This window comes from Pan troglodytes, chromosome 20 (genome assembly GCF_028858775.2).
Source record: "Pan troglodytes isolate AG18354 chromosome 20, NHGRI_mPanTro3-v2.0_pri, whole genome shotgun sequence".
In the NCBI taxonomy this organism is placed as follows: Eukaryota; Metazoa; Chordata; class Mammalia; order Primates; family Hominidae; genus Pan; species Pan troglodytes.
In genome coordinates this window covers 57,303,413-57,419,100 of record NC_072418.2, presented here as the reverse complement: position 1 = coordinate 57,419,100, position 115,688 = coordinate 57,303,413, and the positions used below count along the sequence as shown (strand labels likewise).

At 46.3% G+C, this 115,688-nt stretch overlaps 3 protein-coding genes across 6 annotated transcripts; all 3 read right to left on the bottom strand.

The window, feature by feature from the left end:
* Nucleotides 1-3,816: 3,816 nt before the first annotated feature.
* Nucleotides 3,817-26,449, bottom strand: LILRA2 (leukocyte immunoglobulin-like receptor, subfamily A (with TM domain), member 2). Of its 4 annotated transcripts, XM_063800137.1 has the most exons (12): nt 26,192-26,449; nt 21,180-21,337; nt 16,596-16,732; nt 14,716-16,287; nt 14,239-14,453; nt 14,040-14,075; nt 13,569-13,850; nt 13,118-13,420; nt 12,599-12,895; nt 12,042-12,344; nt 4,317-4,367; nt 3,817-4,176 (listed from the first exon to the last, which is right to left on the bottom strand). In XM_063800137.1, the coding sequence occupies exons 5-12, from the start codon at nt 14,270-14,272 to the stop codon at nt 4,031-4,033; spliced, it is 1,452 nt and encodes a 483-aa protein (XP_063656207.1). In that variant the 5' UTR covers nt 14,273-14,453; nt 14,716-16,287; nt 16,596-16,732; nt 21,180-21,337; nt 26,192-26,449; the 3' UTR covers nt 3,817-4,030. The 4 variants fall into 4 exon arrangements, with proteins under 4 accessions (XP_063656207.1, XP_009434592.2, NP_001009044.1 ...); XM_009436317.5 differs by lacking the exons at nt 14,716-16,287; nt 16,596-16,732; nt 21,180-21,337; nt 26,192-26,449 and having other exon boundaries at nt 14,239-14,672; NM_001009044.1 differs by lacking the exons at nt 4,317-4,367; nt 16,596-16,732; nt 21,180-21,337; nt 26,192-26,449 and having other exon boundaries at nt 3,830-4,176; nt 14,239-14,320; nt 14,716-14,730.
* A 17,993-nt stretch (nt 26,450-44,442) lies between these two features.
* KIR3DX1 (killer cell immunoglobulin-like receptor, three domains, X1) lies at nt 44,443-55,335 on the bottom strand. The gene is made up of 9 exons (NM_001048050.2): nt 55,295-55,335; nt 55,048-55,083; nt 54,121-54,399; nt 52,279-52,584; nt 51,001-51,300; nt 50,142-50,192; nt 45,539-45,661; nt 44,745-44,797; nt 44,443-44,636 (listed from the first exon to the last, which is right to left on the bottom strand). The coding sequence occupies exons 1-9, from the start codon at nt 55,326-55,328 to the stop codon at nt 44,445-44,447; spliced, it is 1,374 nt and encodes a 457-aa protein (NP_001041515.1). The 5' UTR covers nt 55,329-55,335; the 3' UTR covers nt 44,443-44,444.
* Nucleotides 55,336-78,930: 23,595 nt separating this feature from the next.
* Nucleotides 78,931-86,853, bottom strand: LAIR2 (leukocyte associated immunoglobulin like receptor 2). Its single transcript, XM_016947033.3, has 5 exons — nt 86,667-86,853; nt 85,881-85,916; nt 81,415-81,708; nt 80,518-80,568; nt 78,931-79,099 (listed from the first exon to the last, which is right to left on the bottom strand). The coding sequence occupies exons 1-5, from the start codon at nt 86,698-86,700 to the stop codon at nt 79,056-79,058; spliced, it is 459 nt and encodes a 152-aa protein (XP_016802522.1). The 5' UTR covers nt 86,701-86,853; the 3' UTR covers nt 78,931-79,055.
* Nucleotides 86,854-115,688: the final 28,835 nt, after the last annotated feature.

Below are 115,688 nucleotides of genomic sequence, written 5' to 3'. Positions count from 1 at the left end.
CACAGGTTCAAAGCCAGAGTTGCTGTCAGTCCATTGGAGGAGATGCCATTGCTGGGCAAGTGTTCTCTCGAGAGCATCCTATCTGCATTCCTGATGTCCTAAAGAATATCTAGTAATAAACCTTGTCAAAGCAGGAGAGGGGTGAAAGACATGGAAAAGTTTCTTATGGGTTTTTTTTAAAAGTCCTTAGAAACAGTTCTTATCTGAGACCTGGCAACACGAGCCTCCTCTCCGTCAGGCCTTCCTGGCCCTGTGGGGTCTGAGTTTGACCAAAGTCATTTCATCCTTGCTCATGTGACTTTCCTACTGGGTATCTGCAGTGAAGGGATGGGGTTACAAAGTTTAACCTGAGCATTTCAGGAGTTTGGTTCAGGGCAGGGTTTGTTTCTACATCATTAACAAAAGGGTTAATTTTTCAGTGTTTTCTAGAAACAATCTAAGGTGCTTTATCAGTACCTGGGAATGCTCAAGACCTCAGCTTGAGTTCAAGCCTGCAGGTGAAAACAGGCATCTGTCCAGCCCACAGAGCAGTCATGGCACTTTGTCTTTCTCTCAGAACAAAGGAAAAAGTGGAGGAAACCGTGGGACCCTAGAGAGACTGTGGCTCCCTCTCTTCTGTATTTGTGGACAGAATCTGGGATTGCTCAGCTTGGCGACCCAGGCCACATTCAGCACTGAGCCACCTTCCCGGGTGTGCATGACACAGTCTCGCTTTATCACTGCTGGACCGGGCATCTCTGGCACTTGAATGTGAGGGTCTCATGGGCTCCACCATGCCGGGCATAACACAGAGCTGATTCTATGCTTGGGAGCATGGACACCGCAGGGCAGGAGCAGCTACAAAAATGCCCGTCATCAGTTTTCCTTCCTGAGTCAGCCCTGGGAGAAACCCTGTATGGAAGATCAGGTGTGTGGGAGAAAAACCCACCCCAGAGGAATAAAAATCGAAGAGTCCATTAGAGAAAAAACAGGCAATTATAGAAATGAATTAGGAAGCTATTGTGATCTGAAAAATAGTAAATTACATTAACACGTTTAGAAATACTTTCATCAAGAACCAGACACTGCTAAAATGATAAGCATTGTATTGGTGTAGAATATTTATTAAATTTTTCATTAGTCATCCGAGAAAAACTAGAAATGAAAAAAATAGAAAAGATAATTAATGCACACAAGGAATAGAGTGAGAAGAGGAAACAGATATATCTCTACGTGTCACACTTTCAGAATGAAGGAAATAAGGAGTATGTTAGTCAGTAAATACTTGCAAAGAAAATAGTTGACATTTTTACAGAAATGAAAGATCATGAGTTTAATGTGCACAAATTTATAAATAACATTAATGTCTTAACTGTGATAGAGCAAACGATATCTAGAATAGATACAAAGTAATTTTAAAACTACTGGAGAAAATGAAAATTATTCTCAAATGAATGACAAGCACATTGGGACTGAGTTTCCCAGGACTGAAAAGTGGTAGAAAAAATGATCGGGGGCTCAGGTTCAGGTTGGATGAATGGAAACAGCTGGCATGTGCCTGTCTCGTTAAGAGGAGTCAAAATGGTGAGTAAATACCGAAATTCTAAGTGGATCTTCTAGGACAGCATGATGGGGCTCACCAGAGAACCACAGGGACATGGAAAGCACAGAGGAGAAAAGCTGATAGCCAGGAGAGCCTCCGAACAAGGAGAGGAGGTGAGTGTATTAGTCTAGGTTCCCTAGAGGGAGATAACTAATTTTAAGCCTTTTGATTTGTGATACTGGGATGACTTTTTCCTCGTTTAGGTCTTTTGTTATTTCTTTGAGCAGTATTTTAAAATTGTCAATGTATACGTATTGCATCTCTTTGGTTAAATGTATTTCTCTTTTTTTGAGACAGAGTCTCACTCTGTTGCCCAGGCTGGGGTGCAATGGCAAGATCTCAGCTCACTGCAACCTCTGTTTCCTGGGTTGAAGCGATTCTCCTGTCTCAGCCTCCTGAGTAGCTGGGATTACAGGCGTGCACCACCACACCCACCTAATTTTTGTATTTGGTTAAATGTATTTCTATGCATACTTTTCTTGTAGGCACTGTTATAAATTGACTTGTTCCCCTAATATACATGTTAAAATTCTGAGACCCATTAGCTATAAATGTGAACATAGTTGGAAATAGAGTCTTTGCGAATGCATTTAAGTCATGATCAAGAGATCACAACGAATTAGAATGGGTCCTAATCTGATCTGAGTGATATCATAATCTGAAGAAGAGAAGAGACACAAACAGAAGAATGGGTGTGAAGACAGAGGCAACCAGGTAGATGTAAGCATTGAGAAGATGGAGGCAGAAACTGGTGGGATGCTGCCCCAAGCCAAGGAGTGCCTGGACCAGCAGAAAGTAGGACGAGTCATTTAAGAATTCTTCCATCAGCTGGGCACAGTGGCTTACACCTGTAATCCCAGCACTTTGGGAGGCTGAGGCAGGTGGATAACCTGAGGTCAGGAGCTCAAGACCAGCCTCACTAACATGGCGAGACCCCCGTCTCTACTAAAAATACAAAAAATAGCCGGGAATGGTGGTGCACACCTGTAGTCCAGTTACTCGGGAGGCAGAGGCAGGAGAATTGCTTGAACCTGGGAAGTGGAGGTTGCAGTGAGCCGAGATTGTGCCATTGCACTCCAGCCTGGGCAACAAAGCGAAACTCCATCTCAAAAAATATTCTTTCATCGAACCTGCATAGTTCTGTTAACATTTTTCTTATGTTGTACTTGGATTTTTTTTTTTTTTTTTGAGACGGAGTCTTGCTCTGTCACCCAGGCTGGAGGGCAGTGTCGCAATCTCGGCTCATTGCAAGCTCCGCCTCCCAGGTTCATGCCATTCTCCTGCCTCAGCCTCCTGAGTAGCTGGGACTACAGGCGCCCACCACCACGCCCGGCCAATTTTTTTTTTGTATATTTAGTAGAGAAGGGGTTTCACCATGCTAGCCAGGATGGTCTCGATCTCCTGACCTCGTGATCTGCCTGCCTCGGCCTCCCAAAGTGCTGGGATTACAGGTGTGAGCCACCGCGCCCGGCATGTACTTGGATTTTTAAGTGAGCCGTGTTATCTCTCACATCAGATATTAATAGGTTTGTCTTTTGTGGATATGCTAGGATAACAGTGTCAGAATTTCATTTGACCTGTGCCATAACACTGAAGTAGAAGTGATCATTGCCTCTGAAATAGAAAGGACTGTAGGTATATGGGTGAGCTCTCAGTGGGATGTGCCACAGGTCCCTGGTGCTCATTAGTGAAGACAGTTCTGTCCCTTGCTTCCCAGCCCTGTATTCAGTGAGAACCCATTGGCACCTTGATTTGGGCCATGAGAAAAATATTTATGTCACAGAAATTGGTAGATACCACTAATTACAGCATTTTAGAGATGTCTTTTTCAGAATCAGCATAGCTGTGGTGTCACTTGAAATGCCAGTGTGATGATTCCAAGTGGTGATATTTCAGGAGAAATTACACAGATAGCATCTGAGAAAGAGGGAAGGGCTCATAGGGTACAGAGAGGGTGTCAGGGCAGCAGGGTGGATTTATGTTTTCCTGGTTGGAATCTGATCTCCTGTCATTGATTTAGTTGGTGGTTCAGGTTTGGATCTCTGAACTGAAGAGACGGGGACTCAGTAAGTGACATCAAGGAGTGTGACAATGAGGAATAAGGAAGACTGTGTCACATGCCGTGGACCACAGCACGCAGGTGTGCAGAGTTGTGGACCCAACGGTGCCATGTGGGATGGAGCCTCATGTCTGGGGATGGGAAAAAAAGGGGATCCAGTCAAGGGAAGTCAACATTCATAGACAAAAAAATGTACCACAGTTTAATGATCTTCTAGGAATCACCGCCGACAGTTTCCTTGCACTCAAATTTTGATTGCTGTCTCTAGAAATGACCAGCAGACAGTCCAGATAATGTAGGTCCTAGATTGTCCTCCAGAGCCTCCTGGGATCATCAGATCTGTCCCTGGGGCTCCACCACGCTGAAGGGTGCATTGTCCTCTCTGCTGTTCACCTCCTGGCTGCATCTTGGAGGCTTCTCTGGCTGTGCTGAGCCTCAAATAGCAGAATCCCGAGGACCACCAGGACCAAGCCAGCCACACCCATGCGGATGAGATTCTCCACTGTGTAATCCTGGGGGTGTTGGCCTAGGGATGCTGGACAAAGAGGTCGCAGAGGTCAGGGCAGATCGGAATCACCCCGAGACCCCTGTATGTCCACCCAGGGCACCCACCTCCCCTTTACAGGACCTGACCCTCTGTGCCAGTCCCATAACTAAGAGCATCTCCTCACTCACTAGTCGTGGAGTCTGTCTTGTTTTGTGATGGGCTGAGGGTCTCAGCTGCTTCTGAGAATCAAAACAGTGGAGAAGAGCCCTGAGCCCAGCCTCACTCCTGGGCTCTGCATTATTCTTTTCCCCTGTGTCTCTTGACATGAGTTTTATGGAGTTCTTCAATAAACCCTTCCTCTGCTGTAGCAGGGTTCCCTCCAGTCTCCTCATTGAATTGTTTCAGACTTCCTGGGTTCTACAAATCCAAACTCAGCTCCTGAGTCATTTGGGAGAGTTTTCCTGCACCCCAGGAGCTCAGCATGGATATGGTAAGTGGTCCCCAATACAGAAATAACCAGGACCTTATGTGCTCTCTGTGCAGCCTGGGACCTTGTGTGCTCTCTGTGTCCTCTCTGAGCCCTAACAGGCTGCAAGGAGCAGGTGCAGGACCACAAAAGCCAATGCTCCCCAGAGATGAGTTTCACGGATCCACCAGCTGAGGACCCAGGCTCCATGGAGGAGGGGTTGGACCTCAGGGGCTCTTGAATGTCAGGAACACAAAGGGGTGAAAGTCTGGGTCTGCCTCCCCTTCATGCCCTCAACCACTTCACCTAGGGTTTCATCTTCCGTTTAATCCTTAGGTAACTAATTCCTCATACAGGCAGTAACCCCTAGAATGCGATACAGGTGCACACATGCCCACACACAGAGATATGCATATGTTAAATGCTGGTGCTATCCGAGGTTCATAAATGAATACTTCTGCTCTAGCAAGTGTGAATCTAGATAAGAAGACCAATAACAAACCTGTAAAGACCTGTCATGTCAAATATGTGAAGCATATGGATGAATACATATAAAAATGTGTTTAGATATACCTCCACTCACATCATGTGTAATGTATAGAACCTGTGTATATATGTAAAACTTCAGATATGTATTTATTATGTAGTTATATACACGTTAATATTTGAGAAATATTGGCATGTAATTTAGAAATAAAGAAATAAAATTTCCATGTATTATGGTTTCTAAAATTGTACCAGAAATTAAAGGAGATCATTGAAGAGTAATTAGAAAGGAACCATTCTCTAGTGGGTGAATAACAAATAAAAAGAACATAAAGAAACCAGTCACTTTCTCATGGATACCTATCCTTCTTTAAAAAAAAATAGGTGTTGCTTCCAAGATGGTCGAATAGGAATGGCTCCGGTCTGCAGCCGGATTTCTGCATTTCCAACTGAGGTACCTGGTTTATCTCATTGAGACTGGTTGGACTGTGGCTGCAGCCCACAAAGGGCGAGCTGAAGCAGGATGGGGTGTCGCCTCACCTGGGAAGCACAAGGGGTCGGAGGATTTCCCTTTCCTAGCCAAGGGAAGCCGTGACAGACTGTATCCGGAGAAACAGTACCCTCCTGACCAACTACTGCACTATTCCCACAGTCTTAGCAACTGGCAGACCAGGAGATACCCTCCCGTGCCTGGCTCGGCAGGTCTCACACCCACGGAGCCTTGCTCACTGCTAGCACAGCAGTCTGAGATCGACCTGTGATGCTGCAGCTGGATGGAGGGAGAGGCGTCCACCATTGCTGAGGTTGGAGTAGCTCACAGTGTAAACAAAGATGCCTGGAAGCACGAACTGGGTGGAGCCCACCACAGCTCAGCAAGGCCTACTGCCTCTACAGATTCCACTTCTGGGGGCAGGGCATAGTAGAACAAAGGGCAGCAGACAGCTTCTGCAGACTTAAACGTCCCTGTCTGACAGCCCTGAAGACAGCAGTGGTTCTCTCAGCACGGCATTCGAGCTCCAACAACGGACAGACTGCATCCTCAAGTGGGTCCCTGACCCCCGTGTAGCCTGACTGGGAAACACCTCCCAGTAGGGGCCAACAGACACCTCAAACAGGTGGGTGCCCCTCTGGGATGAAGCTTCAAAAGGAAGGGTCAGGCAGCAATATTTGCTGTTCTGCAGCCTCTGCTGGTGATACCCAGGCAAATAAGGTCTGGCAGGAATAGACCTCCAGCAAACACCAACAGACCTGCTGCTGAGGGGTCTGACTCTTAGAAGGAAAACTAACAAACAGAAAGGAGTAGCATCAATGTCAACAAAAAGGACATCCACACCAAAACCCCATCCCTAGGTCACCAACATCAAAGACCAAAGGTGGATAAAACCACAAAGATGGGGAGAAACCAGAGCAGATCCACGAGACAGAAAGTTAACAAGGATATGCAGGACTTGAACTCAGGTCTGAACGAAGCAGACCTAATAGACATCTACTGAACTCTACACCCCAAATCAACAGAATACACATTCTTCTCAGCATCACTTTGCACTTATTCCAAAATTGACCACATAATTGGTAGTAAACCACTCCTCAGCAAATGTAAAAGAACAGAAATCACAACAAACTGTCTCTCACACCACAGTGCACTCAAATTACAACTCAGGATTAATAAACTCACTCAAAACCACACAACTACATGGAAACTGACCAACCTCTTCCTGAATGACTACTGGGTATGAAATGAAGGCAGAAATAAAGATGTTCTTTGGAACCAATGAGAACAAAGACAAAACATAACAGAATCTCTGGGACACATTTAAAGCAGTGTGTAGAGGGAAATTTATAGCACTAAATGCCCAAAAGAGAAAGCAGGAAAGATCTAAAATCGACACCCTAACATCACAATTAAAAGAACTAGAGAAGCAAGAGCAAACAAATTCAAAAGCTAGCAGAAGGCAAGACATAACTAAGATCAGAGCAGGACTGAAGGAGATAGAGACACAAAAAACCCTTCAAAAAATCAATGAATCCTGGAGCTGGTTTTTTGAAAAGATCAACAAAATTGATAGACCGCTAGGAAGACTAATAAACAAGAAAAGAGAGAAGTATCAAATAGATGCAATGAAAAATGATAAAGGGGATATCACCACTGATTCCACAGAAATACAAACTACCATCAGAGAATACTGTAAACACCTCTACACAAATAAACTAGAAAATCTAGAAGAAATGGATAAATTCCTGGACACATACACCCTCCCAAGACTAAACCAGAAAGAAGTTGAATCTATGAATAAACCAATAACAGGTTCTGAAATGAAGGCAATAATTAATAGCCTACCAACCAAAAAAAGTCCAGGACCAGAAGGATTCGCAGCCGAATTCTACCAGAAGTACAAAGAGGAGCTGGTACCACTCTCTCTGAAACTACTCCAATCAATGGAAAAAGAGGGAATCCTCCCTAACTCATTTTATGAGGCTAGCATCATCCTGATACCAAAGCCTCGTAGAGACACAACAAAAAAGGAGAATTTTAGGTCAATATCCCTGATGAACATTGATGCAAAAATCCTCAATAAAATACTGGCAAACCAAATCCAGCAGCACATCAAAAAGCTTACCCACCATGACCAAGTCAGCTTCATCCCTGGGATGCAAGGCTGGTTCAACATAGGCAAATCACTAAATGTAATCCATCACATAAACAGAACCAATGACAAAAACCACATGATTATCTTAATAGATGCAGAAAAGGCCTTTGACAAAATTCAACAGCCCTTCATGCTAAAAACTCTCAATAAACTCGGTACTGATGGAACATATCTCAAAATAATAACAGCTATTTATAGCAAACCCACAGCCAATATCATACTGAATGGGCAAAGAAGCATTCCCTTTGAAAACCGGCACAAGACAAGAATTTCCTCTCTCACCACTCCTATTCAACATAGTGTTGGAAGTTCTGGCTAGGGCAATCAGGCAAGAGAAAGAAATAAAGTGTATTCAATTAGGAAAAGAGAAAGTCAAATTATCTGTTTGCAGATGACATGATTATATATTTAGAAAACCCCATTGACTCAGCCCAAAATCTCCTTAAGCTGATAAGCAACTTCAGCAAAGTCTCAGGATACAAAATCAATGTGCAAAAATTACAAGCATTCCTATAAACCAATAATAGACAAACAGAGAGCCAAGTCATGAGTGAACTCCCATTTGCAATTACTACAAAGAGAATAAAATACCTAGGAATCCAACTAACAAAGGATGTGAACGACCTCTTCAAGGAGAACTACAAACCACTGCTCAATGAATTAAAAGAGAACACAGACAAATGGAAGAACATTCCATGCTCATGGATAGAAAGAATCAATATTGTGAAAATGGCCACACTGTCCAAAGGAATTTATAGATTCAATGCTATCCCCATCAAGCTACCACTGACTTTCTTCACATAACTGGAAAAAACTACTTTAAAGTTCATATGGAACCAAAAAAGAGCCCGCATTGCCAAGACAATCCTAAGCAAAAAGAACAAAGTTGGAGGCATCACGCTACCTGACTTCAAACTACCCTTCAAGGCTACAGTAACCAAAGCAGCATGGTACTGGTACCAAAACAGATGCACAGACCAATGGAACAGAACAGAGCCCTCAAAAATAAAACCACACATCTACAACCATCTGATCTTTGACAAACTTGACAAAAACAAGAAATGGGGAAAGAATTCCCTATTTAATAAATGGTGCTAGAAAAACTGGCTAGCCACATGTAGAAAGCTGAAACTGGATCCCTTCCTTACACCCTATACAATAATTAAGTCAAGATGGATTAAAGACTTAAATGTAAGACCTAACACCATAAAAACCCTAGAAGAAAACCTAGGCAATACCATTCAGGACCTAGGCATGGGCAAGGACTTCACGACTAAAACACCACAAGCAATGGCACCAAAAGCCAAAATAGACAAATGGGATCTAATTAAAGAGCTTCTGCACAGCAAAAGAAACTATCATGAGAGTGAACAGGCAGCCTACAGAATGGGAGAAAATTTTTGCAATCTACCCATTTGGCAAAGGGCTAATATCCAGAATCTATAAAGAACTTAAACACATTTACAAAAAAAAAAAAATCAAAAAGTGGGCAAAGGATATGAACAGACCCTTCTCAAGAGAAGACATTTATGCAGGCAACAGACATATGCAAAAATGCTCATCATCACTGGTCATCAGAGAAATGCACATCAAAACAGCAGTGAGATACCATCTCATGCCAGTTAGAATGGCAATCATTAAAAAGTCAGGAAACTACAGATGCTGGAGAGGATGTGGAAAAATAGGAACGCTTTTACACTGTTGGTGGGAGTGTAAATTAGTTCAACCATTGTGGAAGACAGTGTGGCGATTCCTCAAGAATCTACAACTAGAAATACCATTTGACCCAGCAATCCCATTACTGGGCATATACCCAAAGGGTTATAAATCATTCTATGACAAAGACACATGCACACATATGTTTATTGTGGCACTATTCACAATAGCAAAGACTTGGAACCAACCCAAATGTCCATCAGTGGACTGCATTAAGAAAATGTGGCACATATACACCATGGAATACTACGCAGCCTTTAAAAAGGATGAGTTCATGTCCTTTGCAGGGACATTGATGAACCTGGAAACCATCACTCAGCAAACTGTCACAAGAACAGAAAACCAAACACCGCATGTTCTCACTCCTATGGGAGTTGAACAATGAGAACACATGGACACAGGGCGGGGAACATCACACACCGGGGCCAGTCTAGGGGTCGGGGGCTGGGAGAAGGATAGCATTAGGAGAAATACTAATGTGAATGACGAGTTGATGGGTGCAGCAAACCAACATGGCACCTGTATACCTACGTAACAAACCTGCACATTGTGCACATGTAGCCTAGAACTTAAACTATAATAATAAAATATATATATATAAAGAAATCAAATACCTCACTTATCAATTGTTAAAGATGTTGAATAATTCTTTAAGTTAAAATGACCATACAATATTCTTAGGAGTAAAATTTCAAAACATGTCTTAAATTCATTAAGAAAATCTTCATTTTTAATGTGTGAAGGAGGAAGACTTGATATTAATGAGAAATTTGTTTCTACATTGAATGTATAAATTAAATCAAGACTCAATTAAAGGGGAGTATAAATAAGGATTTTTAAATAATATATGCATACAATTTTAAGTTCATATATTATAAATTCATATATTCAAATACTGTTTTAAAAGTTTTAGAAAAAAAGTAACAAAGGACAAGTGCATACAGAAAATGCAGAGTAGAAATGAGTTAAACAGAAAGACGTGCTGTGAATACTTGCCTGACTTGTCCAGGGAGCAGGTGCAGGGCCCCTCCTTATTCTCAGGGATGCCCTGAGCACAGAGGCCTCCAGGTGAGCACAGGAGGGGCGGTGTGAGCGGCACCCACAGCTGGGGTGCTTCTCTCTAAAGGAGCACATCTGGGGTGGACTCCAGCCTCATCAGAGTCAGATCCCACCGAGGCCCAAGCAGCCTCCTCTCTTGTCTTGAGATGGCCCAGGGACCCCGCAGGTGTGGGTGAAGGGCTCATACTCAGGGGCTCTTGGAAATGAGAAATGAGAGCTGCCAGTACACTGTCCATCTGTCCTCTCTCCATCTCACCTGCCTCTCTTCCTCCTCCATCAGCCCCAGCATCTTCCCAGTGTCCAAGTCAGGCTTGGACCCCAAATCCTCCCCACCCAGCCTGTTCTCCTTCCTCTACTCATCACACATCCTGCAGGACAAGGTCAGGGGCTGGGGGTCCTGCAGAGCTGTGCCAGCTATTGATTTTGGTAGAAAATTGGAGAAATTTTCTCTTGTACACGAGAGAGGGGAGACTCTCAACCAGCGGGGTTTTGTAAACTTTTGTTTTTTCCCAAATATTGTGTCTTTGTCTTACTAAGCTGAGATTCCAGGAGGGATGGGTAAAACTGCATGCACCTGCCCCCATCTCCGTTGGTTTTTTAACTCTTAACAAGTCTCAGTTATTGGGAGAATTAGGAGAGGGCCAGAGAGGGCTGTAGATGGGAGCAGGTCTAGGATGAGCCACATCCCAGATGCCCCAGAAGGTCAGAAATGAAGGGGCTTTGGGGCGGTCACATCCAGGCAGCTCCCCCTTATTCAGATGAGGAGTCCAGGGTGCAAGGGGAATGGTCTCTTTCAGAAGTTCCACCTCCCAAGGAGAGGCTGAACCATCACAGACCCAGCCCCACCTCCCCAGGCTCCTCCCACCTGACTCCTAGACCAAGCACCTGACTGTGATCTCCTCTGACCCTGGCTCCCCCATGAGAGGTGACGGCTCCTGGGAATCCTGCTCGGGGAGTGGGAAAGACCCCGCTGCTCCACTCATCAATGCTGAACCTCAGACACCTCCCTCCCCGCTGAACACCACGGAGGGAACACCTGCCCCATCCCTGGAGCACCAGGAAGCCACATGGAACACACCCTCCCCTCTGCTGCCCTGGAAGTCAGACCCTGAATATTGGAGGTAGCATTGAGATGAGTCTAGAAACTTCTCTTGAGCTAGGAGTGGCTGGTTTTGTCACCCATGGGGTCAGGACTTAGGGTTTGGGACCCCCAGAGGCTCTGATTCTGAGGTGGAGACATCAGGAGGGGAGCGGGTGGGGTCTCCGTCTTCCACCCTCAGTCTAATCACATCTCTGAGGTTCACCACCCGCCCCCCCGCCCCCGTCTCCTCCCAGCCCTTCATGCTCTTTACTGAGACTTCAGGGGTGGGAGCCAGGGGTGGGAGGTCCCTGCCTATTTCCACCCCCCCATGGGCTGGACCCTCCCCTGTGGACCTTCCCCCTTCACTCCCCTCATTCATTATTGTCCCAGAGCTCTGCTGGGGGCAGGGCCTGAGCTGAGCCTTTGAGCTCGGAGAGGACAAGGTCAGGGCCCTCACCTGAGACCACGAGCTCCAGGGGGTCACTGGGGAGAGACAGCAGGTAGGGGTTGGAGCTGAGTGAGCTGTAGCATCTGTAGGTCCCCGCGTGGGCTGAGGTCACAGAACCCATGCGGAATTCAGCCTGGTTCTGCTGAGCTTGGTGCTCTGATCTCAGATGCAGTGGGGGATGGGCTGCCCCCTCCTTGGTCAGAAGGAAAGTGTGGAACTGCCCCCGTGACTGACACAGCAGGGTCACGTTCTTTCCTGGGGCTACGGTGGGGCCCGGCTGCACCGAGACGGAGGGTCTGTCATAGAACTGTCCTAGAGAGAAGAAGGATGGGCGAGGGGCTGCCCCACCTTGCTCTGAGCTGACACCTCCCCAGGCCTCTCCCTGGGACCCTTAGTCTCTCTGTCTCTGTTTTCTCTGAGTCTCCCCTCCCTGCCCATCCCCTGTCTCTCTCTGTCTCTCCCTCCCTTGGGACCCCCAACCCTCATTCCGGCCATCACCACCTGGGCTCCCCGGGCAGGGCCTGTGCAGAGCCTGGGTCCCTGACTGAAACCGCTGGGCTCCTCACCTGTGATCAGGATGTCCAAGGGGTCACTGGGGGCCGACCACTCGGAGGAGAGGTTGTGTGCACCGTAGCATCTGTACTGGCCCCCGTGGGAGGGGCTCACAGGGCCCAGGGTGAAGTTGGCCTGGGAGAGCCCAGCGTGGGGCTGCCAACCAGGGCGCTGGAGGAAGTCACGTTCTCCCTCCTTATACAGAACAAATCTGTCGTAGCCGACATCAGAGACACACTGGAGGGTCAGGCTCTCCCCAGGGGCCACCATAGGACCTGGCTGCACTGAGAGTGATGGCTTCTTAGAAACACCTGGGAAAAGGTGCTCATGGTTTCCAGGAGCTGACCCTCAGGCTTCCCCACAAACCCTCCCTCTCCCCCGCTGATCTTCCTGTGTCTCTGGCCCCAGGAGCCCTGAGCCCTCTCGCCCCAACATCATCCCACCTGGAGCTGCCCTGAGACGCGGCTGCTCCCCACCTGCCTGGAGACTCAGGGAGACTCAGGGAACTCCAGGCAATGCTGTGAATTTCTCACCTGGGACCAGGAGCTCCAGGAGATCACTGGGTAGAGACCATACATAGTGAGAGTTCGAGTCATAACCATAGCACCTGTACGACCACCTGCGACTCGGGCTCACGGGGCCCACGGAGAAGACGGCCCAGGACCACCCACGGGCATGGGAATGGGAGTTCAGGCGTTGTGGGTGTTCATCTTCTCCTTCCTTACACAGAATGAAGCCGTCAAATGCCACCTGTGAGCCACACTGGAGGGTTACGTTCCCTCCTGAGGTCACCACAGGGCTGGGCAGGGCTGAGAGGGTGGGTTTGCTGTAGGCTCCTAGGAGAGAAGGAGGCACCGTGTTAAATGGGGCTCAGACCTCCCACATCATCCCCAGGGTTGAGCTGTGAGAGCGGAGATGCCCCTGAGAGCCGACCCCCTTCCTGAGGGCAGAGCCTGGGGCTGGGAGCCCTGAGTGTCCTCTCACCCGTCATCACCAGCTCCAGGGGGTCACTGTACTCTGATGAGTGACTGTGGCTGTAGTACTGACAGCGATAGCGCCCTGCATGTTCCCAGGTGATGGATGGGATGGGGAACTGACCCTTCTTCCCAGGCTCTTGTATCCGTCTAACCCAGGATGCTGATTTGTTTTCCCTATATAGATGGTACTCCTCAGCCTGAAGGCTCCCCTGACACCTGAGGGTCACAGGACTTCCCTGGATGATCACAGAACCTGGCTCAGCCCAGAGGGTGGGCTTGGGGAGGATTCCTGGAAGGAAATCAGAGTTCAGATTCTAAGTCATTTCCCACCCAACAGATCTCAGCTCTCAGCTGCAGGACCCTCCAGACGCCCCCATCAGTCAGCCCAGAACTGCTATTCCCCCTCCCCAGCTGCACAGGGGTGGCCCCTTGTCCCCAGTGAGGAGGAGGGACCTGGGACAGCTGGGAACAGACTCACCTGCCTGCACGTGGGTCCTGGGGTCCAGACTCAGCCCTGGAAGAGAGTTCCCTGTGAGGGATTTGTCCCCTGAAGCCTGAGCAGGCCCTCCCCTCCCTGGGATCTTTGTGAGCCCCTGGGGTCTCCTTAGGGACCAGAGTTTGGCTGTGGGGTGAGGTCCCTCCTAGGTTAGAAGCTCCCTTCCCTCTTCAAATCTCACCGAGACAGATCAGGACTGTGAGGATGGGGGTCATGGCGTCTCCTCCCACTGCCCTGCTCTGCGGATGGATGAGCCCTCAGTGCTGGCAGGACAGAGAGACGCACAGGGTGTGGACACTCGGAGGCTGGATCCTTCTTGTCATGGGGTTTTGTTATGTGCAACCACACAGGAAGTGCAACTGCCCTCTCAGGAGCCTGGCTGTCATACCTTTAGGGCTGAGGTGGGGGCAGTCACCAGGCCCTCTGCAGACATTTCAGACAGAAATGGGGTATTTCCTGCCCCCCAGCCACTGTCTGTCTGGTTTATCCTCATCTCCTTGAGACCTGGGATGTAGCAGCAAATAGAACTGGTGCCCTCCTGCGTCTGCCCTTCCAGATGAGGGTGAGCAGAGGCTTCCCCTTCCTTCTCAGAGCCTCCCCATGGGGTCTCCCTCCCTCCTTCAGCCCGTCCATCAGCTCAGCGTTGCAGGGTCCTTACCATGGCGGTCGTCCCTCCAGCCCTGGAGATGCTTCAGGGAAAACCCAGGTCCATGCTGCAGTTAGACTCAGATCAGCAGAGACGCACCTGACACCTGGCTGTGTAGCTCAGGTTGAGCTGCATGTGGCAGTGAGCACAGAGGAGTAATGCAGGGTCTACCATGGTGGCTCATGCCTGGAATCCCAGCACCTCAGGAGGCTGAGGTGGGTGACGGCTAGAGGCCAGGAGCTTCAGATTACCCTGGGCCACATAGCAAGACCTTGTCTGTATAAAAAAAGCAAAAAATTAGCCAGGCATGGCAGCTCACATCTCTAGTCCCAGCTACTCAGGAGGCTGAGGTGGGAGGATCACTTCGGCCTGGGAGGCGGAGGCTGCAGGGAGCTATGATCATCCCTTGGCCTTCCAGCCTCAGTGACAGAGTGAGACCCTGTCTCAAAAGGGGAAATGCAGGGAATAACTATAATAAAACATATTTGTTCTGTTTTGAGAGTGTGTGTTTCCTTCCTACCAAACCGTCCCTCTCCTGTACTTCCCCTTTTTTCTTTGTTGCAACATCACCCACCCCCACCCTGGGAATGAGCCTCTGAGTCGGTCCCGCCTCCTCAGTGTCCCTTGCGTCCTTGGCCTTCCCTCGGCACCTCCGTCCATGTTCAGAGTTTTCAGAAGAATTTGTTAGGTCTGTAATCTGATTCTGGGGAAGGTGAGCTGATTTGTACTTAATTCCTGATTATCATCCAGGTTTATGTGACTTTGGACATGAATGTCACCTCTGAGCCTGCTGTCATGAACCCCACTCATCACAGTGGCTGTGGGGGTCAGTGGTGCCCAGGACATGGGAGGCTCAGCCATGGTGAATTTCCAGACCAGTTCAGACAGGAGGGTGGGGACGGGAGAGGATCCTGGTGCTGGGCTCCACAGTGGAGGATGATGATTGACGCCCCCATTCAAGAGCCCACACCGGCTCCAAATACCATGAAATTCTCCTTGTGATACGTCTGAAATATGCAGATCATCACAGCCACAGGCACAGAAAGAGGAAGAACAGTTCCTCACATTGAGACGCATCCCCTTCCATGAGCAGAGTTCAATGCTGAGTGGCCACAGGTGTCTGGGACCACCCAGGGTCATTAGGGAGGAGGAGGCTCCCACCTCCGTGCGGGACAGAAGAGGAACCCCACGTCCTCCCAGGCAGGGAGGGGTCAGGGCTCTGGGTGAGGCTGGAAGCTGTGGCTCCCCCTCCCCTGTGTGTGTGGACAGGCGCTGGGGGGTCTCTCCTCACTCACTGGAGGCCACAGTCAGCGCTCAGCCCCTCCCCTGTGTGTGAGAAACAGATTCAATCCACGGTGGTCTGACATGGGCATCTGCTCTGCCCCACAGGTGAGTGTGAGGCTGGCGTTGGTCCCATCCCTGCTGGGCACAATCTTGAGCTGACACTGAGTTTGGGGGAGTGGGGAGGAGCAGCGGCAACAATCCCCTTCATCAGGCTGATGCCTGGACAGCCGTGGGAGAAACCCTTTATGAAAGGCCAGGTGCGTGGGAGGAGCTGCCCCACAGGAATGACAACCAAGATACCTGAGGAAAACACAGACAGTTGTTGAAATGCATTAGACAGACATTGTGAAGGTGAATTAATTTTTATATTAATTTATATATTATATAAAAGAGTCCCAAGCCCTTCTCAGCCTTTTCCCCTGCTATCATTGCTACTGAAACATTGGGGCTTCTGTCTCCACCCTCAGGTGCCCCCCTCTTCCTGTCACAGAAGTTTTCTTCCTGGACATCAGCAGCTGGGCTGGACCCAGGGAAGGACATGGGAGTGTGAGGGCCAGTGAGGAGGTTGTGGGGGTAGGTGGGCGTCTGGGGTCTTCGGGCAGAATTACCTCCTCCATAGGCCTCTGTCATTCTCTGACTCCACAGTCCCCACAGGACTTTGGAAATCAGCCTCCCTCTGGGCTGGGTGAAGAGGGACAGAGCTTCAGCCTTGGGATCATGAGAACCACCTGCCCTGCACAGAGAACTCAAGAGGAAAGAAGGAAAGCTGAAAACACACTTGCATAGATGTTTTAAATACATCGTTAGTTGAAACAACCAAAAGAATAAGGTACGTTCATGTATGTTCACATTTATTCTCTTCTTTCTAGGTTTTCTCACTGGGAAATGCTGGAGCCGTTTTTCTGAGCTGAACTTTCCCATCTGGATTCTGTCTGGTTGGTGGTGCCCTGACCCCACCTTCAGTCAGCCCATGGGTCTCCTCGCCAACTTCCTACTCACCCAATGTCCTGTGTTGGCCCTGATGCCAGTGTCAGAGGAGAAAGAAGAGAAGGAAGAGCACCAGCTGAAGGCCACTGAGACCCCGATCACAACCCCCAGGTGCTTTCCCAGACCCTGAGGTAGAACTGTGAAGGTGTACTGATGCCCTTGCCAAATGAAAGGAAACTGTTCCTGATGGTTCTTATTAACAGAGATGGAGAAAAAAATATTTAACACATCAATGGCTGAATACTGGGTATCAGGGGATGTATTAATTTGCTTAAACTACAAAACCACATCTGTTACAACATCTTCAATTGGATCTGATTAAGCTTACAATAATCTAATATCATTGTCCAAGATCCTTGCGTCTTCTGTAGAGGTAAAATAGGAGAGGTGAATGGCAAGGTTGTGGGAATCACTGTCTCTGCACCCTTCAAGTCCTAATATATGGAATTCCTCCAGGAATGCAAGACTGCTTTTGGTTTACAACTTAGCTGGGAAGAGGCAGTTCTAGTGGCTCCCACTGGGCCCACTCTAATAACCCTCACTCAACAAGTGAGGGAACCACTGTGGGGGTTGTGATAGTTGTTGAATATGTCTATTCCAATGTTGCCCTCTGGAACTGGGGATACAGCCACAGGGTGGGTTTAGGGATACACTGGATTCACTATGGAACACGTGAGCTCAAACTCCACCAATCACCTTGCCTCTAGCAGCCACTACTCTGACTGGAGGGCCACAGTGACATTTCGGGTCTCCTGGAATTAATGTCAGTTCATACCCCATTTCCAGTAATGCCCAAATTATCTGATTATTTTCCCCAATGCTCCATTGCCATTGTAAAAGGCCACAGGTCCCTTTAACCAAAGTCCAGGAGAAAGATTAAGAGTATACATTATTGGTAGTGTACCAGGGACAGTGCCCTCACGGGAACCCTGCCTGGGATCCCTTTAATTCAGGGGATTCTGGCTCTATGAACTGACTCAGTGCTAGCCATTGATTGAGAGACTGTGGCTCTCTGCTTTTATGATTTGGGTTGACTTTTGTTCACTTGACATAGAAATTTTCTGCTTATACAGATCAAGTGAGAATTTAGTAGGTTTCCTATCTATCTCCCTTGTTAGAATGCCGTGATCAACTAGCCAACACCGTAAGTCTGCGGGACTATTCCGATTGCTGGTTTGACTTTGCTGTCCATCATGGTAACCAAACCCACCTTGCCTTTGGTGGCTGAGTTCCTCTACTTGGCCCCTGTCTCTCTGGGGGCCAAGAGGTAGGGGCCAAATTACTCCCATTACATTTAGATTTTTAAAAATTCAGCAGTTCCACTGTAGGTTCCAGCTTCCAGAGAAGAGAAATCACAGAGCTCCTCAAGGATGCCAGAGCTCCCTTTGCAATATTGTTGAAAGATATATCTTCTGATGCTTCCAATGTGGGTTACTAGGTTTGATAAATGCATGGTAACATTACAGTCTTCCTAAGCCTTTAAGTTAATTCCTCTGCAGCAAACCAAGGCATGTCTGGCATTTTGAGTTTATTTACTGCAGGCCAGGTTTTGCTCCATGTTTTAGCCAATCAACCAGACAAACTGGTAGAATCATTTCTGGTTGTCCAAGATGCAACATTAAATGTGCAATCTCTGTTTAGTGAGCTTATATATATAAATTAGGTCTGACTCAACTTTATGTTCTTTTCACCATTATCCCAAACCCTTAACATCCACTCCGACATGTGTTCCTCAGACTTCTGTATGGATAAATTCGAAAAATAAATAAATTACTTTGGAGTATAGCACATCTTCTCGTGCGCCACACTTTGTAACACATTTTTCAGGGCCTGCGAGACTCGAATCTAGTTATAGGTCTAGAAGCAAAGAGGGTTGGTCAGGATGTGTCCTAAGGAGAATCAGCATAGCCTTGCACGGCAACTGCCTCAGGGGAGGCCAGTATTGTTTCCTCAGACAGTACAGGGTTAATCTCCTCCCTTGCAGATAGACAGGATGCTTCTATTGGCAAAGAAGACTCATTCAAAGTTAGGGGCTTGATATCCTCAGCTGTATCAGGGTCTTAACATACATCCTCATTCCATCTTTCAAGATCTCACCCATTCCTAACCAATGGCATTACTCGAACAGTAGATACCCTGTGAGGCTGGGGACTCCGCTTGAATTGTAATACAGCCACTTCAAGGATGAGATTCTCGGTTTGATTTTCAGCAATCTCACCCCTACAGCTACAGATGATAAGAGTCTCTTTCAGGGCACACATAGAAACCTCAGATATTTATGTAGTGGTGCTTGAACTGGAAATTCTAATCTCTGGGCTCATCTTTTTCTTTACCTCTTTATCCAATGGCAAAACAGCCACACATATTATACTTAATAGTTTGACAACAATCTTCAAAGGTGTATGCAAGGCCACCCAGATTCTCGTTCCTTATAAGTGTAGGATTAGGAGCATCTAGTGGTGTACCCCTAATGCCATATCATGCCACGGACTATCACAGACTTCCTTCCTTCCTTTCTTCCTTTCTTCCTTTCTCTTCCTTTCTCTTTCTTTCTCTGTTTCTGTCATACTGTCTTAATGTCTTTAAATCTAATCAGCCAGTTCCATAAACCTCAGAAACAGTAGACAAAACATATTAAGATTCAGTTCATCTAGAATCATTCCTATGATCAAATTATGTATTTGTAAGTGTTCTCCAGAGAAACAGAACCGATATATGTACATATGTGCATATCTATATCTACTTATCTTGCTATCTAGGAATGGGTTCATGTAATTGTTGGCACTTGGTGAGTCCAAAATCTGCAGGACAAACAGCCTGAAGACTTGGGGAAGAGTTTCAGCTCCAGTCTGCCAAACAATCTGCTTGCAAAATTTTTTACTATTCTGTGGAGCACATTACTTCTTTTCCTTCTCACAACGCACTTATTATCTTTTAACACAATGCATACTCTATCTATTATTTATTGTGGTTAATGTCCACTTTTCTTGACTACAATATTGACTTAATACAGGCAGGCTCTTTGGAAGTTTTTGTGTCCTTTATTCTGAGACATCTCATACACCATGTTTGACACAGATCAGATACTTCACATGTGCCTATGGAAACAGGGAATAAAAGTTTCTCCACTCCTGCCGAGTTCATTTCTATCACAGAGACAATTTGTTCCAACTTGATTCTTTTCTTCTCCCTTCCAGGAAGCCTTTTGTACAAAGTTCTCAGAATAGAAAAAGAATAACAATCAGGAGGCAAGACCCCAAGGTTGGGAAGAAACACATCCAGACTCATTGCCTCCTCCTTTATCTCAGTTCTTAGACATCAGGGTCCTCATCTGATATCTTATTTCCATGTGGTTTCTCCAAGAATTTCAGAGATGTTTCCTCTTTCTTTCTTTCTTTCTTTCTTTCTTTCTTTCTCTTTCTTTTCTTTCTTCCTTCCTTCCTTCCTTCCTCTTTCTTCCTTTCTTTCTCTCTCTCTCTCTGTTTCTGTCATACTGTCTTTATCTTTTTTCTGTCTCTCTTTCTCTCTATCTCTTTCTATCTCTGTTTCTGTTTCTTGCTCTCTTTTTCTCAGTTGAATGGATCTAATCACTACTATTAGCTCTCAGTCATTTGAACATTTCAAAAATGTTTTTCTGAGAGCATCTCCAATCCCCATGCAAATACTGTCACTGTACTCACAGATGATATAATAATTACCTGTCAGCAAGAAGATGACCTCATGGTGTCCCAAACCTTTATATCAGGGATAAGATGTCCCCTTTTGCACAGGTGCTCAGACTGTGACCATGAAGGCTACTTCTTCAGCAAGAAATGGCATTTGGTAAGAGGAATTTTTTTTGATACAGAGCCATATTCTCAGGGAATTAGAGTGTTTATCATAAAAAACTTGGTGTGTACACAAAATTATTGTTTAGTCCTAGCATCAGCATGGACCATTAAAAAAAAACCCTTAAAGTAATAATATTTTCTGAGGGTTCCTGAGACATAGAATTGCCCCAGCCTTCCCGCTCAAGAGTTGCCTGGCATCTCTTATTTTCCTCTTCTGCCATAGCCCCATCTGAAACACTGTCTCTGAATGAACACGCCAAGCCTCACAGTCTTCACTCTGCTGCTTGTATGAGGGTTAAGAGTGTGTCAGCTCTTGCCACCTGCTTACACACTTCCTGTCTAATGACACCTGCAACTTAGGAGATTTAAAATTACCTGTGGTGGTTGCGTGTTGTGCTTTGGATGGCAATGGCATATGTCTCCGGAAACTTTCTGTCATAAGTGCAAAGCCATACACCTCCATCTCTTTCCCATGGGTTCTGGGGATTACCATGCACTTAACTGCAACAATAATTTCATGTCCGTAGAAAATCCTGGAACCAGTGTAAAGAAGGTAAACTCTATCTCTCACTTCACCAAATAGAATCTCACCTTTTAAAGTGAGTGACTGCTTTCAAGGCTTAGGGAGCAGGGATAATCAGGGACTATAAATGTGTTCAGGTATAAATGCATCTCTGACTCTTAGCCAGCTTTAAAAGTGCTGTGCTACACCCCAAACCTTTGCACCTGGTCCAGATCCGTTGGAATTTAAAGATCAAGTGTTCTAAAGCTGTCACTCCACTCAGTTGTAAAACAGTGAGCACTTAGTCTGTTCTGACAGCTAAGATCCCAGCCAGAAGAGCCGTGGGGTGGGGATTTTCCTGCCAGGATCTCAGGAAGTAAGATGTGCCTCATTTAGCCTACTATTGTGCCTCTCTGCAAATCACTTTGATAAGAGATGAAACAGAGGTTTTCATTTCCCCACGAATGACTGCCATTCTTAAAGAGCAGATGAGACCCATAGTCCCAGCTGGTCTAGGACTCACAGATATTTTCTTGTCTCCATGATTTTCCATCATTGTGTTGTTCTCACTGCTGCTCAACTAAGTTTAGTGGAATTTAAATTTAGTTGTATGTTTCCTTTATGATTCGTGCATAGCTCCTTTCTTTCTCTTGTTTGGATTTGCTGACCGATGTCTATTATAAATTTGCTAAATTTCTCATACTTGTCACAAAACATTTTCTTTCCAAGAAAATTTTGAATAGGTTTGTGTGCATATGCTACATAAAATGCATGGTTTTATTTCTCACTCTCCTACTTTTCTCCCTGTCCACTGGGACCAAACTGTTATCATTATTATATAGCCTTCCAGAAATGGTTTTGATTTTCTAAAGCATCTATTTCTCTAAACTAATCTACACTTTACCAAGATTCTAGTATTTTCCAAATTTTAATGACAGTTAAATCCCATTGTAGCTTAACAACTTTTTAATTATTAAATCAGTTAAAATATTACTATAAAAATACCATTCTTGTTTTGGTAAGTCCTAATGTTTTTGCAACGCATCTACATTTTTAGGTATTATAAAATAGTATGTCAAGTTAAATATGGCTAAAATACTCTATCTTCTACTTCATAGTATCATATAAGGTTTCACTCGCATCTCACATTCATTCATTTCAAACTGAGAAACCATTACTCTTCATTTAATTTTCACCCAGATATAAAAATCCATAGCTGCAAGAAGAATGGTAATTATGGGCCAGGCACGGTAGCTCATGCTTGTAATCCCAGCACTTTGGGAGGCCAAGGCGGGTTAATCATCTGAGGTCAGGAATTCAAGACCAGCCTGGCCAACATGGTGAAACCCTGTCTCTACAAAAATGCAAAAATTAGCCAAGCATGATGGTGGGTACCTGTAATCCCAGCTACTCATGAGGCTGAGGCAGGAGACTAGCTTAAACCCAGGAGGCGGAGGTTGCAGTGAGCCAAGATTGTGCCACTGCACTCCAGCCTGGGTGACAGAGCAAGACGCCATCAAAAAAAAAAAAAGAAGAATAGTAATTATGTACAGTGACGCTATGACCATAAATTAAACATGTAACAAAAAAATGGATTTCAAATTTAAAGAAATCTTTTTTAAATTTTATTTTGCATTTGGTTGATAATCTCCGAGAAAAACATATATTTGTGAGGCTTTTTTTCTTGCCCACAGAAATCCTTGTTTACATAATTTCCCTGCTTAGAAAACAAATGATATTTTATTTTACTGTTTAGAATGAGCACTTAAAATATTAATGACAGCCTTTTTTCAATTTTGATATATAAAATATTTCTAATATTCTGAGTTCCATATTATATGTCGTTAGTCTTAAGTTTTACTATTTGAAATATTGTAATATTTTTAATTGTTCTATGGCTCATGTTTTTAAATTGCTTACTAAGTATTTGCCTCAACTCATGTTTTAAAATATGTATACCTGTTTCTATATGCTTAATCTACTAGATATTAATTTATATGGTTATATGCCTTTACATAAATATTTTTATTTGCCTAAATGGCATCCAGTAGAAACTGGTTTTAGTTTTTAAACTAAATGTCAAAATATTTAAATCCATGTATTTAACAAATATTCTTCCAACTCATTTTGGAATTAATTTTTACTCAAATACTAAGTTCTTAATTTTTTTATACCTATAATTCTCCTGGTCTGTAATCTTTGGAACTCAAAGATCAAACAAAATTTCTATCTCTGATCTGCATCTATTTCTTTACATATCTACCTATCAAATACTTCACATTATTTTGTAGACTGTTCTATTTCTTTGGTTTACTGTAACCAATTTTTATCTGTAATTTTAAAATATTAGATAAAACTATTTTTAATACTATAATTAATTTTCTTTCTCTGTCTTTTTCTTGACCAGTACAGAACATTTGGGAATGTTAGTATTTGGTTGTAAAATACATTGTTGATGCACACATATTTTGTTGGTCAAATGATTTAAGATACTGATTCACTCCATGAAGTATAGTGGTTTATTGCATTTTGTCAGGTCTTAAGCACTCTTTTTTTTTTTACAGTATTTCTTCCACATTTACTCAATTGAGTGGTTGATTTGTACAATTACATACATTTTCTTAAGCCATTTTTTCATCAAAATTGCAAATACAATACCGCCTCTACAAAGAAGAATTTACAAATTATTTTTTACCCAGTGTTGTATGTATTTGCACAGCTCACAAATATTAATAAATATCTGTTGTATTCTATGTAGCAGTTTATTAAGCAACTATGAAACTGAATTGTGTCCAAATGTTACAAAGGTAATATTTTGATTGCCAAAATATACATTCATGTTTAAACATTTTTTTTCAATTCTTAGTTGGATTTACTAGAGATATATTATATTTTAGAAATGGGTGAGGCGCGGTGGCTCATGCCTGTAATCCCATCACTTTGGGAGGCCATGGTGGGCGGATCACCTGAGGTCAGGAGTTCGAGACCAGCCTGACCAACATGGTGAAACTCCGTCTCTACTAAAAATTCAAAATTAGCCGGGCATGGTGACACATGTCTGTAAGCCCAGCTACTCAGAAAGCTGAGGCAAGAGAATCACTTGAACCCAGAAGGTGGAAGTTGCAGTGAGCCGAGATTGCACCATTGCACTCCAGCCAGGGCAACAAGAGAGAAACTCCATCTCAACAACAACAACAACAACAACAACAACAAATTAAAAATTAAAATATGGTGAATTTCAGTGTTGCGATCTTGTTTCTGAACAATTTCCATGTGCTGCTAATTGTATAACTGTAATAGTAAAAAGGGGTGCTTTTTAATATTGAAAAATAGTAAAAATAGTAGAAGAGATAGTGACCCTTAATATATCACAGGTTTGTCCATCACTGAGCTCAGGAGGCAGTGCTCATAGGTCTCACCTAAATAACAGACTCATTTTGTTTTTCCACTTTGAGTATTTTTAAGGCACATATTAAAGATGTACACCTTGACGACTTTATATATATAGTGAAATAATCACCACAATCCATCACCTCACTTGTGTGTTTGGTAAAACTACTTAGAATCTACTATTTTAGCAAATTTCAAGTGTATAGTACAGTATTCTTACCAATAGTTTTCATTCTATACATTAGATGTCGATAATTTATTCATCTTGGAGAATTAAAACGTTGTACCCCTTGGCCAGGCACAGTGGCTCACGCCTGTAATCCCAGCACTTTGGGAGGCCGAGGCGGGTGGATCACCTGAGGTCAGGAGTTCGAGAACAGCCTGGCCAGTATGGCAAAACCCCGTCTCTATGAAAAATAGTAAAATTAGCCAGGCGTGGTAGTGCATGCCTGTAATCCCAGCTACTTGGGAGGCTGAGACAGGAGAATCGCTTGAACCTGGGAGGCAGAGGTTACAGTAAGCCAAGATCGTACCACTACACTCCATCCTGGGTGACAGAACAAGACTGTCTCAAAAAATAAATACATACGTGAAAAACTTTAGACCTCTTGACCAACATCTCCTCATTTCTCCCATCCTTAGCCCCTGGTAACCACCTTTCTATACTCAGTTTCTGTAAGTATATTTTAGATTTCACATTTATGTGATATAATAAGGGATTTGTCTACCTGTGCCTGGCTCATTTCACTTAGCATAATATCATCGGGGTCCAACTGTGTTATTGCAAATGATAAAATATCCTTTTCTAAAAATGCTGAATAGCCCGGCTGTCATGTAAAACTAATACATTTGGTATGCTTATAGGCCGGGCACGGTGGCTCATGCCTGTGATCCCAGCATTTTGGGAGGCTGAGGCGGAGGGATCACCTGAGGCAAGGAGTTCAAGACCAGCCTGGGCAACACAGCGAGACCCCCATCTCTACCAAGGATACAGAAGGTTAGCCAGGCGTGGTGGTGCACGCCTGTAGTCCCAGCTACCCAAGAGGCTGAGGTGGAAGGATTGACTGAGCTTGGGAGGTTGAGGCTGCAGTGAGCTGTGATCACACCACTGGGCTCCAGTCTAGGAGACAGAGCGAGACCTTGCCTCAAATAATTAAGTAAATTTGTTAATGCTCAAAAAAATGCTGAATAATATTTTATGATAGGTATATATCACATTTTCTCTATCCATTCATCCATCGATGAACATTTATGTTGTTTTCGTATCTTGGCTACTGTGAATAATGGTGCAATAAATATAGGCGTGCAACACCTCCTCGGTATTTTGATTTCAATTGCTCTGGCGAAGTATCCAGCAGAGAAATGCTGTGTCTTGTAGTTCCATTTTAATTTTTTGAGGAATCTCTATGCGTTTTTCAAAATGGCTGCACCAATCTGCATTTTTATTAATGGTATTCCAGGGTTCCTTTTTCTTCACGCCCTTCGAAGCACTTACCTTCTTTTGCCTTTGTTATCATCCTAACCAGAGAGGTGATGCCTCACTGTGATTTTAATACGTTTTCCTCATGATTAGGTATGTGGAGCCTTTTTCTAAACCTGCCGTCCATTCCTGTGTCTTTGGAAAAATGTCTATTCAGCTCCCATGAGTCTGTGGGTCAGATCTGCAGCCATTTTGTTAGATCTGCGTGATGGCTGCTGTGAGCGCTCACAGCTTCCGGTGCTCCCGCCTCCTCCAAGACTATTCCGCCATTCCAGTCCCCTCGGCGATCTGGTGCTGAGAGGCTGACGTGGGCAGTTTCCCCGAGGCTGAGGAACCTGGGAGTTCCCTCTGCTCTCACTTTCCTCTGTGGGAGAGCTCGCAGCCCACGGAGTCTCTCCTGGCACTGAACTGTGCCTCCCTGGGGGAGGAGAGATGCAGATCAAAAGCTATTCTTTCTCTTTTCTTCAAAAATCTTTTTTTTTAATTTTCAAATATATTGCTTTATGCCATTTCAAAAACCTGCACGTTGTGCACATGTACCCTAAAACTTAAAGTATAATAATAATAAAATAAAAAAATAAAAAATAAAAAATAAATAAATGCAAGACACTGGGAATATATTGCAGTTCAGCATAACTCTCCCTGTCTCCAATGAGTCTAGACATTTTGAATAATAAAAAAGTGAAACAGGGCTAGTGAATAAAGCTTGATTATAGCATTCTGCTATACTATTACCTAATTTTGTAACTATTTCTTGTATCTTATTCTGCAATTTTTTGCTCGTTGTGGTGCTGGCAACTCTCACTGCACTTCTAGGTTGTCACAGAAATATTTCTGATCCTGCATGGCGGTCACAGCTGATGTTTCTGTGGGGCTATGAGGAACAGAATCACCTATTCCACCGTCTTGGAATTCCACTCCTCCTGCCTTGGTTTTAGCGGTAATTTTTTAAATAAAAATTAAAGATTTTGAAAATATGAATCTGAGGGCAAGATAACACAAAAGTTTTTTTTAAAAATTAGATCTGACACAGTAAGTGACTCATTTGTTTGCGTCTTGCATTCTCCAGCTTGCATTCCTGCCCCCGTGGCTTTGTCATCAACAGGATCCATCCAGTACTACATTCACCACGAACCTGAAGTCTAAGGGTTTGGGAGGCCATTGATGTTTATTGCTTGTACGCTCAGTGTACAGATTTTGCAACTCTGTCCATCTTCCAGTTTGGAAACTATGTCCTGTTTCACTTTGGAAGTATACACGTATTTTCATGAATATACGTGCAGTGCAAAAATATTTTCGGCCGGGCGCGGTGGCTCACGCCTGTAACCCTAGCACTTTGGGAGGCCAAGGCGGGCGGATCAAGAGGTCAGGAGATCGAGACCATCCTGGCTAACACGGTGAAACCCCGTCTCTACTAAAAATACAAAAAATTAGCCAGGCGTGGTGGCGGGCGCCTGTAGTTCCAGCTTCTCGGGAGGCTGAGGCAGGAGAATGGCGGGAACCCGGGAGGCAGAGGTTGCAGTGAGCCGAGATCACGCCATTGCACTCCAGTCTGGGGGACAGAGTGAGACTCCGTCCCCCCCCCAAAAAAAAAAAAAAATTCACATATAATTCATAAACCCAAAGACAAAACCTAGGTAAAAAATAAAGAAACTAATCTTATACCAAGTTAAGGTTTCACTAAACAAAGATGAATTATTCCCACAGAATAATCTGTAGATTATTCAGATTATGCAGATTATTCGGACTAAAAATGGTCTGAAAATTTCTGCAGAAATCTTCTACAGAGAAAAGAATGTTTCCTGTGGAATACTTCAGATAGAAAAGGGAGATACTGGTTCTTGCGTCCATTTCCACTTTTGGAATGTGGTAATTTGGTGCTGTAAATGAGGTATTTTGTTTGTTTGGCTTATTTTCTTTTGTTTTAGCACTAGTAAACATATATGGTTTATATATATTCATTTATTTCAATCCATTGAAATATTATTTGATGCTATAAATATTCCATTCTTTGTCAGTGGGATCCTTCATGATTGCCTTTCTGTTTAAGTCAAATGAATTTGAAGGTAATTGTGACTCCTTTGTTCTCTTGTATAATAAGGGGTTCTGAGTTCATTTCATGCATTCTGTCTTAATGTGGACTCACCTATTTCCTCAAACAGAAATAAAAAACATTTGACTATCTATGTATATTTTAAGATTAAATATTTTCGATGATATGTGTATTTACTATACATCGTCAAAATTATTTATTATAATAATCATATATATTATTTGATTATTTAAAAATTTTTAAAAATTATAATATAAAATGAGGTATATGCAATCGTCAAAATTCTTTATTACAGTAATAATTATATATCAATATATTATATATCATAATATTTGATTATTTTAAAACATTAAAAATCTATAATATAAAATGATGTATAATATGTATTACTTATAAAACATAGTTAAATAATTTTGCTTAAAATTCAGTGGAAATAATTCACCTTTGTTTAGTAAAATCTTAATTTGGTGTAAGATTAGTTTCATTACTCTTTTTACTTAGGTTTTGTCTTTAGGTTCATAAATCGTATGTGAAAATATTTTGGCACTACACCTATTCAAGAAAATATATGTCTATTTCCAAACTGAAACAACAAACAAAGCACAATGAGGTTAGTCTAGCTTCATCCCATCTCCTCTGCTGTTTTCTCCCTCCGTCACAAGTACCTAGGGTTTTGTTGTGGTTTTTGTTGTCATTTTGATTTTGTTTTTATTTTTGTTGAAACGGAGTCTCGCTCTGTCACCCAGGCTGGAGTGCAATGGCACGATCTCGGCTCAATGCAACCTCCGCCTCCTGGGTTTAAGCCATTCTCCTGCCTCAGCCTCCCAAGTAGCTGAGTGTACCCAGTTTTAAAGGTTTTCATGTATTCTTTCATTTTTAAAATGTAAAATACAAACACACACACAGAAAAGCATAGCAATACACTAGTTCTCTCTGGCTCTTTCTCAAAGAAAGCTAATGACTAATAATGTCCTGAGTGTTGTCTTTTTCTTTTCTAACTCCCCACATAGCTATGTGTCCCGGAGGGTCACCCGTCAGGAGAACTTCCCCATGACATCCACAGCTGCCCAGTGCCCTATTGAGGGGACGCCTTGGGATTGATTCCGTTTCTCTTTGATCCAAGTCAGGTGAGTTACAGTCATGGTTTTACAAATAACAACTCCATAAGAAATAGCTTCAAACTTGTAAAAGACTTGTTTTTTGTTTTGTTTTGTTTTGTTTTGTTTTTGACAGAGTCTTGCTCTGCCACCCAGGCTGTAATGAGTGCAATAGTGCGATCTTGGCTCACTGCAAGCTCCGCCTCCCGGGTTCACGCCTTTCTCCTGCCTCAGCCTCCCGAGTAGCTGGGACTACAGGCGCATGTCACCATGCCCAGCTAAATTTTGTATTTTTAGTAGAGATCAGGTTTGGCCATGTTGGCCAGGCTGGTCTCAAACTCCTGACCTCAAGTGATCCACCTGCCTCAGCTTCTCAAAGTGCTGGGATCACAGGCGTGAGCCACTGTGCCCAGCCATAAATACCGTATTTTATGTCACATTCACAGGCCAATGGCTAAATTTAGATCTGGGCATCCCAGGGTGGAACTGTCCAAGACCCAGTGCTGAATTCATTGTTACAATCTGAGGATCCCCATACAAAGTGAGAGGCAGTAGGGGAGACGTTGCTGGTCCATGGTCTCAGGGAAAACCCTCTAGATTCTCATGCATATCTCTGTTGAAGGCTAGATCAGGTCCAGTTCAGCTCATCTTTCCTGCAAGTAGGAGAGATGTCCTGACCTTGGTATTCTAGGATGAAAATTTTGAAATCTCTTGGCACTACCGAGTTGGCAGTGTTCATAAATCAGAAAAAGTGCTAAACTCCCACTGGGCAGTTTTATAGATGAGCTTTTGGTGAAGAATTTCTTAGTAAAGTGAAGTTCAATCGGCAATACTGTCTCAAAGGTGGAGCATATTTTTTTTTTTTTAAAAAAAGAAAACAGCAAGCTTCCCGAAGAAATCGAGATAGAAATAGAAGAAAAATGAAAAATGTATAATAATATAGACCATCCTCCTGACATTATTATCTTGATGACTGGTTAAGAGTAATGATCAGGGCCGGGTGTGGTGGCTCACGCCTGTAATCCCAGCACTTTGGGAGGCCGAGGCGGGTTGATCACAAGGTCAGGAGTTCAAGACCAGCCTGGCCAAGACAGTGAAACCCCATCTCTGCTAAAAATACAAAAATTAGCCAGGCATGGTGGCAGGTGTCTGTAATCCCAGCTACTCAGGAGGCTGAGGCAGAGAACTGCTTGAACCTGGGAGGTGGAGGTTGCAGTGAGCTGAGATCACACCACTGCACTCTGACAAAGCGAGACTCCACCTCAAAAAAAAAAAAAAAAGAGTAATGATCAAGCAGTTCAGAGGGTCAATATTATCAGATGCTTCAGAGAATTCGAGGCTGACAAATACCAATAAAAGCCAAGTTAATGTTTCCAATGACTTAACTAGCTTTACATCTGCACCACACACTTCAGTTCACCTTTCAAGTGTCTTCATAAAATCAATTAACTAAAATTAATCCATTAAATATAAGTTAGAACAAAATACACTTAAGCTTTTAATTAAGACAACCAAATGTATTCAACTTCATTGGAAACAAAAAGAATTTGAAGCACCAGTTAAAAGCCGTGTGCTCTACTCAATGTAGGATTCTTGATTGTGATTCATTTGAAAGACTATTCCCAGATTCATTTGTACTAAATCATGCTATTTGTTTAATGTGTTGTGTAGCCTTTTTCTGAGTGGTATTCTGTTTACAATATACAAAGTTACTCTAACAAATTAATTTATAAGTGCATTAATATAACATATTATTTGTAGCATAATAAATTCAAAATATTTTTGCACCCACGTCTTTTTACCAGCAGCAAGATAACTTGAGTTATAGCACAAAATAGTTGAATATTTCTATGTCAAAATAAGTTTCTTGGGAGGTATGTAAAACCTTGTCACACAGGATGAAATGTGTGGATGGAAGAATCTGAGAATCAGAAATGCCCAAATAGTTCTGAACTTTCCAGGACAAAAGAAGCAACTACTCCACTTGTACTTGCTAAAGTCAAGCAAATTTCTTGCAAAGTCTTCTTCTGCAGCTGCACCAAAAAGTTACCTACACCATTGGAATTCGACAGGATTAGTAAAGACCAATATATGAAAATTCTGGCTATAAAAATAGTTTACAAAATTATCTTATAGATCAAAACAGAATCTCTCTATATACATCTGTTTTCAACACCAATAGACTACTTCTTAGCTTATATATAAATTACTAGAGTATAATTAAATTTAAAATACCAAGAAGCAATAGGCCAAGGAATAATTAGGAGGCGCTTTTTTGTAATACATACTTTAAGTTTTAGGGTACATGTGCACAACGTGCAGGTTTGTTACATATGTATACATGTGCCATGTTGGTGTGCTGCACCCATTAACTCGTCATTTAACATTAGGTATATCTCCTAATGCCATGTTCTCTTGTCAAACTAATACATAAATATTGTTACCATTATGATCCTCTTTGCAGAATAAAAAGGAAATGTGTCCTCCACCTAATGTTTGTAGGCTGAATATTTGCAATTCCCTTACTTCTCCTGACAAATAAAACCAGTTAACTAGAAACTTCGGCATTTCTAGAAGAGAATAGGGCATGCAAATACCAGCTGGTGGTGTTTTATCTGAAACCAGAGTTTAGCTATGACTCAAAACTCAGTTCCTTCTGTCTCTCAAACAAACAAACAAAATTCATGGCACATGTGTGTATAGAAACACACATACACTATATAAGTATGAATTCAGAGAGAGAGGGGATGGGGGTTGGGGGAGATGAGCAATTAGTTTTCCAGGCTGTCATAACAAATTATTATTGGGTGGCTTAAGACAACATAAATTTATTCTCTCAGAGTTGTGAAGCTAAAAATCAAGGTGATGGCAGGGCCAGGGCCAGCGCTCTCTCTGGAGGCTCTTGGGGAGAACCCTCCCTTGCCCTTTCCAGCTCTGGGTGGCTGTTGGCATTCCCTGTGGCTCCTTCAGATAGAGAGATTAACTGATGAACAGATCCATAGGAATACAGGTAAATAGGTAGGCAGATAGATAAGTCAATGAGTCGATTCACAAACTCTGCCATATTTGACATTGTCAGATTCCATGATTTTTCCTGTTTTCCAGCTAAGTTCCATGAGACCTGTAGATGGATTTATTGGTACAATTTAGTTGAGCTAAATTATCTGCCAGGAGGGGATGGATGGATCTACAATATAATTATGTATTTGACTAAGCGACTCTTTAACTTGTGATTAAACCTTTTCAAAAATTAAAAAAAAAATGCATGTTAGACATTAAAGTGACCACTCTGATTCCTAAGCTGAGTTACAAGGTTATTGAAAGAGAAGTGGATACAGGAGTCCCAGGACATCATAAGGAGAGGCTGCTGGAAAGACACCCCCCAGAGAAACACAGGACCAAGGACCTGCCGGAAATGAAGAAGGTTATAGTGCCTAAACACGTGAAGAGCGTGTAATTGCAGATTTTGCTTACGTGTCTGGAAAGATGTTTGTGGGTGTGTTTGCTTGTTTGTTTTTGCCAGAAAAATTGGGTCATGGTGTTTATATATTTAGAGAATTTTTTTTTAACTGTGTGAAGTAGAAACTTCCGGAACGACAGAGTTGGGGCATGGGGCAAACCATTCCCCAGGAACAAGGGAGAAGCTGGACGAAATGCTCCAAAACAACCACCTCAGGAAGCCCAGGGCTCACACAAGCTGAGAAGCGTCTGCCCACGAACACGGCTGGACTTCAGCAATGAGAGTGCATCCATGGTGCTGCTGCTGGTGAACTCTGATGGAGCGACAGTGCCTCTGCCCCGATAGGGGTTCTGCCCTGGCTGTAGGCGCTCTTCACCTGGAGCGCTGTCTATAAACATGGCCAGGGCAGGGGAACGTTGCAGCTGTGGCCGTGCAGGCTTTCGAGCCAGGTGCATGGCAGCGCTGGAATCGTAACCACAACGCTTCACAGAACGCTGGGTCTGGGAGTCCAACCTCGGTGGGTGGAGGCTCAATGATCTCAACTTTAAAAGCTGGGTTGCTCCCCACCTCTAAGGTGTGCCGTGAGGATCCGCTAAGAAGATTCGGGATAATGGGTGCGCATAACGTTTTGGGTTTTTTTGTTTTGTTTTGTTTTTTGTTTTGTTTTTTAATCTGAGACAGACTCTTGTTCTGCTACCCAGGCTGGAGTGCATTGGCACAGTCTCGGCTCACTGCAACCCCCGCCTCTCAGGTTCAAGCGATTCTCCTGCCTCAGCCTCCCGAGTAGCTGGGATTACAGGTGCCTGCCAACAGGCCCAGCTAATTTTTGTATTTTTAGTAGAGATGGGGTTTCACCTTGTTGGCCAGGCTGGTCTTGAACTCCTGACCTCAGGTGATCCTCCCTCCTCAGCCTCCCAAAGTGCTGGGCATACAGGCGTGAGCCACCGTGCCTGACTGATTTTTGTATTTTTAGTAGGGACAGGGTTTCACTATGTTGGCCAGGCTGGTCTTGAACTCCTGACCCCAGGTGATCCGCCCGCCTCACCTCCCAAAGTGCTGGGATTACAGGCATGAGCCACCGCACCTAACTAATTTTTGTATTTTTAGTAGGGATGGGGTTTTGCCATGTTGGCCAGGCTGGTCTTGAACTCCTGATCTCAGGTGATCCACCCGCCTTGACCTCCCAAAGTGCTGAGATTACAGGCGTGAGCCACTGCATCCGGCCAAACATTTTGTAAAGGAAAAATAGAACAAAACCTCAGGACTCCCAAATTCCTAATGTAAAAGGGGAGGTCAGCCTGGAGGCTGAGTCAGCAGCACCCTCTTCCAGTTGGACAGCGGTTGCTGGCATTTGGCATCAGCCAGATCCCTCACGGGAAGAGGCTCCGGGCATCCACCGAGGCCCTCACACATCATTCATAAGGAAATTCCTTGCTGGCCTCCAGGTCTGCAATCTAAGTCTAGCTAAAACTCAGGTCTGTTTTATTCCACACTGATAATGTCCGTTACAAGCTTATCTTCCCAGGCACAGAACAAAGACAAGATGAGATCAGCCATTCCTCCACCTACCCAGACACGTCTGCGTAATTGATTTTTCCTTTACTCCTCTTTTCTCTTCAAGCATGCACCTTATCTTAGGTAAAAGGTAGATTTACTGGGCAGTAACTGGAACCATTCACCTCACCACCTACCTGCCCCTCGGCCTCTGTGCCTGTCTTTCTTTGAGGAAATGAGTAAAGAATAAATCTCCGGAAAGCCTCTTTGGAAAAAGGAGACACAGATGTGTCTGTGGCTTGCGTTTTTCCCGGCTGTGCCTTAAAGCTGGCTTAATAAAGCCTCCATTGAGGCCGGGCGCGGTGGCTCACGTCTGTAATCCCAGCACTTTGGGAGGCCGAGGCAGGCGGATCACGTGAGGTTGGGAGTTCCAGACCAGCCTGACCAACATGGAGAAACCCCGTTTCTACTAAAATACAAAATTAGCCGGGCATGGTGGTGCATGCCTGTAATCCCAGCTACCCGGGAGGCTGAGGCAGGAGAATAGCTTGAACCCGGGAGGCGGAGGTTGCAGCGAGCCGAGATCGTGCCGTTACACTCCAGCCTGGACAACAACAGCAAAACTCCGTCTCTAATAATAATAATAACAATAATAATAATAATCCTCCATTGATTGAGACTTTTGCCTCGGTCACTCATTCTGGTCGTCAGTTTGATGATGCTCCTGACTCTGCTGTGTCCACGTCCGCAGCTCAGGCTCTACTGAGAGATGCCCGCCCACCCACGTCCTGACTCTGAGGGAAAGGGTGCAGGTCTGCGGTGAGGGGACAGCAGAGGGTCCGTGGTCCTGCGTAGGGCCGTCCCGTCCTCCACAGGACCAGAATGTCCTTTAAAAGGCTAAAGCTGCAGGGCCCTGCGTCACTAGCACCCAGGATGAGGTGGGGTCAGCCTTGTCTGTCTCTTCCCGCCAGTGGACATCATTTTTCCAGGCAGTCTGGGGGTGCATCCAAGAGTCTTGGCCCTGCCACAGCCCAGGCTGCCTGGCCCTGTGCAGAGAGCGGGTGGGCAGGGTTTTACAGAATCTCAGATGCTGCTCCTGGCTGTCGGAGAGCCCTCAACTCAGCGTTTCCCCAACAACACGGTGACATGGCGGAAGCACCAGGCACCTCTCATGACCATCTGTGCTATGCCGTCTACACACATGCATGCACACACACACACACGCACACTCATACAATCTCACACTCACACACACATGCACATTCAACATGCACACACTCATACAATCTCACACACTCACATACACACATGTGCACTCACACACAATCACACACGCACACTGCACACACGCACAATCTCAGACACACACAACATGCACACACATACAATCTCACACACTCACAAACACACACGCACACACAACACTCACACACACATATACTCACACACACTCATACACATACAAATAAACCCACACAGAAACACACTCAAACTCACACTCACACACACCTACACACACATACACCTCCCCACATACACACACATGCATGCAAATGCAACTACAGAGAGAGAAACAAAAACAGACACACAAATTCAAACATGTACAGACAAAAACACACAAATATACACAGACACAAAAATACAAACAGGCATACATATACACACCCAAACACATACAAACACACACACACAAACACACACAGAAACACCCCTACAAACGCACACACAGCTCTGCACAGAATTTGGGAACTTGTCTGAACCCACTGGGCTCCAACCTGCGATCAGGATGTCCAGGGGGTCCCTGGGGGCCGAGCACTCGGAGGAGAGGTTGTGTGCACCATACGTAGCATCTGTATTGGCCCCCTTGGGAGCGGCTCACAGGGCCCAGGGGGAAGTTGGCCTGGGAGAGCCCAGCCTCGGGCTGCTGGCCAGGGAGCTGGAGGAAGTCACGTGCCCCCTCCTAGTACACAGCGAATCTGTGGTAGCCGACATCAGAGCCACACTGGAGGGTCAGTCCACGTAGGGTCCTTGGGGGTCAGGAGGGAGGGCTTCCTAGACACACATGGAGGGAACAATGACCTGAAACTGGAGGAGGCGGCTCCTCACAGACACCTCAGACTCTCCTCCGGACTTCCCATCTCATTATCTCTCACAGCTTATGGGAAAATGAGCTATTTTTGAGACCCTTTATGGTATAATGTAGGTTTGCTGAGGATCTCCCCAACAGCTCTGAAAGAATGTATTATATCTTTTTTAGGTCTTCAGAGTCTAAGGTGCTTTTGAGAACATTTGTTGAAAGTATTTTTGCTGACGATGGTAAGAACCTGTTGAAAGGTTATTCTTAGGAGAGATACTGAAGAAGTGGGTCTCCATATTCAAACGACCTGGAGAAACCCCAAGAAGATGATTATTCATTAGAGCGGCAAGTATTTAGCATAATGCCGTTGAACCTGACTGTATCTAGAAGACACACACACACACACACACGCACACAAACCCAACCCTATGCACAACTAGTAAATAGCAAGCTCAGCTTTCATGTGGTTTTACACTTTCATGCAGATACGGAGGTGTTTGTGGAGGGGTCTCTGTGGGTTTCCTGTGAGTACAGAGAAGGAACAGCTGTGTGTGTGTAATGGGCACTGTAATTTCTAAAAATATAACTCACTGTAGGCAAGGTATTTGAGGACACACTGCCATTACAAAATGTTCCCAAATCTGGTGGCTCACGCCTGTGATCCCAGCACTTTGGGAGGCCGAGGCGGGCGGATCATGAGGTCAGGAGATCGAGACCATCCTGGCTAACACGGTGAAACCCCATCTCTACTAAAAAAAATACAAAAAATTAGCCGGGCATGGTGGCGGGCGCCTGTAGTCCCAGCTACTCGGGAGGCCGAGGCAGGAGAATGGTGTGAACCCGGGAGGCAGAGCTTGTAGTAAGCCCAGATCGCACCACTGCACTCCAGCCTGGGCGACAGAGCGAAACTCCGTCTCAAAAAAAAAACAAACAAATAAAAAGTTTCCAAATTTGCCTCTGATGATTAAACATTACTGAAGTCCTAGATCTGTGCACACTTCCCTGAAACTTAGCATCACTTAGAGTTGCCAAGACGCACATCATGTAACCTGGGATGATTTCACAGCGCGTCGTGGGCCTGAGACTAAGCTCAGATATCGAAGCAGACTCAAATTAGGAACTTCGTCATTCTTGCACCGGAAATTATGGTTTGGATGCTCAAATATTCTAAGTCAGAGAATGGGAAAGGAAAAAAATGGAAAAATCGTGATTTTACATATATATATATATATATATATATATACTTTTTTTTTTTTTTTTTTTTTTTGAGACGGAGTCTCGCTCTGTCGCCCAGGCTGGAGTGCAGTGGCGCGATCTCGGCTCACTGCAAGCTCTGCCTTCCAGGTTCACGCCATTCTCCTGCCTCGGCCTCTTAAAAGTTAAAAATATCGACTCGTTTTCTTTTTTAAAAAAATAGTGCAAGCTAGTAAACTACAAAAAGTTCAACATAAAATAAAAGCAACCACCGTGACTTATATTTACTGAGTTGGTGGATAAGCAAGAATTAGGACCTGGCTCTGGGTAGTTGGGAATGGAGGTGCTGTTCTCAGCGTGCAAATCTACATTGACTGTTTTCAGGAGCTTTCATTGTAGAGACCTAGGGAACAGCTCCTCATAACAGCCGCAGGGATGGTCATTCTGACTTCCCGTTCCACTGCACATCTGTCCTGTGCAGCTGAGAGGCGAGGTTGTGGCTCATCCCGTTCCCCTGCATGTCTGTCCTGTGCAGCTGAGAGGCGAGGCTGTGGCTCATCCCGTTCCCCTGCACATCTGTCCTTTGCAGCTGAGAGGCGAGGCTGTGGCTCATCCCATTCCCCTGCACGTCTGTCCTGTGCAGCTGAGAGGCGAGGCTGTGGCTCACTGCAGCATTATTGCACACAAGTGCTGTTCTGCCCCATAGAAGGCTCCAGACTACGCTCCACATTTAAGTCTTTTTCCTTCTATCTACCCTTTTCCAGTCAAAATGTTTTGTGTTTAAGCTGTGGTGGACAGCAAACCCCCTACACACATTCCAGGGACTGGAAGCCTGCACACTGCTCATGTATCCCCTCACTTCGGGGCCTAGGTGCTGGCCGGGGATGTTAATGTTTCTGCCTGTCCAGGTAGCAGTGAGGGAGCCAAGGAGCGATGCTGCGGGAATTCACCAAAGCTCAGAATGTAATCAGTTCCCAGGAAGCAGAGAGTCTAGGGGGAGTGAATCTTCCTGGGGCCCCGAGCGAAGACAGAGGCATCAAAGGGACCCACATCCATGATGAGAGAACGCAGAACAGAAAGATTCCGTCAACAGCCACCCCGTGGGCAAGGCCCTCTTCCCTGGTGTGTTACCGGCTTCTGCTCAGTGAGACAAGTCCTGGGGGTGACAGGAGCTCGGCTGCATCACAGTCCTCCACCCGCGGCCTGATGGTCTTGAGTGGCCGCTCCTCAGGGTGGGAAATGCTCTGTGTGTCCCTGTGGCAGGGAAGTGCTCGGGTGCACGTTGCCCATGGTCACCTCTGTGGTGCTCTGAATCCCTGACACTCCAGACTGGACCCAGCAGAAGAGATGCTGACAGAGACTCCCTGGATCACAGAGCAGCGTGGTGACCAGAAACAGAACAGGAGACTCATCTGTCCTCAGAAGTAATTCACCTGCAGCATATGCCCTAGCCCGCGTCCACAGTGCAGAAACAGAACCAGAGACTCCTCTGCCAGGTGAATGTCCAAGGGGCTGCTCGGGGAAAGGCGCTGAGGCTGTTCTGGGAAACACGTGAGATGCGTGTGCACCCAGATCTCCACGTGTGGCTCTTACATGATGGGATGGAAGCTGATTGGTGCTGCTGCCCCAAGGTTGTCAGTGCCCTCGACTGGAGGACAAACACCAACCCCACCATCCCTGGATGGACAGACAGGTATAAAGACGCCGGCTATGCAGGGGTTCTGCAGGGAGCACCTGCAGTTCACCTGGTTCAACAACCCCAGTTGCCCCACAGTTGAGACCAGCCTGGTTGGTATCATGCAGGTGACTAAGCCTTAAAAAATGTTAAGACTGGGCCGGGCGCGGTGGCTCACGCCTGGAATCCCAGCACTTTGGGAGGCCGAGGCGGGTGGATCATAAGGTCAGGTGTTCAAGACCAGCCTGGCCAACATGGTGAAACCCCGTCTCTACTAAAAAAAAATACAAAAATTAGCCGGGTGTGGTGGCAGGTGCCTGCAATCCCAGCTACTCAGGAGGCTGACACAGGAGAATTGCCTGAACCCAGGAGGCGGAGGTTGCAGTGAGCTGAGATTGGGCCACTGCACTCCAGCCTGGCAACAGAGTAAGACTCTGTCTCAAATAAAAAAAAAGTTAAAATTGAAGCTGGAAGCCATCATTCTCAGCAAACTAACACAGGGACAGAAAACCAAACACCACATGTTCTCACTCATCAGTGGGAGTTGAACAATGAGAACACATGGACACAGGGAAGGGAACAACACACACCAGGGCCTGTCTGGGGGTAGGGGAAGGTGAGGGAGAACATTAGTACAAATACCTAATGCGGGGCTTAAACCTAGATAACAGGTTGATAGGTGCAGTAAACCACCATGGCACATGTATACCTATGTAACAAACCTGCACGTTCTGCACATATATCCCAGAACTTAAAGTAAAATAAATAAATAAGAGTACAACGTGAGAGTTTCGAGAGAACTATTAACTTTTTCGTTATCTCAAATTTAAACCTGTCAAATGACTGTCAAGAATTTGAAGTATTCAAAAACTAAAAGTAAATACAGTAAAAATAAAATCAAAAGAAAGTATGAAGGAACATGGAAAAATGGACAAACCAGGAGAGTAAGTGCAAACAGGCCGGGCACGGTGGCTCATGCCTGTAATCCCAGCACTTTGGGAGGCCGAGGCGGGCAAATCACGAGGTCAGGAGTTCGAGACCAGCCTGGCCAACAGTGTGAAACCCCGTATCTACTAAAAATACAAAAATTAGCTGGGCATAGTGATACGCACCTGTAATCCCATAGACTCAGGAGACTGAGGCAGGAGAATCACTTGAACCCAGGAGGTGGAGGTTGCAGTGAGCTGAGATCGCACCATTGCACTCCAGCCTGGGTGACAAGAGCGAAACTCCATCCCCCCACCCCACAAAAAAAGTGCAAACAATTTTCGTCCCAAATAATTATGAAATTTATAATTTCTCAGGGCACATAATGTTTCTTGATAGAAAGGAAAATGAAGAGTAAAACACTCATGTGTGGAAAGTTGGTTGATTCATTTTTCCACCAGATAAATGTTGAAGCTACACTTAACTATGAAGTGTAGGAACATGGAATACTTGAATTATCTTATCAGGTCACATTTATCATTGGTTGTAAATCACTTTTAAAAATGCTCACTTTTGGCCAGGTGCAGTGGCTCATGCCTGTAATCCCAGCACTTTGGGAGGCCGAGGCAGGCAGATCACAAGGTCAGGAGTTCGAGACCAGCCTGACCAACATGGTGAAACCTCGTCTCTACTAAAAATACAAAAAGTAGCCAGGTGTGGTGGTGGGTGCCTGTAATCTCAGTTACTCCAGAGGCTGAGGCAGGAGAATCGCTTGAACCCGGGAGGTGGAGGCTGCAGTGAGCTGAGATCGTGTCACTGTACTCCAGCCTGGGTGACAGAGACTCCAGGAAAAAAAAAAAAAAAAGCGCTCACTTTCTGTTATTTTTGAGAAGATGGTGTGGAAGCAAAATTAAAATCATTTCTGGCTTGCGTAGTTTCCCTTTAGCATCAGTTGACTCTGTGGCATAACCACCCTGTGTGCAGAGGCTCAGAGAGAAGACACGTTTTAGTCTTTCACTTTTACCCTGCTTATGAAAACGAGATTGCTGCAGGACCAACCTAGCTGTAGAATATGCAATAGTAAGGGTAGGGCCGTCATGCAAATAGCCAGGCTGGGAGTGTGCCTGCCATTCACCCTCATATCCACTAACCAGCATTTGTCTCTTAGCCCACATATCCCAGACAGTGGAGGAAGCATGACCCTCCCTTTGGCCCAGGGAGACAGAGAAACTATTTCTGGGTAACATCAGAGGATCTCTGATGTTTGCTCCACGCTCTGCTCCCTGGAAGGGTTGGGTGTCCTCATCACTTACCAGACCTGAGTTGCTGATATCTCCTCCTATGGGCAGGATCCTTGGAGGGTTGCTTGAGTCCCAGAGGTTAATCAGACTCAGTCCTGCCTCAAAAATCTCATAGTCCCATCCTGGCCAACATGGTGGAACCCCGTCTCTCCTAAAAATGCAAAAATTAGCGGGCGTGGTGGCACGCACCTGTAGTCCCAGCTACTCGGGAGGCTGAGGCAAGAGAATCTCTTGAACCTGGGAGGTGGAGATTGCAGTGAGCCGAGGTCACGCCACTGCACTCCAGCCTGGCAACGACAACAGCAAAAAAAACTCACAGTCTACACATGAAAGACCAGTGGGGATCAGGCCATAAAAACTCAGCCTACTGGGCACAGACACTGTGAGTCAATCAACCTCCTCACTTAGCCTATGAGATAAAGACATGTGTATGAAGGTGGATGTCTGCACTGAGATGCTCAAGAAAGGGAGATAATTACCAGGTGAAGAAACAGCATGTGACAATTCCATGAGCCAATGACAGCTCGTTGCAGGCAGCAGTTTGTGAATTGCTCTGGGTAGGTGCCAATTCAAGTAGAAAGAAACAGAATAAAGGCTCAGAGGAAGACGTCAGCAGAAAGCAGCTTCCAGAGCATGTTCTGTGCGGAGAATGGATGTGTGCTTTCCTCATTGTGAAACCAGGGGACGAGAAAAGGTGCAAATAGGAGGTTGTCATGAGCGTCCGTGTGAAGAGACCACCAAACAGGCTTTGTGTGAGCAACAAGGCTGTTTATTTCACCTGGGTGCAGGTGGGCTGAGTCTGAAAAGAGAGTCAGCAAAGGGTGGTGGGATTATCATTAGTTCTTATAGGTTTGACATGGGCGTACGTTCTCAAGGGCGGGGAGAATATTACAAAGTACATTCTTAAGGGCATGGGGGGGGAGGATCTTACAAAGTACCTTCTTAAGGGTGGGGTGGGGTGGCAGGGGGGAGAAATATTGCAAAGTATCTTCTTTTTTTTTTTTTGAGACGGAGTCTTGCTCTATCGCCCAGGCTGGAGTGCAGTGGCGCGATCTCAGCTCCCTGCAAGCTTTGCCTTCCAGGTTCACGCCGTTCTCCTGCCTCAGCCTCCCAAGTGGCTGGGACTATAGGCGCCCGCCACCACGCCCAGCTAATTGTTTTGTAGTTTTTTAGTAGAGACGGGGTTTCACTATGTTAGCCAGGATGGTCTCGATCTCCTGACCTCGTGATCCGCCTGCCTCGGCCCCCCAAAGTGCTGGGATTACAGGCGTGAGCCACCGCCGCGCCTGTCCTCAAAGTACCTTCTTAAGGGGTGGGGAGAATATTACAAAGTACCTTCTAAAGTTGGGGGGGAGAATATTACAAAGTACCTTCTTCAGGTGGGTGAGGGGGGCAGGGGGGCAGGGGGGGTAAGGGGGGCGAGGAATATTACAAAGTACCTTCTTGGGTGGGGGGAGAATATATCATATCAGTTAGCGTGGGGCAGGAACAAATCACAATGGTGGAATGTCATCAGTTAAGACTATTTACACTTCTTTTGTGAATCTTCAGTTGCTTCAGGCCATCTGGATGTGTACGTGCAGGTCACAGGGGATATGATGGCTTAGCTTGGGCTCAGAGGCCTGACAGAGGTGACCTTCTCAAAGTTTGGGAGAAAATCTCTATGGCAGAAATTTGCATGAGGATAAGAGGTGATAAGACATTCCACAGAGAATTCTGCTTGTTCCCCGCATTTCGTAAGATAAAGACATCTCACCATTGATGTGAAATATTATCGTTTTGTTACATTAGGTCTCTTCCAGGAGCCTGCACTGCGTGAGAAAATAGACTCTGCATCTTCAAATTTGCACCTTTAATCTAGAACAGCTAGAACTTCCTCTGACAAGGAAAACATTTTGTGTTCATGCTATTCTCTCCCACAGCCAGCAGCCACACGTGGCTCTGAGAACTCAAATTGTGGCCATGTGGCTGAGGAACTGAATTTTAAACTTCATGGAATTTGATCTATTCTAATTCTAAGTTAAAAAGCTATATTTGGCTAGTGCTACCATATTAGATGAATCAGATATAGAATACACTTCATCTCTGCAAAATTTTGTTGAGTAACAGCAAAGACATGGAATCAACCCAAATGCCCATCAATGATAGACTAATATGCTACCATATTAGATGAATCAGATATAGAATACACTTCATCTCTGCAAAATTTTGTTGAGTAACAGCAAAGACATGGAATCAACCCAAATGCCCATCAATGATAAAAATAAAGTTGTACATATACACCACGGAATACTACACAGTCATAAAAAGGAATGAGAGCATATCATTTGCAGAGACATGAATGAAGCTGGAAGACATTATCCTCAGCAAACTAATGCAGGAACAGAAAACCAGACACTGCATGTTTTCACTTATAAGTGGGAGCTGAACAATGAGAACACATGGACACAGGGAGGGGAACACATTCACTGGGGCCTGTCAGAGGAGGGCAGGGGGTACGGAGAGCATTGGGGAAGACAGCTAATGCCTGCTGGACTTAATACCTAGGTGACGGGTTGATAGATGCAGCAAACCACCATGGCACACGTTTACCTATGTAACAAACCTGCACATCCTGAGCGTGTACCCCAGAACTTTTAAAAAAAATTTTTTTAAAAACCTTATTGAGTAATTTAGAGATTAAACTGGATGAGCATATACATCGGCTTTCTAGAAGCATGTCTGTAGAGTTTCAGAATAACTCAGATGATGTTAATGAGATATCCAGGATGAGTGTGTGGGTAGAGTCAAATCACCTTAAATGGATGGATGCTCAAAATAGAATTGTAGAATGGCTAGTTGTCTGTTCAGCAGTGCTGGAATTTTAAGATAATCCCACAAGCATTCAGACACTGCTGTTGCCAGCTTCGAGGTGTCAAGATGGTACCAGAAGGAGGAAGAATGTCCGTGGAAAAAAAATCCTCCTAGGAATAGATCCAGGTCCTTGCGTATTAATGCCCTTTGTGCCAAAGACTGGGGGCAGCTCTGGCCTCAGCCTGGGCTTGGTGGACAGTGATGTAGATACTGGGCTCCTCCGAGAGGTAGTGGGGACACTGGGAGGCAGGAGGGAATCCTGTCTGTGAGAGGGCCTGGTGGTTTAACTGGGCATATATGATCTCCTGTGTCTCTTCTGCTGCAGGCTCCTGAGAGGATGAAGGTGAAAAGAGGAGCATATTTAGTGGCTGAAGGCAGGGGCTCTGGGAATGGGAGGGGATGAAGCTGTGGTGATGGTTTCGGCTGGGAGAACTCACTTCTTCATCCGTCCGTTGGCCTTCCGTGGGCTCTGTGTTTGCCATGGTGGTGTCTGTGGGGTGAAAAAGAAAGTCTTCCAGATCTTCACTTCAGAGGTGGCAATACCAAGACCAAAACAAGGCAAGGGCGTGCCTGAGGCTGCAGCGTGATCCAGCCTCCCCCACTAAATTCAGAGAACCACCCATCAGCAACCCTGGGGCAATCTTGACTGCCCCAGGACTGCTCCGATCGATGGCCCCCATCCTTCTGCCTCTCTCATGGACCATCTCCTGCAGGTCAGTGGCCTCCCCAGAGGTGAGGTGGAGGTAGGGGAGGGGTTGGGGTGATTGGTCAGTGAAGGGAAGGAGCAGGGTTTCTCCATCAAGAACCTCAATGGAGGCCGGGCACACTGGCTCATGCCTGTAATCCCAGCACTTTGGGAGGCCGAGTCAGGCGGATCATGAGGTCAGGAGATAAAGACCATCCTGGCTAACATGGTGAAATTCCGTCTCTACTAAAAATACAAAAAATTAGCCGGGCGTGGTGGTGGGCGCCTGTAGTCCCAGCTAATCGGGAGGCTGAGGTGGAAGAATGGCGTGAGCCCGGGAGGCAGAGCTTGCAGTGAGCTGAGATTGCGCCACTGCACTCCAGCCTGGGTGACAGAGCGAGCCTCCGTCTCAAAAAAAAAAAAAAAAAAAAAAAAGAACCTCAGCGGAAACACAGATCAACCCACAGGACGTGAATAGCACCCCCGTGCCCCAGTCACATCCCCACGGGGCTCACATGATACTGTCCTCCCCTCCCTGACACTTACGATATTTTATGTAACACCAGAAACCAATAAAAGCAGAGAGGCAAACGCCAATGGAGATGATGGCTACTGAGAGTCCAGTGAGCATATGCAGGTTGCTGGACTGTCCTTGAGGGCGATGTGTGTCTGTCAAGAAGCAAATGATAAACCCTCTCATTGACTGGTTGCCTGTTTTGTGCCAATACATACTGAACACACAACATGCTTTATCTGAAGCTCTTCCAAGATCCCTACACCCGAACAGTTACTTTCTCCATTTTCCATCACTTACAAAAAATTCCAAGAGAAGTGAAGACACGTGTCCAAATCAAAGGGCCAGTAAGAGAGATGCAGAGGCCTGGTGTGGTGGTTCACACCTGTAATCCCAGCACTTTGGGAGGCTGAGGTGGGCAGATCACCTGAGGTCAGGAGTTAGAGACCAGCCTGGCCAACATGGCAAAACTCTGTCTCTACTAAAAATACAAAAATTAGCCAGGCGTGGTGGTACATGCCTGTGATACCAGCTACTCAGAAGGCTGAGGCAGGAGAATCGCTTGAACCCAGGAGGCAGAGGTTGTAGTAAGCCGAGATTGTACACAGGGTGGGTGACAGAGCAAAACTCCATCTCAAAAAAAAAAAAGGAGAGACATGGAGGTCTGAACCCAGGCCTTCCAGGCTCCAGTGTGCCTCCCCTCCCACTTCCTCATGAGACAAGACAGTTTGTTTTTGCATGACAAAGGAAACCCTCTGCATGTACCATAGCTGAATACCATTTCCCTCATCCCTTCTCAGCCCAGGACAAATGCACTTTCTGAGAATGGAGATAGAGGTGGCCAGAGGATGACTCTCATGCCAGTTTCTGAGAATTGAACTTGCTCCAAAGAATGTTGGTGCTTTTCTGAGCAATGAGTAAGAGCAGGTGGGTGGAGGATTCGGGAGAGAAAAAGGGGAGGGGGCACAGGCTATGTCACATAGGAGCATACCCTCCGTACCAGGACCCATGCTGAGAGGTGGTGGGAGGACTTCCACATGTGTGGACACATCTCATCACTCTCTCATCCATGATATAGTCCTTGAAAGAGAAAAGACTGTAGCCAGCCGTACTCTTGGGCTCAATTCTAGACATGTCTGCTACTTCTAGACATTCAACTTGGGAAGCTTTTCTTTCTTCTCTTTCCTACTTTTTTTTTTTTCCATAAGAAGGGAGGCATCATTAGCCCAATATTCTATCCAACAACTTGGATGCTTTGGCCAGGTGCCATGGCTCATGCCTGTAATCCCAGCACTTTGGGAGGCACAGACAGGCTGATCACTGGAGTTCAGGAGTTCGAAACCAGCCTGACCAACATAGTGAAAACTGTCTCTACTAAAAATACAAAAATTAGCCAGGCGTGGTGGCAGGCACCTGTAATCCCAGCTACTTGGGAGGCTGAGGCAGGAGAATCACTTGAAACTGGGACATTGCAGTAAGCCAGTTTCATACCACTGCACTCCAGCCTGGGCAACACAGAGAGACTCTGGCTCAAACAAAAAGAAGAAAACAAAAGAAAAGAAAACGGATGCTTTCCAAGATGAGTGACCATAACTAGCAGAGCCATCCATTGAGCCCAAGTGTCTGATTATAATCTTTTCTCTTTCAAGGACTATGTCTCGTTCCCCCATAAGGCTCCCTGCTGAGTTGCTACTTCTCTGATAGCCCAAGTATGAGTTGCCATCAATGGAATCAGAGGCTCAGAGAGAAATGAGCGTGCCCCAGGTCATGCACTAAGAAATACTGGAACAAGTTTCCGAACTCTCCCTCTTAGTGACTCCAGCTCTGAGCCTCTCCTGAATCCACCTGCTCAACTCCTTCTCTAGCCCCAGCACATCTAAGCTGCCATGAGTGTCCTCTACAGGGATGTCACAGCCCCACCGGGCTCCTGGCTTCCACTCCTGCCTTCCACTCCTGCCTCCCTGCAATAAACACTATTCACATCGGCCGATTGCTATCTCTAAAACAGAATGTGGATCATGACATGTTTCTGACTAAAACCTTTGTCTTTGGCCAGGCACAGTGGCTCATGCGTGTAATCCCAGCACTTTGGGAGGTCAAGGTGGGTGGATCACCTGAAGTCAGGAGTTCAAGACCAGCCTGGCCAACATGGTGAAACCCTGTCTCTACTAAAAATACAAAAATTAGCCAGGCTTGGTGGCGGGCCCCTGTAATCCCAGCTACTCAGGAGGCTGAGGCAGGAGAATCGCTTGAACCCAGGAGGCGGAGGTTGCAGTGAGCCAAGATCACGCCATTGCACTCCAGCCTGGGCAACAGAGCAAGACTCCGTCTCAAAAAAAAAAAAAAATGGCTGGGCACAGTGGCTCACACCTGTAATCCCAGCACTTTGGGAGGCCGAGGCAGGCGGATCACGAGGTCAGGAGATCGAGACCATCCTGGCTAACACGGTGAAACCCCATCTCTACTAAAAATGCAAAAAATTAGCCGGGAGTGGTGGCATGCGCCTGTAGTCCCAGCTACTCAGGAGGCTGAGACAGGAGAATCACTTGAACCCGGGAGGCAGAGGTTGCAGTGAGCCGAGATCACGCCACTGCACTCCAGCCTGGAGACAGAGTAAGACTCTGAAAAAAAAAAAAAAAAAAAAAAACCTGTCTTCACCTCTTTATTGGAATAAAATCCAAACTCTTTACTGTTGCTTAGAAACCCTCACTTCGTAGCATCAACAGGCTGGCTCTAGTCAATAAGAACTTTACTGTACATTTTAAAATAAAAAGCATAATTGGGGCCAGGCACGGTGGCTCACACCTGTACTCCTAAGACTTTGGGAGACTGAGGCGGGCAGATCACCTGAGCTCAGGAGTTTGAGACCAGCCTGGACAAATGTTGAAACACTGTCTCTACTAAAATACAAAAAGTTAGCCAGGCATGGTGGCGTACACCTGTAATCCCAGCTACTTGGGAGGCTGAGGCAGGAGAACTGCTTGAACCCAGGAGACAGGGGTTGCAGTGAGCGGAAAGCGTGCCAATGCACTCCAGTCTGGGTGACAGAGCAAGACTCCATCTCAAAAAAAAAAAAAATCTTAATTAAATTGTTTGTAACTCAAAGAATAAATGCTTGAGGGGATGGATGCCTTAACCTCCATGATGTGCTTATTTCACATTTCATGCCTGTATCAAAACATCTCATGCGCCTGATAAATATACACACCTACTATGTACCCACAAAAATTAAACATTTTAAAAACGAGAAACGTTCACATGAGTTGGTCCCTGTCCTCCTCTCTCAGCTCCACCCCTCTCCCCCGACATGTCAACCTCACTGGTGCTGTGAACACACACAAGCCGTTGCCATGTTGAATTTTTTTTTTTTTTTTTTGAGACGGAGTCTCGTCCTGTCGCCCAAGCTGGAGTGCAGTGGCATAATCTCGGCTCACTGCAACTTCCGCCTCCCGGGTTCAAACAATTCTCCTGCCGCAGCCTCCGGAGTAGCTGGGACCACAGACATGCACCACTACGCCCAGCTAATTTTTGTATTTTTAGTAGAGACAGGGTTTTACCATGTTGACCAGGAACAGCTCGATCTCTTGACCTTGTGATCTGCCCGCCTCAGCCTCCCAAAGTGCTGGGATTATAATTGTGAGCCCCGCGCCCAGCCCTGCCATGTTGAGTTTATGGCACCACTGTTTACCTGCTGGGAACGTCCTTCCATCAATCCTTCCAACACTGGCTGTCCTTGTCATCAGGATCACACCTTAAATGTCAGTTCCTTGAGTGACATAGAGTCTTCCCTTCCACCTGCTCTAAAGGATCCACTTAAGCTTTCTCTGTCACATGACTCTATCTTAATGAATACAAAATTAATGGATCTGAATAAATCAGTTCACACGTTTATTCATTATAACTTTTCTCCTCCCTGCACACACCACTGGAACACAGGAACTGTTGAATATGTCATAGGACATTAGAAGATGGACAATAAGGCTGGGTGCAGTGGCTCACACCTCTAATCCCAGCACTTTGGGAGGCCAAGGCGGACAGATCACTTGAGGTCAGGAGTTTGACACCAGCCTGGGCAACATGGCGAAACCCTGACTCTACTAAAAATACAAAAATTAGCCGGGTGTGGTGGTGGGCACCTGTAATCCCAGCTACTCGGGAGGCTGAGGCAGGAAAATCGCTTGAACCCAGGAGGCAGAGGTTGCAGTGAGCTGAGATTGTGCCACTGCACTCCAGCCTGGGTGACAGAGTGAGACTCTGTCTCAAAAAAAACAACAACAACAAAAGATAGACAGTGAATATCGAATATAGTCTTTTAAATCCTTCCCATCTTCCAGCATTTTCATGTTCACAGACCTCCCTGGAGGAATGAGAAGCATTGCTTTTCAGCAAGGGGCAGGTGAGTCTGATCTCTTCCTCCCCTGTGGATGAGGCCTCAGTCCCAAAGCATCTGAGGCTGAAAGGCCTTACAGATCCCCGCACTGACCACAGTCTCAGATGTGGATGGGGAATGTGGGGACCTGGGAGGGGCTGCCTAGCCCAGGGTCACGGAGCTGGGAGGTGGCACAGCTTTCACTCACACAGGGGCCTTCCGTCTCCCCAGGGACTCAGACACTAGGATAAGAGTTATTTGCTTACCAGATTCAGGGGTGGATTCCGTGAATGACAGAGGAGTAATCTTAGTGTTTCCTAGGAAAAAAAAAGGCAGAGAAGGGGTGAGCAAGCGTCATTGATTGCCCCATTAAAGTACGACCATTTTCTTTTCTTTCTTTCCTTCCTTCCTTCCTTCCTTCCTTCCTTTCTTTCTTTCTTTCTTTTTTCTTTTTTGAGATGGAGTCTCGCTCTGTCGCCCAGGCTGGAGTGCAGTGGTGCCATCTTGTCTCACTGCAACCTCCGCCTCCCGGGTTCAAGCGATTCTCCTGCCTCAGCCTCCCGAGCATTAGCACCATTTTCTTTGGAGGGTTGGTCCCTGCAAACCCCCTACTCTGTCATCCACCTAAAGACTAATGGGGGCCCTGATGTCTCTTCCTTGGAATCTCTGGGGGACAATTCCTTCCCTGGGATGGGAAGGTGATAAGGAGAAGCATGGTGATGTCAACAGACATTGTCTCCCATCGGGATGATAAATCTCCACGTTCCCCAGCAGGGAGATCTCTCTGTGTTGAGGGGTCTGGAGGGGCTTTGGAGAAATGGAAAAGGGTGAGGGGCTGAGGCAACCTCTGATCTCAACAAACTACATCTGGCCTCACCTCCCCCTGTGTTTGTCCTGACCTCTTTCTTCATACAGAAGGTGGCAGAGGGTGTGGAGCTGCCCCGTCTTACCACCCTACACCCTGACAGCCCCATCATGCTCAGCTTCTTTTTTCCTGTGTGTGTTTGTCACTGTTTCATTTTATCCAGAGTACCTAATACCCCTGTGTGCCCAGCGGGACGCCCCTCAGGTGTGGCTCTGTGATCCAGTGGGCACCAGAGCATGCAGAAGGCATGCGCTCCTCACCTGTGGCGTAAAGTTGCAGCGGGTCACTGGGGGCTGACCACTCATAGGGAGAGTCATTGAAGGAACCATAGCATCTATAGGTCCCGCCAGGGACTGGCATTGAGCGGCCCACAGAAAAGTTGGCCTGGAATGCTCCCCTATGTCTCTGCCCTCCACTGAGCCACTGTCCATGAGCAACCCCGTCTCTGAACAGATGGTACTGGTCAAATGAGATTTCAGAGCTGCAGAAGAGGGTCAACTTCTCTCCCAGCCTCATCATGGGGTCCACCTGGGTGGAGAGAGAAGGCTTTTTGTATTTTCCTAGGAGAAAAAGAGGCTGATTTTAGAACACACTCCTGAGTGTATGAACAAAGTAATCTCTCTCCCTCTTTTTTTTTTTTTCTTTTTTTTTTCCTTTGAGACAATTTTCACTCTTGTCTCCTAGGCTGGAGTGCAGTAGCGCGATCTCGGCTCACTGCAACCTCAGCATCCCGGGTTCAAGTGATTCTCCTGCCTTAGCCTCCTGAGTAGCTGGGATTAGAGGCACGAACCACCATGCCCAGCTAATTTTTGTATTTTTAGTACAGACAGGGTTTCACCATGTTGGTCAGGCTGGTCTCGAACTCCTGACCTTGTGATCTGCCCACCTCAGCCTCCCAAAGTGCTGGGATTACAGGCGTGAGCCACAGCGCCCGGCCTCGCTGTTCTTATCTTGGCAGCAGATTCCGAATGTCGGCTGGTGCCCCTGTGAATCTCATGTTCATCTCTAGGGTTCTGAGTCAGCCTATGTCTGTGTCTTTTTACTTCCTCTGCATTTCTTTGATTCTGCTTTTGACTGAGTCCCTGTGGTTTACCGCCCCTAGAAGCCATATGAGATGTGGGGTTCTCCTGGAAAATGGGAATGACTCTGTGCTTTGAGAACCTTCAGAAAACATAGTGCTGGCCTTGAGTTCTCTGACATGGGGCTACGCGGTTATGAGTCTTAATATTTTTCAATTGTGTGTTGAAAAATATAAGAATCTCGGGAGGATCAGAAGGAACCTCACAGGCTCCCACTGCAGGGAACAACTGGCTGTACCCCCAAGCCCAAGGAGTTAGACGTGACTACTTCTTGGGGAGGGTGGAAGTGACCCCTCCTGCCTCTTTAAGCAGGAAGACATGTTAAACCCCTTTGCTGAGCACTTTTTCACAGTCCTTCTCTTCCTTTATTTCTCTTCCTCTACTGAGGTTTGATTAACAACCGCATTACATGAAGCTCCCATGGCACCAACAGACCACGGATGGTCCAGCCACACTCACCTGTGATCACAATGTCCAGGGGGTCACTGGGAGCCGACCACTCATAGCGGGAGTGACTGAAACAACCACAGCACCTGTAGGCTCCTGCATGGGCAGGCGTTACAGGACCCACGGAAAAGACAGCCTCGACGTAATGGATCCCAGCCTCCATCCCCTGGTCAAGCTGCTGGGAATGCTGTATGTGCCCCTCTTTGTATAAGATAAATTCATCAAAGGCCAGCTCTGAGTGACAGCGCAGGCTCACCCTGGCTCCTGCGTGCACCAGGGGGCTTGGGTGCGCTGAGATGGAGGGTTTTGTGAACAAGCCTGAGAGCAGAGACAGAGGAGTTCACATGAGTCTCCTTCCTCACCCCTCGCCTGAGACCTCAGGGTGAAGCTGTCCCTCATCACCCCCAAAGCCCGTCTGCGTCCTTCCTGTTTGTGTGCATGCATGTTCTCTCTGCGCGGATCCCCATTGTCTGGCTTGAAACCATATGAGATGTGGGGTTCTCCTGGAAAATGGGAATTAGTCTGTGCTTTGAGAACCTTCAGAAAACACACTGCTGGACTTAGGTTCCCTGGCATGGGACTGTGAGGTTATGAGCCTCACTGTTTTTCAACTCTGCGTGTTGAAAAATACAAGAATCTCTGGAGGATCAGAAGAAATCTCACAGGCTCACACTGAAGGAAACAACTGGTTTTGCCCCAAAACCCAAGAGGTTAGACGTGACTACTTGTTGGGGAGGGTGGAAGTGACTCCTTTTCCCTATTTAGGCAGAAGGACACGGTAAACTCCTTTCCTGGGCAGCCCATCACAGTCCCAATCTCCATTCAGATCCTCCAGGCGCTTTCGTAGCCTGGATCTCCCTGCCTCACCCCAACCTGCTTTCCCCGCTCTCTTGGTGGAAAGACCCAATCTCTTCTCTGTTTCTTCTGAGCTCCTTGAATGTGAGACTGCCAAATTAAGATACATGCATTGTCAATGTTGTAAAATGGTTGTACAGCAAAACTGAAACGTTTATTCTGTCATTTTCAAAGTTACAAATTAATGACTTGCAAATTGAGAACTATTTTCTAGTTCTTAAATTTTTCTCCCATGCTTCAAGAAGTTAACAACAAAAACTGATTTTGCATTATTAACACAGAACCAACCGTGAAAATCCTGGTTCTTGATGTTTTCTCTGAAATCCTTCCTTGACTCACGGTTCAAGGCACAGATCTCTATATTTCTCTTCCAGAAAACTCTACTCTCTCTCTCTATGTGTATATTTACATACATATATAAAATATGAATAACTCCACACTCTCCCTTCCCTGCTTTATAGGATGGGCAGGGGCGACTCCACAGGGTGAGTTTCTAACTCTCCGTGAGACACTCTGCACATCCATGAGAGAGAAGGGATGAGTGTCACGAGACTGGGAAGGAGGAGGAGAGGAATGGGTGCATTTCCCAATCCATGTCCCACTGAGCCACTGGACTCATCTCCCGAGGGAATTGTTACTTCCCCAAGCCTCTGGCTCCTTCGGGGCAGAGTAACGACTTCCCTGAGGGAAACACTGGTGCTGGGGTCAGGCAACATGGCTCCTCCCTGGATCCACCCTGCTGCAGTTGGTATCAGCACCCTGCGTCTGCTACTCCCCAGGCAGATTCTCCTGCTGCTCGGCTTCCTCCCTCCTCCTCCACCTGCGTACCTGATTCCTCACAGGAAATGCCCTCTCTTTAAATTCCCAGGATGGCTTCTGTGTCCACGGTTAGTGCATGACTAGGAATCCCACAACAACTCTCTGGCTTCATTGGGTGTGGACTCTGGGCAGGTCCATCTGGACACCGGTTGGACGTGGGGTGGGCTGGACTTCTCCTACCTGTGACGATGATCTTCAGGGAGTTGCTCTCAGCTGACCACTTTGAGGTGTGCTTGTAAATTCCAACACATCTGTAGGTCCCTGCGCGTCCTGGGGTCACAGGGCTGATGGTGATGTTGTTGGAAAGGCCAGTGTGCAACTGATGGCTTCGGGTCCCAGTTGTTTGGAATATTGTCCATATGACAAACCGAAGATGGGAATGACAGGAGAGAGTCACACGTCCTCCTAGGGGAACCACAGGGCTCGGCCAGGCTGACAGGGAGAACTTGTCCTGAGCACCTGGAAGAGAAGGAGGCACAGCCTAGAGAGGGAAATGTGGAGCCCCCCATCTCCCGCTGACCTTGGGGGCATTTCCTTCTTTACATTGTTCTGGTTTGCCCTGTAACGTGGGGTCCCCTGATGCCCTGGGATACCTGGTCGCAAGCCAGAGACACAGCCACCCCAGAGTGGACATGGAAGGTCTCCCCAGAACAGAATTCTACTAAGCATGATGATACAATATTGAGCCAAGTTGCTCCTAGTTCTTGTCTGCAACAGAAATCTGTGCATGGAGGAGAAGGAGGAATCTACCAGATTCAAGCAATACAAAAAACATATCAACTCATTTAACAATTTCCAACACAAGTGCCCAGCACGGGTCCCTGCCTCCTGACAGAGAGTACTCCTACCCACCCCCAGACACGCTGGATTCCGAGCATCACAGGCTCCTTCAGGAGATTGGATGAGCCTGAGGGGCTGCCTATGGAGGGTTTCTAGAACAAAATGGAGCCTGGGGTCTCCAGAGGACTCCCTTCCTGTGTTCCCAGTGCTCACTGCAAAGCCCACCCCATGTCATCTGCATCAGCCTGACTTCGTGTCCACCCTCCCTGCCTGGAGAATCATTTGTGTTTGGCCAACACAGCATCCTAAGACTGGGATAGGACTCACCCGCATGTGGGCAGATCTTCTGGTTCAGGCAGAATCCTGGGCAAAAAAAAAAAAAAGAGAGGAGAGAAAAATAGCTTGTCTTCATGTGAATCCTGCCCTCCGTGTAACTGGGTTTGTCAGCTCAGCCTGGATTCAGAGGGTGGATGAACCTGGCTTCCCACCACCAGACCTGGGTTGTGGAGAGGCCAGGTCTTCAAGAGAGCATTTTCCATCCCAACCGTGTCCTCCTTTCCCTTCCAGGACTTACCCAGACACAGGACGGTGATGAGTCTGGGGGCCATGGTGCCACTTCTATTGGGCAGGACACAGGGGTTGAGCTAAATTGGAAAATGAACAGGATGTGGTAACCATGGTTCCAGTTTCAGTTTGCAGAGTTTAGAGGGTGTCCACCACACAGGAAGGTGACCAGCTCTCACCCTAAACATAGTGGGTGACACAGGAAACTTGCAGACGGTATTCTTGGTTCAACAGAGCCCCTAACAAAGGCCTGACTTGAACCCCAGCACCGACCAATCCATAATGTCTATATTTCAAATTTAATTTTTCTATGTGCAAAAGTGTAGAATTGTATCTTAATATCTTATTGCCTTTTTTGAGAACTATGCATGATTCGATTTCTGTGATGCAAGGTTCTCCGCCAAATTAAAATAGATGCACTGTCAGTGTTGTAAAACGGTTGTACAGTAAAACTGAAATGTTTATCCTGTCATTTTCAAAGTTGCAAATTAATTACTTGCAAATTAAGAACAATTTTCAAGTTCTTCAATTTTTCTCCTATGCTTCAAGAAGTTAACACCAAGAAAAACTGATTTTGCATTATTAACACAGAAGCGAGCGTGAAAATCCTGGTTCTTGATGTTTTCTCTGAAATCCTTTCTTGACTCACAGTTCAAGACACAGATCTCTATCTTTCTCTTCCAGAAAACTCTACTCTCTCTATGTGTATATTTACATACATATATAAACTGTGAATAACACAAACATATGTGCATATAACGCTGAAGGTTCTCCCCAAAAGCCAATTCATTTTATTAAAAAATTAGTAAGATTATAGCAAGAAAAAAAGCCCTGTGAAATCCACACTGAAAAAAAACAGCATATTCACAAAAATAGTATCAACTCATGCTTTGTCTCTCATCTGTCCCAGCACTTCTCAATGTATGAAAACCACACACACACAATTTTGGATCTTTTCTGTGTTATTTTTGTAAATACGTGTCTCCGATATCATAGCTATCATCTGGTAATATTTGTGTGTGTGTATGTACGTATATTTTTACGTTTTAAATACAGCACAAAAGGATAGTTTGTTTTGTGTTTTTGACTGTAAAATGATACCGCTATGCTCCTAATGCTCTGCATAGCTCTTGTTTATTTAACAACAGACAGACTGCAGTAAATCGCTTGCATATTCCTCAATGTATTTCTCCTTTTGGGCAGATATGATGTATGTTTTCACCGGACATTTTGTTTTTTGGAGCAATGTTTGCCGGAGCATTCTTGCCTGAGTGTCCTGGGTTTTATGAGTGAGTTTCCCTGAGTACACACCCCAGGGTAGGACTGCAGGACATGGAGAATGTCAAGATAAAAATAAACTGACAAAAACACATGTTTTACAGAGTGATGACCCCAAAACTGCCAGCAACCGTTGTCAGATTCTGTTGTTTTTTCCACTTCTCAGAAAATACCTGATTACAGATGACAGAGGATGAACTTGATGTTAACATTTACTTAAATATATTCTACAATAGAAAAATATGTTGAATAAATGCTGTGATATAAATATCTGTACCTGTAAGCAAATGTATCACCTATGAGAAATAATTTTTACAAATCAATGGTGCCATTTATTAAACATTGTGCTATGTTTCATAAAATGTGTTATAATTGATTGACTTGGAAGTGAGATTTGCAAAGTTCAAGACCTCAGTAGTGGACAGTCACCCTGCAAGCAAACACATGGGACAAATACCCACTTAAAAATATGATGCATGCATTGGTTAAAAATGAGGAGAACTTGTTAATTGACGTTGCTAAATGTACTTCATGGCGTTTATGGGTTTCTTGCCAGGAAGACAGCTTAGCAGTGTTTACACATTGGGATGAGGCCAACAGCTTTATGAAGTAAACTGTTTTAATCCAGTGCAATTTTTATTTAGTACAAATTAAAGTTCTAAGAAGTAAGCGTACACTGGACTGTGAGAACAAGACACAGCATAATTAATAGCAGAGGGGCCATGGCCTTTGAAGAAGGAAAATTTGAACACTGATAACTTCAAAAGTTTGGCTTTTGAAAGTGAGGGTTAAGTCCATATAAATTTCAAAGCGTTCCGTGAAATTGGAAATTTTTAATTTTATATCGAAGAATGTGATTCTGTGCTTTTTAAAGCAGTGCTGAGAAGTATAAATAATTACAGGAGTTAATTTGGGATATTGATGTGGGGCATATTTTGATTACTGAATTCAATACCTAAATTCTCAACTCTTCACTAAAACAAGCTCTACTAAATATTGAATGCATGTGATGCATTACATGGTAATTAGTATGTCTTTAAACTATTTTCCTTTATGAATTATTTCCAGAAGGACCATCATCTGTAGATCTTAAGTATATCACGCAAATTTTCCAGAAGTGCTGCCCAAACAATAAATACAAATAGTTGATGAATTAGGTAAAGAAACAAGGCTCTTGCAGGCAAGAGCCGGTGGTGAGTTTCGTGTCCATTCATGATGATTTAAATGGTTCTATTCACTTGAGGTACATTTAAAGAAATTTCGTAGCCTAATCTCCTAACAGGCTTATGGATTCCTCTGGAAAAATATATAAAAGAGTAAATTCAGAAGGTCAGAAATAAGCCATACCTAAATTTTTCAAATATGGATCCTGGACAAATAAACTAGATCCTATCTATTCCTTACTTGCGATCTCTTCTTCAAAAATTCCAATTTTAAAAACATTGGGTGTTCTTGATCTGTCTTCATATGACTGTACCCTGGCTGGTTATTTTTTAAATATGTATATGTTTCCATCCCTTTTTATATACTTTCTGCAAGCATGCCTCTCTCTGTTTCCAGCTACAGTTACTTTATCTTTTCTGTATTTTAATATGTTTCACTTATTTAATACATTTCTTATAAATTCACGAATTTCTTTTTATTTTTACCTCACTTTTAACATCATTAAAATGAGGGAAATAACTCTTCTAACTTATATAACATTTCTATGTTTTGGTGTTTTAATGCATTTTATTTATTTATTTATTATTTATTTATTTTAAGACGAAGTTTCACTCTTGTCGCCCAGGCTGGGGTGCAGTGGCATGATCTCGGCTCACTGCAACCTCTCCCTCCCAGATTTAAGAGATTCTCCTGCCTCAGCCTACCGAATAGCTGGGATTACAGACCCCCACCACCACGCCAGCTAATATTTTGTAATTTTAGTACAGACGGGGTTTCGCCATGTTGGGCAGGCTGATCTCGAACTCCTGACCTCAGGTGATCCTCCTGCCTTGGCTTCCCAATTGCATTTTATTTTTGAAAGAAACTCGAGGTGCCTCAAATTTCTCTGGGGCTATCTCATATTTGTATCACTTTCACTTTCTGAATAGTTTCCCTTCTTATACACAAAAATTTTATTAGGGTATACTTACGCTTTGCTTTTTCTTTACAGCAGTCATGACAGTTTAAAATCTGATTAATCCTCATTGTTAAGAGGAATGAGCTCCTTCCTCAATACTAACATGAAGTAGGCAGCACCTTGAATTCTGGTCATCTCTTATCTTCAATTGGTGGAGGGAAGTCAACACATCCCAATAAACCTCCAGTTTCTTCTGCCCATTGGACAATTTCTTCTGCAGTTTTGCCATCTTGGAGCAAGGCAAAATCTGCACACAAAATAGCCTCTTCCATCGGAAGCTCTGTGAGCTATCGTCACCATGCTTACATTAGATCTCTAGAACATTTTCATCCTGCATAGCCAGACTTTGTAGCCTTTGACCAACGTGTCCTCATTTCCCACACTCAAAACCCGCCTGACTATAGTGTAAAAAGACTGTATTACACACCTGAAATTTGCCAACAGGATACGTCTTACATATTCTCACCACATTAAAAAAATGAAGACAAAAATGATAACCCTGTGAGGGGAGAGACACTTTTTTGTTAGCTCGATTGTGGTAATTATTTCACATACATCAAAACATCATATTCCACCCACCAAATATGTACAATTTGTAAATGTCCATAAAGCTTGAAAGTATTTGTTATGATCATTGTCATTCTCTCCTTTTGTTTTAATAATAAAGACATTTAATGTTTCACTTCACAATAAGTTTTGAGGCAGGCAGTGCCAGTGTTGTCCCAGCAACCTAGTGACACTGGGGTTGTGGGTTGTGGGGTTCGGCGGTGGTATTCCTGGGATTCTCTAGGCCTCATATCTTTTTATAATCAATGTTATTTTGTTTTATTTTAAGTTCCAGGGTACATGTCCAGGACGTGCAGGTTTGCCACATAAGTAAACTTGTGCCCTGGTGGTTTGCTGCACCTACAAACCCATCACCACATGGCCTGTGGCCCCTTGGCTTTGGATAATTTCTCCCATTTGGAATGGAAACATTCACCCAGTGCCTATACCCCCATTGTATCTTGGAAGTAGCTAACTTGTTTTTAATTTTACAGGCTCATACGGGGAAGAGACTTGCCTTGTCTTAGATGAGACTTTGGACTTGGACTTGTGAATTCATGCTGGAATGAGCTAAGACTTTGGGAACTGTTGGGAAGGCATGATTGGTTTTGAAATGTGAGAAGGTCACGAGATTTGGGACAGGCCAGGGGCAAAATGATATGATTTGGCTATGTCCCCTCCCAAATCTCATCTCGAATTGCAGTTTCCATGTATTGGAGGGGGGCCCAGTGAGAGATGATTGGATCATGGGGGCAGATTACTCACTTGCTGTTCTCATGATCATGAGTTCTCACAAGAGCTGGTGGTTTGAAAGTGTGACACGTCTCCCCTGGTTCTCTCTTTATCCTGCAGCCATGAGAAGAAGGTCCCCGCTTCCCCTTCAACATCCGCCATGATTGTAAGTTTCCTGAGGCCTCCCAGTCATGCTTCCTGTTAAGTCTGTGGAACTGTGAGTCAATTAAACCTCTCTTCTTCATAAATTACCCAGTCTCAGGTAGTTCTTTATGGCAGTGTAAAAATTATCTTATACACCAAGTTCTTTTTTTTTTTTTTTTTTTTTTGAAAGGTGTCTCGTGGCTGGATCTGGCAGCCTCCCGAGTAGCTGGGATTACAGGTTTGCACCACCATGCCCAGCTAATTTTTTGTATCATTAGTAGACACGGGGTTTCGCCATGTTGTGCAGGCTGGTGTTGAACTCCTGACTTCAGGCAATCCACCTGCCTTGGCCTCCCGAAGTGCTGCGTTTACAGGCCAATGTTCTACTACCTAGATACAAGTACCACAGGTCTTTGTGGTTTTCACTGTTAATCTGTGTCATTGAAGGTGATCACACATATCAGCTCTACTTTCTACTGTTTTGTCCATTTCAATCACTGTCAAAAGGATGGAGTTTAAAAATATATCATTACTCAGCTGTTTGTTTTGGAAGATAAGCAATTACTGCCGTTCACTTAACAATAATATAAACATGCAGAAATATCATAGTATTTTCTTTGGTATGAATAATAGACAAGAAATTTGTTTGTGTTCTCTAGGAACAAATTTCTGGGATGATGGCAGTAGAGTCAGCAGACACCTGGCTGAGGAGGAGTTTGGAGATAAGCAGAGGCAGGAGCCATCGCATGGAAGATCTCGCGAGAGGACGGGTCTTCCGCGTGCCTTGAAGATCTCGGGAGAGGATGGGTCTCTTGAGTTGGGTGAGGATCTCGCAATAGGAGGGAATCTCATGCTAGGGGTGAAGATCTCGCGAGAGGACGTGTCTCCTGCATGGGGTGATGATCTCGCGAGAGGACCTGTCTCCTACGTGGGGTGAAGATCTTGCGAGAGGACGGGTCTCCTTCCTGGGGTGAAGATCTAGGGAGAGGACGGGTCTCCTGCGCAGGGTGAAGATCTCACGAGAGGATGGGTCTCCTGTGTGGGGGGAAGAGCTACACACAGAGAAGCCCAGGACCCTGTGCATAGAGCAACAGCTTTCAGATGATGAGCTTTGGTTAGAATAGTTTCCTAAAATTTGAGTCTATGGGATATTTTGCAAGTTGTGGTTGACATCGATATCATCAGACAAGTGTCCTTTGCTGACAGTACCAAAAGCCCTCTAAGTAATGTGTGAAAAGCAATTTCCTTACTCTTCACTTGCATATTAACGGAGGCATTCATCAATGCACAGAGGCAAACCCAGTGTCCTCAGAGTATCCAGACCCTGAAAGCTGAAAGAAGGAATGAAAAACCTGCCTCTGGAAGTGGCATTGGCAAGGTATGACCACAAGGAAAGCAGCATGAGATGCTCCACTTCCCTGCTTCAACCATGCTGAGACCTGACTCATTGCTGGACTAGAGAAAATCAAGGTGAGTGTAGGAAGATGGGAACACTCTAGCGATTGCGAGTGAGTAGCTGCTTCCTTGGTCCTAGAAAGCTTAGGACTGTTTTTTTGTTTTTGTTTTTGTTTTTGTTTTTTGAGACGGAGTCTCACTCTGTCGCCCAGGCTGGAGTGCAGTGGCAAGCTCCGCCTCCCGGGTTCACGCCATTCTCCTGCCTCAGCCTTCTGAGTAGCTGGGACTACAGGCGCCCGCCACCACACCCGGCTAATTTGTGTGTGTGAGTGTGTGTGTGTGTATTTTTAGTAAAGACGGGGTTTCACCGTGTAGGACTCTTTGACATTCATGTTTCTCAGTGTTACCCAAATAACCCACGCTAAGGAGCAAGATCCAATATTCTCCATAGCAGAATAATTATTTTATCATAGGAATATTTACATTTGTTTTATGCCCTTATTTACATTCTCTGGATGAATACGAGAGATGTTAACAAAGAATCACTCCAGATCAAAACATCCATAATTGTATTGACCAGTATTAAACAGTGAAGAGAGAAAACACAATTCCTTGCCAAGATCAATTGATTGAGAGTCTTGTCTTCAGCTTTGGTTTCTCCAACAATTTTCAGCACCTACCCTCCCAGAGTATCTTGTTTTCTCAACTGGACTGCTCATTTCTATCATTACTTTTGAAACAAGGTCCAAAAGGTGAACAAGAGAAGAGCTACTTTCACGTAGGTCAGAGGGTGAACAGCATCAGAGGCTTCAGAAAATCTGAGGCCGAGGGATGATAAAAGACCAACTAAATATTTGCAATGACCTAACTAACTTAGTATCTGCCTCATGCACTTCCGTTTCTCGATTAAACCAATTACTTAAACATGAAAAATTAATGCAAAATAATGCCAAGGTTTTATTTGAAATGATTAATTAAAAACACACATCTTTAATGGGAATCTGAATGTTAGCAAACACGGGTGAAAAGGCCTTTGTGTTGAAGCCAGCGTGGAATTCCTGAGCTGATCCATAGGAGGGCATATCCTCAGGTTACCCATCTGGGTGAATCAAGCTTCCTGTTGCTTTACGTTATTCCAGACACCCCATTCTCCCAATCCTCCAATACTTGTGAGCTCTCCATGCTGAAAACAGTGTGAAGGTCCTATTAGTTTGGACACAGGCTTCACCCTGTGTGTCTAGAATTCTTGATCCACATCCACCCATAGAATAAAGGGACCGTTTATATCTCTGCCATGAATAGATTTCCCTGCCTGCTTCAAACCTGTCGACACAACCCAAGGGCAAGCTTTTCATTTGCAGTGATTCAATTCTCACCTGAGAAGATCTGTGAAATTGAGGCTTTGCCCAGGAGAGGTGGCTGCTTCCAGCCCTGGCCCATTGAACCCAACGCATTATGTTCATCCTTCATTTTTCCTTCTGACTGCCTGGAATAGGGACAATGACAGTGACCATGACAGGGGATGTGGGTGATGACCTCCAAAGTCTATCTCCTATCATCAAAATTCTGGCCTCACTTCTGGAGCCTCTGGAGAGGTTGACAGGCTGGCACTTCCACATGCAAACCTTTCTGTGTGTCTCCTATCTGAGCTGAAGATTCCTCATCTCTGATTCCACCTTTCCTTCACGGCAGGGCTGGAATATGTGGTATTCTCATCTGTACATAAATAGACACAATGGTTTATAACCCTTACTCGAAGCATACGTCCATTCGGATACTTCACTCCAAGTTTTAGATAAATATTATTACTTTATAAATACCCACATACACTCAGGACAGTATGTTGTCTTATTTACAGCAAAAGAAATGGATCCTTCACATTTCCCTCACCCCAGGACTTTTGCACGTGCTCTTCTCTCTATCTCAACTTCCATCCCTCTCCCCACACCTCATATCACTGCTGAGCACAAATATCACCAGCTCCAAGATTTCTTTCCTTACCACCGTAGGCAAGTAGGCTTCTGTATTAGTTTTCATGGTTTAATTTTAACATTTTCTTTCATAAAATTTATCATTGACGTCATTTATTTCTATTTCTCCACTTTTTCATTGTTTCTCCTCCAGTTCCCACCGTGAAGACACTCTTTGCGTCTACAATATACCGTAATTGTACAAAGTGTGGAGCCCCGTACTTGGCACACATTTAGTGATTAGTAACTATACGGGGAATTACCGAATGACTCAATGAAGAATGAATAAATGAATGAATGAATGATTTGGGGCCAGGCGGTGTCTCACACCTGTAATGCCAGCACTTTGGGAGGCCAAGGTGGGCAGATCACTTGACATCACATGTTTGAAACCAGCCTGGCCAAAACCAGCTGGTGAAACCCCGTCTCTACTAAAAATACAAAAATTAGCCAGGCATGATGGCGCATGCCTGTAGTCCAGCTGCTTGGGAGGCTGAGGCAGGAGAATCACTTGAACCCAGGAGGCAGAGGTTGCAGTGAGCCAAGATCTCACCATTGCATTCCAGCCTGGATGCCAAGAGTGAAACTCTCTCTCAAAAAAAAATTAAATTAAAAAAATAGAAAAATTAGCCAGGTATGGTGGTGTACACCTGTAGTCCCAGCTACTCGGGAGGCTGAGGCATGAGAATCACTTGAACCAAGGATGTGCAGGTTGCAGTGAGACAAGATCGCTCCACAGATCTGGGTGACAGAGCAAGACTCTGTCTCAAAAAAAAAAGGTGGGGGGGATGTGGAAGGATTCTTTCCTAGAACCTACAGAGTGAGCATGGCCTCCTTGACACCTTACTTGCAAACTTCTACTTCCCAGGATTATAAGTGAATTGATTTTGTGGTGTTAAGCCACGCAGATTGCCGGACTTTGTTAGGACAGCCCCAGGAAGCTAACACAGGTGGCAAAGCATTGTGGTCACAAGACTGGGTTCTGACCTCTGCCAGCCTGGGCTCATTCCAGGATCTGCGGCCTGTTTGCTCCGTGACTCTCAGCCTGCTGCACAAGCTGTGAAGCTCAACCTCCTCATCCTGTAAGCGTGGGTGATATTAGTCACTTCCTAAGGAGGCTTATGTGAAGACTTCACTATTCCATTTAAAACTTCATAAAACTGCGTGCCACTTTGTTAAGTAAAGATAATCCAACACAATCAACATGCTATTTTCATTCATACACATTCATACACTCAGTTACCAAGTCTGAGTCCCTGCAGTGCAGTGAACGGACTAGGTATACACAGGGTCTGTGCAGGGACACAGTCCATGTCCAGTATGACGACTGAAGCAGAGAGTGGCAAAGTGGGCTTTGGAGGCCCCCAGATCTGCAACCATCACCTCCAGGGGCACTTTCTGTCTGATGCATCTGCAATACCTGGCGTGTGTTGGGTGCATGCAGCTCTGGGATCTCGAGGTGCCTGGTATATGCTGTGTGCAGTCCCCCAATTGCTTATGTCTCTGTGCAGGGCTGGCTTCACTGTCCAGGAGCCGTGCCATCAGAGTTCCAAGCTGAGTTTAATGCCCTCGTGTTGACATCTTGATGTTTGAACATGGGGCCCTCTATTTTCATTTTGCACGGGGTCCAGTGGATTATATAGTCAATGCTGCAGGTATGATTTTGCTTTAGGATTTGTCAGGCTGATTTGAGTTTGTGATCTCTGTGTGTGTCTCACCTGGGCAAAATGGACAAGGAGGAAATCCCTGAGCCAGGAAACTGAGAGCAGAGCCGAATATCCCAGAATTCAAGGGGGAAAGCAGCAGGAGAGGCTGCTGGCTTGATATATGACAGATTTTAAGTGTGCATTTGAATACTGAATACACCATCAACTCTTCCCTCTGTGTCTGTCCATTTACAGTCCATCCATGCTTCCATCCATTCTGCCAGCATATGTCTATAAATGTCAACCTTATTTCATACAATTAACCAAGAATGAAAAATAAAGCATATGCTTCACTGACATGGATCCTGTCCTGTGAGCCCTGCTAGTCTAGGGGATGTGACAGATGTCTAGAAATAACTACAAAATAGGTAACTACGCACTATGACGTTCGTATGTGGAATCATTCCTTGGCTATGGGTGATTGGAAAATAGACTGGCACAGCTCTTCCACTGCGGAGAGGGAGTCATGAGGAAGTGATGATTGAGGACACAGGTGAGTGGTCCGGAGGAGGCACTGAGGACACAGGTGAGTGGTCCGGAGGAGGCACTGAGGACACAGGTGAGAGGTCAGGAGGACGCACTGAGGACACAGGTGAGAGGTCAGGAGGACGCACTGAGGACACAGGTGAGAGGTCAGGAGGAGGCACTGAGGACATAGGTGAGTGGTCAGGAGGAGGCACTGAGGACACAGGTGAGAGGTCAGGAGGAGGCACTGAGGACACAGGTGAGTGGTCAGGAGGAGGCACTGAGGACACAGGTGAGAGGTCAGGAGGAGGCACTGAGGACACAGGTGAGAGGTCAGGAGGAGGCACTGAGGACACAGGTGAGTGGTCAGGAGGAGGCACTGAGGACACAGGTGAGAGGTCAGGAGGAGGCACTGAGGACACAGGTGAGTGGTCAGGAGGAGGCACTGAGGACACAGGTGAGTGGTCAGGAGGAGGCACTGAGGACACAGGTGAGAGGTCAGGAGGAGGCACTGAGGACACAGGTGAGAGGTCAGGAGGAGGCACTGAGGACACAGGTGAGAGGTCAGGAGGAGGCACTGAGGACACAGGTGAGAGGTCAGGAGGATGCACTGAGGACACAGGTGAGAGGTCAGGAGGAGGCACTGAGGACACAGGTGAGTGGTCAGGAGGAGGCACTGAGGACACAGGTGAGAGGTCAGGAGGAGGCACTGAGGACACAGGTGAGTGGTCAGCAGGAGGCACTGAGGACACAGGTGAGAGGTCAGGAGGAGGCACTGAGGACACAGGTGAGAGGTCAGGAGGAGGCACTGAGGACACAGGTGAGTGGTCAGGAGGAGGCACTGAGGACACAGGTGAGAGGTCAGGAGGAGGCACTGAGGACACAGGTGAGTGGTCAGGGGGAGGCACTGAGGACACAGGTGAGAGGTCAGGGGGAGGCACTGAGGACACAGGTGAGAGGTCAGGAGGAGGCACTGAGGACACAGGTGAGTGGTCAGGAGGAGGCACTGAGGACACAGGTGAGAGGTCAGGAGGAGGCACTGAGGACACAGGTGAGAGGTCAGGAGGAGGCACTGAGGACACAGGTGAGAGGTCAGGAGGATGCACTGAGGACACAGGTGAGAGGTCAGGAGGAGGCACTGAGGACACAGGTGAGTGGTCAGGAGGAGGCACTGAGGACACAGGTGAGTGGTCAGGAGGAGGCACTGAGGACACAGGTGAGTGGTCAGGAGGAGGCACTGAGGACACAGGTGAGAGGTCAGGAGGAGGCACTGAGGACACAGGTGAGAGGTCAGGAGGAGGCACTGAGGACACAGGTGAGTGGTCAGGAGGAGGCACTGAGGACACAGGTGAGTGGTCAGGAGGAGGCACTGAGGACACAGGTGAGTGGTCAGGAGGAGGCACTGAGGACACAGGTGAGAGGTCAGGAGGAGGCACTGAGGACACAGGTGAGTGGTCAGGAGGAGGCACTGAGGACACAGGTGAGAGGTCAGGAGGAGGCACTGAGGACACAGGTGAGTGGTCAGGAGGAGGCACTGAGGACACAGGTGAGAGGTCAGGAGGAGGCCCTCAGGACACAGGTGAGAGGTCAGGAGGAGGCACTGAGGACACAGGTGAGTGGTCAGGAGGAGGCACTGAAGACACAGGTGAGAGGTCAGGAGGAAGCATTGTCTATGTTTGCGAATCTCTCTCAATATCTGTTTCACATTCTCTGTCACTGTCTAACTTGTTTTCTCTTTAACTATCACAAGTTCTCTGTTTCTCCCCCTTTCCTTCATCCCCTCCTCTGGCCCACTAATAAGTTACTTGGTGTTTCTATGTTCTGGTATTTTTCTTCCTCTACTGGCGGTTTGCTCAACAACCACATCACCCTGGGGAGTTTCCTGGGCACCAAAAGACCACGAATGGTCCAGCCACACTCACCTGTGATCACAATGTCCAGGGGGTCACTGGGAGCTGACCACTCATAGCGGGAGTGACTACAGCCACAGCACCTGTAGCCTTCTGCATGGGCAGGCGTTATAGGACCCATGGAAAAGACAGCCTTGAAGGAGTGATGCCCAGCCTGGATCATCTTACCATACTGCTGGGAATGTTGTGTGTGCCCCTCTTTGTATAAGATAAATTCATCGAAGGCCAGCTCTGAGTGACAGCGCAGGCTCACGCTGGCTCCTGCGTGCACCAGGGGGCTTGGGTGCGCTGAGATGCAGGGTTTTGTGAACAAGCGTGAGAGCAGAGACAGAGGAGTTCACATGAGTCTCCTTCCTCACCCCTCGCCTGAGACCTCAGGGTGAAGCTGTCCCTCGTCACCCCCAAAGCCCGTCCGCGTCCTTCCTGTTTGTGTGCGTGCATGTTCTCTCTGTGTGGATTCCCATTGTCTGGCTTGAAGCCATATGAAATGTATGATTCTCCTGGAAAATGGGAATTAGTCTGTGCTTTGAGAACTTTCAGAAAACACACTGTAGTGAGGAGGTAGAAATCAATCAGAGGTTTTGAAAGAGAAGAATGAAGAGAAGGTGCTGCTAATTGTAGAACAAAGGAAGTCAGATGAAGGAAGTGTTTGGGAGGAACAAAACCACACACTCAGGCTTGGAGGGAGGCTCTGCTTTCTCTGAGGCCAGTTATCCATCTTATAAACACCTCCCCTGCCTGCTGCTTCTCCTGGGGTCATCCATCCCGAGACAGCCCCATCGGCTCCTCCAGTGAACCAAGACAGAGACTGGAGCGACTCTCAGTTCCTCACGCTCTTCTGCTCCCCACACCGTGAACAAATCCAAACAGCTCTTTCCCCCAGTCCCTCCTCACCCACGTCCCCTGGCCCATCCCCGCAGTCCAAGCTCAGCTGGAGACTGAAGACATCATGTCTCTGTCACCACATCAGCCTCCTCCCAGCCCCCTACTCCAGACCCTCACTGCTGCTGACGTCTATTAATTCTCATAGTCCCAGACTTTCCTGTTTCTGGCCCTGATCAAAATCCTTCCACATGTCTGCATCTTCCTCGAAATAAGACACAAGCCTTCCTGTTTGACGTTCGTATTGCTGATGATCAGGACTGAGCTAAACTCTACAGCCCCAGAAAACACAGCTCTTCCCTACAGAGCAAACTCAGCACAGAAAACCACCTGGCCCTCCCCAGACACACACACACACCCTGAGATATTAACACATTTGTAGGCCAGGCGCAGTGGCTCACACCTGTAATCCCAGCACTTTGGGAGGCCAAGGTGTGGGTGGATCACAAGGTCAGGAGTTCGAGACCAGCCTGGCCAATATGGTGAAACCCTGTCTCTACTAAAAAAAAAATAAACAAATACAAAAATTAGCAGGGTGTGGTGGTGGGTGACTGTAATCCCAGCTACTCAGGAGGCTGAGGCAGGAGAATCACTTGAACCCGGGAGTTGGAGGCTGCAGTGAGCCGAGATTGCGCCATTGCACTCCAACCTGGGCGACAGGGCAAGACTCTGTCTCAAATATATATATAATGACCAAAGTATTGGCAAGGAGTGGCAGGTGTACACCATAGATGTTTGGGTAGGAGAAATCCTCACTTGTTGAGAATCATCCTTTTCTACCCTATCCCCATCCCTTGTACTCTTTTCCTTTTTCTCTTCTCCATTGATGCTTTTGGTAGTGTTTCCATTTCTGTCCAACAGCTTTGTGACTCTTCCCTTAGGCAAGAACCTATAGAGTTCCCTACAGGACTTTTCTACTCGCCGTGTCCACAATGAAAGTCAATATTGCTGCTACCCTCTCCCCAAGTCTGCAGTGCCTTTTGGGTATCCCATCCTGGAAATCAGTTTACCATTCCCACAGTCATCTTCTTATTTTATTTTATTTTTTTGAGATGGAGTCTCTCTCTATTGCCCAGGCTGGAGTGCAGTGGTGTGATCTCGGCTCACTGCAACCTCTGCCTCCCGGGTTCAAGCGATTCGTCTGCCTCAACCTCCTGAGTAGCTAGGGTTACAGGCACCTGCCACTATGCTTGGCTAATTTTTGTATTTTTAGTAGAGATGGAGTTTAGCCATGTTGGCCAGGCTGTTCTCGAACTCCTGACCTCAGGTGATCCACCCGCCTCAGTCTCTCAAAGTGCTGGGATTACAGACGTGAGCCACTATGCCCAGCCAAATCTCCCTCTCTTTTAAAAATTTATCTGGCCAGGCACCATGGCTCACACCTGTAACCCCAGCACTTTGGGAGGCCAAGGCAGGCAGATCACAAGGTTAGAAGATCGAGACCATCCTGGCCAACATGGTGAAACCCCATCTCTACTAAAAATACAAAAATTAGCTGGGCCTTGTGGTGCATGACTGTAATCCCAGCTACTCCAGAAGCTGAGGCAGGAGAATCACTTGAACCCGGGAGGTGGAGGTTGCAGTGAGCCAAGATCACACCATGGCACTCCAGCCTGGGCGACAAAGCGAGACTTCATCTCAGAAACAAAAACAAGAACAAAAACAAAAAACAACAACAAAAAACATGATCCACATTTAATTGCTTTCTTTCCCTGAACACTCCTGGAGGTTTCTCCTATTGCCCCAGTGTGCAGCCCTTCCATGGTCAACAATGAAAATTTTAATTTAACCTATTCAGCTCAACCCCTCACTCCAGCAATTGAGAATAATTCTCCTCCTAAATCTTTCCCCTTGTTTGAGCCTGTAGCTCCTCATAGCTACTGATGCTTCCGAATACACTGCTCTCTCATTTGAGGATGCTCTCTACTCTTTCCTTCCCCTCTTTTCCTCTCTGGATCAATTGTCTATCTTTCTGGTACCATCTGAGGGGTTTTCATGGCCAAGGGGCTTTCCTTCACTCCTTAGGAAAAGATAAATTGGTATCTCTTTTGCGTTTCAGCAGCGCCTAAGCTTCTGGTAGCAGAGTCTTATCAGTGCATTGCAGATTTCTCTGTCAGAGTCTGTCAGGGGCAGGAGCTGAGTCTGACTCATTTCCACATCACCTGTTTCCTGTACAGGATGTGGCACATCAGAGTCCCGAGTCCCAGGAGATGTTGCTGAGTAAATATTTGAAAAAAACAAATGCCGGCATCTGTCCAGGCTAAGTCTCTAAGCTTGAGATGGGGAGCCCAGAACTTTGGAAAGTAAATCAGGGAATATGTCAGATGTCCAAGGACCTTCAAGAAAATGTTAACAATGATTCATAAAAACAGGTATTATTACTGAGCAAAGTTTATCAGGCTCTGTCTAGCCACAAAACTATGATAATATTATTATCGTTTTTAGAGTAACATTATAGTAGTGATCACAATAGCCCACATTATTGAGTGAGTCTAACAACATGTTCAGAGTTTACTTGCACGTCACATGTAGTAACTATGTATTCTCCACCAAAACTCTATATAAGGTAGGTACTGGCATTGCCCTCATTTTATAAATGACAAAATTGAGTCAAGTGGGTAATTTTCCTAAATCTCATAGTTTTCAGAGACAAAGCAGTGATCATATCCCAGCCTTCCTGGCTAAACAGAGAGGCAGAATATAATAATCCCTGATCATCCGTCTTCCAAACATGCTTACAAAGCAGACAGCATTATTAGTGCCATTTTATGGAAAAGCAAAGTGAGTCTTAGACAGGTAATGTGACTCTCCCAAGCACATAAAGATAGCAAGGTCAGATTCAGGTTTTGAAAGCAGTTTGGTGTGATTTAAAGCCTGTTGTCATTTGGCCATTACCCAATAGCTGGTATCTTGAAAGTCCGGGAAGAGATATTCTCAGCTAGATTGGAGAGAACCAACTCTTTCTGACACCCTGGATTATTCTAGTTGTCGTGATGAGTGGGGGAGCCCACATTCTGAGCTTTTTATATATATATATACTTTAAGTTCTAGTGTACATGTGCACAACATGCAGGTTTGTTACATATGTATACATGTGCCATGTTGGTGTGCTGCACCCATTAACTAGTCATTTACACTAGGTATATCTCCTAATGCTATCCCTCCCCTTCCCCCCCCCCCGCCCCACCCTACAACAGGCCATTCTACTTGCTTGCAGAATCCGTGGAATGTAAGGGTTATTTTTTTTCAAAAACATCGCCTTAACAAGTGGCATCCTCTTTTTCCAATTTACCCTAATGCCTGAATATTGCCCTGAAAAAAAATTACTGATTAGATTTTTCCAGGAAGACTCTATTTCAGAGTCCCAAGATGGGGACTCAGCATATGCAAATGATCAACTAAGAGACGACAATGGAGAAAGCTGTGTGGCTTCCTGGACGCTGGCCATGGTGCTGAAACTAGAGAAAGGCGCCAGCATCCCAGTCAGTACTGTAAACAGTAACCGCAAGACCCACTCTCCTTGGACTGCATCCAGACAGGGGAAATAGGAAGGGTGTCTAGATATAGGGCCAGATATATTGGGAACATTCGGAGTAGGAGTCAGAATTTAGCAAGAGGTAGAGAAGCTCAAGGTGTAGATGATGTTCATATGAACTATGGAATCTTGACATCTGGATAAGGCCATTTTTTTTTCTACTGTACACCATAGTGGGCAGAGAGGAAGCAAAAAGGGAATCATTCTGGCCTTGCCTTGGTAATAGAAAATAGTGTTTTGTTTTTTTTTTTTTTTTTGAGATGGAGTCTCGCTCTGTCACCCAGGCTGGAGTGCAATGGCATGATCTCGGCTCACTGCAACCTCTGCCTCCCTGGTTCAAGTGATTTTCCTGCCTCAGCCTCCTGAGTAGATGGGATTACAGGCTCACGCCACCATGCCCGGCTAATTTTTGTATTTTTAGTGAAGACAGAGTTTCACCATGTTAGTCAGGCTTGTCTCAAACTCCTAACCTTGTGATCCTCCCGCTTCAGCCTCCCAAAGTGCTGGGATTACAGGCATGAGCCACTGCGCCTGTCCGAAAATAGTGTCTTATTTCAATGCACTGTGTGTATAAATTATGAGCATGATAAGATTCTACTCATATTGGGACTTTGCTACTTGCTCTACAAATACTATATCATTACTTTTTATTGTAATAAAGTACGCAAACATAAAACTAACCATTAACTATGTAAAAGTGTACAAATCAGTGGAATTTGGTGCATTCATAATCTTCTTCAACCATCACCTCTATTTAGTTCCAAGTAATCTACAACACCTTAAAAAAAAAAAAAAGGCCACACACTTCAGAGAAAACAGAGCCAATACTGTGTGTGTGTGTGTGTGTGTGTGTGTGTGTGTGTCCCTCTCTCACTGGGAGAAGATATTCTCTGCTAGATTGGAAAAGACCAACTCTTTCTGAAACCCTGGATTACTCTAGTGGTTGTTTTGCTGAGAGTGGTTTGTGCAGACGTCGGTCGGCAGAACTTCTTGGACTTCAGAGTCTACACACACCCATTTAGGTCTTGGATGGTGGTGAATTCTCATCTAGGACCCTGATTCATCTCTCTTGTCAAGACACAGCACAAAACACGTAACTAAGGAAGGGTGGTCTCCTAGCCCCCATCCGTAATGAGTCTTCCCATCATCTCCTGTATAGTCAGGAAGTCTGCGCCTCCCTCCCAAGCCACTGAGGAACTGGGGGCTTTCTGCATTTCCTTGTCTTTTTAGAGCTTCTCTTGTAGCTCTAAAGCCCTTTACATTTCAGTGGATTCTCATGCTTCTCATATCTTCTGTCTGTTAGGGCATAGTCCTTCCAGGTAGTTAAAAGCATCTGTCAGATTCCGAAATCTCCAGTCACTGCCAGCCTCATCTGAAATCCCAAGTCACCTGCTCACAGGATGGAGGAAGCTGAGGATTCTGCTCTGTCCTGGGGTTCCTGAGGCCTGCAGTGATGTTCCATGCAAAGGGCCATCCCCAAGAGGACAGGATGGACCAAGAATTAGGAACATGCAGAGAAGGGCTTGAGACTTTTTAGGGTCACAGGTGAGAGTGACTGGCAGAGGCCATGGGTACAGGAGGTCTCCCAGCAGAGCTGGGGTCCTAGGGGAAGGCACTCCCTTCTGGTTCTTGGGGTCAGCAAGCTGTGGTCTGATAGAGATGGAGGACAGGTTCTCACTGTTGGCTGTGGTGTCCTCCTGGGAACAGGTGGGCTAAGTCTCTCCAAGGGCACAGACCTGTGGGTTTCCCCAGACCTCACTCTCAAGCCCAGGAGAGACCCAGCCCCAGTGGTCACATTTCTTCAAGAAGAAGAGAATGAAGCTCTTGGGTCTGTGATCCCTCCATGAAGCAAGGCCCATGAGCTTTGTGATTCTTGGTCTAAACCCTCCTCCCCAACACCTGCCCAGGCTCTACGTTCTCCCTTCAGATAGACGATCTCCTTGACCACGCTCGACTCAGGCTCCTCTGAGCCCTTTTCCAACGAGCCCTGACCTCTGGGCTTCCATGTTTATCTCTGCTTTGCCCAATTTTAGTAAGAATTGCAACTCTTTTCCAATTCTTACTTAAGAAAGAATCCTGCAGAGTCAGTTTAACTCTAGATATCTGATCACCCTTAATCAGATGGTTCACAGGTAAGAACCTTCATTCTCCATCAGCCTCAGGTGATGTCTGGCCGCCTTGGCCTGCCTTCAGCAAGAATCCTGCTGGGTCGGTTTAGCCAGAGTCTTCTTAACCCCTGAGGACTTCTCTTAGCAATTTTCCACTGACTGACCCCGCTCACCCTGCTCCAAGGCTACAAATTCCCACTTTTCCTGTTCTACTCAGAGTTGAGCCCAGTCTCTTTCCCACACTGTGCAATTCCATCACCATGGTCCCTGTACCTACAGCAATAGTCCTGAATAACGTCCTCCTTACTGTGCCTCAACAAGTGACACTGGATTTTTTTTTCTTCAACACCCTGCCCAGCTGGTCCAATGGTCTGAGAAAGGGAAGTCCAGACACCTGGCCTCTGCTCTAGACAGAAGCCGAGAAGTGGTCTGCAGATCAGGATGCCTTGACTGCCATTCTGGGCATCTCTCACACGCTCAGCGTGTCTCAGTTCCATGGTGGGAACCACTGTCCTCAGGAAAAGCTGTTTTCTTTCTGTGTGAAAGTAACCACCCGAATCCCCAAGGAAACAGGAAGAAAAGGTCGGCAACAAAATACCTATTAAAATTCTCCACATTTTGGCCAGGCACAGTGACTCTCACCTGTAATCCCAGCACTTTGGGAGGCCAAGGTGGGGCAGATCACTTGAGGTCAGGAGTTCGAGACCAGCCTGGTCAACAGGATGAAACCCCATCTCTACTAAAAATACAAAAATTAGCCAGGTGTGGTGACACATGCCTGTAATCCCAGCTACTCTACTCAGGAGGCTGAGGCAGGAGAATCGCTTGAACCTGGGAGGTGGAGGTTGCAATGAGCCAAGATCATGTCACTGCACTCCAGCCTGGGTGACAGAGCAAGACTCCATCTCAAAAAAAAAAAAAAAAAAAAAAAAACCACATGCAAAGAAACTGAAGCACAGTCCATACATAGTGCCACTGACTCCCTATCAAATGTGAAACATTTTAAGTGACGTTTCTCCACATGGAAAAGGCTGGTGGAGAGAGAAAGGGACAGGGCATGTTATCACACAAACCAAGCATTTTTCAGGAGGGTGTGCAGTGTGGGATGTGCTACAAACTGAGGGCTCATTGCGGACGTGCAACAGAAGGAGGGATGCTTCCGGTGAATTTTTAACAGAACAAGCAGTTTATAAAAGGGCCCGTAAAATATTGATCCTGTTGGTGGGGGGGGAAAGCCTGTTATATATGCATGATAAAACAGAGAAAAATAAAAATAGTCAACGTTTACCTGGCATTTTCGATGGAACAGACTCTGGTTTATTTCACTGAAGCATCATCAAAAATCCAATGAATTACATTTCTTTCCTTAGGTAGTTAATACCTGAGGAGTTAAATAGCATTGCACGCCAGTGAGGATTCCATCCGTGTATGTGTTGGTGTGGCTTCGCGTGTGTGTGTGCAACAGATCAGCGTGCACTCAGTTCAACAGAAGAAATACGTCTTCTATGGAGCTGGGTGCAGTGGCTCACGCCTGTAATCCCAGCACTTTGGGAGGGGCGGATCACGAGGTCAGGAGATCGAGACCATCCTGGCTAACACAGTGAAACCCTGTCTCTACTAAAGATACAAAAAAAATTAGCTGGGCGTGGTGGTGGGTGCCTGTAGTCCCAGCTACTCGGGAGGCTGAGGCAGGAGAATGGTGTGAACCTGGGAACGGAGCTTGCAGTGAGCCGAGATTGTGCCACTGCACTCCAGCCTGGGCGACAGAGCGAGACTCCGTCTCAAAAAAAAAAAAAAAAAAGAGAGAGAGAGAGAAAGAAAGAAAAGAAAAAAAGAAATATGTCTTCTATCATTGATATCACTCTTCCTCATAAGCTGCCCTGGTGAACACACACACATGCACACACTCCCTGGAGTTTAAACTCAGCCCTTCACAATCATTTCTCACTTTCTTTAGTATGATTTCACCTTACCACTTTCCCTCTCTCCTGAGCTCCTTCCCAGGGTAGTGCCCAATATGGAGGAAGCAGGGGTCAAAGGTGATGCTTGGGACAGTGGTTCTGTGCCCTCCTGCTGGCCTTTGGGCTTTGGGCCTGAGCTGACTGGGGTCTGTGGGGTTTGCTCACTAGATTGCGGGGGGGAACCCACTGATGTCTTTACCTGATAGCCATTTGTCCTTCCTTCCTCTCTCTGCTCCCTCAAGGCCTGGGGACCTTTCTTGTTGACTCAACGTCCACTTAGTCCCAGGGATTCAGGGACATTTGTGAGTATCTGCTGCTGCCCCATCTGGCCCAAGTGAGGCCTCCCCTCCCCTCCATGTTGGGCCCCACTGCAGCCCCCTGATGTTCACCCCCAGGACACTCCTCAGGGGAATTAGGGTGTGGTCATGATCACAGGGTGAGCCTTCCCTCTCTGCCTGGCCACACTGCACCACCGGGTGTGTTAAACGTGGCTTCTCCTCCAGGTGGGCTTGGGGGCGGTGGAGCAGGAGGGACATCCTCTCCATACAGCAGTGTCCCCAGACCCATCGCGCTGAGTCCCAGCCCCTGCATTGGGCGGGTTGGAGGATCCAGAAGAAAAGATGAGTCGCTGCCTCTGCTTTTCTGTCCTCTGCCTGGACCCATCCTCTTTCCACCAATCCCCAAAAAAGAACAGTTGGGTGCTTTTGTTTAATTTCCCCTAAACCACGTCTGTCCTGCTTTTCACTGAGGCCTGGCTGCCTGCACATCCTGGACTTCCTTACACTGGAGCAGGTACTGGGGCCTGCTCAGCCCTCCTGTGCTCTGCAAGGGGTAGAAAAATTCACACAGCCTCCTCTGCTAAGGTCAAGCTGCCACCCTTTGCTGAAGGCCTCATTTACCCACCTGTCCACCTCAGGGTCCAAGCCAAACAAACAAGACGTGATGGGAGAAGACACTGCGCTAATAGTTGAAAAACAACCAGAGAGAAGAAAGACAGAGATACAGAGATGCAAAGACACACACACCACACACAGAGAGAGAGAGAGAGCAGGGAGAATGTGTCCCACATAAAGAACAGAGAAAATCAGTCATCATGTAAGAGAAGAAGGCAAAAATAAAGAGCACAGGTCTAGGAAACAGATCCTGGAAGGAAATTAAACTTGAGCACAAATAGAAAATTAAAGCTCGGCCGGGCGCGGTGGCTCACGCTTGTAATCCCAGCACTTTGGGAGGCCAAGGCGGGCGGATCACGAGGTCAGGAGATCGAGACCATCCTGGCTAACATGCTGAAACCCTGTCTCTACTAAAAAAAACAAAAATACACAAAATTAACCAGACGTAGTGGCAGGCGCCTGTGGTCCCAGCTACTTGGGAGGCTGAGGCAGGAGAATGGCGTGAACCCGGGAGGCGGAGCTTGCAGTGAGCAGAGATCGCGCCACTGTACTCCAGTCTGGGTGACAGAGCCAGACTCCATCTCAAAAAAAAAAAAAAAAACAGAAAAGAAAATTAAAGCCCAGTACAAATTAAAATTTGAGAGTATGGCAGGGCAGAAACCTCCCAGCGCGGTGAGCTGCAGCCTGTCCTGGAGTTCAGCAGCCCCATATGGTCGGCAGCCCCTGCCCCTGAGACCTGGCTGACCTTGGAGAGGTTGCTCCATGTCTCAGTCGATAGTTTCTCCAAGAAAAGGGGGGAAAATAATAAGGCATGCTGAGGACAGTGTGTACAAGGACTTAATGTGTCAATATTTGCATAGAACTAAATTAGCAATTGCCCCACAGAAAGAGCTGGCTGAGCTCTTGTTGAAGTTTTAAAAATTATATATATCGGCCAGGCGCGGTGGCTCACGTCTGTAATCCCAGCACTCTGGGAGGCTGACGTCGGCGGATCACCTGAGGTCAGGAGTTCCAGACCAGCCTGGCCAACATAGTGGAACCCCGTCTCTACTAAAAATACAAAAATTAGCCCGACGTGGTGGCGCGTGCCTGTAGTCCCAGCTGCTCGGCAGGCTGAGGCGGGAGAATCGCTTGAACCCGGGAGGTGGAGGTTGCAGCGAGCCGAGATCCCAGGCATCTGGCGCATTGCAGGCCGCCCGTCATCTCCTCCAACCTTCACCCTCCTCTGCACAGGGCACGCCACTACCCAATTCCCAGGTGGCTAAATGGGGTCCTGAGGGGCTCCCCCAAACCCAGGGTCCGAGCCAAGCGTCCCTCTTCCAGGAACAGCGTCCCTCCCCTCCCCCACTGCCGAGGCAGCATCTTCAATATCCTTCAAGAAAGACAGACATTCTCTCTTGGAGTGTCCTTCCCTCCTGCCTCGTCCACGGTCCAAGGTCCAGGACACCACCCGTTATTCTACACCATGACTTCCTGGGCTTGGTCTTCATAACATTTGCCACCATTTAAAATTACATATGTATTATATATGTGCAATATTACAATTTTTATATTATTTATAGTTTTATGTATCATATATTATGCAAACGTATAATATATAACAAATATATATTAAATTATGTAATCTTGACATATACATTTTAATTTAATATATATAATGTTAATTGTATATGATCTATACTTATAATATATGTTGCATATATTCACTATAATATATAATGTATAATGTATATTACATATAAACATATAATTAAATAAAAAATTTTTCTATTATAATCTATAAATAATAGATAATATATATTTATGTTTGTACCTGTTTATTAATTATAATAACACCTGAAATTTATTGTACTATATATTGTAAATATATCTTTCATATAATATAATTATAGTGATATGTGGTGATATGTTAACATATTTTTATTATATAATTATGTTCCTTATATATGTAATACATTACGTGAACATATTTAATATAATTGAAATGATAGGTCTGAAATTCTCCATTGCGAATCGTATCTTTTTATTTGTATATGTATGTATAGGCATCTGTGCATTTCTATTGCTCATTCTAATTATTTCTCCCCATTGAAGTTCACAAGACGGGAGGCCATTTCTCCTCATTCATGGTGCATCAAATCCGGAGGCTTCAGTGCCTGGCACAGTCCCTGTGAGGACAAAATACTTCCTCAGTATTAATAGGAGCATCCCTCCTTTGGGGTTTTCTAATCAGCACTGATGTCAGCGCCGTGTGTACCTGAACTCAAGTCTGTCCTAAACGATTCTACCAGGACAGCTCTTCTATTGCCTCTGTTTCACGTGAGGAATTTGGGACACAGGAGGTTTGGGTGAGTCACCGTCAGGCATAGAGCCAGGGGGTGGCAGAACCACCGGGATTTGAACCATGAACCCAGCAATCTGGCTGCAGGAGGGTCTGTCCTCGTGACCTTTATATGTCACTGCATGAAGGTGAGAGAAGAGAGAGGGAAGGAGAAGAAGAGAGAGGGAAGGAGAAGAAGAGAGGGAGAGAAACAGAGGCAAGATATTCCCACAGACAGAAGCCTAATAAAAACCAGACACTGGACTTGAACCAGGTCTGCGGGACTCAGGAGCATGTCCCGCTGTGCCCTGGCAGCCCAGGAGCCTCTGAGGGGGTCCGGATGGAGCACGGCATCGCTCCTCCCACCTCCCCATGTGGCTTCAGCCCCTGGTCCCACCTGCCTGAGCTCACAGCCCGAGCCTCACAGGCAGTCACCGGGTCTAGGTCCAAGGACGACTACTCTGGTGATAGAAACCCAGGTAGGGAAGGGGCCGCGGATGGCTTATGACCCCGTGTCCTCCCCTGGGAGGTTCTGGTCACAGATCACAGGGGGAGATGGACCACTTGAGACCCAGGGACTTGGGGCCGCTTCTCTCCCATCACAGAGTCCAGGGCAGAGCCAGGTGGAAGGGAAGCCTCATGGCTTCATCTTGGTCACCGTTCACAGCTACGTCCCCTCCCTGTGGCGCCCTCCTCCTCTTAAGGGACCTTACTCCACCGTTCAGGCCTCCTCCGGAGACCACAGAGCCAACAGGAGCAGCCCCGTCCCTGTCCGGGTGTCCCAGGTTGGAAGGTGAGTTCTAAGTCCCTCCATCAGGTGCAGAGCGGGGTGAATGGTGAGGCCACGCCCACAAGGGGGCAGCGTGGAGCTCGGGCGAGCCCGGAAGTCTGGGGTGGGGATGCCCGGGTGGGTGGCCCCTGCCCCTTCATAGCCTTGTGCCGTTAAGCAAGAAACTTTAATTTATGTTTTGCATATTAGAGAGGAGGAGGAGTTAGAGGATCAGACTAGTACCTCCCCCACTAAGTGGCGCTTGCATTAAGTGCTTTCCACAGTTCCTGGCATGGAACAAGGTTGCAATCACGGTACCATTGTTGCTATGGTCTCTATGAGCATTAGCGACGTCCCAGAGCTTGGTGGGTGTCGGTCCCTTCCCGTGGCCTCCCTAGACCTTGACTCCAAGCCCAGGGAAGAGGGCTGGACCCGGAACAGCATCCGCAGCACAGATCCCCCTGTAATCCCCTCCAGCTGAGGACCCTGCTACTGACCAGCTGAGGAGCCGGGCTCTGTGTCGGGGGAGTCCGGGCCTCCAGAGGTTTCTGTAAACAGGGGCAGGAGAAGGATTTAGAACCCGTCCCAACCAACCTGCCCTCCTCCACCCTGAGCCCCCATCCAAAGGCCGCATGGCCATCACGCAATCCCAGACAATGTCTCGAGACTCCTAAGAAAACGGGGCAGGGGACAGGAAGCTGGGGAGAGCCCCGCTGCTTGCCCCATTCTCCCTGGGGCTGGTCACTCCCTCTGCTCCTCCCACCACAAGCTCTTCTTGACCTCAGGGGACTGCTGAGGTCCTGGGGGGACATGAAGATGGGTTGGATCCTATCCAGTGGACTTTGACTCCAGGACATCTCGGGCTGAGCACACACAGGGGTGCATGTGGTCACATACCAAAGGTTTTCCCAAAGCACTGTCCCGCCCTGGTCAGGGGCCATCCCTGGACCCTGTGTTCTGCCCAGTGGGAGATGAACCACTCCAGGAGAAGCACATTGCCTGGGGCAGGTTCTGGCTCAGTGGAAAGGAATAAGCGGGACCATCCATCCCGTGTGAAAAGACACTCATCCCCTTGTAGGGGGGTTGCCCCCTAATCTCTGGGAACCCACTCCCCACCCAGCCAAGCAGAGCCAGCTCTGAGCCAACCCAATGCTGGGACTGAGTGTCCAGGCCATCTGTGACGTCCAGAGGAGACCAGGGCTCCAGGGACCTAAGCAGGTGTGAGGCAGAGGGGAGGTGTGTGCAGAGGAAGAGGGGGAGGGGAGGGCTTGGGGGTCAGGAGGAGGGCAAGGGTGGCCACAGAGAGAGGACAGCAGCCAGGACAGGGTCCAGGACCTGGGGACAAGCTCGAGGGTCGAGCTGAGACTGGGGCAGGGCCCAGGTGACGTCCTCACCTTTCACCAGCAGCTCCAGGAAGTCACTGTGCTCAGACCATCCAGGGGGCTTATAATAGAGGCAGCGATAAAGCCCGGCATTTCCTTCACTTACTGAGTCAATGTGGAATCTGGCCTCTGACTCAGATGGACCAAGTCGAAACACATTGTAACTATCTTTGTACTTGGCTCTATCCTCCCTCTCCAGGCGGAATGTTTGAACCCCAACCGGGCCCCGGCACATGAAAGTCACATGGCTCCCCGGGGGGATCACAGTGCCTGGCTCAGCCGAGATGGAGGGTCTGGGCAGGGCCCCTAAGAGGGAAGCAGAGAAGGATCTCAGCGTCCACTGTAGGAAGTCACCATGCCACACATGTCATTTTAGCATCACAATTCAGGGTTTTTAGCAATTTTATAGAGTTATGCAGCCACGACCACAGCCCAACCTTAGAACATTCCCACGCCTCCTGCACCTTCTACGTGCATGTGATTCTCATCACTGCAGAGTTTTTTCCCAGTTGACAGTGAGGACCCTGAGACTTGCTCACAACTTGGGCCTTGCTCAGGGTCACGTGGGAAGTGTCGGAGCAGCCTGGGGCCCTTCATGCCTGCTGCAGAGCCCAGGGCCACTTTCTAGAGGGACAGAGGGTGGGAGGGAGGCACACGATGGGGATGACAGGGTCATTCGTGAAGGACAAGGGACAGGGAAGCGAGGGCTCTGGAGATGGCTCGTGCTGGGGCCTGAAGGGCACTGGCCGGTCCCCGGGTGGGACTGAGTGTGGGACGGGGGTTGCCAGGCTCCTGTGAGGCTCCAATGGGGTGAGGGTGAAGCCCCCAGCCCTGATCTGCTCACAGCAGATGCCCAGCCCGTGACAGGTCCCCATTGCTAATGCAGATCTCTGTGGAGACACCACCTCTGGGTTTTCCTCATAGTTTCTACATTCTCCTCAGCTTAATTTGCATTTCGTTGTTATTAAGGCTCTTGAAAAACCCCATTTATCTCAACTGGGCTTGGGGTGGAGGAGAAAGGGCGGGTTTGAAGCCCTGAAACAGGAAGGTTGTGTCAAAATTAGCAAAATCCAATCCCTGAGTGGGGCAGAGAGCTGGCAGGGCTTCAATTCACTCATCCCGTCTTCATTCATTCTTTATTATTGACAAATTAAAACTGCATGTATTTAAGGTGTACAACGTGATGTTTTCATACAGGTATACACTGTGGAATCGCTGAGTCAAGCTAATTAATATAACCTTACTTTGCGTAGTTAATTGTTGTGGTGAGAACATTTAAAATCTGCCCTCTTAGCGATTTTCAAGCATAGGATACATTGTGATTAACTCTAGTCATTATGTTGCACAATCCTGAACTTACTCTCCCTGTCTAGACAAAATTTTGTATCCTTTGACCAGCATCTCCCCAAACCCACCCATTTGTTCATTTTTCTTTCTTTTAACCATATCTCAGTTACTTATCAATCTGTTTAAAGACGTTTTTCATGGGCTGCTAATTCCCCAAATGTGAGAAACACACACAGGATGCCTGCCCTTTGGAGGTGGACGTCTAGAAGGGAGGACAGATATTGATCGAAGAATTGTCCAAATCTGCAGCTGCGAACTGCAGTAAGTTTCCTGTGGGTAAGTGTGCAGGGATCTAGGGGACAGGTGGGCGGTGGAGCTGACCTCCTCTGCAAAGTCAGGGGAAGCTCTCTCTGAGCTGAGAGCTGAGGGAGGAGTAGAAACTCCCTGAGCTGAGCAGACAGGGGACACCAGGGCACTCAAAGTGGGAAAATCAGCCAGTGAATGTTCCTCAAAGGAAACAAGGTTTTAGTTAGAGAGGAGAAATCAATTCAAGAATCATCATGTACAACACGGTGACTACAGTTAATAACAATGTATTACATTATTGGACATTGCTAATCCAGGTGATTCTAAGCGCTCTCACCACAAAAAAATGATTCGCACAGGAGGAATGCCTGCGTTGCCTAGCTCGATGTAGCCATTCCTCGCTGTGTGCAGAGTCCACAACGTCATACTGGACATGACAAATACATGCAATTTTCATCGGTCAATTTTAAACTGAATTAATTAACTTTTAAAAATCAGACCAGGCGCGGTGTCTCACACCTGTAATCCCAGTACTTTGGGAGGCCGAGGTGGGCGGCTCACCTGAGGTCAGGAGTTCGAGACCAGCCTCATCAACATGGTGAATCCCCGTCTCTACTAAAAATACAAAAACATCAGCCAGGCATGGTGGCAGGCACCTGTAATCCTAGCTACCTGGGAGGTTGAGGCAGGGAGAATTGCTTCAACCAGGGAGGCAGAGGTTGCAGTAAGCCAAGACGGAGCCATTGCACTCCAGCCTGGGCAACAAGAATGAAACACCATCTCAAAAAAAAAAAAAAAATCAGCATGTGAGAAGAACCACCATGTTGAGCGGCATATGGAGTGTTTGAGAAAGCGAAAGAACCTGGAGGAATGTAGAGACGAGTGAGCCCCAGGTCACAGGGACAGGATGTGGCTGGGAAAATGGGCATGTCCAGAATAAAGAGAGGTGCCTGGGTCTGATTCTATCTGAAGATAAACAGGGGAAGGGCTCTAAGAAAAAAAATTCATCTTACGATGAGATATTAAATGACAATTTTTGAATACAGTTTAAAATCTGTGGAAAGTACAATGGTCACGGTTGTGCTTTTGCAAATCGCCAGTCCCTGGGGTCAGGAAGGGAGCAGGCAGCAGTGGCATGGACAGGCTGAGGCCGGCCTCGGGGAGCCACGGAGTGGAGAGGGGCTGTCACCTGGGGTTGATGCAGGAAAAGTCGATGAAGAGAGAGGGAAAGATGAGAAAAATTTAGAGTGAAATCACCAGGACTGGGTGACATGGTGCATCCAGGAGGATGGAGGAGAGGATGAGTGTTCAGAGTCTGCCCTTTGTGACTGTCATGTTCCCCGCCAAGAAGCTGCCGAGTGAAGTGTGGGCTCATCGGGGAAAAGTGCCGGGTTCAGCCTTTGTCATGTTGGGTTTGAATTCTCATTATGGAAATCTGTGTGTGGGGGTGACGCCTGCACTCCCAGGGTGACCGCAGCGCTACTCACAGCTGCCAAGACCTGGAAATAACCTGGGTTATACAACCACCACCAAATGAATGGATGAGGAGAATGTGCTGTGTATATGCAATGGAATATTATTCAGCCCTAAAAAAGGAAGGACATTCTGTCATTCGCAACAGCATGGATGCACCAGAGGACATTATGCTAAGTGAAATAAGCCGGGCACAGAAAGACAAATACCGCATGTGGAATCTAAAAAAGTTCATCTCGGCCGGGCGCAGTGGCTCATACCTGTAATCCCAGCACTTTGTGTGGCCAAGGTGGGTGGATCACCTGAGGTCAGGAGTTCAAGACCAGCCTGGCCAACATGGTGAAACCCCGTCTCTACTAAAAACACAAAAATTAGCTGGGCATGGTGGCATGCACCTGTAATCCCAGCTACTCGAGAGGCTGAGGCAGGAGAATCGCTTGAACTTGAGAAGTCGAGTTTGCAGTGAACCGAGATTGTGCCATGGCACTCCAGCCTGGGTGACAGAGTGAGACTCCATCCCAAAACAAACAAACAAACAAAAAAGGTCATCTCACAGAGTTAGAGATTAGAATGATGGTATTAAAGTCTGGAAATGGGGGGCTTGGGAGAGACACTGATCAAATGGTACAAAGTTTTGGTTAAACAGGAGGAGTAAGTTTTTGAGATCTATTGCATAGCAGGCTGACTATAGTTAATAATAACTTATTATATATTTCAAAATTGCTAAAAGTAGGTTTTAAATGTTCTCATCACAATAAGTATGTGATGTGATTGATATGTTATTTAGCCTTATTTAATCTTTCCACAATGTTTACATATGTTGTAACATCACATTGTACCCCACAAGCATATACAATTATTTGTCGATTAAAAATAAGATTTTTGGCTGGGCGTAGTGGCTCGTGCCTGTAATCCCAGCACTGTGGGAGGCTGAGGCAGGTGGATCATAAGGTCAGGAGTTCGAGACCAGCCTGGCCAATATGGTGAAACCCTGTCTCTTCTAAAAATACAAAAAAAAAAAAATTAGCTGGGGTTGATGGCGGGCACCTGTAATCCCAGCTACTCAGGAGGCGGAGGCAGGAGAATCGCTTGAAACTGGGAGGCAGAGGTTGCAGTGAGCCGAGATTATGCCACTGCATTCTAGCCTGGGTGATGGAGTGAGACTCCATCTCAAAAATAAAAATAAAATAAAATATAAGATTTTTGAAAATAAGAAAAGCAAAATATGACAGGTGGAGAATGAAGGAGAGAAAGGGGTGAGGGTTATACATTTTACATTTGGAATAGTTTGCAGTCTAGGGTATATTTAAAGGGATCTCTCCAGGCCCTCTAAGAATCAACATCACTCCCACCCAGCACTGCCCTTGGGGTGACAGAGGGGACTGGGAAGATGGGACGAAGGCATGACTTACCCTCCTGCGTGTGGATGGTCTGGGCCAGGCAGAGCACTGGAAGAGAAGCCCCAGTGAGAAAAATGCCCGCCGCCCAGTCTCCTTACGGGGCTGCTGTCAAAAAGGGGCTCGATGGAACTGGGGGGCATTCAGCATTTCATAACGACCAAGCCAACCCTCCTCGACATCACTATCTCTGTGTAATCCTTCTTGTTGCAAAATGGTTTCAAGATAAATCCCAAAGTCTTCTCTTCCAAAAAGGCTCCTGCTCCCCCAGCCCTTCTTTTCGGTGTTGTTGTTGGAGACGGAGTTTTGTTCTTGTCGCCCACGCTACAGTGCAGTGGCGCAATCTTGGCTCACTGCAACCTCCACCTCCCGGGTTCTAGCAATTCTCCTGCCTCAGCCTCCCGAGTAGCTGGGATTACAGGTGCCCAACACCACACCCGGCTAACTTCTGTATTAGTAGAGATGGAGTTTCACCACGTTGGCCAGGCTGGTCTCAAACTCCTGACCTCAGGTGATCTGCCTGCCTCAGGCTCCCAAAATGCTGGGATTACAGGTGTGAGCACCACGCCTGGCCCCCCAGTCCTTCTTAAAGCTGACCTCATCCCCACACCCGGGCCCCTGTTTTTAGGACAAGGTTGTCTCTGATCAGACTTAGGCCCCAGGGAGAGCAGCAGGGCAGTCTTGGGGGGAGGAGGACACTTTCCTCCCCAGAATCTTCTGGACTAGAGTCAGGCTTGAGCAGGGAACTTTCCAGACCTCCCAACCCCCTTTCCAGTCCTTCCCGCTCCCTCCAGGACTCACCTAGGCCCAGGAGAGCAGTGAGGTGTGGAGACATGGCCCCGGTCCCAGCAGTGCAGCCTGGCCTGAGGCGCACCAATGCAAGGACAGAACTCTGCAGCAGACACAAGCAGACAGGATGTGCTGCCCGGGGGCCTCCTGCCTATGGGGTTTCCACAGCAACTGCCTCACACAAGAGGGAGAGCTTTCTGTTCTGTTCTTTCCACCCTTCCCACTAGTGAGACGAGAGGGAGGGCCTTGGTTTCTGAAAAATGTCTCTTACCCGCATGATCAGATGACCTTAAACTAGTTACCCGATGTGTCAGCCTCTTTCTAAATCTATGGGACAAGGCAGAATAAAGGTCGTGCAACCAACTGACTTGGACGTCATCCCAACTCCACACGTTAACGACCACCGCTCTTGGGCAAGATGTTACAAAACTAGAAGTCGACATGTCCTCGTATTTAAAATGAGAGTCATAGAAATCCTTCCCCAAGTTTTTAATATTGTGATCTCTGCTAAAATCTCGACAAGGTATATGATGCATTAAAAAAGATCCTACAGTGCATCGGGCGCGGTGGCTCACGCCTGTGATCCCAGCACTTTGGGAGGCTGAAAAATTGTGCACTCACTATAGAGAACAGTGGGGAGGTTCCTCAAAAAACTAAACATAGAGCTACCATATGGTCCAGCGATCCCACTTCTGGGTCTATATTTAAAATAAACAGGCCAGGCGCGGTGGCTCACGCCTGTGATCCCAGCACTTTGGGAGGCTGAAAAACTGTGCACTCACTATAGAGAACAGTGGGGAGGTTCCTCAAAAAACTAAACATAGAGCTACCGTATGGTCCAACAATGCCACTTCTGGGTCTATATTTAAAAGAAACAAATTCAGTATGCAAAGAGCCGTCTGAACTCCCCTGATCACTGCAGCACTATTCGCAATAGCTAAGACGTGAAAATCATCTAAATGTCCATTGATAGAAGAATGGATGTAGAAAATGTGGTACACACACAGGGGAATACTATTCAGCCTTAAACAAGGAAGAAAATTCTGCCATGGGCGACAACACGGACGAAACCTGAGGACATCACGCCAAGCGACGCAGATGCAGAGACCAAGTACTGCATGATGTCACTTACAGGAGATCTGCAAAGTCACCAGAGTCACAACATCACAGCAGGGAATGGTGGTTACGGGGGCTGGGAGGAGGGGGAAATGGGGAGTTATTAACAAACAGGCCTAGAGACCTGCTGCACCACATACGACCCATCGTCAGCAATAACGTCTTGTTCACTTGAAATTTGTTAAGAGGACAGAGCTCACGTTAAGTGTTCTAACAATGATACATAATAATAAATATTATATATAAATAATTATAATTATTACATCTAATAATAATATAATTAATATAATATTATTAGTTAAAATTGTTTATCTATTTTATACAGTCATTACATATATAATTGTTTATATATAATAATACAGCAAATACTATATATATGCAAGTTTATATATAATTGTTAATATATATAAACTATTATAATTATACATATACAATTAACAATTTGTGTGTGTGTGTGTGTATGTGTGTGTGGAGATGGAGTCGTACTCTGTTGCCCAGGCTGGAGTGCAGTGATGCGATCTTGGCTCACTGCAACCTCCGCCTCCCAGGCTCAAGCAATTCTCTTGCCTCAGCCTGCTGAGTAGCCGGGACTACAGGCATGCACCACCATGCCCGGCTAATTTTTGTATTTTAGTAGAGACGGGGTTTCACCATGTTGGCCAGGCTGGTCTTGAACTCCTGACCTCGTGTGATCTGCCCGTCTCAGCCTCCCAAAGTGCTGTGATTACAGGTGTGAGCCACTGCGCCCGGCCCCATTAACTATTTTGTTATTATATATATTATGTATAATACACACACACATTCACACACACACACACACACACACACACACACACACTCTACTAGCATAAGTTCTCTTCCCCTCCTCCCACAGTGTCATTTGGCTCCAGGTGGGAGTGAGGTGGTCCAACAGTACATGCAAAATCCCGAAGGGGTTGAAGGGTCAGGAGACAGTGCTTAGAACCTCGAGTTGAGGTCTGGGGTCAGATGGGCGCTCAGCCGGGTGTGGAATGAGGAGCAGGACCAGAACAGCCGTGCATTTCGGCATCACGGAGCTGAGGGGGACAGAGCCCACCCTATCACGGATTCTCATCTCCGCTGCTTCTGAGGACACTGGAGAGCTTGTCTCCAGGTGTAACCGTCGCAGGCATTGATGAGGGTCTACACCGCAGCCGTTGCTGACTTCTTCCTTACTAACCAAAAGCCAGCTCTGTTTGAGTGGCTGTGCTCCAAGCCCAGGAAGCAAGTGGGAGGGAAATGGAGTTTAGATTAAGGTGATTTTAGCAATCCCATTTTCAGGGTTTGATTCAGAGCAGGGCGTATGACCAGATATGACCAATAATAATAAAACAGAACAGAGCAATGTTCCTGGGAATCATATTTATCTCTTAATAACAGAGGGTTTCAAAAAAGAAAAAAATAATAATAAAAAACCACCCTAGGCGACACAGTGAGACTCTGTCTCAAAAATAAAAAGAAAGTTTTTTGCATCAGAATAGTCCAAACATTTTAAAAACATTGAAACATTCCATCATAATCACTGCATTGCAGACTAGTCTTCCTCCCGAGACGTGGTGGCTGTAATGATCTCAAGCTGGGATGTCATGGACGGACAGGGGAACTCAAGCTAAACCCTGGTCCTCAAAGAGTTTTGCACAATGCAGTCCCAGGTATGTTCTTCCAATCTAATCCAACTTTCCGTGAATATGTTAGACTAAGTCCATAAGACAGCAATCCATCCAAAAAATAACAATAAACCAACTAAAACTGCTTAATATAATATATTAAAGACTTTTTTAGGACAGGCGTGGTGGCTCATGCCTGTAATCCCAGCACTTTGGGAGGCTGAGGTGGGCGGATCACGAGGCAAGGAGATCGAGACCATCCTGGCTAACACGGTGAAACCCCGTCCCTACTAAAAATACAAAAAAAATTAGCCGGGCGTGGTGGTGGGTGCCTGTAGTCCCAGCTACTCGGGAGGCTGAGGCGAGAGAATGGTGGGAACCCGGGAGGCGGAGGTTGCAGTGAGCCGAGATCGTGCCACTGCACTCCAGCCTGAGAGACAGAGCCAGACTCCGTCTCAAAAAATATATATATATTTTTAATTTTTTTTAATGCCTAAGAGATATAAAAGCTAAGTGAAGGCTATGCAGTCAAAAGTTAAAGAAAGACGGAGTCCCCAGCCTCAAGCTGAATACTGAACCTGGTGCTCACCTTGATGATGATGAATTAACTGAGCTTTATTTTCATGGTTTTGTAAATCATGAGGACAAGGATAAAGTGCAGGGGTACAGATTCCAAAAGCTTCCACCTCATCATAAGAATGATTTCAAATCACTCACCAACTTCTCGTGGTTGCAAGGAATACTACATTTGTTCTGAAACTTAGCATTGAACACGAGGCCAAAACACAGTGGCTCCTGAGAATGACCTTCCTGCTTCTGACTCTTCTTTCACGTGCAGAATGGTTTCTATGTATTAGATTCTCCCCTCTGCCTCTTTTCACTTTAGGTCTTCATTAGCGATTTTTAATCAGCTTTATCAAGGAATCCTTGGCAGACAAACTGCCTTCTTTGAATCTGTGCAATTCAGTGAATTCTGACAGTTGTGAAACCACCAACATATCCAAGATTTTCCTCACTACTCAGAAGATTCCTCCTGCTGACAGAATCAACATCAAAGGTCACAGAACACATGAGCAGTTATTCTGGGTTTTTCCATAAAAGGGGTGATACAGAGCTGTCGTCGTTCCATTTTCTCAGAGGGCCCCTCCACCTTTGCATTCCTCTAAGACTTCCATCCCAGCTGGAGAAGGTCTATGTCCAAGGCATGGTACAGATTCAGCACAGCACAGCTTACTCATTCAAAAACGTTACTTGGACGGGGCTCAGTGGCTCACACCTGTAATCCCAGCACTTCGGGAGGCCAAGGTGGGCGGATCACGAGGTCAGGAGTTCAAGACCAGCCTGGCCAACATGGTGAAACCCCCTATCTACTAAAAATACAAAAATTACCCTGGCTTGGTGGTGGGCACCTATAATCTCAGCTACTCAGGAGGCTGAGGCAGGAGAATGGCTTGAACCCAGGAGACGGAGCTTGCAGTGAGCCGAGATCATGCCACTGCACTCCAGCCTGGACAACAGAGCGAGACTCCATCTTAAAAAAAAAAAAAAAGAAAAAAAAGTTACTTGGTGTGGGATGCACAGGCATAGAGTAATGATTCTCACACTAGACTCAGATACATACACAATATTTGCAACTTAAATTAAACACCAATTAAATGTCAAGTGGAAAGACAACATCTACATAAATAAAATGACATAAGATGCAACGTGAAATGTCATTAAAAGAAGAGTTTGCATTAGAATAGTTCAAATATTTCAAAACTATTCCAGCACCATCACTGCATTGCTGACCTATCTTCCTCCTGAGATGTGGTCGCCGTAATGATCTCAAGCTTGGACCTCGTGGACAGACTGGGGAACTCAAGCTAAATCCCGGTCCTCACAGTTCTGCACGTTGCAATCCTGTGTCGTTCCGTCCAATCTAATCCAATCTCAAGGACCCCAGTTCCTGAGCAACCCTGGCTTGGCTCGGCCAAAGGGAAGCGTCTACAGAATCTGAGTCTAGAATGCCCGGAGGTCTGTACTTCTTGCTGTTTTCAGGAGATTCAACTGCAAAGCCCTCCCCAAGTCATCCACATTGGCTCACGTTTCTGTGCCCCACCCTTCCTGCCTGGGAGGACCCTTCTTGTTCAGCCAAAAAAGCAACCTGAGGGTGGGGTGGTAGCAGGGACTCACCCATTTCTCTTTCCATCTTCTGGCCCGGATGCAACCCTGGAAGGAAGACCTCAAGACGATGATCATCTTCATAGGATTCCCAACCTGTGCCTGGCTTTGTCCTGAATATTAGCCTTGGCAGCCTGGCCTGGGCTCTGATGGTGGATGAACTTGGCTTTCCACGGGCTGCCACCTCCAGCCTGCGCTGTGGAGAGACCAGGTCCTCGGAACAGTATTTTAACCTTGTCCTCCCTTCCCTTCCAGGGTTCACCAAGACATAGCAGGTGTCATAGGTGTGAAAAAGCTTCTGCTATACCAGGGTCAGGAACGGAGCAAAACTGAAAAATGCACAGGATGTGGTCTGCCAGGTGCCAGCATCACAGCTCAAATCCTTAACAAGATCCAACCGCAGGCACGGAAATAAACAGCTTCTCCCTGCCCTGTATACGTCTCCGATTTTACCCAGGACGGGGCTGAGGAAGCAACACAGATTCCCAAATGTTACTTTTTTTTTTTTTTTGCATGAGAGCCAAGGCAATATTAGACAACAAGCCTTACTCCCTAATTAGTGCCTGACTAGAACCATATCTCTGTCCCAATCCTTCTATTCAAAGTAGGCACAATTTGCTTTCACCAAATGTAAAACTCATGTCAAAGCCATGCTGTGAGTATTTACACCAGAGAAATCGGCAAATGCTACACATCGGGGTTGGTTTTTGTTTTTCTTTTTGCTTTTTTTTTTCAGAGAGCTGATTGTTGAGCCTTTACCAGCACACTGCTGGTAAATTTCCAACGGCCAATTTAAAGAAATTTTTTTAACAGAACATGTAAAAAAAAAAATCAACATGAAGTCAACATGCTCCAGGGAAATCAGAGGCTTGATGAAGCATGACTATCTCTGTAGTGTATACTCCAGCCTGTTTCCCCCTCCTACCTCAGCTACCGTAACCAGTATCTGAAGTCTTATATTCAAATTTCCCTTGCACGGCTGGGCACGGTGGCTCACGCCTGTAATCCCAGCACTTTGGGAGGCCAAAGTGGGCAGATCACGAGGTCAGGAGATCAAGACCACCCTGGCTAACACAGTGAAACCCCATCTCTACTAAAAATACAGAAAATTAGCTGGGTGTGGTGGCGGGCGCCTGTAGTAACAACTACTCGGGAGGCTGAGGCAGGAGAATGGCAAGAACCCAGGAGGTGGAGGTTGCAGTGAGCCGAGATCGCGCCATTGCACTCCAGCCTGGGCGACAGAGTGAGACTCTGTCTCAAAAAAAACAAATTTCCCTTGCACTTTTGTATATACAGTGTTATCTCATCGATGTATCAGTTTGGCCTGTGTGTGTATATATATGTAGGCTGTTGCACTTTTGTATATACAGTGTTATCTCATCGATGTATCAGTTTGGCCTGTGTGTGTATATATATGTAGGCTGTCATCTTTAAGATTTATTTATGTATTCATTCATTCATTTATTTGAGACAGGGTCTCGCTCCGTCACCCAGGCTGGAGTGCATTAGCACAATCTCAGCTCACAGCAGCCTCCACTTCCTGGGGTCCAGAGATCCTCCCACCTCAGCCTCCTGAGTAGCTGGGGCCACAAGCACACACCACCACACTCCGCAAATTGTTGTTTCCTTTTGTTTTGTTTTGTTTGATAGAGATGGGGTTTTGTCTTGTTGCCCAGGCTGGTCTCAAACTCCTGAGCTCAAGCTCGCCCACCTTGTCCTCCCAAAGTGCCAGGATTACAGGTGTGAGCCAACACACTTGAGCCATGCTGTCATTTTGTTGTTGTTGTTGCTGTTGTTGAGACAGACTCTCGCTCTGCCGCCCAGGCTAGAGGGCAGTGGCACCATCTCGGCTCACTGCAACCTCTCCCTCCACAGTTCAAGTGATTCTCCTGCTTCAGCCTCCTGAGTAGCTGGGATAACAGGCACCCACCACCACACCCAGCCAATTTTTGTATTTCTAGCAGAGACGGGGTTTCGCCATGTTGACCAGGCTGATCTCGAACTCCTGACCTCAGGTGATTCACCTGCCTTGGCCTCCCAAAGTGCTGGGATTACAGGCGCTCAATTTTAATTTTAGTGCAAAGTATAGTTTTCAAAACACTGTTTGCAATGTCATTAAATACAGAATGAGCATGCATCAATGTTTCCTTAATTCATTAATGATGAAATCATCATTCAAAATCCCTATCTTTACCCAAATATTTAGCTTCTTCTGTTGCTCTTCATTTGTTCCTGCGTTTCTCCATTTCCACTGGGATGATTTCCTCTTGTCCAAGCCTTTTATTCTGGCAACCAATGAACTTTACACTCTTTCTATAGTTTTGCATCTTCCAGAATGTCACATAGTTGGAATCAGACAGTGGATACGCCATTTGGGCGGGCTTATTTCATGTAGTGATATACGTTGAATTCTCCTCCACGTCTTTTCATGACTTGAGAGCTTGTATCTTCTTAGCATGGGATAATATTCCATTGTCTCGACACATAGTTAATCCACTCACGTACTGAAGGGCATCTTGGTTGCTTCCAAGTTTGGGCGATTATGAATAAAGCTACTATAAAGATTCATATGCAGACTTTATGTGAACATACATTTCAAACTTCCTTGGGTAAATACCAAGGAATGCAATTGCTGGATTACATGGCAAAGCTACATTTAGTTTTAGAAGAAATTGCCGCACTGTCTCCCAAAGTGGCTGTACCATTTGGCAATCCCACCAGCAATGAATGAGAGTTCCTGTTGCTCCACATCCTTACCAGTAGGCCAGTATGTGGTATTGTCCATGTTTTAGAATTTGGCCACTCTAATAGGTGTGCCGTGGTAACTTGGTTCCTAAGATACTGAGAGAGGTGCAGAACACCAGCTGGGAAATCAGCCAGAATGAGCTTCTCCTGTGACTTCCTGTCCCACAGCCTCAGTGACCTTGGACAAGCCACTTCACCTATAAACTTCTCTCTTCTTTTTTTTTTGAGACAGAGTCTCGCTCTTGTCACCCAGGCTAGAGTGCAATGGCACCATCTCAGCTCACTGCAACCTCTGCCTCCCAGGTTCAAACGATTCTTCTGCCTCAGCCTCCCGAGTAGCTGGGATTACAGGCATGCACCACCAAGCCCGGCTAATTTTTGTATTTTTAGTAGAGATGGGGTTTCCCCACGTCAGCCAGGCTAGTCTTGAATTCCTGACCTCAAGTGATCCGCCCACCTCGACCTCCCAAAATGCTGGGATGAGAGGCGTGAGCCACCACACTCGGCTACTTCCCTTATAAACTTTTCTAAATATAAATGTGTGAATATTCTTTCTTCAGAAGCCGATCAACCAATATTTATCAATTGCTTATTATCGGCTTGGTGTTTGAGATTCAGGAGTGAACAAAACAGATCCAGCCCCTGCTATCAACAGAGCTCTGAGTCTAGTGATGATAGGGACAGGATCAAAGAGCAAATCACAAATTATTTAGCTACTATTGTGAGATAAGAGTTAGGGTGACACTAACCACCGTTATAAGTAAGTCTTAAAATACGAGCTGGGCGCAGTGGTTCACGCCTGTAATCCCAGCACTTTGGGAGGCCGAGGCGGGCGGATCACGAGGTCAGGAGATCGAGACCATCCTGGCTAACACGGTGAAACCCCATCTCTACTAAAAATGCAAAAAATTAGCCAGGCGTGGTAGTGGGTGCCTGTAGTCCCAGCTACTCAGGAGGCTGAGGCAGGAGAATCGCTTGAACCCGGGAGGCAGAGCTTGCAGTGAGCCGAGATCGCTCCACTGCACTCCAGCCTGGGCGACAGAGCCAGACTCCATCTCAAAAAAAAAAAAAAAAATACCGATGGCTTCACACAGCGAGGTTTGGCATCTCACTCATGTAAATGACCAATGAGGGTTTCTCTGGGCAGAATTTGAATTTTCTCCCCAGGATGACTCAGGGACACCCGCTTCTTCCATTGTGCTCACATCATGCCCTTGGGCAATGGCGTCCCATACTTCAAAAAGAAAGAGGAGACACAGAAAATATTTGTAAACTTGCAAAATTGATTGACGCACATCATTTCTGTCCAGATTTTTGGCTATAAGTAGTCATTATGGTCAGTCACACATGGATGCAAAGGAGACTAGGAAAAAAGTCCCTTGGTGAGGGTAGCCACCTCCCAGAGATTCAAATGCTTGCACTGTAAGAGGAAGTACAGAATTCTTTTTTTCTGGTGAGCAGCCACACATCTCTGCCTCACGTGAAAAATAATCTCAAGAAGAAATGTACCTGAGACTGTATAGCCAAGGAGCACGACGTTGTGATACCCTGACTGATGGACCATGTGGGGTGATTGAATCTCCTGATCTTAGAAGGAACTTGCCAAACGAAAGTTTCAAGTAACATCAAAGAGAAACATCTCCATGTTCCTTCTGGAACCAATGCACACCTTAGCTAACCTGCATGGAGTTGTAGAAACCACTAGAACTGAGGGAGGCAGCTCCATGCAAGGGTGACGGCCTTCTCCCCTCCCAGTTCTCTTAGTTCTGGAGTTCGATGAAGGACGGGGTCCACACGGCCCACTCCGTTTCCTCTTTCTCTGAACCGGGGGTGCAGAACCTGAACCCAGACAACCTCTGGGTATGAGTCCGGCCCCAGATCACAGCTGTGGTTTTGGCTGCCGCGGTGACTGTGGCAAAGTCCTGAGTCGTTTGCTGTTGTGGGTGTGATGGACAGCTGCGACGTTTTCCTGGACTCCCACTGAAATCTTTAACTTCAAGATCATCTTCTCCATCCCAACAGAACTCATCAGGCCCGGAAGTCTCCCAGCCCCAGAGGTTCCCAGAGCTCTTCAGGTGGAATGTTGAGTCTGCACAAGCCAGGATGGTGACTCTGGAGAAGTTCTCCAGAAAAGAATCAGCATCTAGAGTCTCATGAGTTCCAGGCCCTTAGAAATTTAGACTCCAGAACCACTGCCAAAGTGACCCCATCAGCCCAGCCCTTCGGTACCCAGCATCCACTGTCCTGAGCCCAACCCTTCCATACCCAGCATCCACTGTCCTGGTGGGAGTCCGCTGTGCTGCTCCAAGAAGACAGACCCTCACCATTACCGGAGAGACTGACCCTCCTGTGTCCAGGTCCTGTGGCCCAGACTCAGCTCTGGAAGAGAAATCTGGATTTACAATGCTCAGTACTTCGCTCAAAATCTGCACTCAATGACGTCTGCAAGCTCTTGGTCCCAACCTGGACTGCGAAGCCTGAGGCTTGGGCAGATAATGCCTCCCTGCCGTCATCTCTGCTCCCTCTTCAGTCGCTAAGCTCCCACAGCATTGATCTAACCAGACATGGGCCCAGGGAGAGAGCTGTCTTCCCCGCCTCCCAGCCCCAATCCCTCAATCCCTCGCCTGCCATGCCAAGACTGGTCAAGGGAAAGTCCAGGAAGAAAGCATGGTAAGGGGCACCGTGCTGCCTGCGCCGGCCCTGCTGTGCAGACGGCAGAGGCTCAGGATGCGGTGCGCAGAGACTCAGTCCCGACCGTCTTGTGGCTTCTTACCACGTATCTCCCAGGAAGGCACCATGAGGCTTAGTTCTTTTCCCGTGACTGGGGTAAAGGAGAGAACTGTCTCCTTGGACATCATCATCCATACGCCTGGCCCGAACGTCATCTCTGACCCAAACACCAAATCCAGACGGGCAACCACGGCTGTGGGGTGTGGAGGGAGAATCTGAACACCAACCTGGAGGTCAGACTTGAAGGAGACGGCGACGCTGCCTTCGCCCCATTCACAATATACGACCTTCGATGGGCCACCTCCCCAGTGAGGCTTCATCAAGGGGGCTTGGTCAACTTCCTCTTTGTGTGAACGAAAACATACGTTTCCAGGCGCCTATTAAGGGCTTGAGTCTGTGTCAGAGACGAGCCACACAAATCAACAGACCTCACAGTCTAATGTGGAGGGCACACCTCTGACTATTCAAATGTCATATAGGCCGGGCACGGTGGCTCACACCTGTAATCCTGGCACTTTGGGAGGCTGAGGCAGGAGGATCACTTGAGGTCAGGAGTTCAAGACCAGCCTCACCAACATGGTGAAACCCCATCTCTACTAAAAATACAAAAAAATTAGCCAGGCCTGGTGGTGCATGCCTACAATCCCAGCTACTCAAAAGGCTGAGGCAGGAGAATCGCTTGAACTGGGAGGCAGAGGTTGTGGTGAGCCGAGATTGCACCATTGCACTCCAGCCTGGGCGACAAAAGCAAAACTCCATCTTAAAAAAAAAAAAAATCATATAAAGCACATTAACGGTAGATTTTAACAAATTAGCCTCGAAATATCTGCAGTTTGTCACAATGGAATGGTCACTACTCACTCGTGTGACACTCCCATATAGGGGCCCCCGGTTGGCAGTTGGAGCTCCTCCATCAGGTGACTCAGGTGCCCAGATTCTTCCACCTTTGGGATCCAACCTCCCCTAGAACCCTGGAGTGCTCTGTCACCAGTGAGGGGAAAGAGGAAGAGAGAATGGAAAGGGCTCATCCGTGCCTTTTAAATAAAATATCTGAATGTCGCTTATCACTGCTGCTCACATTCCAAGGGTGGGAATTAGTCAGGAGTCCACAGCTGGGTACAAGAAGGATGAAGATAGGGTCCCTCATGGGGCAGGTGCCTCCAGGGACAACTCTACACCACGTAAGAGAGCTGTGAGTTTGGTTGCACTGAGAGCCATATCTGCTGATGTAGTAAGTGCTCCAGAGGAAAAAAAAAATCCTATGACCTTGTGTGAAAAGGGGACTTGGGCCGGTCATGGTGGCTCACTCCTGTAATCCCAGCACTTTGGGAGGCCGAGGCGGGTGGATCACCTGAGGTCAGAAGTTTCAGACCATCCTGGGCAACATGGGGAAACCCCGTCTCTACTAAAAATACAAAAATTAGCCAGGCGTGGTGGCAAGCGCCTGTAACCCCAGCTACTCAGGAGGCTGAGGCGGGAGAATCATTTGAAGCCAGAAGACGGAGGTTGCAGTGAGCCGAGATGGCACCACTGCACTCCATCCTGGGTGACAGAGCGAGACTCTGTCAAGAAAGAAAGAAAGAAAAAGAAAGAAAGAGAGAAAGAGAATGAAAGAAAGAAAGAGAGAGAGAGAGAGAAGGAGAGAGAAAGAAAGAAAGAAAGAAAAAGAAAGAAGGAAGAGAGAGAGAAAGGGAGTAAGGGAGGAAGGAAGGAAAGGGAGAGAGAGAGAAAGAGAGAAGGAAAGAAAGGAAAGGAAGGGAGAAAGAGAAGAGAGAGAGAGAAAGAAAGAGAAGGGAGCAGGGGAAGGAAGGAAGAGAGAAAGGAAAGAAGGCAGAAAGGAAGGAAGGGAGGGAGAAAGGAAGGAAGGAAGAAAGAGAAAGAGAGAAAGAAGGAAAGGAAGGGAGGGAGAGAGAGAGAAAGGAAGGAAGGAAGGAAGGAAGGAAGGAAGGAAGGAAGGAAAGAAGGAAGGAAGGAGGGAAACAAAAAGAAAAGAAAAGAAAGAGACCCTCAGAGCTGACCCCAGGGAAGCCACCTGCAGTGTGGAGTGGAATCGGGGCTGAGGACTGACGAGCTGGCGACAGGAAGAGCAGCTGGGGGGAGACGTGGACGGAGGAGACAGCTTCTGTGAAAGTCCCCATCAGGAGATAAATTGCCTGTTGTAAATTTGCCTGGAGTCGAGTGGACTCCAGATGGAAAAATAATGAAGAAGAATATGTGCATTGATTGAGCAGGAGTCTCTAAAAGGCCAAGTAGAGTTTTGGTATTTTACCCTCACGAGAGTGGGACAGGTTTTGAGCCTAAGCGTGGCATCATCATATTTTTGTCTAAAACATATCGGTAAGACCTTCCTGAAGTCAGAATTGCACAAGGCAATCAAAGGAAGAGATAACCTTTCTGAGCTCTCGCTCTATGCCAGACACTGCTCCGAGTATCCCTTATGGGTAGTTCCTTGAATTCTCACAACTTTGGGAAGATGTTTTCATCATTAGGCCAGTTTTACAGATGAGAACAGTGACGCTCAGGGAGTTAATTAATTTGATTAGCATCTTGCATCAAGCTGTCCCGGAGATAGGGCCGACGGCAGCTTACCTGGAATGCTGGCGTTATCGTCACAAGCATACCACATGCCTTCATGAAAATCAGACTCTCCCTCCAAAATGCAGGTCTAATTTCATAAAATAAGGTACGCTGATAATAAAGTGCAATTGGGTAGTAAAATAACAACACAACACAATAAAAACATTCGCCACTCTGTGCCACTCTTCTGATCAGAAACTTTCCAGGACTTCCCGCCTCAGTCATATTGACACGACTGCGTCTTCTGTCCCCCAACTTGGGTGAGTGCTTTGATAGCATCTCCTCCGACTCTGCCTTTCACTGACTGTGATGCAGTCCCAGTGACCTCCTTGCTATTCCTAAAAAAACATCAAGCAAGCATCTGCCTCAGGGCTCATCCACATGCCATTCTCGACTGGAATGCTCTTCACCCAGACAGGCACAAGGCTCATCCCTCCCTCTCCTTCACTGTCAACCCCAGTATCTCCTTATCCTTCAGACCTTCTTGGACCATCCTGTCTGAAGTTGCAACACTCCCTCCAGATTTCATATCACCTCTCGCTGCCTTTTTTCTTTCTTCAGCATATATCATTAATCTTCAGCATATGTGCATGTATTTTACTTATTAATATTGTAGACTATCTGCCTTCCCACTACACTGTATCCCCATGAAACCATAGATTTTTTTTCTGCAGTGTTTCCTATAGAGTCCCTGCACCTGGAACACTCCCTAGCACATAGTACATAATAAATATTTTTGAATGAATGATGAATGAATAGACATAGTATATAGGGAGTATGGGGAAAGTTATGAGTCCATAACTTTATTTATCTAGTACAATTCCAGAGGCCAGATCTCTAGATTTTAATTTTGGTCATGCCAGTTATAAGCTCTCTCACTTTAAACTAAGTTTATTTACCTCTCTATTTCTTTGCCTCTTCCTCTGTAAAATAAAAAAGCAATGGTGCCTAACTCATGGAACTGTTGTGATTATTCAGTGAGTAATTATGTTAATGGTGCTCAGACTGAAATTACTTAATAACTGGCTATCAAGTAATTTAGTAATAAGAGAGATTTGTAGGAAAATATTAATCCAGATGTTTGTAGCAATTAATATTAGGTCAAGGGAGTTTAAATGGCTCTTCATTTTTTGAGGTGTTTTTATTTGGATTTTTAAATTGAGTATGTGTTAGCCTTATAACTGAAAAAAATAAAATTATTTATACCTGAGGGAAAAAAATAAAATGAAATAAAAGTGCCCCCTTTAAGGAGCTGAGGGTATTGGCTTAGAAAGAACAGGCAAGGTATCAAGATCTCTTTCCTATGACTGTTACCTCCTCATTTTTCCCTCTTGAGTTTCAGTCATGCAAGATGAGGAAGGCCTACAGTCTCCTATGCGGCTTAGTGTGTGCAGGGAACAAGACTGCCTTGTACCCTTACAAATTTGCTAAGATAGATCTTATGTTATGTGCACTTGTCATCATAAATTGATAGGTGATAATATAAATATTATCAAATAATAACAAATAGGCTGGGCGCAGTGGCTCATGCCTGTAATGCCAGCATTTTGGGAGGCCAAGGTGGGCGTATCACCTGAGGTCAGGAGTTCGAGACCAGCCTGGCCAACATGGTGAAACCCCCGTCTCTACTAAAAATACAAAAATTAGCCAGGCATGATGGTGCGCACCTGTAATACCAGCTACTCAGGAGGCTGAAGCAGGATAATCGCTTGAACCCAGGAGGCAGAGGTTGCAGTGAGCCAAGATTGCACCATTGCACTCCAGCCTAGATGACAGAGCAGTCTACATCTCAAAAAAAAAAAAAAGTTCCATCCCAATAACACTTCAAAAACACTTTTGAGTTCTGACTTTATTTCTTCTTATTTTCAATGGAATTCATTCTACTGTTTTCACATTTACCATTCAGGGATATTTGGACAGAATTACACGGCCACAGGTCAACCACAATGACCATGATTCCCTTTCTAAGAAGGAGGAAGGGGGGCCGGGTGTGGTGGCTCACGCCTGTAATCCCAGCATTTTGGGAGGCCGAGGCGGGCGGATCACCTGAGGTCAGGAGTTCGAGACCAGCCTGGCCAACGTGGAGAAACCATGTCTCTACTAAAAATACAAAAAATTAGCCAGGTGTGGTGGTGTACACCTGCAATCCCAGCTACTCAGGAGGCTGAGGCAGGAGAATTGCTTGAACACGGGAGATGGAGGTTGCAGTGAGCCGAGATTGCACCATTGTACTCCACCCTGGACGACAGAGCAAGACTCTGTCTCAAAAAAAAAAAAAAAGAAAAAGAAAAAAAAAAGAAAAGAAAAGAAAAGAAAATGACTTAATGGGTACAATGCACATTATTTGGGGAATAGATACCCTGGAAGTCCTGATTTCATCACTAGGCAATCTGTACATGCAACAAAATTACACTTGTACCCCATAAATGTTTACAAAGTTTTTTAAAAATATAGAAAAATGAAAGGCAAAAGTAAGCATGCTTTCTTAAAAATAAAAAGTAGTCCTAATGCTAGATGATGAGTTAGTGGGTGCAGCGCACCAGCATGGCACATGTATACATATGTAACTAACCTGCACAATGTGCACATGTACCCTAAAACTTAAAGTATAATAATAAATAAAAAAAAAAGTAGTCAGACTGAGCCTGACATTACTAAGGGTTCTAATATTGATTATTATTATTTACTTATTTATTTTTTGACATGGAGTTTCACTCTTGTCACCCAGGCTGGAGTGCAGTGGCACGATCTTGGCTCACTGAAACCTCCACCTCCTGTGTTCAAGCAATTCTCCCGCCTCAGCCTCCTGAGTAGCTGGGCTTCTAGGCCTCTGCCACCACGCCCAGCTATTTTTGTATTTTTAGTAGAGACGGGGATTCACCATGTTGGCCAGGCTGGTCTCGAACTCCTGACCTCAGGTGATCCGCCCGCCTCGGCCTCCCAAAGTGCTGGGATTACAGGTGTGAGCCACCGCGCGCGGCCTAATATTGATTATTAGTGATTGTTATCATAATTGTTATTTTCATTATTGGTGTGTTGTTATATTTATACGTACAAAACAGCACCAGTGGAGAACCCACATTCTTTTCAGAAACATATGAAAAATCTACAAAAATTGACCACTTCTTAATCCACCAAGAAGGTCTCAAAATATTCCAAAGATTTAATATAATGAAACCATATTTCGTGACTGCAAAAATCACATAAAAGACCAAAAATTAAACGTTTAAAAAACACACATTTTTAAAACAACAACAAAAATCTGCGTAACTTTTGAGTGACTGTTAAAAAAAAAAACACAGAAGTTGTGACATATTTAGAAATGAACAATGTTATTCATATCGAAACTTCGATGCAATAAAAATCACACTTAAAGTGAAATGTGGATTGTTTTAAGCACACTTTTTTTTTTTTTTTTTTTTTTAGAAATTATGAAGTTTGGGGCTGGGCACGGTGGCTCACGCCTGTAATCCCAGCACTTTGAGAGGGTGAGGTGGGCGGATCACGAGGTCAGGAGATCGAGCCCATCCTGGCTAACACGGTGAAACCCCAAACCCTGTCTCTACTAAAAAAATTAGCCGGGCGTGGTGGCGGGCGCCTGTAGTCCCAGCAACTCGGGAGACTGAGGCAGGAGAATCGCTTGAACCCGGGAGGCGGAGGTTGCAGTGAACCGAGATCGCGCCACCGTGCTCCAGCCTGGGTGACAGAGACTCCATCTCAAAAAAAAAAAGAAATTGTGAAGTTTGGAGAATTAATCACTGAACATGCAACTTGAGGAGCTGGAATGAAAAAAAAGAAGTAAAGGGCAGAGAGGAGGAAGCCAGCCAGCTGTGACGCAAGGGAGAGAGAAAAAATGCCTCCCTAAGGGCTCACCGCACTCACCAAGCTGCATTATCTCAAAGGAAAAAGAAAATAAAGAAGACCTCAAAGGTGGGAGAAAAAACACAACGATGTACTAAGTTTCTATTACCGTAATTACATCAGACTTCTCATCAGTCAGTCTGGAATTTGGAAGACCAGGGAGAAATATATTTGAAAATACCCCATGGGCCAGGCTCCTGACTGTAATCCCAGCACTTTGGAAGGCAGATGCGGGCAGATCACCCGAGGCCAGGAGTTCGAGACCAGCCTGGCCAACATGGTAAAACCCTGTTTCTACTAAAAATACAAAAAAAGTAGCTGGACCTGGTGGCTGGCGCCCATCATTTCAGCTCGGGAGGCTGAGTAGGAGAATTGCTTCAACCTGGGAGGTGGAGATTGCAGTGAGCTGAGATCACACCACTGCACTCCAGCATGGGCAACAGAGTGAGACTTGTCTCAAAAAAAGAAAATAAAAAGAAAATCGCCTACGTACTTTATGGAGAGATCCCAGAGTGTATTCTTAGGGATTAAATCTGTATTGTGCCAAGAATTGGGGGAATCAGAATATACATTCATATTGTCTCATATTCACCCAGAAACAAACACTGGAAGGATTAATAGAAAGTTAAAATTGTGGCTCTCCCACGTTTTCTCCCCCATCCACCACCTGAACAAGCTGCAGTCCTAGAAATCGCCTCAACTGCTCCTCTTTCTCACCCTCTCCCCTTGTTCTACCTTCAGAATCTGTCCTCATGCAGATACGGCTTGCCAGCACCACGGTGCCAGGTTCACCCTCTCTCCCCTCGTCCAGGGAACATCCTCTAGCTGGTCTCTCCACGCTCATTTCGTGCTACTCAGCTGCCCCTCTCCATATTGTAGCCAGAATAATCTTTTTTTTTTTTTTTTTTTTGAGACGGAGTCTCGCTCTGTCCCCCAGGCTGCAGTGCAGTGGCGTGATCTTGGCTCACTGCACCCTCCACCTCCCGGGTTCAAGCGATTCTCCTGCCTCAGCCTCCCGAGTACCTGGGATTACAGGCACCCACCACCACGCCTGGCTAATTTATTTGTATTTTTAGTAGAGAGGGGGTTTCACCATGGATGGTCTCGATCTCTTGACCTCATGATCCGCCCGCCTCAGTCTCCCAAAGTGCTGGGATTACAGGCACGAGCCCCTGCACCCGGCCCCAGAGTGATCCTTTAAAAGTATAAATCAGATTATGTTTTGTTACCATTGAAATCTCCAGTGACTTCATAGTGCACATGGCCCAAAAACCCAAACTCTGTGACCTACGGGACACTTACTCATCTTTCCAATTTCACGTTGGTCCCTGTGCCCCTCACTCCCTGCCCTCAGGCCACATGACATTCCTGCTGTTCCTTGAAGACACCAGGTCCCCCCCTGCCTCGGGGCTCCGCGTCTCTGCCTGGATGCGCCGACCTCCTGCTTTGCACCACTGTCTCCAGGTCTCTGCTCAGCATCATCTCAGCAAGAAGAGCCTTCCTAGACCACTGTGTTGAAAGAAGTCCACTCCCCCGACACCCATCCCTTCGCTAAGAAGATTCGTCTTCATTCCCTCTTGATGTTCATCCTCCTTTCTGATTATCCACTCATTGACTTGTACGCTGTCCCTCTCCCGCCGTTAGAATGGAGACTTCACTTGGCCAGGGAAGTCTTGGCTCTTCTGTCTTGATCATCACTTTATCACTGGTACTTAGGGCCTGGCACATAATAGATGCTCAGCAAACACTTGTAGAATGAAGAGCAGTGAATTAGAAACATATTGCCCATCACTTAATGGACACTTAAATATTAAATAAACAATGCCCTGCCCCCCCACCCGCCCAGTGCAATGGAATACTGTGTGGTCATTAAAAATGATGGTGCTGTTTAACTTTCATTGACATGGAAGATGCCGAGGATTTTGTTGAGTGAACAAAACAGGAAAAAAAACATGTATATAGAGGCCACGTGTAAGTTAAATTACATATGCATATTTACACACATGTTTATGGAAGGAGAGATTTGTAGGAAAATATTAATCCAGATGTTTGTAGCAATTAATATTAGGTCAAGGGAGTTTAAATGGCTCTTCATTTTTTGAGGTGTTTTTATTTGGATTTTTAAATTGAGTATGTGTTAGCCTTATAACTGAAAAAAATAAAATTATTTATACCTGAGGGAAAAAAAATAAAATGAAATAAAAGTGCCCCCTTTAAGGAGCTGAGAGTATTGGCTTATAAAGAACAGGCAAGGTATCAAGATCTCTTTCCTATGGCTGATACCTCCTCATTTTTCCCTCTTGAGTTTCAGTCATGCAAGATGAGGAAGGCCTACAGTCTCCTGTGCGGCTTAGTGTGTGCAGGGAATAAGACTGCCTTGTACCCTTACAAATTTGCTAAGATAGATCTTATGTTAAGTGCACTTGTCATCATAAATTGATAGGTGATAATATAAATATTATCAAATAATAACAAATAGGCCGGGCGCAGTGGCTCATGCCTGTAAGGCCAGTATTTTGGGAAGCCGAGGTGGGCGTATCACCTGAGGTCAGGAGTTCGAGACCAGCCTGGCCAACATGATGAAACCCTGTCTCTACTAAAAATACAAAAATTAGCCAGGCATGATGGTGCGTGCCTATAATATCAGCTACTCAGGAGGCTGAAGCAGGAGAATCGCTTCAACCCAGGAGGCAGAGGTTGCACTCCAGCCTCAGCGACACAGCGAGTCTCCATCTAAAAAAAAAAAAAAAAAAACCCATCCCAATAACACCTCAAAAACACTTTTGAGTTCTGACTTTATTTCTTCTTGTTTTCTTATTTTCAATGGAATTCATTCTACTGTTTTCACATTTACCATTCATGGATATTTGGACAGAATTACATGGCCACAGGTCAACCACTATGACCGTGATTCCCTTTCTGAGAATGAGGAAGGATGTGGTCAGTGAGGTTTTTTCATATTATTTTACTGCTTTGCAAGATGACACTTTTTGTTCATTTTATCTCTTACATTTATTATTTCAGATGCTATTGTGAATGTATAAACTTTCTCCATTTCTGTATGCATGCATTTATGTATTTATCTATTAATTTTGAGATGGAGTCTGGCTCTAAGCTGGAGCTAAGTTTTTTGTTTTGTTTTGTTTTGTTTTTTTTTAGTATAGATCAGGTTTCCCCATGTTTGCCAGGCTAGTCTCGAACTCCTGACCTCAGGTAATCCACCTGCCTTAGCCTCCCAAAGTGCTGAGATTACAGGCATGAGCCACCGCACTCGGCCTCTCCATTTATTTATATCTTTAACTTCTCCTCAGCATCTTTTGTAATTTTTAGTATCCACGTCTTTCACTTCTTTTATTACATTTCTTCCCATTCATTTTATTATTTTGGAGGCTTTGTAAATGAAATTGCTCGCCTCATTTCATTTTTAAATTATTGTTCGTTCGTATACAGACACATGATTGATTTTGGTGAATATATCTCCTATCCTGCTAGGAATGTGTGGTACTTTTCAACTCCAGAGCTTCATTTAGTTTTATGGGTTTTGTTTTTCTTTTTTTTGAGACGGAGTCTGGCTCTGTCGCCCAGGCTGGAGTGCGGTGGTGTGATCTCCGCTCACTGCAAGCTCCGCCTCCCGGGTTCACGCCATTCTCCTGCCTCAGCCTCCTGAGTAGCTGGGACTACAGGCGCCCGCCACCACGCCTGGCTAATTTTTTTGTATTTTTAGTAGAGACGGGGTTTCACCTTGTTAGCCAGGATGGTCTCGATCTCCTGACCTCGTGATCTGCCCGCCTTGGCCTCCCAAAGTGCTGGGATTACAGGCGTGAGTCCACCGCGCCCGGCCTTAGTTTTATGTTTTAATAATTTCACAGGATAGCACTGTGCTCACTGGTCGCTTCATGTAATTAATATTTCTATTAGCCGGGAGTGATGGCACATGCCTGTAATCCCAGCTACTCAGAAAGCTGAGATAGGAGAAATGCTTGAACCCGGGACGCGGCAGTTGCGGTGAGCCGAGATTGCACCATTGTAAGCCAGCCTGGGCAACAAGAGCGAAATTCCGTCACCAAAAAAAAAAAAAAAAAAAAAAAAAAATTCTAACTTCGTGGATTTATTGGGGTCTAGATTGCCATCCATCAGATTTCTTGCTCTAGCCTAATGACTCTGTGGCTGTTGTTCATTGCAAGTTTTATTTTTTATTTTATTTACTTTTTAGCAGCTTTATTTAGCTATAATTGTTCCACTAAAAAACCCTCTCAATATACACAATTAGATGAATTTGGACCTATGCAATAACCCCTTAGAAGACATTCACGTGCATGCGTTGTTAGCTTTTTGCTTCTCACAAGAACGTATTTCAGGCATTTCCATCTCCACGCTACACATGGGGAAATAGAGGCTCACAGAGGAGAAAGGGTGTGGTCCCGGTCACACCTGTCCCTGGTCCTCCAGGATGAGGAGCAGAGACCACCCACCTTGGGGCTGCGAGGGTTTGACGCGTATCTCGGGTGCCCTCTTGTGGTCTCAGTGGAGAAACTCCCTGCTTAGTTCATTTCTTTTCCTTCTGTCATTCATTTTTCTCACTCAGTATTTGTTGGTCCTCTCCTGTGCTCTAGCGGTCCATCAATATACAAAACAAACATCCTTGCCATCGAGGAGCTTTTTTTTTTTTTTGAGACGGAGTCTCGCTCTGTCGCCCAGGCTGGAGTGCAGTGGCCCGATCTTGGCTCACTGCAAGGCCCACCTCCCCAGTTCACGCCGTTCTCCTGCCTCAGCCGCCCGAGTAAGCTCCATCTTGGCGCGCGCCACTACGCCCAGCTAATTATTGTATTTTTAGTAGGGATGAGGTTTCACCATGTTGGCCAAGGTGGTCTTGAACTCCTGACCTCGTGATCTGCCCGCCTTGGCCTCCCAAAGTGCTGGGATTACAGGCTTGAGACACCGCGCCCGGCAGTTTAAAAAAAAAAAAAAATCATACTTGGCCTGCTTTTGAGACCACAAGAAAGGGACGATGCATCTCCCACTCCAGGCTTCTGGGACACACCTCTCTCTTCCTCCCTCTTGGCTTTCCCAGGCTGCTGCCAGGATATCATCCAGAGTTCCTTTCCCTTTTATCTCTCCATCGTTGCTGTTCTTGGCCGCTTTCTCCCAGGCCTCTGCCCTTCCCGCTGTTCCATCCAGAACCAGCCACATAATTGGTGGGGTCTATTGCAAATGAGAACTCGACGTCCCTTCTTCAAAACGTAAGGAATTTCAAATTGGTGACAGCTGAGCATTAACAGAAGTGTGGTGGCCAGGCACAGTGGCTCATTCCTGTGATCCCAGCACTTTGGGAGGCCAAGGCCGGCCGATCACCTGAGGTTAGGAGTTTGAGACCAGCCTGGCCAATATGGTGAAACCCCGTCTACTAAAAATACAAAAATTAGCCGGGCGTGGTGGCACATGCCTATAATCTCAGCTAATCAGGACGCTGAGGCAGGAGAATGGCTTCAACCCGGAAGGTGGAGAATGCAGTGAGCTGAGATCGCACCATTGCACTCCAGCCTGGATGACAGAGTAAGTCTGCATCTCAAAAAAACAAACAAACAAAATTCCATCCCAATAACCCTTAAAAGAAACTTTTGCGTTCTGACTTTATTTCTTCTTGTTTTCTTATTTTCAATGGAATTCATTCTACTGTTTTCACATTTACCATTCAGGGATATTTGGACAGAATTACACGGCCACAGGTCAACCACTATGACCATAATTCCCTTTCTAAGAATGAGGAAGGATGTGGTCAGTGGGGTTTTTTCATATTATGTTACTGCTTTGCAAGATGACACTTTTTGTTAATTTTTATTTCTTATATTTATTATTTTGGATGCTATTGTGAATGTGTGAACTGTTTCTCCATTTTTGTATGTATTTATTTATTTTGAGATGGAGTCTGGCTCTGCCATCCAGGCTGGAGTGCAGTGGCACGATCTCGGCTCACTGCAACCTGTGCCTCCCAGGTTCAAGCGATTCTCCTGCCTCAGCCTCCTGAGTAGCTGGGATTACAGGTGTGCACCACCATGCCTGGCTAATTTTTGTTTGTTTGTTTTTTAGTGGAGACCAGTTTCCCCATGTAGGCCAGGCTGGTCTCCAACTCCTGATCTCAAGTAACCTGCCTGCCTTGGCCTCCCAAAATGCTGAGATTACAGGCATGAGCCACCATGCTCAGCCTCTCCATTTATTTAGATCTTTAACTTCTCAGCATCTTTTGTAATTTTTAGTATACACGTCCTTTATTTCTTTTATTAAATTTCTTCCCACTCATTTTATTACTTTGGAGGCTTTGTAAATAAAATTCCTCTCCTCACTTCGTTTTTAAATTATTGTTCATTAGTATACAGACACATGATTGATTTTGCTGAATATGTCTCCCATCCTGCTAGGAATGTATTGCACTTTTCAACCAGAGCTTCCATTTAGTTTTAGGTTTTAATAATTTCACAGGATAGCATTGTGCTCACTGGTTGCTTCATGTAATTAATATTTCTATTAGCCAGGCGTGATGGCACATGCCTGTAATCCCAGCTACTCGGAAGCCTGAGGTAGGAGAATTGCTTGAACCCAGGAGGCAGAGGTTGAGGTTAGCCGAGATCGCGCCATCGCACTCCAGCCTGGGCAACAAGAGTGAAACTCCGTCTCAAAAAAAAAAAAATATATATATATATATATATATATACACACACACACACACACCTTTGTGGATTTATTGGAGTCTGGATTGCCATCCTTCAGATTTCTTTCTCTAGCCTAACGGCTCTGTTGTTGTTCAATGCAAGTTTTATTTTTTATTTTATTTACATTTTAGCAGCTTTATTTAGCTATAATTGTTCTACTAAAAAACCCTCTCACTTAATGTACACAATTAGATGAATTTGGACACATGCAATAACCCCTTGGAAGACATTCACGTGCATGCGTTGTTGGGTTTTTGCTTCTCACAGGAACGTATTTCAGGCATTTCCATCTCCACGCTACACAGGGGGAAATAGAGGCTCACAGAGGAGAAAGGACGTGGTCCAGGTCACCTGTCCCTGGTCCTCCAGGCTGAGGAGCAGAGAGACCACCCACCTTGGGGCTTCAAGGGTTTGACACGTATCTTGAGCGCCCTCTTGTGGTCTCAGTGGAGAAACTCCCTGTTTAGTTCTGTTCTTTTCCATCTGTCATTCACTTTTCTCATTCAGTATTTGTTGGTCCTGTCCTGTGTGCCAGACACTGTTTGAGGCTCTAGCGGTCCATCAATATGCAAAACATCCTTGCCATCGAGAAGCTTATATTCTCTCTCTTTTTTTTTTTTTTGAGATGCAGTCTCGCTCGTCTCCCAGGCTGGAGTGCAGTGGCGCGATCTCGGCTCACTGCAACCTCCGCCTCCCGGGTTCAAGCGATTCTCCTGCCTCAGCCTCCCGAGTAGCTGGGATTACAGGCATGCACCACCACGCCCCGCTAATTTTTTGTATTTTTAGTAGAGATGGGGTTTCATCGCATTAGCCAGGATTGTCTCCATCTCCTGACCTCGTGATCTGCCCGCCTCGGCCTCCCAAAGTGCTGGGGATGACAGGCCTGACCCAGAACGCCCAGCCGAGGAGCCTATATTCTTGCAGAAGGAGACAGACAGTAACCCTTGGGCATAATAAGCACATTCACAGCTTACTAGAAGGTGAAAATGATTTGGATAATTGAGAAAGTGCAGCAGTGGTCCAGTGGTCTGGAGTGTGCAAAGGTCAGCAGGGGGAACAGTGTGGTGGATGCAGACTGAGAGCCAGGGAAAGGGAAGTGGCCATGACTACCCTGAGTGAGCTGGAAGGAAACACGAATCACTCCAAGTAGAACACCACTTCACTGAGGATTCTTCTTCCCAGACTTCCTCTAGAAAGCTGAGCTGCCTCTCACCACAGGGAAGGCTCAGCCCATTAGACTTCAAACATCCTCAGCAATTCCCTGCCCACCTCTTTCTAGGAGTCAAGATTCCTCCATCCTGATCTAGACCAGCATCTGGTGACCCCTAGAAACCTGTCCTGGAAGCCTCACAAGGCTCTTCACACTCAGTTTGTGATATGATGACCCCAGAGTTGTGCAGTGCACAACCTACACAGCTGGACATGATGGGCCTGGGGCTCTTCCTCTGTGCTCCCACTGCGCTCTGTGTTGACTATGTCATTCCACTGGGTGGTGCCATGTCAACTTCCCTCCTCTCCTCTCAATATCCTGTAAGCTCTTTAAGGATAAGATAGGATCAAAGTTCCATCCATGTCCCTGCTACTCAGAAGAGGGGCTGAAACATTTAAAAGGGAAACGTTAGAACCCCCTCAATAGTACTAGACTTAAGAAAACAAATTGCCGGGTACTGATGATTAGATTGCTATAAAAGTCTGAATAATTACAAAAAGATTCTAGGAACTGGTGTATAATTATGTAGGGGCACTGGCAGTATGTAGTCACTGAAATCAGCTAAGGAATCATGGTGCAGTCTCAGGAACCAGCTGGGCACAGTGGCTCAGGTCTGTAATCCCAGGACTTTGAGAAGCTGAGACGCATAGATTGCTTGAGTCCAGGGGTTCAAGACCAGCCTGGGGAACATGGCGAAACCCTATCTCTACACAGTTAGCTGGGCATGCTGGCACACACCTGTAGTCCCAGCTACTCAGAAGGATGAGGCAGGAGAATTGCTTGAACCCGGGAGGCAGAGGTTGCAGTGAGCTGAGATTGTGCCACTGCACTCCAGCCTGGGTGATACACTGAGACTCTGTCTCGGAAAAAAAAAAAAAAAAAAAAAGTTGGGAATGTATCCAGATGAACCAAAAAACCTAAAACCTTTCTTTGACCTTCCCTGTTCTTCCAGATACCTTATCTCTCTTTCCCTTCACAGTGGACACCCTGGGTTATCTGCTGACCCCTCCGCCCTTCCTGGCCTCCAATCTCTCTCTCTCTGGCCTTCTCCACTGCAATCTGACCTCTCCCTGCCCACCCCATTTGGGTCTGCTCTCACCCAGGCCCCCAGTGAACTCTGGATTCTTACTGAGTCCAGTGGACCTCTCTCCCTCTTTTTTTTTTTTTTTTTTTTAATCATACTTGGCCTGCTTTTGAGTCCACAAGGAAGGGACGGTGCATCTCCCACTCCAGGCTTCTGGGACACACCTCTCTCTTCCTCCCTCTTGGCTTTCCCAGGCTGCTGCCAGGGTATCATCCAGAGTTCCTTTCCCTTTTATTTCTCCATCGTTGCTGTTCTCGGCCGCTTTCTCCCAGGCCTCTGCCCTTCCCGCTGTTCCATCCAGAACCAGCCACATAATTGGTGGGGTCTATTGCAAATGAGAACTCAGGATCCCTTCTTCAAAACGTAAGGAATTTCAAATTGGTGACAGCTGAGCATTAAAAGAAGTGTGGTGGCCGGGCACGGTGTCTCATTCCTGTGATCCCAGCACTTTGGGAGGCCAAGGCGGGCCGATCACCTGAGGTCAGGAGTTCGAGACCAGCCTGGCCAATATGGTGAAACCCCGTCTCTACTAAAAACACAAAAATTAGCCAGGCGTGGTGGTGCATGCCTGTAATTGCAGCAACTCAGGAGGCTGAGGCAGGAGAATCGCTAGAACCCGGGAGGTGGAGGTTTCAGTGAGCTGAGATCTCACCATTGGCACTCCAGCCTGAGCAACAGATAGAGACTCTGTCTAAAAAACAAACAAAAAGGCCAGGTGCAGTGGCTCACGCCTGTAGTTCCAGCACTTTGGGAGTCTGAGGCGGGCGGATCACCTGAGGTCAGGAGTTCAAGACCAGCCTGGCCAACATGGTGAAACCCCGTCTCTACTAAAAATACAAAAAGTAGCTGGGCGTGGTGGCGTGCGCCTGTAATCCCAGCTACTGGAGAGGCTGAGGCGGGAGAATTGCTGGAACCCGGGAGGCAGAGGTTGCAGTGAGCCAAGATCTTGCCTTTGACACTCCAGCCTGAGCAACAGAGTGACTTTGTCTCAAAAACAAACAAAAGAAGAAAAGTGCAGGGCCCTCCGAGCATGGGTCACTGGGCAACCCATGAAGCTGGCCCTGCTTTGGCCCCGCCCCCTCCCAGGACCTGACCTCTGAGGGGCCCTGTGGTAGCAGAATAGCCCCACCCACCCCCGCACATGCAAGATGTCCACGCACAAATCCCTGCGACCCGTGAATAGGTCTGCAGATGCACTTAAAATTGTGGATCTTACGTCAGGGAGATTATCCTGGCGTGATGGTTAGTTGTTGTTGTTGTCGTTTTGGTTTGTTTGTTTGTTTTTTGGGTCTCGCTCTATCGCCGAGGCTGGAGTGCAATGGCGAGATCTCAGCTCGCTGCAAGCTCCGCCTCCCGGGTTCAAGCCATTCTCCTGCCTCAGCCTCCCGAGTAGCTGGGACTACAGGCTCCCACCACCGCGCCCGGCTAATTTTTTGTATTTTTAGTAGAGACGAAGTTTCACCGTGTTAGCCAGGATGGTCTCGATCTCCTGACCTCGTGATCTGCCCGCCTCAGCCTCCCAAAGTGCTGGTGCTGGGATTACACACGTGACAAATAGATCTCTTATATACATATCTCTTTTTATTTCTTTCGTCCTTTTTTTTTTTTTTTTTTTTTTTAGAGCGAGTCTTGCTCTGTTGTCCAGGCTGAAGTGCAGTGGCTCGATCTGGGCTCACTGCAACCTCCGCCTCCTGCGTTCAAGCGAGTGTCCTGCCTCAGCCTCCCGAGTACCTGAGACCACACACCACTGCGCCCAGCTGATTTTTGTATTTTTTTAGTAGAGTCAGCGTTTCACCAAGTTGGCCAGGCTGGTCTTGAGCTTCTGACCTCAAGTGATCCACCCGCCTTGGCCTCCCAAAGTGCTGGGATTACAGGCGTGAGCCACTGCACTTGGCCTTTATATATATCTTAACGTATGTACATAATACGTGTAATGAACCACTGGCACATGCTACACACGGATGAACCTGCTTATGTGAAGGAAGTCAGATAGGTAAGGCTGTATGATGTGTGATTCCATTTATGCGAATGTCCAGAAGAGGTAATCCATGAATCAGAAAACAGGGGAGTGGTTTCCAGGGCCTGCAGAGAGCGGGGCATGGGAGTGACCGCTTAATAGGGTTTTCTTTAGGGGTGATGAAAATGTTTGGGAACTTGATAGAAAGGATGGCTACACAATTACCAGTGTACCAATTAGGTACGTTCCATTGGGAATGTACTAAATGTCACTGAACTGTACACCTTAAGATGGTTAATTCTGGCCCGGTGCAGTGGCTCACACCTATAATCCCAGCACTTTGGAAGCCAAGGCAGGCGGATAACCTGAGGTCGGGAGTTCGAGACCAGCCTGACCAACGTGGAGAAACCCCGTCTCTACTAAAAATACAAAATTAGCTGGGCGTGGTGGCAAGCACCGGTAATCCCGGCTACTCAACAGGCTGAGGCAGGAGAATCGCTTGAACCCGGGAGGTGGAGGTTGCAGTGAGTGGAGATCGTGCCATTACACTCCAGCCTGGGCAACAAGAACAAAACTCCGTCTCAATTAAAAAAAAAAAAGGTGGTTAATTTTATGTTATGTGAATTTTACATCAATAAAAAATACTTAATAAAAGTCTGTAACATATATATATGCATATATATACATATATATATATATATATATATATAGTTTTTCTGATTACTGAGTTTCTGGTGACCACTGCCCCCTCCCCCCTTAAATTTTGCTGTGGGTGCTGAGTCCTGACCTGCTTCACTCCATCCCCTGCAGGGACCCCAGAGGGAACTTTCTAACACCTGGATCTTTCCCTGCCATCCCTCTGCGGTCCCCCCCAAGCCTGCAGGGCAAACTGAAGCTCCCAGTGGCTTTCAAGCTGGCTTCTCCAGGCAAATCAAACTCCACCTGGCGTCTGAGAACCCTCTGCCCCACCCAGCTTCCCCACTCTGCTCCGATATCCATCCTCCTCTCCTGGGCTCCATCAACTCTCACTCATCCTTAAGACCCAGCTCAAGGCTGCTTCCTGTTATCGCAAATTGACTGTCTTCTCTCCAGCACTACAACCCCAGCCCCAGCTAGGGGTAAAACCACTGACCTAGCCTCCCACCTGGGCCTCCCCTTTCTCTCACTGAGCTGCCTCCTACCTGGGCTTCCCTCTCCCTCTCCCTCTCCCTCTGACCCTGACCCAGGCTCCAACCTGGATCTCCACCTCCCTCCCGCTG

What these genes read in the sequence shown, in the direction of transcription:
- LILRA2 (XM_063800136.1), bottom strand. Translation starts at nt 14,272, where the DNA reads ATGACCCCCATCCTCACAGTCCTGATCTGTCTCG. An exon ending in CACAGTCCTGATCTGTCTCG is followed by an intron (nt 14,076 to 14,238) that starts GTGAGATTTGAA and finishes ACTCTCTTCCAG; the next exon opens with GGCTGAGTCTGGACCCCAGG. An exon ending in CAGGACCCACGTGCAGGCAG is followed by an intron (nt 13,851 to 14,039) that starts GTGAGTCTGTTC and finishes ATTTCCTTCCAG; the next exon opens with GAATCCTCCCCAAGCCCACC.
- KIR3DX1 (NM_001048050.2), bottom strand. Translation starts at nt 55,328, where the DNA reads ATGGCCCCCAGACTCATCACCGTCCTGTGTCTGG. An exon ending in GAAGATCTGCCCACATGCGG is followed by an intron (nt 54,400 to 55,047) that starts GTGAGTCCTATC and finishes CTTCTCTTCCAG; the next exon opens with GTGCTCAGGACAAGTTCTCC. An exon ending in GCTGCAACTTTACGCCACAG is followed by an intron (nt 50,193 to 51,000) that starts GTGAGGAGCGCA and finishes TTTTTTTCCTAG; the next exon opens with GAAACACTAAGATTACTCCT.
- LAIR2 (XM_016947033.3), bottom strand. Translation starts at nt 86,700, where the DNA reads ATGTCTCCACACCTCACTGCTCTCCTGGGCCTAG. An exon ending in GACCATCCACACGCAGGAGG is followed by an intron (nt 81,709 to 85,880) that starts GTAAGTCATGCC and finishes CTTCCCTCTTAG; the next exon opens with GGGCCCTGCCCAGACCCTCC. An exon ending in AGAGCCCGGCTCCTCAGCTG is followed by an intron (nt 79,100 to 80,517) that starts GTCAGTAGCAGG and finishes TTGTCCTCACAG; the next exon opens with GGACTGTGCCAGGCACTGAA.